General features: G+C 39.1%; 4 protein-coding genes across 4 annotated transcripts; 2 read left to right on the top strand and 2 right to left on the bottom strand.

The window, feature by feature from the left end:
* The first annotated feature begins 23,197 nt into the window (after positions 1-23,197).
* Positions 23,198-51,489, top strand: LOC124279993 (galactosylgalactosylxylosylprotein 3-beta-glucuronosyltransferase 2-like). Its single transcript, XM_046715872.1, is given in 7 exon segments — positions 23,198-23,375; positions 28,359-28,475; positions 35,955-36,205; positions 36,207-36,386; positions 43,225-43,311; positions 44,025-44,231; positions 51,193-51,489. Coding segments are annotated over 7 exon segments (1,122 nt in total). The 3' UTR covers positions 51,295-51,489.
* A 12,458-nt stretch (positions 51,490-63,947) lies between these two features.
* Positions 63,948-74,180, bottom strand: LOC124280053. Its single transcript, XM_046715932.1, has 3 exons — positions 73,973-74,180; positions 66,352-67,549; positions 63,948-65,721 (listed from the first exon to the last, which is right to left on the bottom strand). The coding sequence occupies exons 2-3, from the start codon at positions 67,531-67,533 to the stop codon at positions 64,069-64,071; spliced, it is 2,835 nt and encodes a 944-aa protein (XP_046571888.1). The 5' UTR covers positions 67,534-67,549; positions 73,973-74,180; the 3' UTR covers positions 63,948-64,068.
* Positions 74,181-100,237: 26,057 nt separating this feature from the next.
* Positions 100,238-101,098, bottom strand: LOC124279991. Its single transcript, XM_046715871.1, has one exon. It carries the CDS (start codon positions 101,096-101,098, stop codon positions 100,238-100,240), a length of 861 nt encoding a protein of 286 aa, XP_046571827.1.
* An 8,986-nt stretch (positions 101,099-110,084) lies between these two features.
* Positions 110,085-114,653, top strand: LOC124280050 (galactosylgalactosylxylosylprotein 3-beta-glucuronosyltransferase 1-like). The gene is made up of 4 exons (XM_046715929.1): positions 110,085-110,568; positions 111,481-111,567; positions 112,751-112,960; positions 114,377-114,653. The coding sequence occupies exons 1-4, from the start codon at positions 110,197-110,199 to the stop codon at positions 114,476-114,478; spliced, it is 771 nt and encodes a 256-aa protein (XP_046571885.1). The 5' UTR covers positions 110,085-110,196; the 3' UTR covers positions 114,479-114,653.
* Positions 114,654-132,904: the final 18,251 nt, after the last annotated feature.

Genomic DNA, 132,904 nt, shown 5'->3' with positions numbered 1-132,904 from the left:
TGGTCATTACGTCCCCATCTCAGAGCATCATTATCAAATGATGACTATGAAAAATGGTCATTACGTCCCCACCTCAGATCATCATTATCAAACGATGACTATGAAAAATGGTCATTACGTCCCCATCTCAGATCATCATTATCAAACGATGACTATGAAAACTGGTCATTACGTCCCCATCTCAGAGCATCATTATCAAATGATGACTATGAAAAATGGTCATTACTGCATTATCAAGGCACGTAGTTTTTTTCAGTTTACAGACAAGGCCAAAATTGGAAGAGGTCAATCACCGTTCCCTTGTTGAGTTCTACAATTTATTATTTGCCTGTCCACGTGTGTTCTTCTCGATAGTGACACACTCTTCTTTCTGGAAGGGACAAAGCACTGAATATGTTGCAAAATGTCTGATACACTCGTCATTTTTCAAATCACAGGTGTCTGGCATACTTGAAATCAACTGAATGGAGGTTAGGTACTGTTACATGGGATTCCTGAAGCTATTGACAACAGACTCTTGAGTCAGTAACCACTCTGTGGAGAACATTCACAGACGTTTTGAGCAAATCGATCCACAATTATTGGTTTAATCATTGACTTACCAGTAGCATTAGTAGCACCTTGCCTTGTAGTTGTCTACTTATGTTATACTTGTGTTTTGTGAATGTGACATTTTGTGATTTAACAGGACCCAGTTTTAGTTTTCTTGGCTGGTTCCATTTGCATTCTTTTGAAGTTGATGCATGTAATCCCTCAAGTTTCTTTTCCGAGATGTCAACCAAAGCATAAAGGACAACAGCGACATGGTTGATTCACCTTCACTGAAACAGACAAACTGATTCACTGATTGTCAACTTGTAAAAACACCAACTTGATGGATAAAACAAAATACATCGTTCACTATCGCAACCTGCAGCTGTACCTGCCATTGGGTATGAAACGTACGAAAATACAGAGAGTCCTGGATGTAGCCTAACATAAGCCGGTGATTTTGAAAAGAATTTATATAAGTTAAGGAACAACTCAGTATTTGGTGAAACTATGGAGAAATTAAGGAAGCGTGTTAATGTTAAGCTGGCCAGATCCAACGAGGAAGAAATACTCAGGAAACTAAGACCAGAAGGAAGATATTTGATAAAAAATACATCAGAGTAACATAAAATTCAACACACCAGTAAACTTCTTGACTTTTCAAAACGCCTGATGTATGAATTTTAATACAATCAACTTAAAAGCAATACGGTGACAAATGCGAGGTGCTGTTTACCAACACCGAATTGAAACCGAGGATATGCACAAAGAAATCTGACAGTGGTGAGATAAGAAAACTGGTTGCTTTGTTGTTTTGTTGTTTAACGCGGCACTCAGCAATATTCCAGCTGTATGGCGGCGGTCTGTAAATAATCGAGTCTGGACTATACAATCCAGTGGTCAAAAGCATGAGCATCGATCTACGTAATTTGGATACGATGACATGTGTCAGCCAAGTCAGCGAGCCTGACCACCCCATACCGTTAGTCGCCTCTTAAAACAAGCATTGGTTACTGAAAACGAATTCTAACCCTTTAAAAAATCGAATGCCTTCAGGTATTTAGTTTTAAGTAATTAAATACGTGGCAGGAAGGTGAAATGTGAATCGAAAATAAGACCAAGAACTTGGCCTTCTAGACCACTTTGATGGGGGTGTCATTTAGAAATAGTTCAGGGTCTTTATGCGGTTTGTATTTACGGCAGAAATGTCAAGTTATATATTAATAATAATTATTATAGGTAAAGTATATAAACCTGCCAACGAAGGACAGTAAAACAACTAGAATATCACAGATATAAATGTAAAACTAGTCATGTAATCTAAAACATTACTATACATGACAATACATTAGAAAAACAGGCTATGGATTGCCAACAACCGAAGGTAGATCACCATACAAGGGACCATGGGGAACCGCGACAAGAAATATTAAAATTATCCGCAAATAATGATCCATCGATTGAATCATTCAAAACCTTTGCTAAACTATTGATATTAATACTAAACAATGTGACAGACAAAATACTGCCTTGTGGGACTCCCTGATCCTGACTGATCCACACGGACTTGAATTTGCTGTGTGTTAAAAACTGTGGTACAAAAAGTGGTGAACGACCCCTTAAACCAAATTCTTTAAAATGCCATGCTTCCAGGTGGTATCGTATGCTTTCTCGAGATCGAAGAATAGCGATACTGCATGTTGTTTAGCATTTTAACAAAGGATTCAATCGTACCAAATAAAATCATCAATGGTACTTCGATTTTGCCTGAAACCATTTTGAATATTTGTTGTAAGGTTATTGGTTTCAAGGATACCATGTTAATCTATTATTCACCATTCGTCCAATGGTTGTACAGACACAACTCGTTAAAGATATTGGTCTGTAATTTGATCCCAGCCAGGCTTCGGAATAGGAAAGGTGGGAAATTCCCTGAAGTCCATATTTGATCAAAACTTTCTGAAAGGCTTTCTAAACACGATTCAGGCAAATGTTTCAAGAGCTGATAGTGTATATTATGAGGTTAGGTGAGGTGAAATTGGGTTTTACGTCGTGCTTGAGAATATTTCGCTCCTATGACGACCTGCATTCGTGTGTATGTGTATGTGCGGCGGCTTGTACTAGCCCAGACTTAAGCTGGTTTTATAGTGCTAGCCCACTGAGATACCATGCTGCAGTGATGCATGAATACCCCACTTAGACACATTATACTGACTCCGAGCCGACCAGTCCTTGTTGTACCCATTAATGCCGAGCGCCAGGCAGGGTCCAACATATACCATATTTTAACGTCTTTGGTATGACGAACGCGCGACCTTCCGCTCTCCGGGTGGACGCTCTAACCACTACACCACGGAGGCGGTCGTATATTATGAGCCCTATCATGAGCTTACTGAAGGACGGTATGGAGCTCATGTAATGAAAATAATTCGCTATAGTCTTCACCATTGTCTGAGTTAAAATTGATTATTTTCTTCTCCTGTTGTTTCTGATACTTTTGAAACTCAGGACATAATTGAATGATGAAGAATGTTTGGCAAGCGTGTCGCCGATTTTATCTGCTATGTCAGTTTTATTAGTTAATAGATTATCACCATCCTTGAGATGATGAACAGTAGATTTTGAACCTTTGCCTTTTCTTCTTTGGATCATGTTCCACACCTTTCAAATATGTGTGCGTGAATATATTTTGGAAACATAGTTCCTCCAAGACTGACGCTTATTCTGGTTAAATGCGCGTCGAGCCTTGGCATTTGAAATTTTAACTTTGTCTAAATTATGGACTGTAGGTTGTTTGCGAAAATATGTTTCAGTTTTATTCACACACTTTCTGGCCTGTTTACATTCATTATTAAACCATGGTTTACGAATGAGTTGAGTTGCAGTGGACTGTGGAATTGTTCTGTCAGCAATGTCACTTAGAATATCCGAAAACGACTGAATAGGGTCTTCGCTGTTCCTGAAAAGGTCATGCTTCAAGCGTTCAACATTCAGAGTCTCATATAATGACCAAGCAGCCCTGGCGAAGTTCCTTCTTGATACAGGTGGATCATCACCAGGGTTGATGTTTTGAGAATGGCGGGGCAGTGAGGTCATCATGGACCATTCATTCAAATTCATTATAAAAGGTTGATTCGGTGAGTGATATACTGAGCAGCAAAGAAAACGTCAGTTCGGAATTTTCCTTCGCAGAAACGGATAACTGTAAACTCATTTAATGTTTTGACTGTATATTTTTGACAACATCTCCAACTTTACCTGAGCAAAGACATTCCTTCCTAAACTCAGAATGGAACCCAGAAAATGGTCTCAAAAACACAACCTGATCTCGGAGATGGTACGGTGTTCTCCATGTTTTTCATGCAACTCATGCTGCACGTGTTGTTCACAAGGACCAGTCCTATAAAAGGCACCCCCAAACCTGGTTGAAACATTCACATTACAACGTCAGCAGGATGCCCCTTCTCAAGACAGCTCAGAGGAACCAGGCGCTAGGAAGACTTGAAGCTGGCCACACTGCACAAGCCGTTGCCAATCACTTCCAGGTCAACGTTCGGACTATCTACAGGCTGCAGCAAATGTTTCCGGGCCACCAACACCACAAATGATCGCCCCCGTACTGGCAGACCAAGGGTGACCACAAGACTCATGGTATGTGGTGGAATAGGCCTGAACCAGAGAGTGGGTCCTGTGGTGTTCCAGAACATTGGTCCAGGGAGAGGAGGCGGCATCACAGCAGTGCGTTACATCGACCAAGCTCTCAGACCCCACGTCATACCACATTTCGCACGTCACCGGAACAACATTTTCCAGCATGATAACGCCCGGGCCCATACTGCCAGAGCTACACGGGACTTCCTACAGCAGAACGGTGTCAGCATTATGCAGTGGTCAGCTCTTATAGTTTGGCATGAAATGCATGTGGACCCGGTTTTTTTGTAAATATCTCTTCATCCAATGATCCAATCGACCTCAAACTGTGCAAGTGGATGTTTTGTCAGACAACCTAATCACATTGTAAATCACCGATTTTATGCATTTGTTTTAAAGAATCTGTCTATGTAACTGTCAACGAAATAAACAGCAGAACGCAGACTGCTTGCAGAGGGAGGGAGCCAATGACCTGTAACAGCGGCAGTGTTGGGTCATAAAGGTCAACGTTCGTCAATGTAGGTCAGCTATGCACGTGACAGGTATGAAGAAGTGTCACAGGTCGTGAATAGGGTAAGGTGGGTGCCAACTGTTAACCATCATACGGAGTTTGTTTCTCTGAGTTGTTCAACATTAACCACAAAACCCATTAGTGAGAATTATTCTGTAGGTTCAAATCTTTAAATTTGTAATGTTAATGTCATATTTTGTTTATGCAGTACCTAAGTGGAAATGCATTTAAAGAACAGTAAATCATTAATCGGACCACCTATGGTAGAGAACTCAACAACTGTTAAAGCCCTGTTCCCTCGGACACAAGCACACACAATCATGCACACTCATTGAAGAAAAGATGGAATGAAGACAAAAGTGTTATGTTTTGATGTCGTTCACATTCCAAATTAAGCAATGCATTTCTAATAGCTTTAAGCATATAGATAGTTAATATTTATATTTTCATGATAATTTTATGTGAAATGAGTGTTTCATGTTACACTATAAGTCGTTGGAATTAGTCAGTGCTGTCATTGTTAAAAGAAGTTATATTTCTTTGAGCATATCTGGCTGGATACTATTATTATCTGTAAATATAATAACAGAATTAAACGTCATCAAGTTCACTCCATTCTTCCACAGAGGAGTCATCAGTGTCCAGACGAATGACAACTGGATGAACTGTTTGCTTCTTCAAGCCATCTTTGAGCCAGTACTCTTTCTCCACCTTCTTGACATGTTCAACACATGCATGCCAGCGTGCAATGTCAATGTCACATATAGCAGTGTTGACAATGTGCTTGACATCATTCAACTTGAATGATTGATTTTTCCGGGCCACTGTACTTTTAAGGTCTCCCCAGATAAGTTCGATTGGGTTGAGATCACAGTGGTACGGTGGTAATCTCAAGACCTTATGGCCGTGTTGGCGTAGCATGTTGTCAATGTTATATGTTGGTGGAGGTTTGTTAGGTTTAATCAAAGAGTACAACTGTGGTTTAGTGGCCTTAATTGAAAATTGTATATTGTTATTTGTTAGCCATTGCTGCATATCTGACTTCTTTGTATTGGAAGTTGGGCACCTATTGTTTGGATCTCGAACACTGTGATAGGGAGCATTGTCCATGACAACAAGACTTTTGTAAGGCAGAGCTGGCAACAATTGTTCCTCAACATACTGTGTGAAAACCGTTGAGTTCATTTCTGTATGATAGTCCCTACCATCTGTGCTCTTTGACCGAAATACCAGATCACACCCAGGTAGGAATCAACGGTGGGAACCAGCATGAAGAACGATTAAACGTTCACCTTTGCCTGTTGGTATTTTCCTTCCATCACTGGGATCAGTGGGTAGCCACTGTCTGGCAGCAGTACGGTTTGCATTGACCCAGGTCTCAACCAGATATACAGGTTCGAACCCATCCTCTCTTGCTTGCTTAATTTCTCTCAGATAGTTACACCTTATTTTCACAATATCAGATCTCTCACACATTACAAGTTTCTGGTTTGCTACCTTCTTGTACAAATTTGAGCAGTAGTTTGCTTAGCATAAACCTAGAAACTTTAATGTCGTGATCCTCTGCAAGGATGTGTTTTAACTTTCTTGTGGACAGGTGTTCATTTCTAGCAAATAGCCGGTGAATGACATCTCTGATGACCCTGATGTCAAAGAATATAACTTTGGATGCCTACCTTTTTGTACAAGGTTTTGTTTCTTGGTTGTTGGTTTATTTGTCACAATTTTTAGCACGATGTTCTTTTTCATACCAAGAGCAACAGTTGTACGTTTCATGTAATCCGACACCTTATAAATCGGTTTGCTACGTTTGCTCTCTTTTTAAAAAAAATTCAACACATTTCTAATTAAACGTTTAGCATCATCTGAATAAGCTTTCATGATGAAAGCTAGAAGTAGTCAATGTGAATGATCCAAACGGTCTATCACTGTGCAGTGCACAGGTAACTATCATGAACTGCACGTGCATTTACCTTTATGACCCAACACTGCCGCTGTTACAGGTCATTGGCTCCCTCCTTCTGCAAGCAGTCTGCGTTCTGCTGTTTATTTCGTTGACAGTTACATAGACAGATTCTTTAATACAAATGCATAAAATCGGTGATTTACAGTGTGATTAAGTTGTCTGACAAAACATCCACTTGCCCAGTTTGAGGTCGATTGGATCATTGGATGAAGAGATATTTACCAAAAACGGGTCCACGTGCATTTCATGCCAAACTTTAGTCCTGATTTAAACCCAGTTGAACATCTTTGGGATGAAATTCAGAGGAAACTGAATAATGTCATACCAAGGCCGAACACAGCCGATTTATTGCGCCAGGCCTTTCTCAGAGTGTGGTTCAAGGTGCCAATGGCCTTCATCTATCGATTGGTGCACTCCATGCATAGACAGAAGTGACAGAAGTGGTTACTGAAGTCAAGATTCTGAATGGACTGTAAACGTTCACGTAATGTCTTCAAGTTGGAATTGTGCTGAGTTATTCATTGATGTGTCAAGATATTGTACAAAAAAAGTTTTTGATCCGCTTATTATGTTCATTTCTGTAATGATTTTATTACAGTGTCTATCTAATTTTGAATTCGTACTGACGTTTTTTTGCTGCTGAGTATAGTTTCAGGGAAGAATATGTTCCCGTAGCTGGATGTAGATAAGTGACTGAATCGTCATTGAAAATACATAAACTATTATCGGAAATAATTCCTCAAGGATTTTTCAAAGCGGGTATTGACCATTCAGATCGCCCAGGATTAGGCATGTCTTTGGAAGCTGATCATATAGATTTTTAGGATCCGACTGTCGAATATCGGAAGAGGGAGGAATATATAAGCTGCACAGAGTTAATGCAATATACAGGGTGATACGAACAGCTAAAGTTTGAAGACTTGTATTAAAATGGACAGAACTGTGTATGACATCCTGCCGAACCAAAATGGAAGCACCTCCAGTTGCTTTATCTCCTGGAGGAGAAAAAGAGTGAACGAGTTAATATTTAACGTCACATCGGCAATATCTCAGCCATATCGTGACGAGAACAATTCAATATATATCAATATAAGAAACAATAAATTGAGAACATAAAAACTGTCAGCGAAGGACAGTAAAACTACTAGAATATCACAGCTCTTAATTTAAAACTACCACGTTATCATAAAAATATATCACTATAGACAACAATACAATATAAAACCGGGATATAGATCACCAGCAACTGAAGTCTGATCACCATACTAGGGACCATGGGGACTTACAGTACTACCTGCATGGACCCTAGCTGGATTTACACCATCCCTTCAGCCACTGGTGATTGTAGTGAAATTTAACCATTATTTAAAACAACAATTATTCTACGATTAAAATTATGTACGTCGAAACTGACTTTGAAAGTTTTGGGACTTACGTATCCTCTCAGGAGGACAGGAGAAAAAGAGTGATAATCACTGTACTGTCTCTAATTAAACTTATCTGTATTTTTTAGATATGTCTCTTGGAGCCATAAAACGTACAGTTGAAAATCCTGTATTAGTACTTGAATCTCGTTGAAATTATTTTTGAGTCCTCTGTAATTCCATTGCATTATAGTGAACAATTGAATCATGGTGGTTCAAGGTACAGGGACTTTCTCCTCGGTGTAAATCGTGGAATTGGTAAGTGTATTTGTCAAATTGACTGTTTCTTTAACCAATCCTTTGCAACATCTTCAGATTCCTCAGCTGCTGCAACTGCCAATGTCCATGTGGGGCTGTAGTATATTTTATCCAGTATTAATTATAACTGACTTTAATGCAACCCAAATGATATGATGTCATCCAAACAAATTTGCCCCGTATCAGTGGAGGTTGTAATAGCCAAATCTGCACGAAAACACTAAATAATGGCGGGTGTCCATGACCCCCATTGTTTATAATACCTCTCGTTTGCAGGATACTGACTGACTGACTGAGTTTGGTTTTACGCCGCTTTTAGCAATATTCCAGCAACATCACGGCGGGGAACACCAGAAATGGGCTTCACACATTGTACTCATGTGGGGATTCGAACCCGGGTCTTCGGCGTGACGAGCCAACGCTTTAACCATTATGCTACCCCACCGCCCCCGTTTGCAGGATACAGAGATCTGGGCAAGCAGAAGCTATCCTTTGTTTAACACACGCTGTGATGATCACAGCTGAGCACTTCATATTCTCTGTTGGAACAATGCAGCCGGTTTGGTCGTGTTCATCTGGGCGAGGTCTGTCAATATTTTAGGATTGACGTTGTATAGTTGATGTTCATCAGCTGATGAAGATAGTGATTCAAGTGATGCACTAACTATTGTCAATTCATTAACTCTACGGTTGACTGAAAACGTAGCCATGCGACATGAAAAAAACGACAGTTGGCATGCTAGTATTCACCTAAGCGAGGTCGCCCACTTTTGGTCAATATGTATATACGATTTCAAGGTTTTCAGCTCACAAAGTATTTGTAATACACCAATAGCATTTGGAATGACAATCCATTTCATGTAACTGACTATGCATATACATGTATTCATTAACCATTCTCACAAACCTATTTCGAATGCACCTAACTCGTCTGCCAACGCCTATGTCGACTTCTGTTCGTATATTCAATACCTGATAGGGATTATATGTAATTTAACAATTCCTTCTGTGATGTAAGACTTCTGCAGAGACCAGTTAATGTTGGTGAGATACACTGTGTTGTTTATAATAGCATTTGGAATGACGAACAATCCTTTTCATGTAACTGACTATGCATATAATTACAATTATGATACTTTAATGAATTATTATTTTATTTTTTCAATTAGTCCATTTATATTGCGCTACATCCATACCAACAGCATGCTCATAGCGCAAACGATTATTACCCCGGATAATCCAAGCTGTCTGTGAGGCGCTAGAAGGTAATTAGTCATATCACTTATCCCACTGGGTACCCATTTTCTGCTGGGGGAACAGAGGCAATTGGAACAAACTCACTTGCCTAAGGTGAGACAACATGTGCTTCGTTGTGGGGCAGGAATGGCGTCCAACAAACCCTCAAGAGTCAAGCTGCCAAACACGGTCACCATTCAAGGAATCTCCGTGATCTCCGTGATTTTTCCGAATACGAAACACATGAAATCATATAATACACAGAGCTATTTAGAAAGTGGTCAAATATAACATATGTTATGTTAAATATAAAATATGTTATATTTGGGATTTCACTTTGTCAGTCGAGTCCCATCTGGGATTCGAACCCATGGCCATATCCTCAGAGGAGGACACCTAATCGCCACCACGCAAAGTCAGACGCCAAACCCACTCAGCCAACGCGTCTTACACAAAAATGGAAGTCGGACAACTAGTAGTAAAGACTGTGTCATATAAGTACTTATGGTCTTCCTACAACACCTGACGCCATTGATTTTAACACACATTGATTTAGACACACATGTGGTCCAGTGCTATCATGACACACCAGCTTAAACAGCTCCAGTGAAAGATACAGACTACATACGTAAAGGTAAGAACAAATTGTGTGTAGAAATATTATTTGTGTGAAAGTTTAGGAGCGTTTTCGGCTATATCACAAAATATCATTCTATGTACTCCGTTCCCAATTTTATTAACACAACTGGCTGGGACAAGAGATTAGTCTACGAAATAAACTTTGAGGCAATATCTATACGTATTTCGGAACAGAAAAATGAAATCTGAAGAAAGCTAGAAACGACGGAAAAAAACTTACCTTGAGGCGGACTAACTGAAGGAGAGTAAACAACGAACATGTACACTTTGGAAACGTGTTAATTAACGTTAACCAAGATAATGACTTTTCTTTAGATATTTGGGGCGGTGGGATAGCCTAGTGGCTAAAGCGTTGGCTCGTCACGCCGAAGACCCGGGTTCGAATCCCCAGATGGGTACAATGTGTGAAGCCCATTTCTGGTGTCCCCCGCCGTGATGTTGCTGGAATATTGCTAAAACTGGCGTAAAACCAAACTCAGTCAGTCAGTCTTGCTTCTCATTTTATAAGGTTCATTATGAATGGATAGACTGTGTGTTTGTAGTCTCGAAACGTGCTAATGGTAGAAACAATAGTAGAGGAGAGAGATAATACCGCTCATGAATGTATTGACGAGATTTTCAGATACATGAGGGCCTCTCTGTCACCATGAATATTTTCAGTTTTTGAAATATCCAAACAGGAAAGCTAAAATATCCAAATCGGATATTGTTTTCAAAACATTTTTTCAAAAGAACACATTCATAAAACTGAACCGAAACAAACATCCCTTCACACACCTTAGCTTACACAACATCTACACTGAGTGAGTTTAGTTTTACGCCGCTTTTAGCAGTATCATGGCAGGGGAAACCAGAAATTATAGACTTTACCTAGTGAGAAAACTTCATTTTCTCTCACTTTGTCAATCAGCAGTACATGTCTCTGACGTCACTAATGCACGTGCATCTCGCTTTTCGCGCTGTTCCTTTAGTTGCCAATGCGCCCGTGTAAAAACTGGGAAAACGCACAAATAAATGATGACAGTTTCTTAAAGAACTTTTTTATTTTTGTGACCAAAATTATGCAATTCTTTTTCTAGAGTTGGTCTGTTGCTTTTATTACAGTCTGCGTTAGTTTAATTCTTTTATGTCTATTTGATTTTGTGTTAGATTGCAATTCATCGGTATCATTTTGTCTCAAACGGACTGTAATACTCACACTGCTTTACTACTCACGCACCTTAATACTCTGCTCAGGATATATAATTTTTGTACTTCACCAAAGCTGGATAAAGTATAGGCTGATCTCATTAGCATTAACTTCAGTGTTTACATATTTACATAGCATTACAAGATGGAAATTATAAAAAATAACAAAGGTGGTCAAAAACGTGGGAATGTCCCTAAAGAAAAGGGCTTAGCTGTAAGGCCAAAGTTCCGTACACCGTTAAAGTGAAGCCCTTTTCCCTCTCCATTCCCAGCATAGCCTCAAGGTGTTTAGTCTCTGATCGGTCCGACTTGGCCCGGGCCGTCAATAATAACTTAAACCTCACATGTATCCAACACTGTATTTATATCTATAGACTAGAGGCATATGTACCTAAAAGCCTCTTTATAAAATCTCAAATTGAAGTAACTTAAACAATCACGTTGCTCAAAGCGAGGCTCTTATCCTCATTCTCATCATGTCACAAGTCATCGGTCCGTCTGTCATATGAATCCCTATTATCATAATGTTTGGTCTGACTTTCATTTTCTACGATTCCTTGCTTCCTGCTGGGAATTTTTGTTTTGAAGATTCGAAGATGGGTTTTTGTTAAATATTATTTAAATGTAACACCACAAATTCACGACGGAATAGTTACTTGGTCAGGCTACGAGGAGACACAAGTAATTGCTGGCCAAAAATGTTTATTACTGCCGTTCGTTTGAGCTGCTGCGCATTACTCTTCTTGGGGAACTTGCTGTCATACTTACTGCCTTTCCATCTCGCCACTAAGTTAGTGAGGTGAGGTGAGGTGAAATTGGGTTTTACGTCGTGCTTGAGAATATTTCGCTCCTATGACGACGTGCATGCGTGTGTATGTGTGTGTGCAGCTGCTTGTACTAGCCCAGACTTAAGCTGGTTTTATAGTGCTAGCCCACTGAGATATCATGCCGCAGTGAAGCATGAATACCCCACTCAGACACAGTATACTGACTCCGAGCCGACCAGTCCTTGTTGTACCCATTAATGCTGAGCGCCAGGCAGGGACCAACAAGTACCATATTTTAACGTCTTTTGGTATGACGCGGTCGGGGATCGAACCCGCGACCTTCCGCTCTCCGGGCGGACGCTCTAACCATTACACCACGGAGGCGGTCACTAAGTTAGTACACAACGAGGCAAAACGGTCAATTCTAGTACATTTACATGGTATCATTGTACCAGGTGCATACAGCAACCACTGCCAATACTGCCATAGAATATTGCATCTGAAAAATATTCGCTATAGTATAGCCATGCCTAGACCACAACATGTGGTGTCTGGATAATGAGTCGCTTAATCGTTTCAGATGTGTCAATATTCTGTCGCCGATAAGTATTTCTACTTTGTGACAATACTGCCTTTCCTTTGTTCAATCTTGGCAGGCAGTAGTTTGAAGGTGTCAAATATTTTTTCCGTTTCATATGATATTGAAAGGATGCCCTTACCATTTATTGAGTTGCCCCACATTCTTGACGTACAGCTGGCTGCCTGTTGCAACAACTGATTATACTCGACACAATTGCAATCACAACATGTTTTCGTCACATATGGTGTCATATAATCGGTGTCTTGATGGGTGCTTTCACATCGTGTGTCTTTGACAATCAGAATTTGAGAAAATTGACATTCTCGTTGGCATTAAAACACATTTGGTTTAAACATATTTTTATTCTTGAAAGAATCTGGTTTGGTAAACAAGCAAAGCTTTGCTTTTGTGAATAGCTCACCAGTACAAATATAACACAAACAGAACACACGAGAACTAGACAAAAGCCAGAATGAAATAGACAGAATGAAAATCTAAAATAGGAACATCGTATGTGCATTGAGAATTGTAATTAACAACGCGCTCGCAGTTACGTTTCATAACTTTTTGTGGGCGGCGGGGTAGCCTAGTGGTTAAAGCGTTGGCTCGTCACGCCAAAGACCCGGATTCGAATCCCCACATGGGTACAATGTGTGAAGCCCATTTCTGGTGTCCCCCGTCGTGATGTTGCTGGAATATTGCTAAAAGCGGTGTAAAACCAAACTCAGTCAGTCATTACTTTTTGTTAAGATAATAGTTATTTATTATTTGGTTTAGACTGTTTTATCGAAACGTTTAGTCTTGCAAATGAATTGGTGGAGAGACTCTATAATTATAATCTTCTTATTTTCTTTGTTGGTAGTTGGTTGTTGTTCCGTATAGCATTTCATTGAGGAGGCTATGTTGGGAATGGAGAGGAAAAAGGGCTTCACTTTAAAGGACAACTTATCTCTACATGTGACATTTTAACATTGCAAAGTGATATTTAGGTCGATATAATATCATTATATAGATATGAATACAATTCAAGATACATGTATCAGGTTTAAGGTGCTTTTGAGAGCCAGAGCTAAGCCGGATCGAACACTTGTGATACCCTTGGATACCCTTAGATACAACAAAAGGGTGTAACTTTAGTGGGGTCTTATCATTGTTCTTAATGACAAGAAAATGTGGCCAGTTATTTATTGATTTGGACAGTCTGAGGTCGTTGTCAATAGGATCAGTATCAAGCGGACGTTTGGTTTTTATAGGGCTAATACTATGTTCATAAGCCACAGTTAGTGTAATATGGTTCGTCATCCGAGCTCCCCACCCACCACTGAGTATCACAAGGACAATGCTAAAAACAAGTGGGTCTCCGACTTGCAGCACCAATGATACCCGGATGATACACTCGAGCAGAAATACCAAAAGAATAGTTTTTCCACCAGATTGGCCCATGAGTCACCGCCTTCTGGGCATACGACTCTAGGCAAAATCATACATGAAATTATGCATTTGTAATTATTAGTTCAAATTTTTTTGGCCAAGCCTGCAAAAAACAACAAGTTAAGAGCATCACGTAGTCGTAACACAGGGCTCGGCTCGGGACCATTCTACCAACCGTCTAGATGAAGTCAGAGATGAAGTAGTGTGTTGGGCAAAGGAACGCTGTTCCTGGAACCAGTGACTCATCCACCAGAAAACCCTTCCTCCACCGACACAGTGGCGCAACCCACGGGAAACAAGTTGCCTAATTCAGTCGCCTCTTACAACCAGCAATGGGGTGCTGTGGACACATTCTACCCCGGGTCCATACGGGGGCGAAGAGCTATTAGCGTTACCCAGCACCCACCACGAGGAGGTTGCTCTTCAAGGGTGCCCCACTCATTTCTAACTGTATGGGCCTAGGGCCCTAAATCAGATAAATTCCAAAATAATCCCTGACAGTGAAGTAAAACAGATAATTCGTTTTTGTGCTTTGATAGATTAATAAATACACATTATACTCCATGATGTTGGGATGCCCCAAAGATGAACATAATTATAACATGAATAACAAATCAGACAGTGCAAACGCAAAATTGAACCTCACCAGCAACATAAATGCAGTCAGGTACACGTAGTAAGCTTTCTGTGTTCATTCGCTCTGTAAAAGTGACTCACACATGAAATAATCTATTTTCATTTCCAAGGAAAATATGGACAGAAAATGGCGGATTTTGCCCATGACAGTTTGAAGGTTTACTCAAGGACGAGTTAGAGTGTTGTTGTATGAAAGTGTTGTTGTATTTGTTTTGATAGAATATTGACATAAGATGTTCTTATGCGCTTAATATGTATGAAGCTATTCATACAACATATGAAGTGAATGTATGACTTAGAGCAACATGTAAATATTATACTACTTCATTGTCACATGTCTCCTACATATGGAGCAAATATACTCACCAGCATTGAAAACGCACCAGTCTAAAATTGTCCATATTTTCGTCTCGATAGATTTCAGCATGACAATGATCAATGACTATGACTAACATACGGTCGAAGGGCATGTCTAGTTGAAAAAATGCTTGTTCACAGTATGACTCTTAATTCCAAAACGCATCAACATGCAGCCAAGCCATGAAAAAAGCGTGGATTTAATTCTGAAATCATGCTGACTGTGACATTAAAAGCAGGTGTATGAGAAACGATTCTCATTGCTTCACTAACGATTGTGAAAAGAGGACAGAGATGCCGAGGTTAACACCTCACTGTAGTTAACGTGCACTAGGCAAGATTCAGGTTGGCACCAGCAGCAGGGATATTGCTCGACAACTTGGACTTGGCCACTCCACCATCGTTAGGCTTCATAGACGACATCAGCAGACAGGCAGCACCCATGACCTTCCACGACCTTGGCAACAACGTATCACGACGCCCCGTCAGGATCGCCATATTGACCTTGACCATGTCCGTGATCGAACACTGCCGACTGCCAGGACTACTGCACTAGTTCAAGGTCGACGTGGGGTCATCAGACCTGACACCATGCGACGCCGTCTACACGCTACAGGGCTCCATGCTCGATGTCCTTACGTTGGACCAATTCTGACTGACAGACACCGTAATAAGCGTATACAATAGGCTAACAGGCTTGTTCAGTACAGGTTACAACAATGACATGGTCTGGTAGTCACTGACGAGTCACGTCTTCATCTACGTAATGCTGACGGCCGATTACGTGTTTGGCATAGACGTGGTGAACGTTATGCTGATGTGTGTTTGGTTCAGACAGACCGTTGGGGTGGTGGGAGTGCCATGGTCTGGCGTGGAATAAGTTACAATCACAGGACTGCCTTCATGTCTGTCAAGGGAGAGTTAATGCCCTTTACTACCGTGACCAGATTCTTCAGAATCACGTCGTATCATTCTTCAATCACCATCACGATGTCCATACTTTTCAACAGGACAACGCACGGGCACACATAGCTAGACTTTGCATGCAGTATCTGGCCCAGCAACACATCCAGGTAATTCATTGGCCAGCACTGTCGCCAGATGAATCCCCAACTGAGCACTTGTGGGACGAAATTGGTCAAAATCTTTCGCGGCGACAACAGATGCGAAACATCCGGGAACTTGAGGCTGCACTACTGCAGAAGTGAAATGCCACCCTCCAGAACTCTATTCGGACGCTTATTGACTCAATGAGGAGACGTTGCACTACATGTGTCAATGCAAATGGCGGTCACACGTGATATTAACTTTTCGATTTGACCCCACGTGTGTTTGATCCTTTCTGACTGTGGAACTTTTCTGTGTTGTTGTTTTTGTCAGTCGTCCATCTGTTATTATCTACTCAAAAAATATCAATACCTTACACGTGCTTTTAGTAATCTGTATTTTTAAATTGTGCGTTTTCATTGTTGGTGAGTATATATGGTTAACAGGGTACCAGTGTAGGTGACGTAGAACCCCGAAACGCTCAGATGTATTTATTAGGTCTTCAGACGAAAGTCTGGAAGACCTACTGTTCTTATCCGAATGTTATTATTATTATTATTTGTACCGATTTTGTACCCGCTCCCCTGACCTAACCGCTGGGTCGATTTGCATGAAACTTTCAGGGATGATAGCCTGTATACTGAAATTGATACAATGTCGACAAAATCCCGACTTCCGGCTTCCGGTAAGGGCAGACAACCCAAAATGTCGAAATCTTTGCACCTGAATAACTCAAAAACTATAAGAGGTAGATTGACCAAATTTTCACTCAATGTAGACAACATCATTCCCCGTCGATTCAACACATACCGGAAGTTGGCCGGCAGGTCAAATTTTCCGCTATTTTGAAAAATCTGAATTTTTTGCCGATTTTCACGATTTGACGGTGCCTGTCTTTAAAAATCTTCTTCTCCAGAACGGCATATAGTACAATCGCGTTCGATACACCGCTAGGAAGCCTATACTCTGGACACCTTAATTTGTTCAAGGCATGTCGATATCTTGAATGGTTTTGGAGTTATCGCCCTTGAAAGTTGGTGAATTTTTTAAGACGCGTTTTCATAGGGTTAAGAAAAAGGTCTCAACTCTGCGAAAAATCAGTTGATTCCATTCTAAGTACCAACCTCTAGGTAATTGAATGGGAAACATTTTTGCTTCACATCATGGTTATGTAAAAATCAATAATAACGTCACCATTACGACGCAAACACGGCCTTCGCGATTTCGCACATTTCCGCACCTTTTGACGGTGCCTCTGTTTTACAATCCTCTGCTCCTGAACGGCAAATAGTACAATAGTGTTCTATATATCATTTTAAAGCCCACACTCCGGACTACTTAGGTTGTTCAATGCATGTCGATATCTTGAATAGTGTCGGAGTTATAACCCTTGGAAGTTGGTCAATATTTGGCAAAACGCATTTTTATAGGGTTCACAGCTCTGCGAAAACACAATGGATTTTCTTTTTGAAGGTACCAAACTGTAGACAATAAAATGTGGAACAATTTTGCTTCACACTATTATTATGTAAAAGTCAATAGTTACGCCACAATTACGCCCCAAACAGTGAGGGACATGAGGATTTCGCATTTTTTCAGTTGTGAGAAAACTAACTCAAGGAAGCAGCGAGTGTTGCTAGATTTTAATGTCGCTTCCTTCAGTCAGTTATCTCATATCACAGGAAGCGCCAGTAAAATCTAGCAACAGTCGCCGCTTCCTGGTATTCCAGTGCCCCAAAAGCAATGCGCTTTAAGTAACAACTGGGACTCCAGCAGTTTGTTTATCAGCTTGACTGTGCCAGGATCGCGCAAACCCGTTCTGCTACATCATCATGATTGCAGGAATCCAGCACATAAACGCACATTTGATACTCCTCAGCAGAGAAGATGTATATTTTCAAAATGTTTGTTTTATAGACAGTTTGCTGTGAGCCTTCATAACATATTTCTTTATACTATGACTGAATATCAGCCTGAACCGGTCAGTTAATTTGGTGATATTTCATGGAATGTTCTTGAATACTGCAAAAGACAGCTTTATTCTGCATTAATAGACATTGTAAGTACAGAGTCAAAATGAGTTTTATTTAAAAAACATCTATTCATTACGTTGTCATTGAAAAACAGAAAAGTAATAACATGAAATTTAAAAGCAGACAATTTGTTAGTCTCATTACACAGTTGCAATTTATGATACAGATAAACATCCCACAGGTCGTTCACTATCAGATAAAAGCGCTCACGCGGGAGAACAGATATCTCCTATAAAAAGACTACCACTGCAAAGCGTGGTTCACGTGCAAATACGGGAGACGATGTGAATTTCAACGCCAGATGTAATTGACAATGACAAGGAGCTGTCAAATCTGAGCTGGAAGTCATCCCATGCCCAAAGAAATAGTTTCCCTTGAATTGGCCTTTACGTTACATCGGCATTATCCTAGCCATACAGCATCGATAATAAGTTTGCATGAATAAACATTGTAAGTACAGATAAGAGTCAGATATGAGTTTTGTTTCAATTTTTGTTTTGAATGGGTGTTTAACAAATGCACTATATACACATAAATCTATGGGTTTTTTTTCACAAGAGCAGTATATGCACATACGTGTATGCGTCAGATAGCTAGGGTCATGGTGATACCAGAGCTCTAATCGTTTGGACCGTAGACCCAAGGATGGCGGAGCTACCCGATGTTAAAGAGAGAACTATATCTTCTATGGGAACTATTTAAAAGGTACATGACCCCGCGACCCCGGCTGCATTTCACCGATCCGCTCTCGTCTCAAAAACATGTTTAGCCTGCGTTTTGGACGCTTTCTAGCACTTCAATACACTTCAACACCCGTAACTCCGAGGGTTAAAATGAACGGTCCAGCTGGCGTCCAAAGCAACAGTACAAGTGAAGGTAGCCACGGGGGTGTATAGGGGAAGTCTGAAGACCGTCAGAATTGCCCAGGAGGCAATCCTAGTTACTGATTATCATTACACTTACACAGCATGGTAAGTTCTTTTGGAGACGAAAGGCAATTACCAAAGACAACAGTGAGTGAGTGAGTTAAAATTTAACGTCACCTCGGAAATATCACTGCCATATAGTGCCGAGAAAGGTTTTACGTACACAATAAATAGAAGTTACTAAATAATCAGTCATTGACGGACTGTAAAATAACTAGAGTATCACAGATGGAATCTAATACTAGCTTGTAAATGTAAAACTACTTTATTCACGAAGACAATACAATATAAAAACAGGCTATAGGTCGCCAACAACTGAAGGTAGATCACCATACTAGGGACCATGGGGACTTACCCAAAGACAACAGAATGCCCAATGCTACACCCTCATGTGTATAGCAAAAACGTTGATAGGGAGGCCTCTTGAATTGTATGTTTAACATTTTTAATTTCTTTAGTTTCTGTTTTGATACAGGAACAGCGCCTACAAGCTGGACGTTTGTCAAGAGTGATACATATCTTCGTTTACCTTTGTTATATCGTGGAATATCTCTCATTTCTGTGCCATGTAAAATATATTGTGAAATCTTAAATCAGTATCCAAGTGGCTAGACTCAAGTAACTTGCTATATCGGATGCTCAGAATGGTTGTAGGAAGTGTCAACGCGTAGATACGTGTCGACTGGGGAATTAGCTCATGTTTAAGATGAGGTGTACGTACAATACGTTGACAAGACGAAGGAATACATTGAGCTCAAAATTCTTTAGTTACATGACAAACAAATACACAAGACATAAATGTGGCGAGCGGAGTACCTGCTCAACCCCAGGGCGTTTCCTACGAGCGGCATTACCCTGCTTGTGATCGTCCCTACATACAGACAGTTGGCATCCCGGACTCGTACCCTTCACCGTCTAGATGTGAGCATACTAAGTATATGTACAGTTTTGACAACAATGGACAGGCGACGACTCATCAATGGACAGACAGAAAAACAATAGCACTTCCTTGACCAGTTGATGTGATGGCAGACACGGCCAAAGGGGATTACCAATTAAGGTTATAAATGTCTTATACAATAAATAATAGGCTGACAAGTCAATGTACAATGCGGTAGTGGTAAGTATGTACAGTAGTGATTAAGAATACAGGTTAGCGTCATATATATTTTACAATAAAGTCTCACATGTCTTAAGTACATAGTTTTGGGCTTTTTAAATATTTGGACGATGGCTGTCCTGAATTAGTCACTATAACAGAAGGATAGAAGCTCCTTCGATCACATATACTCTCTGCATACCATACAGAAGTCGCGGTTTGACTCTATGTGTGGAAGTTTTACATGTTGTATTGATCTATAGAAGGCTTTCGACAATGTGGACAGGAACTGCCTCTTGTTGAAGCTACGGAAAGCTGGTATTGGCGGGAAGAAATTTGCCCCGATGTAGTCTCTAAACCAGAACACGACCAGTACTGTTGGAATCAACAAATACCTTACCCCACTTTTTTTTTACCGTTAACACTGGTGTGAAGCAGGTTGCATGATGTCACCAACTCTATTCTCCCTGTACATAAATGACCTGGATCAAGAGATCGACGATCTTACAGATTGTGTTGTTGTAGATGATATGTTTATTTCAATTTTACTATATATGCTGATGATATTGTTGTAATCGCCCCCACAAGGGAAAAGTGTTAGAGAATGCTGAACGTTGTTACAAGTTGGTGTTATATAAGTGGAGACTCTCTATTAATATTGATAAATCTAAGATTGTGCATGTCAGGAAGGAAGGGATTGCTCGTTCACTTGTTCAGTTCAGCTGTTGTACCATGAGTCTTAACTACGTGGATTCTTACAAGTACTGTGGTTCCACGAACATTTGAATTTGAAATATTCTGTGAAGGAAATCAGCAGATTACAACACAAAGCCCGTCCAGGTGTGCAAAAAAGGATGGAGACGGCACAGCACATGTTAATGAATCAATGACTTTGTCGGCACTTCTGCACGTGCTTCGCGTACACCTGGCTGTTCCTCCCTTTGCAGTCCTCCCTCGTAACAAATAGTGAACTGTGTACAAATTTTAATGATAGTTAGTTAAACAACTTTTTTATTTTTAGGTCATAAATTCTGAAGATAAATCACAGAGTTGGTCTGATGTTATTATTATGATCAGTGTTTCATTGAGTATTCTATGTTTAGTAGTTTTCGAGTTAGATTGCAATTCATCGGTCCGATTTTGAGCCAAAAGGACGATAATTATAGTCAGTATTGTGGGTTAGGCCTCACTTTTAGATTTGGAGATTTTACGCGCGCTTTCCGACATAAAGCGTTCTTAGCCCACGGGCCCGCCAGGATATTTAGTGTTTGATCGAAAGAGGGGTGATTCCCCACGCATCCCAAGGCGGGATAGTTCTGCCGAAATGCCAACAGGCGAAGGCGACCTCCAAAGCACATAACTGAAGAAGAAGAAGAGGGGTGATTTGACCGAAAGATATGGCATCCGGAAGGAGGCCTTACGGTTGCATAATTTTTGTGTGAATTTTGAATTTTGAATTTTGACAGAAGTGTTAGGGGGTGGTTTGTTTGGTATTTTGTTTTCTTTTTCTCTTTTGTTTCATGTCAAGTGTTGTTTTTAAAAAATTATATTTGTACCAGTAGGTTATGTGGGGTCAACCTAGAAGGCAGGTTTGAATTAGGAATATACTCATGGCTTTGAAGGCGTGGGTGTTACTTATACTAAGAGTTATCTCCCATTTGACAGACACCCATTTGACAGACACCCAGTTGGCAGACACTCAGCAAGAAGGTTAATTAGGGTAACACCTACGGGTATAATGGAACAGTCCACAGTCTAGTGAGTGGAGGAGGCTGAGGTTCGTTATTGAGAAGCTTGGTTTGGTTGAGTGTAAATAAAACTTTGTTGTGATTAAATGATAATCTGTTTTCTCTTCTCGAAGTTGTTTTTACTATCAATTACTATCGAATAGAGGTTTGTCACTGTGTTTACACAGAACTTGGTCGCCGATTAATGATAATCTGTCTTCTCTCCTCACTTTGTTTTTAGTAAAAATTGATCTTTGTATGAGGAAAGATCTTAAGAGAGTTTTACATCTGTTTTTAAAAACAAGGATTAATTAATTAATTTTATCAATAGACTAATTTTAAATTTGACTCAACAAATATATAAAATGGTGAAAAGCATATCTGTTCGATATCAATATGGCTGGAGTGCGGAGAGTTGAGTATCTGTTGTCACAGAGAGGGGACCCTCAAATTGTTCTGGATGGTTATGTTTACACCAGAAATAAGGTCAGACAGACCTGCACCCTCTGGAGATGCATCGTCAAGACCTGCACGGGGAGGTGTTCAACTGTCGGAGACTTCCTTCGAACACAGACAGAGAACAACCATGCACCAGCTGACGGCTCCAAGCAAAAGTTTGTCAGTGAACTGCGCAAGCGAGCTAGAGAGGAGACAACACAGATGCAGACCTTGTACACAGAGCAGCTGTCAGTAGAGGAGGAAGACAACCTACACGTTCTTCCATCTTTCACCAGCGTCAGCAGTTCTCTGTACAGACACCGCCACAAGACCATGCCAGCGTTACCTACCACCCTCCGAGAAGTGGATTTGGAAGACAGTTGGACAGAGACAAGTGATGGACGTCGTTTCCTTCTTCTTTCTGATGGAGAACAAGACAAGATCATATAGTGTTTTCATCAGGAGAGCAGCTGCCCTTGCCTTATTGCCACAAGATCAGGGTCAAGACACCTGGATTGATGCCATGGACTCCTCCCTAGCCTCTGACCGCATTGAGGACTTCAAGGATTACATGGTCGTCACATGGGTGGACTATGACGCCCGATTCCCACTGTCACTTTGGAACCATCACAACACTGTAGGACCAAGGACCAACAACAACTTGGAAGGTTTCCACAGTCGGATGAACAGATCTCTTCCACACCGCCACCCCAACATATTTCGCTTTGTGGAAGTAATTCGGGAGCATCGAGATGGCTGACAGAGCCAAGCTGAGACAACTCGACTTTGGGGCTGCTCCTCCAAGTCGGAGGAGCAAGCGAGTCTACAGAGAGATCGACAACAGGATCCTGAGGCTCAATGACACACTGAGTCGCGGCGAGAAAACTCCTCTTCAGTTCCTAGATGCGGTGGCCAACCTCATAAAACTTGGCTAACAAGACATGAACTTTACTGGACTTGCTATAACTAAGCTTTAATTAGATCTATAAATACAGAAAAATATTGCTATGTCAAAGATATATCTACTTGAAGCTACTGTGCTACTATTATGCATTGTTTTTTGAAAAATATTATATTCTTGTTATCAAATAAATATTAGATTTTTTTTCTTGTGTTTTTATTTGGACTATTCCATTATAATGTGTAGGTAACAGGTAGTTGCTCATCTGTTCATTGAACCGTAAATGTTGTTGTTTTAAGGTGTCTGCGAACTGGCTGTCTGCGGAATGGGAGGACACCATACTAAGACTGTAAGTTGACACGTGAAATACAAAGGACGTTGCTGCAATACACCATCAGAAGTGTGCAACTTGTGGGCTATCTATCTATCACCTACTGAACGGTCGGAGTTTGATAACGACTTTCGTACTAAGACGGACTCTAGAATAAACCGCATCTCAAAGATACCACTACTAGATGATGATACTGTTCTCGGACATTGAAATAGGTGAACTAAAACGTTGAAAACAATGCTTACAAAAGAGATAATCACCAGGACCGGACCCAATGACATTTATTTTACTAGCGATGTGCTCTTAAAAGATTTAACGGAGTTCTTGAACATGATGATACGTACCTGCTATACACCCCTGTTAAGTATCAGCATCTGGCATAAAAGGAGCACGAGATCTTGTGCTAAGAGAAACAACTTGAACTCCCTCAGAGATATTGGGCTGAGACCTGGTGGTCTAAACCCGGTCTGTTGTATAAACATAAGTGTAATAATTTCATGTGCCTTCTGTGCGAGTGAACTGTGGTCAAATATGCCCCGGACAGAAACAAATAACATTTGACATATTCAAGACTGTGAACTATGACAAAATGGAGCTGAAGTTTCTTGGAAGCTAATGCAGAAGCAATAACAGATATGCCTTTAAAAATGCATTCTGTTCAAGTGTGCTCAATATGTAACAGACAGTTACAAAAGTGAGTCTGTAACACATGATCTGCTTAATGTAGCAAGGAAATATCAATTATGGAATACAATTGATCACATTATGAAAACTAACCAGTTTCCACCCAAGGAGGCGTGGAACAAAACTATATGGACCAAGATAACAGAACATAAACGCTCGTTGGTGCACATGCCCGCTGGATTGCCCTCAATTGAACAGATTCTATAGATTCCCCGGTAAACTTGTACCACATTGACTTTGGAATGTGTGTATTTTATACAATATTCCAATCAGACATGTGTATGCACTTGTAAAACTAGGAATGCTACCAATAACATCTGGACAGTGTTTAATATGTGACGCAGAGTGCAATGATATAATAGAACACCAATTATATTGTACAGCATTAGCTTTTTGCAAGGAACACCCTTTATGTGCATCTATTTAACACACCAATTCTCGAACAGTACATGTGGATTGAAGACTGTGCATTAGGATGACTTTACCGGGCAGTATAACATTTGTTGTAGACTGACCGACTGAGTTTAGTTTTACGCCGCTTTTAGCAATATTCCAGCAATATCATGGCGGGGGACTCCAGAAATGGGCTTTACACATTGTGCCCATGTGGGGAATCGAACCCGGGTCTTCGGCGTGACGAGCCAACGCTTTAATCACAAGGCTACCCTACCGCCCCTTGGTGTAGAGAATATGAGCCTTGACAGTTGGGATAAATTGAATTCATATCACGTGTAAGCTCCTGGGCCTAGATTTTCGAAGCTCTCTTAGCGGTAAGATAGTCGTAAGTTAATTTAATGTATGGCACTTACGACTATCTTATCGCTAAGAGAGCTTCGGAAATCTAGGCCCTGGCCTAGAACCTACAGTCACTGATTTATCTATAGGTAGTGACTTATCACCAAGATCATGTAAATATATGGTTTGTGAATTTCTCTATATAATGTAAATATGTTTGTATTGAAGAATATCGAATGTATGTCACTCTCCGAAGTTATTTAAGGAAACTTTAATAAAGATGATTCGTTCATTCATTTACGACGTGTACAAGAACTAGAATTGGCTGCAACGAATCCACTATATACACAAGCCGAATGTGATGCACATCACGAATACTGGGTCACAGATACAATTGCAAGTCAGCAGTAGATGTATCAATCATTACCCAGCTAACAATTTCACGTTATTTGATGCTGTTTTTTACGTTGTCTTAATGGTCTAATTAACGTGGTCCAGACACGATTATTTACAGACCGCCGCCATATAGCAGGAATATTGCTGAGTGCGGCGTAAAACTCAACTCACTCACTCTAATAAACGTTAATGGTGAGGTGAAATTGGGTTTAACGTCGTGCTTGAGAATATTTCGCTCATATGACGACGTGCATGCGTGTGTAAGTGTATGTGCACGCGGTCGGGGATCGAACCCGCGACCTTCCGCTCTCCGGGCGAACGCTCTAACCACTACACCACGGAGGCGGTCTTAACGTTAATAGCGGTCGGGGATCGAACCCGCGACCTTCCGCTCTCCGGGCGAACGCTCTAACCACTACACCACGGAGGCGGTCTTAATGTTAATAGTTGAATAGTTTCCCCAGTACTGAACAGTACAAATGAAATAAAGTAGAAATTAACTTCAATATGTATTCATCAATTTGCACGCTGTATTGGTCTTGTGTTTTCAGAAGCTTTTATCTAAATAGTGAAGACAGCATCTCAAGGTGAAATGTTTTTCCAAAACCTTTACCGCGACTCCAAGTTATAAGAAACGTTGTTATAACGTTGTGGGGAGCCCAAAGCATAACGTTTCCTCAACGTAAACTTGCAACGTTGTTACATTATGTTGTGATAACGTTATAAAATGACGTAATACTAACGTTGTAACAACGTTGTGTCATGACGTTACCAATCTACTACATGTACCTTCTCACAACGTTGCAAAACATTGTGTGTTAGCTGGGTATAGAACATAAGATAAGTGCAAACTAAACCTTTTTTTGACCCGGTTACAATATTAATTTGTCAGGACAATGACCATTGGCCACGTTACAGTACAATTTATGACTGTCATCATGATTATCCTGCCTGGCTTGTATATATTCCGTGTTGCTCAGAAGTTGTTTAATCAAGGTTACAAAAGTCAAGGCCTCAGTAGCGCTTTCAAGAAGTTTTATGGTAGACACGTGGAGGAAATTTCCAAGTTTGATGCATCACTGACAAAAATGATGACCGATGCAATTCCCTCTCTTGACTTATACCATACGTTCCCGAATTATTTCAGGTGAACAAATGACCAGACTTAGCATGTTTATGACGGGTGCCACCGGTGGGGCAGGATACGCTCACCTTTTCGCGAACACCTGGTATCATCACTATGTCATAAACACATCCTCTGTCATAGTATCGCATGGTGACAATCACTGGATTATCTGGTTCAGACCCGAATTGTTTACAAACAACATCATACAGCTGTAATACTGCTGAAACAAATATCTGCACATGATATAGTCACAACTGTACAATCGACTCTGCTTTTGGCAAAGATTTTGGGAAGATTTTGTCGCCTCTATTTGATAAATAACACCTTACAATCAAGCAACAATACACTTTTTATGCACGAGTGAACCTGAACAGCTCTATACTAAATGTACTGAAATAAGGCTTCCATTCTGCACAATGTTCATGTTTGGTTCACTCCATTCTAGACGAAGCCTATTGACATGTGTGGCCTATATGTGATGCCTTCTATTCCAGGCCAATCAACACTGTGTATGATCTATTCACGGATGGAGGGGCAACGCTGACAGTCAACAATGTATCTTAGAAGGTCTTCAAGACGTTGGTACCTGTTTTTGGGAGTTATTCTGCTCGCCTTAATGTGTTTTATGGTCAATTTCGGTAAGTTGGTTTTACATCTTTTACAAAGAGAATTTATAAGATGTTTTGACATGTGAACTAAATTGGTCGAAGAGCCAGTTATCATCAGTTCCTGTTGGTTACTGGTTACAGATGTTTTAACATTTTCCAGAAATTCACATGTTGAAGTGTCTGTTAAACAGTGTTTAAAAATGTTTTGTTTTAAATGAAAATGACAATAGGCATATGGAGTAACATTCTTCAGCAATAATGAATGCGGACACCCACCACTGTTAACAATTGATAGTTATATTAAGTACTGACTATAGTTAATGATTGATCATTGTTTTTCTATGAGTAGTCAAGAACCAGACTAGGTCCTAAGTGCCCTGCAAATTATATGGCGTTTTCTTATCTGGGTAAAACTTGAGAGGTACTTCTTTTGTCCTGCATTGAATACCAGGTAACCCTGAAGATCTGGGTTAGAATTGGTCTTCAGATATTGTGATGTATCATTCATTATATTCAGTGAAACAACAGCAAAATATATTCTTTGACCTCTCTTTGACTATGTTAGCAATGTTAATTAATCACAACCACACATTAGGAGTGTTGACTATTAGTTTGCCTGGTTTGGATGTTTTACAATAGATATTTATCACTTTGATAAATGACAAATCCTTTGGTGAGCAAAATCCATAAATATTCGATACTCAGTGATCTTCGTGAATAACAAATTGAATTTTGAAGGGAGTGGTGAGGTGAGTAAATTTAGTTTTACGCCGCACTCAGCAATATTCCAGATATATGGCGGCGGTCTGTAAGTAATCGAGTCTGGGCAAGACAATCCAGTGATCAACAGCATGAGCATCGATCTGCGCAATTGGGAACCGATGACATGTGTCAACCAAGTCAGCGAGCCTGACCACCCGATCCCGTTAGTCGCCTCTTACGACAAACATACGTTACTGAAGATCAATATTCTAACCCGGATCTTCACGGGTAATGTTTGAAGGGATATGCAAGAGAATCGTAACATACCTTTCAGACATGTGTACCAAATTGTGTGTTTATCCAGGCAGACAACACTCTTGTGTGCATTATCAGTGTCTTAAACTAATGCAAGAATCCTTCTTTGTTTCAGGTTTGTTGGAAAATGCCTCGGCTGGAACTAGAGAACAAATGGAAGAGAACGACAGCACTCGAGTGTTTGATAAGCCAATGCCTGTCATCACCTGCATAACGCCTACGTACTATCGCGGTGTGCAGAAAGCTTAATTGACCAGGTTGTCGCAGACTTTTCTTCACTTGCCAAGTTTTCATTGGATAGTGATAGAGATTCATCATTAAAAACAAAACTGGTCACCAACGTCTTGAGCCAGTCTGGGTTGTCGTACACACTTAAACTTTCTCACAGAGCGGGAGAGATGGCAAGAGGTTAAAAATAAAAGGTGTATCACAGAGAAATGCGGGGTTGTCATGGTTACGAAAACCCTGGATCCTGAAATACAGCCTGGTGTTGTGTATTTTGCTGATGATGACAATACGTATGATCTGAAGATATTTGCACAGGTATGTAATGGAGGGTATAGAGTGGACTTCGATTTCAGTGTGATCAGGTTTACAGTCCTTAGGTAGGGAGTTGTAGACTAATGCCTTGTCTATATACATGTATATATTTATTATTATATTTTTTAAAATTTATTTTTATTTATTTTTGTGTGTGATTGAAACAAATAATTCCATTAGAATTGAAAAGAAGCCCCAGTGAGATGGAGATTTGGAATCAGGAAATCTAGACTTGCTTCTTTCTAGCATTGGCTGAAATAATGTGGTTCAGAAACTGTGACTGTGAGGATAAACAGACAGACTATAAGAGTTGTTACATGTGAATTTGCTTTTAGTTTGTTGTAGAAACATGTATCTTCACGAGTGCACATTATGTTCTATCCTATTTGGGCATCTTCATTATTACAAATAAGTATTAACAGTTTTCAAAACTGGGACTCTTTAGAATAAGATCAGGTGTTGAAGTGGGACAATATTACAGATGGTCAGAATCAAGGGGTTTGGGACTGGGAATTTTATGAGATGGGGTATGCATGGGAAATTGATCAGGTTTACTGTCCTAAGTAGGAGTTGCAGACTCAATGCCTTGAGTTCTGAATGGACATATATATACACGTATATAGTTTTGATTGAAAACAAATAGTTCCATTCAAATTGAAAAAGAAGCCCCAACTTGAGATGGGTCATTCAGAACTTGAGGAAACCTAGACTTGCTGATTTTAGGGCGTTTGCATTGCAGAAAGGGCAATCCGGAAATGGAAAATAATAAGGTTCAAGGACTGTGAGACCAAGAGTATAGAAGTTACATGGTACGTACAGAATTTGCTCAGTTTGTTGTAGAACAATGAATCCTTACAATAGCACATTGTTATCCATCCCCCTCATTATTAATACTTCTATACAAGTATTGATGTTCTTTGAATTTCTATATGGGCTATTTAAAGAGAATAGGATCAGGTGTTGAAGTAAGACAAAAGTAAATATTATTACACATGGTCCAGAGTGAGTGTATATGGTTTTACCGCTTTTAGTAATATTCCAGCAATATCACGGCGGGGGACAAGAAATGGGCTTCACACATTGTACCCATGTAGGGAATCGAACCCGGGTCTTCGGTTGAGGAGCGGCTACCCTTACGGGATGGCCTAAAACTCAGGGCCAAGGCCGGGCCAAGGCGGGCGAACTATATTATTGGCTAATAAATCCATTATCGAAAACCATGCCCACAATTAATTAATCAACATACACCCATGACAATTAGACTAACAACTAGTCTCTGAAATGAACATATTTTACTGAAAAAAAATTCAGAGTAAAAAAAAAAAAATAAATATATATACCTCGAAAAGGAGACCCTGAGACTTTCTTCATTTTCAGAAGCTGAGAAATCTAGACTTGCCACATTTATTGGTACAGTACAGTGCATTGATGTAGTAATACTATAATATTTATACAATGTTATGATTGGCCTAAATTGTATTGTACATGTTTTTAAATGTGCGAGTGTGTACCTGTCACTCCTTGAGAGACTCTCATTTCTTGTATGCAGGTACACCGTCACTTCATCCATCACACAAATAAAGATTGTTATAGTTGGCCCTGGTCATTCTTTGTCTATCTCGCATCGTCCAGAGACCGAACTATATACCCCTGGACCACGGTCTCAATAGCACAGACATCGTCTTCGTCACCGAGCATTGGCTCAATGAACACAATTCATCATTCGTGAACGGAATTCATGACGATTTCGATGTCTACTGTAAGTGTAGCTGTGACGCAACAACCCACCACAGAGGCTCAGGCGGCATATGTGTTTTTGTACGTAAAGGTGACTGGTGCAGAGTGTCAATACTAGATACGCCCGAGAGTGATCAGGTGCTAGGTGTAAGTCTAGAACATAGCAGTAGTATTACCTACGTTATTGGCACAAGACTACCTTCCACAAATGTCCTGGATAGTGTTTATATCGACCAACTCCATTATGTGATGAACCTATATGATATATAATTCACAGTATGGTCAAAGTACATACTCACTGGAGACTTTAACACAGACATTAGGCACTTTGTTGCCTAAGAGGACTCGATCTCACTGTCTCCAGAGAGTACTTGACGAACGCGACCTGTATTCAGTCGTGCCCATAGACGATAAATGTAAATATACGTTCTCAACCAAAGTGCAAGTACGAGAACAATGATAGACTATGTATTTATAAACAATGACTATATCCACAACGTTATAGGCTACACCATTGATACCAACATATCATACAATGTGTCTGATCACTTACCCATTCATGTATGTGTTGTAAATTGATTATCCATGCGTGTCTTATGGTGGGTCTAGGCTCAGCTGGAGAAAGGCATCTGATGTCGACCGCATGATCTTTTCGTTTGAAACTGAAAACTACTTTCGTTACGATATACACGACCTTTCCTCATTCCTCGTCCCATGCCGAGTAGTATATTGAAATGTACAATCAGCACATAACTGATATTCTACATGCATGTGCGTCTATAAGTATCCCGTCATCAAGGTTTCAACCATTTCTGAAACCATATTGGAAAGCAGAAAATCTAAATAAACTGCATGATGATATGCGCAATAGAAGGAAATTCTGGTCGAGAATGGGAAAGTACATGACAGAAATAATGTGTACTACGCTTAGATACAAAGAAGCTAAACGTATCTTTAGAAAAAAGACACCGTCAGTGTAAACAAAGTCTCATAGATGATAGACTGAAAGAAATCCATCAAGCAGCGGAAATAGACGTACATGAATATTTTAAGCTTACAAAAAGGTATAAACGAGCTACAGGTCTAGTAACGAGTATAGTATACAAAAATCATTGCAGGCAATAATGCAGAAAATATCTGTAACACTTTTGGTCGGTACTTCAAGGATCTATCTGTACCAAACTTGGAAAGTAGCTTTGATAATCACTTTGCTGGAGAAATCGAGCGGTCAATATCAAATATTGAATGTATTGAGAAAAGTAAAATATATGTGAAAGAGACATGTATTCACCGCTGAATGAACTATTCAATCTCAGCGAGATTATAGCCTGTCGTCCAAAGGCTAAAAAGTAACAAAGCTCCAGGGCCCGATGGACTCGCTAATGAACATGTCAAGTATGCAGGTAGATCCTCATAAAGCATATCATGACATTGTTCAACAATATCATCATATACGAGTACATCCCACAAGCTTTTAATGTTGGCTATATTCTGCCCCTGCATAAAGGCCACGGTAAAAGTAAACTCGACCCCTCCAACTACAGGGGAATAACATTAACGTCGATTCTCAGCAAACTGTTTGAAAGATTGCTCCTTAACAGAATTGAAAAGTGGACAGCTGAGAATATAACGTTTCCCCAACTTCCAGTTTGGCTTTAGAAAAGACTTTAGTGCTGAGACAGCAGCTCTCACTCTTGTAGAAAGTATTGCATACTATAACGAAAAGGATTCACCCGTCTACTGTGCTTTCCTTGATAACGAGAAAGCATTTGACCGTGTTTGGCTTGACGGCCTTTTCTACAAACTCTACAATCTTGGAATTACTGGGAAACTCTGGAGGATACTACGCCTATCCTATAGTTCAATGCATTCATGTGTAAGTTTTGCTGGTTTTAAGTCCGATCTATTTCACATTAGACAAGGCGTGGGCCAAGGTCTTGTGCCCAGGAATATTGCTAGCTGATGACACAACGTTGCTCACTAATAATCCAACTGATCTCCAAAGACTGTTGAAGGTGACTGAACTATATGCAAATAAGTGGCAGCTAAAATACAATGTTGGTAAAAGCGCTGCCGTAACCTTTGGACGTAGCAATGCATCCGTACCTGCTAACCTGTATCTTGGAGAAATTAATCTCCCTATTAAATGGTCTGTAGTTTATGCTGGAGTCCATATCAGCACTACTAAGTGTTCTACGGAGAGAACAAAACTTGTCTGTGAAAAGCTACGAAAATTGATAAATATGAACTATGACTCTGGCCTCTACTTTGGCGGTTTTGAATCCTCTAGTAGTAGCTGTACGTATTTGGAATCGTGTGATTCTACCTTGTGGTTTGTATGGATGTACAGTTTGGGGCAAACTGTCCCTTAAAAGAATATGAAATGCTAGAAATCATCCAGCGCTACTTCTGTAAGAAAGTCCAAGGCTTTAATAAGTACATGCCAAATGAAATTGTAGAGATACAGTCGGGATAACATCCCTACAAGGATATATAGATCAACAAAGCCTCTTACTCCTTGGTAAACTCTGTAATGCCAACACAAGATACAGCTTTAAACAAATGTTTTTAGCCCGCCTTGGCCAATGCCACTGTAAAGAACCACTGATATACAAGAATAAGCTTGATATGAAATCACCTGTTTTTAACATGTTACGGCTTGTTTCCAAATACAATCTGCTTAGTGAAATCCGTAACTACATTTGTGATTCTAAGTTTATGAAGAAAAATGCTTGGTCGCAACTAGTCAAAGATAAGGTAACTACATATGATCAAATGCAGTTGGTAAATGTACTACGAACAAGGTTGTCTCTCTCAAGATATCTAACAATAAGATCAGGACGAGAACATAGACTATGGATACTCGCTTTAGAGCGACCTCAGAACTTCACTGACATTGCGAGAATTATAAGGCTTGGTGCAACTCCAATAGAATCAAAGGAATGTCTATGCGGAACAGTTGCTCACGACATTATGAAACATGTTTTTATGTCATGCCAGTATAACTTAGTAGAAAGGAATTCTCTATTTGAAAGAATCTGTGATACTCTTGACATAGACATTTTTGTTAAAATGTGGATGGAAGACGATGATGTATTCCTGTCATTCCTCCTCGGAGGTATACCTGACCACTGTAAGGATGTACTGGATTATAATGTTTGGTCAGAACTGATGGTAATGATTAGTCTCTCTGTTCGCAGTTGGGAGAGCATACTCCGGCAATGCTCATAAATACCTTCAGTTCTTTCACAGTTGAATATTACTGTATAATATAAGTACTAATAATTAGAAAGTTTTCTGTACTGTTGTTTACCATACAAATGTAATCTTCATTTTATGGAGGAAATAAAGAATATCTATCTATCTATCTATTCCGTGTTGCTCAGAAGTTGTTTAATCAAGGTTACAAAAGTCAAGGCCTCAGTAGCGCTTTCAAGAAGTTTTATGGTAGACATGTGGAGGAAATTTCCAAGTTTGATGCATCACTGACAAAAATGATGACCGATGCAATTCCCTCTCTTGACTTATACCATGCGTTCCCGAATTATTTCAGGTGAACAAATGACCAGACTTAGCATGTTTATGACGGGTGCCACCGGTGGGGCAGGATACGCTCACCTTTTCGCGAACACCTGGTATCATCACTATGTCATAAACACATGCTCTGTCATAGTATCGCATGGTGACAATCACTGGATTATCTGGTTCAGACCCGAATTGTTTACAAACAACATCATACAGCTGTAATACTGCTGAAACAAATATCTGCACATGATATAGTCACAACTGTACAATCGACTCTGCTTTTGGCAAAGATTTTGGGAAGATTTTGTCGCCTCTATTTGATAAATAACACCTTACAATCAAGCAACAATACACTTTTTATGCACGAGTGAACCTGAACAGCTCTATACTAAATGTACTGAAATAAGGCTTCCATTCTGCACAATGTTCATGTTTACATCCTGTTCGTGTTTATAATCTGTAGGCACAAAACAGTGTGTTATACCCATAATTATGTTCGTTATATGAATGTTGTATTTTGAAGGAAATGAGTAACTTTCAAGGGTCTTCTCGTTTCAAGATCCTGTTAATAACTCACCTTACATGTCATCTTAAGACATTTTAGAGAATTATCCCTGATATTGTTTGTAGGTTGTTCTAGACGAAGCCTATTGACATGTGTGGCCTATATGTGATGCCTTCTATTCCAGGCCAATCAACACTGTGTATGATCTATTCACGGATGGAGGGGCAACGCTGACAGTCAACAATGTGTCTTAGAAAAGACGTTGGTACCTGTTTTTTTGGGAGTTATTCTGCTCGCCTTAATGTGTTTTATGGTCAATTTCAGTAAGTTGGTTTTACATCTTTTACAAAGAGAATTTATATGATGTTTTGACATGTGAACTAAATTGGTCGAAGAGCCAGTTATCTAGAGTTCCTGTTGGTTACAGATGTTTTAACATTTTCCAGAAATTCACATGTTGAAGTGTCTGTTAAACAGTGTTTAAAAATGTTTTGTTTTAAATGAAAATGACAATAGGCATATGGAGTAACATTCTTCAGCAATAATGAATGGGGACACCCACCACTGTCAACAATTGATAGTTATATTAAGTACTGACTATAGTTAATGATTGGATCATTGTTTTTCTATGAGTAGTCAAGAACAGACTAGGTCCTAAGTGCCCTGCAAATTATATGGCGTTTTTCTTATCTGAGTAACACTTCTTTGTCCTGCATTGAATACCAGGTAACCCGTGAAGATCTGGGTTAGAATTGGTCTTCAGATATTGTGATGTATAATTCATTATATTCAGTGAAACAACAGCAAAAATATATTCTTTGACCTCTTTTTACTATGTTAGCAATGTTAATTAATCACAACTACACATTAGGAGTGTTGACTATTAGTTTGCCTGGTTTGGATGTTTTACAATAGATATTGATCACTTTGATAAATGACAAATCCTTAGTGAGCAAAACCCATTAATATTCGATACTAGTGATTCGTGAATAACAAATTGAATTTTGAAGGGAGTGAGTGAGTGAGTAAATTTAGTTTTACGCCGCACTCAGCAATATTCCAGATATATGGCGGCGGTCTGTAAGTAATCGAGTCTGGGCCAGACAATCCAGTGATCAACAGCATGAGCATCGATCTGCGCAATTGGGAACCGATGACATGTGTCATCCAAGTCAGCGAGCCTGACCACCCGATCCCGTTAGTCGCCTCTTACGACAAACATGCGTTACTGAAGATCAATATTCTAACCCGGATCTTCACGGGTAATGTTTGAAGGGATATGCAAGAGAATCGTAACATACCTTTCAGACATGTGTACCAAATTGTGTGTTTATCCAGGCAGACAACACTCTTGTGTGCATTATCAGTGTCTTAAACTAATGCAAGAATCCTTCTTTGTTTCAGGTTTGTTGGAAAATGCCTCGGCTGGAACTAGAGAACAAATGGAAGAGAACGACAGCACTCGAGTGTTTGATAAGCCAATGCCTGTCATCTACGCCATAACGCCTACGTACTATCGCGGTGTGCAGAAAGCTGAATTGACCAGGTTGTCGCAGACTTTTCTTCACTTGCCAAGTTTTCATTGGATAGTGATAGAAGATTCATCATTAAAAACAAAACTGGTCACCAACGTCTTGAGCCAGTCTGGGGTTATCCTACACACACTTAAACTTTCTCACAGAACGGAGAGATAGCAAGAGGTTAAAAACTAAAGGTGTATCACAGAGAAATGTGGGGTTGTCATGGTTACGAAAACCCAGGATCCTGAAATACAGCCTGGTGTTGTGTATTTTGCTGATGATGACAATACGTATGATCTGGAAGATATTTGCACAGGTATGCAATGGAGGGTATAGAGTGGACTTCGATTTCAGTGTGATCAGGTTTACAGTCCTTAGTAGGAGTTGTAGACTAATGCCTTGTCTATATACATGTATATATTTATTATTATTTTTTAAAATTTATTTTTATTTATTTTGTGTGTGATTGAAACAAATAATTCCATTTGAATTGAAAAGGAGCCCCAGTGAGATGGAGATTTAGAATCAGGAAATCTAGACTTGCTTCTTTCTAGCATTGGCTAAAATAATGTGGTTCAGAAACTGTGACTGTGAGATAAACAGACAGACTATAGGAGTTGTTACATGTGAATTTGCTTAGTTTGTTGTAGAAACATGTATCTTCACGATTGCACATTATGTTCAATCCTATTTGGGCATCTTCATTATTTACAAATAAGTATTAACAGTTTTCAAAACTGGGGACTTCTTTAGAATAAGATCAGGTGTTGAAGTGGGACAATATTACAGATGGTCAGAATCAAGGGGTTTGGGAGTGGGAATTTATGAGAGATGGGGTATGCATGTTTCATTGGTATTTAGGACTGTATAATATTTGGCCGGCACACAACCTAGAGGGTGTAGTGTGTACTTCAGTTTCAGAAATCAATTTTATCAGGTTTACTGTCCTAAGTAGGAGTTGCAGACTAATGCCTTGTCTCTGAATATATATATACACGTATATAGTTTTGATTGAAACAAATAGTTCCATTCAAATTGAAAAGAAGCCCCAACGAGATGGGTCATTCAGAACTTGAGGAAACCTAGACTTGCTGATTTTAGGGCGTTTGCATTGCAGAAAGGGCAATCCGGAAATGAAAATAATAGGTTCAGGGACTGTGAGACAGAGTATAGAAGTTACATGGTACATGCGAATTTGCTCAGTTTGTTGTAGAACAATGAATCCTTACAATAGCACATTGTTATCCATCCCCTCATTATTACTTATACAAGTATTGATGTTCTTTGAATTTCTATATGGGCTATTTAAAGAATAGGATCAGGTGTTGAAGTAAGACAACAAGTAAATATTATTACACATGGTCAGAGTGAGTGTATATGGTTTTACGCTTTTAGTAATATTCCAGCAATATCACGGCGGGGGACAAGAAATGGGCTTCACACATTGTACCCATGTAGGGAATCGAACCCGGGTCTTCGGCGTGAGGAGCGAGCGCTTTAACCTTTAGGCTACCCACGGGATGGCCTAAAACTCGGGCCGGGACGGGCCAAGGCGGGCCAACTATATTATTGGCTAATAAATCCATTATCGAAAACCATGCCCACAATTAATTAATCCAACATACACCCATGACAATTAGACTAACAACTAGTCTCTGAAATGAACATATTTTACTGAAAAAAATTCAGAGTAAAAAAATAAATATATATACTGAAAAGGAGCCCTGAGACTTTCTTCATTTTCAGAAGCTGAGGAAATCTAGACTTGCCACATTTTTAGACTGCCTCTCGACTGGATTTTTGAAATCAGTGAAACATATTCTGACAAGATTAAAACTGCTATGAAAATGGTTAGTTATGTTTAAGTTGAGTTTGCAAACGATTTAATGATTACAATAGTTTAAATAAAGCAGTGAAAGTCGGTAAAATAAATGTGTACATAATGAACTCACAAACAGCTAATCGAATGGCTTTCGAACTCCGGGCACTGCATAAGTCATATTATGACGTCATAACATTGTTACGATACAGCTTCTCGGCGGAGAGTTTGGCGGTTATCGTGGCAGCGGGTAATATTTTTTTGAGTTGCCAGCCTCCTGGGAGGGGTGACACGGAAACTTGTTAACGCGTCATTGACCAATGAACTTAAAGTATTTTACATGAAGGTAATATAATGACATTTATGGTACTAGTTATTATGGCAGTAAACCACCTCACTCTCATGGAAATTGGAAAAAGATCATCAAATGTTCCAGTTTTATTTTTAGCAAAGATTCCATGTTCCAGATTTGATTGGTACTATGTTAATTTGTTATGTAGAGTCAAGTCAAAAAGGTTTATTGTACAGAAGGCCTCTGGCCCATATACAAGAGAGTATGTATCTTACTGTTACACACAGGAAGTAACACGTTCTTTAAACAGTTCATTTCTGTTAACTAGTGCATGTTTAATATATAGTGAAAGGTTTAATATATGGGATTCGTTCTTAGTCGTTAAAATATACACGAAAGCTTGCAATGGCGGCATCCCTATCAAATAATCTTTCATATATTTCTTTCTAAGGTCACTATTAAAATGGACAGACGAACACAAAGTGAATTCCATTTCCATTTCTATATCGCATAACTGACAGACTCTTTTCGATTTTGCAATGGAATGTTTTCTTCCTTCATTTACAAAAAGGTCTAACAAACCTAGCCGATATTTAATAAATGTTTCCTTAAATTTTCCGTCGTGAGTATTGATAAATAAATTTCTGGTTGAAGAAAGGTCTTGAAAGTTCTATAATAAGCATATCGTGAACTATCTTCTTAACTGGAATGCCATTCCTGGTAAAACATATTAACAGACCGAGTTCTAAATTCTTTAAGAAACACGTCTACACTTCCAACTGACTGACATAACCATATGAAACCATAACCATGGGAAAATAGAAGATTCATTATATGCGATACCTATGTAATTTTCCCCATGTTATCTAAATGTAAAATCATGTTTTAGCTACTTTGGGGAGACGTTGCTCGTGCATATGAAGAAGTTTAAACCAATATTTTAAACATCTAATTTTCGAATTAATATATAATGGGTATCTACCACATTCACCATATACCATGCCATTTAATGTAGAGGATCCAACACAAAGAATTTTTTTACATGCTAATAAGTGGACCTTCTCCAAATATTCATACGGCTGAAATCCCCATACTTCCAAGCCATATTATAACATTGGTTGTATCTGGGTATCAAAGAGCTTAAAGAATATATTAGGTGACATGGTTCCAACTTTGTGGACAATAGACTTTACACTTATTAAAACTTTCTTTGCACGCAATGATAAATCTTTGGTACATTTTTTCAAGTTCATTGTGTGTGAAAACCAGATTCCTAAACATGAATAATGATCCACTACATTGACTAACTGACCATCAAATAACCATCTTTCTTTCAGCTCTATTGGACCACCTTTTCTGAAGATCACAATTTTAGTTTTATCTAGATTCACTGATAATTTGCATTGTTTTGTGTATGCATCTAGAATATTTGGTTGTCTTTGAGACCGACCACAGTATCTGACACTAAAATGACATCGTCTGCAAAAGTAACATCAAAACTTCTATTAGGTCTGGAAACATTTTGATACCATGTTTACCATTTGAAGCTATTTCAATATATAATTCATAATGAAAAGTGAAAATAAGACAGGACTCAGAATAAAGCCTTGTCTTAAACCCAAAGGACAATCAAAGAAATCTGTTTCACCCTCCCTGCTACGAACACATGACCTCACATTACAATATATTGCTTTTATAATAGCAAACATTTTCCCCGTAGTCCAGCTTTCCGAAGACATTTCCATAGTTTAGGGCGGTCAACTGAATCAAAAGCTTTTTGAAATCTACAAATGCTACAAACAATTAATGCTTTCGTCGTGACAAAGTCTTTTGGATAGGTGCATAAATTATTAAATATGTGATCTGATGTGGAATAATTCTTTCTAAAGCCAGCTTGAAATTCAGGAATTTTATCGCGCGTGTTCGCCCATTTAGAAATTCTATTATTTAGTATTGTTGTAAACACTTTTCCAAGAATGCTCATCAAATAAAACACCCCTGTAGTTGTCTGGGTCACCCGGTCACCTGTTTTATGCAGTGGAATTATTATAGAACATGACCAGCTGTTTGGGAAAATACCTTTTTCAAATAGCTTATTAAAGCATTTGTATAGAAAAGGCATAACTACAAACCTGGAACACTTCAACATTTCAATAATTATATCATCTGGGCCTGCTGCTTTTCCCTTTTTAGGTGATCTATTGCACAAAATATTTCACTTTCAACAATGGGTGAATTTAGCACTAGTTCATCAACATCAGTATAGCATTCAGTAAAATCATTTTGCATGTCATCAATTTCCATGTCTAATATTGTTTCATTTGAAAAAACCTTCTTAAAATGTTTACGCCTACGCAAATCCACTTTGAATTTCCGACAACAATTCTTATATTTATTCCTACTTTCACAATATTTCTTTCGGTCAAGACTAGCACGAGTTATTCTAAATCTTCGTAGTGCCTTGCGGGCGTTCCGTCTTGCAGTTCTGCATTCAGCATTAAGTGAGGTCTTTTAATTTATGTTATATTTTAATTCTTTTTCTCATACAAGATGATGAATCCAGCATTATTTGAACAAAATCATCAATTGCCCCTCAATGTTATTATCAAGTTTATCGAAGAGTAGATGTGTAATAGACCTTATACTTTTATGAAGCTTACTCAGATAATTGTCAGATAATTCGTCATTCCATATAAATTTCATTTTAGTGACGTCCTCAGGTGTTACCTTGTGAATTGTTTGATTCATATTGGGGAATCTACAAGTCAGTTCTAGAGGTAAGATTCCAGACGACTGCCAATGTTCAGCATGTCCATATAATCAAAGAAATCGGGAGAACATATAAAGTAATCATTAACGCTGGTACCTTGATTTCCACAATAGGGCAATTCTCCCAGGGTATCTCCATACACTCTCCCATTGACAATGAACAGCAGGAATGTATACATCATATCTAACAGCAACTGGCCAAATTAATTAGTAATAGTATCATGAGATTTCCGATCTCCAACAGATATGTTTTCATCTTCAGGAAATACACAACTACTATGAACAACATTGTTTTGTAAATCGGCGAGAGGATTATTCAATTCACCTGTACGAGCATTCATATCTACACAACATACACTAATAGAATCCTAAACTTCGACTGATTATCTAACAAAAGCTCTTCAAGCTGTTCAATACTAAAGTCTGAGCTCACGTGGTTATAATACGACGAGTCAGCTGGTGGTATGTATGTACATTGCAAGTTTACACTTTTATCAGTTTTAAGTAACACTTTTGATATTTTGAGGTTCACAGGAGGTTATGAACCTCTGATTCAATCATCTTACAAAATTTGCTTACTGATTGATAGACACATACACACACAACACCTGAGAGCCTGCCGTAGTCAGATAACTTTATTGCTGGGCTGTAATAGATGTCATAATCAACTAACCAGTCGTTGCCAAATCCGCAGTCGACAAAAGTTTCCACAAGACAGATTATTTGAAATTGTTTTAAGTACGATATAAAATCATCGTCAACAATTTTGTTTAGTTGTCCGTTAATTTTCAACAGAGGAAAGCGAATGTTTCGCCGGGACAGTCAGCGTTTACTGTAGCACCGGTGTTAACCGTGTTATGTCCTTGTGGGGTAATATCCGGGCCACGTCCAGTTCCCTAGCTTGCAGACACGTTTGCAGATGATTTTCCGAGCGATCTTCTTGGTAATGATCGTCTGTCTCCTGAAGTTTCTGTAGTGCCAGCCATCGCCGAAGTTGGTGTTGTTTCTACTGTGCGAGGCTTTGTTATCAACCGTCCATCCTTGAAATACCCAAGCTTGTTGGTCCCCTTAAGCGCCTGACGTTGACGTTGACGTGACGTAAGATCACTGGAAATTCCAAGTCCTCCTTTCTTGAATGTGGGTCTCGCTTTCAAGGCACGAACTTTGTCGTCAGATATACGTAGCTTAGCAATCACTGGGCGAGGTCGTGTTGCATTTTCAATTTTAACGCCAAGCCTGTGAGCCCGTATGATGTCCAACGACTGCCCCGTTTTTGAATTTAGCATGTTTATTGAGGACAGATAGCACAGTGTCTTTACACGCCATTGATTTTTCATCACCTACCGCTTCAGGGATACCGTGGATGAGAATATTGTTACGTCTGCTATATGACTCAAGTCTGTCCAGTTCATCATCAACTCTTGAAATGTGATCAAACAGAGCGTCGACCTTGCCGGAGAGTGCGTCGATGTCCTCATACATGATATCATGGTTTTGTTTCATGGTGTTTATATCACTATGAAGTTCTGCAATAGAACATTACAGTTTTTCACACTTAGAATTGACATTGTATACATCGTTCTTTAGCTCTGAAATTTGAGTGCTTAAATCTGATTTAGCGTTGCGTATTTCAGATTTCATGTCCCCAATTTCTGTAAGTATTGTTGCCTGTACGTCTTCAAGAGATGTCGGTCCGAGTTTGTGTCTATATCGTTAGAGCACAGTAAGAGCTGTGTTATGACCCTCACGGGAAGCCCGTCGCCCCCAAGGAAACATTTTCCTCGTGCATGTGAGGCAAAGTTGGATGACAAAACTGGGTCACAACACGAGTTGGTGACGTCACATGAAACACAAAGGAATGTACTTTCTTTTGGCACAAAGTGATCAAATTCAAAATGCAAAAGTACACATTGATTACTGATGAGTAAAGCTGACAGCGATAGGTGTACAGTGAGCAGCAAAGTGCGTAGAATAATGCGATGCGGCATATTGGAGCTGTACTCACATGTTGTGTATGGCGTGTACCTGTCAATGTGGCTGACTTGGCGGGTGCCGGCCGGGTGACAAAAAGTCCCGATTATTGCCCTGTATGTTGCTAGATCCTCCATTGTATGCTCAGAACGTATACACAGAGTGTTCACTCATCACCACATACCATTTAGAGGTTAGTAGTTTCCTTTCATGTTGATATTTAATACAAATTTAGGGAGATTACAGGAATGTTGTCGTGTACTTCGAAGGGACGTATTTGTTTTGTTAAAATTTGTGTTCCAGATGCGAGAAACGAAACAGGTCTCTGTGTGGCCCGTTGGTTTTGCTGGGGGTCTCAGATTTGAAAGACCTATTGTCAAAAATGGAAAGGTAGGTGCTTTGTTTTGTGAATATCTCCACGTGATCTTTGCCATGGTTTTGTTGGTTCACTCTTACTTTTCGACTTTAGACAACAACCACTGAAGATGTCATGAATCTTTATGATGGGGTGTTTATGTTTTCATATCTTTGTTAGTGGCAGAAATATTTCGATATCACTGCTTCTAGACATGGGCCTTTTTCTTGACCCACAATGCATTTTTAGCTCACCTGACTGAAAGTGTGGCGGTGTGCGTATACTTGTGCATAGACCAGATGATCTGGTGATTAATATCACGAGCATCAATCTACGCAACTGGGATATCATCACCCACGCAAGCAACCCTGACCACCCAGTAACAGCCTCCTAACAATCATAGTCTCCTCTCATGACAGGCATAAGTTGGTGAACACTATTTCTAATGTGGATCTTCACAGGTTATTACAAAAATAGACTGCACAGAAACAGCTGCTGGTAAGACTACAGAATACCGGATACCTTGCGCCATCTTTGAAAGCACGCGAGTTTACTTAGGGTTAGGGTTAGGGTTAGGGTTAGGGTAAGGTTTAGGGTTAGAGTTAGGGTTAGGGTAAGGTTTAGGGTCTGTCCAGTTAGGGTTAGGGTGACGTGACACTAAACAATATGGCTGGTATGTATCCGGTATTCTGTAGGTGTACCCGGCTGTTTACATCAAGCTAACCTGCGTCTGACTTGTGTGTTGTAGGTGACTGGTTGGTTTGCGCACTGGGAGCCGGATCGACCGTTTGCTATTGACATGGCTGGATTTGCTGTCAACCTCCAACTTTTCTACAAGCACCCAGAGTTGAAGTTCTCCAACAATACGCTGCCAGGTTTTCTGGAATCCACTTTCGTCTCAGACACAAAGGTCTCTTTGGACGATCTGGAACCTCTTGCTGATAACTGCACAAAGGTGGGTTCTTATCTTACCAAGTACCATGTATGACTACAGAGAGCTTTGAAGACTAAGTAGGAAAAAAACAACTACCGTATGTCATATTGATTATGGTGAACGAACATGAAGAAACAACCTTGTTAATGAACTGTAGAATTTGTGATTAAATATCACTTTACATGATAATTTACCATTTCAGTTGTATATATTAATGTACACGTATTTGTTTCATAAACTGAACCGGGAATGGCAATCAGTTATACACACTCGGCCGGCCACACCAAAAAATTGGTATTGAGTTTTGTTTGCTGAGTCAAAAGATGGGTTTGTTTATAGTCCGTTTAGCTCAAAAGGGGACCAATGAATTGTAATTTAACTCGAAAACTAATAAACATATAATACTCAATGAAACGCTGATCATAACGAAAACATCAGACCAACCCTGTGATATTTTCGCAGAATTTATGTCCTAAACATAAAAAAGGTTGTTTAAAAAACAAACTATCGTTAAAACTTTGGCACAGTTCGCTGATGGTTACGAGGGAGGAGTGCAAATATAGGACAGGCAGGTGTACGAGAAGCACGTGCACAAGTGCAGACAAAGTTTTTGATTAATTTACGTCTCCTTTGCCGATTCCATCCTTTCTCGCACTGATCATCATGATATTGACATCTTCAGTGTAGTGTCAGTCTACTGAGCATGCTGATATTTACATCTTAGTATAGTGTCGGTCTACTGATCATGCTGATATTGGCATCTTCAGTGTAGTGTCAGTCTACTGATCATGATGATATTGGCATCTTCAGTGTAGTGTCAGTCTACTGATCATGATGATGATCTATGTGTGTCAGTCTCGATCATCAGCATCTAAATGTAGTGTCAGTCTACTGATGCTGATAATGGCATCTTTAGCGTAGTGTATCTGCTTGTTGCTGATATTCATCCTCAGTGTAGTGTCGGTGTGCTGATATTGGCATCTTCAGTGTAGTGTCAGTCTACTGATCATGCTGATATTGGCATCTTAGTATAGTGTCGGTCTACTGATCATGCTGATATTGGCATCTTTCAGTGTCAGTCTACTGATATGATATTGGCATCTTCAGTGTAGTGTCAGTCTACTGATGATATTGGCATCTTCAGTGTAGTGTCAGTCTACTGATCATGATGATATTGGCATCTTCAGTGTAGTGTCAGTCTACTGATCATGATGATATTGGCATCTTCTTAGTGTAGTGTCAGTCTACCGATCATGGTCAGTGTACCGATCATGATGATATTGGCATCTTCAGTGTAGTGTCAGTCTACTGATCATGATGATATTGGCATCTTCAGTGTAGTGTCAGTCTACTGATCATGATGATATTGGCGTCTTAGTGCAGTGTCAGTCTACCGATCATGATGATATTGGCATCTTCAGTGTAGTGTCAGTCTACCGATCATGATGATATTGGCATCTTCACTGTAGTGTCAGTCTACCGATCATGATGATATTGGCATCTTCACTGTAGTGTCAGTCTACCGATCATGATGATATTGGCATCCTCAGTGTAGTGCCAGTCTACCGATCATGATGATATTGGCATCTTCAGTGTACTGTCAGTCTACCGATCATGCTGATATTGACATCTTAGTATAGTGTCAGTCTACTGATCATGCTGACATTGGCATCTTCAGTGTAGTGTCAGTCTACTGGTCATGATGATATTGGCATCTTCAGTGTAGTGTCAGTCTACTGATCATGATGATATTGGCATCTTCAGTGTAGTGTCAGTCTACTGATCATGATGATATTGGCATCTTAGTGCAGTGTCAGTCTACCGATCATGATGATATTGGCATCTTCAGTGTAGTGTCAGTCTACCGATCATGATGATATTGGCATCTTCAGTGTAGTGTCAGTCTACTGATCATGATGATATTGGCATCTCAGTGTAGTGTCAGTCTACTGATGATGCTGATATTGGTCTCTTCACTGTAGTGTCAGTCTACTGATGATGCTGATATTGGCATCTTCAGTGTAGTGTCAGTCTACTGATCATGCTGATATTGGCATCTTCAGTGTAGTGTCAGTCTACTGATGATGCTGATATTGGTATCTTCACTGTAGTGTCAGTCTACTGATGATGCTGATATTGGTATCTTCACTGTAGTGTCAGTCTACTGATGATGCTGATATTGGCATCTTCAGTGTAGTGTCAGTCTACTGATGATGCTGATATTGGTATCTCCACTGTAGTGTCAGTCTACTGATGATGATGATATTGGTATCTCCACTGTAGTGTCAGTCTACTGATGATGCTGATATTGGCATCTTCAGTGTAGTGTCAGTCTACTGATCATGATGATATTGGTATCTTCAGTGTAGTGTCAGTCTACTGATCATGATGATATTGGTATCTTCAGTGTAGTGTCAGTCTACTGATCATGATGATATTGGCATCTTTAGTGTAGTGTCAGTCTACTGATCATGCTGATATTGGAATCTCAGTGTAGTGTCAGTCTACTGATCATGATGATATTGGTATCTTCAGTGTAGTGTCAGTCTACTGATCATGATGATATTGGCATCTTTAGTGTAGTGTCAGTCTACTGATCATGATGATATTGGAATCTCAGTGTAGTGTCAGTCTACTGATCATGATGATATTGGTATCTTCAGTGTAGTGTCAGTCTACTGATCATGATGATATTAATCTTTAGTGTAGTGTCAGTCTACTGATCATGATGATATTGGAATCTCAGTGTAGTGTCAGTCTACTGATCATGCTGATATTGGTATCTTCAGTGTAGTGTCAGTCTACTGATCATGATGATATTGGCATCTTTCAGTGTAGTGTCAGTCTACTGATGATGCTGATATTGGAATCTCAGTGTAGTGTCAGTCTACTGATCATGATGATATTGGTATCTCCACTGTAGTGTCAGTCTACTGATCATGATGATATTGGTATCTTCAGTGTAGTGTCAGTCTACTGATCATGATGATATTGGCATCTTTAGTGTAGTGTCAGTCTACTGATCATGCTGATATTGGAATCTCAGTGTAGTGTCAGTCTACTGATCATGATGATATTGGTATCTTCAGTGTAGTGTCAGTCTACTGATCATGATGATATTGGCATCTTTCAGTGTAGTGTCAGTCTACTGATCATGATGATATTGGAATCTTCAGTGTAGTGTCAGTCTACTGATCATGCTGATATTGGTATCTTCACTGTAGTGTCAGTCTACTGATGATGCTGATATTGGCATCTTCAGTGTAGTGTCAGTCTACTGATGATGCTGATATTGGTATCTTCAGTGTAGTGTCAGTCTACTGATGATGCTGATATTGGTATCTTCAGTGTAGTGTCAGTCTACTGATGATGCTGATATTGGTATCTCCACTGTAGTGTCAGTCTACTGATGATGATGATATTGGTATCTTCAGTGTAGTGTCAGTCTACTGATGATGCTGATATTGGCATCTTCACTGTAGTGTCAGTCTACTGATGATGCTGATATTGGTATCTTCAGTGTAGTGTCAGTCTACTGATCATGATGATATTGGCATCTTTAGTGTAGTGTCAGTCTACTGATCATGCTGATATTGGAATCTCAGTGTAGTGTCAGATCTACTGATCATGATGATATTGGTATCTTCAGTGTAGTGTCAGTCTACTGATCATGATGATATTGGCATCTTCAGTGTAGTGTCAGTCTACTGATCATGATGATATTGGCATCTTCAGTGTAGTGTCAGTCTACTGATCATGATGATATTGATCAGTGTAGTGTCGATCTACTGATCATGATGATATTGGCATCTTAGTGTAGTGTCAGTCTACCGATCATGATGATATTGGCATCTTCAGTGTAGTGTCAGTCTACCGATCATGATGATATTGGCATCTTCAGTGTAGTGTCAGTCTACTGATCATGATGATATTGGCATCTCAGTGTAGTGTCAGTCTACTGATGATGATGATATTGGCATCTCTTCAGTGTAGTGTCAGTCTACTGATGATGCTGATATTGGCATCTTCAGTGTAGTGTCAGTCTACTGATCATGCTGATATTGGCATCTTCACTGTAGTGTCAGTCTACTGATGATGCTGATATTGGCATCTTCACTGTAGTGTCAGTCTACTGATGATGCTGATATTGGTATCTTCAGTGTAGTGTCAGTCTACTGATGATGCTGATATTGGTATCTCCACTGTAGTGTCAGTCTACTGATGATGCTGATATTGGTATCTTCAGTGTAGTGTCGTCTGCTGATCATGCTGATATTGGTATCTCCAGTGTGTAGTGTCAGTCTACTGATGATGCTGATATTGGTATCTTCAGTGTAGTGTCAGTCTACTGATCATGATGATATTGGCATCTTTAGTGTAGTGTCAGTCTACTGATCATGCTGATATTGGCATCTTCAGTGTAGTGTCAGTCTACTGATCATGCTGATATTGTACTTCTTAGTGTAGTGTCAGTCTACTGATCATGATGATATTGGCATCTTAGTGTAGTGTCAGTCTGCTAATGATGCTGATATTGGCATCTTCAGTGTAGTGTCAGTCTACTAGTCATGCTGATATTGGCATCTTAGTGTAGTGTCAGTCTACTGATCATGATGATATTGGCATCTTTAGTGTAGTGTCAGTCTACCGATCATGATGATATTGGCATCTTCACTGTAGTGTCAGTCTACCGATCATGATGATATTGGCATCCTCAGTGTAGTGTCAGTCTACCGATCATGATGATATTGGCATCTTCAGTGTAGTGTCAGTCTACTGATCATGCTGATATTGACATCTTAGTATAGTGTCAGTCTACTGATCATGCTGATATTGACATCTTAGTATAGTGTCAGTCCACTAGTCATGCTGATATTGGCATCTTCACTGTAGTATCAGTCTACTGATCATGATGATATTGGCATCTTCAGTGTAGTGTCAGTCTACTGATCATGATGATATTGGAATATCAGTGTAGTGTCAGTCTACTGATCTTGATGATATTGGCATCTTCAGTGTAGTGTCAGTCTACTGATGATGCTGATATTGGCATCTTCAGTGTAGTGTCAGTCTACTGATGATGCTGATATTGGCATCTTCACTGTAGTGTCAGTCTACTGATGATGCTGATATTGGTATCTTCAGTGTAGTGTCAGTCTACTGATCATGATGATATTGGCATCTTTAGTGTAGTGTCAGTCTACTGATCATGCTGATATTGGAATCTCAGTGTAGTGTCAGTCTACTGATGATGCTGATATTTACTTCTTAGTGTAGTGTCAGTCTACTGATCATGATGATATTGGCATCTTAGTGTAGTGTCAGTCTGCTAATGATGCTGATATTGGCATCTTCAGTGTAGTGTCAGTCTACTAGTCATGCTGATATTGGCATCTTAGTGTAGTGTCAGTCTACTGATCATGATGATATTGGCATCTTTAGTGTAGTGTCAGTCTACCGATCATGATGATATTGGCATCTTCACTGTAGTGTCAGTCTACCGATCATGATGATATTGGCATCCTCAGTGTAGTGTCAGTCTACCGATCATGATGATATTGGCATCTTCAGTGTAGTGTCAGTCTACTGATCATGCTGATATTGACATCTTAGTGTAGTGTCAGTCTACTGATCATGATGATATTGGCATCTTCAGTGTAGTGTCAGTCTACTGATCATGCTGATATTGGCATCTTCTGGTGTAGTGTCAGTCTACTGATCATGATGATATTGGCATCTTAGTGTAGTATCAGTCTACTGATCATGATGATATTGGCATCTCAGTGTAGTGTCAGTCTACCGATCATGATGATATTGGCATCCTCAGTGTAGTGTCAGTCTACCGATCATGATGATATTGGCATCTTCAGTGTAGTGTCAGTCTACTGATCATGCTGATATTGACATCTTAGTATAGTGTCAGTCTACTGATCATGCTGATATTGACATCTTAGTATAGTGTCAGTCCACTAGTCATGCTGATATTGGCATCTTCACTGTAGTATCAGTCTACTGATCATGATGATATTGGCATCTCAGTGTAGTGTCAGTCTACTGATCATGATGATATTGGCATCTCAGTGTAGTGTCAGTCTACTGATCTTGATGATATTGGCATCTTCACTGTAGTGTCAGTCTACCGATCATGATGATATTGGCATCTTCAGTGTAGTGTCAGTCTTCCGATCATGATGATATTGGCATCTTCAGTGTAGTGTCAGTCTACCGATCATAATGATATTGGCATCTTCAGTGTAGTGTCAGTCTACCGATCATGATGATATTGGCATCTCAGTGTAGTGTCAGTCTACCGATCATGATGATATTGGCATCTAAATGTAGTGTCAGTCTACTGATCATGCTGATATTGGCATCTTTAGCGTAGTGTCAATCTGCTAATGTTGCTGATATTGGCATCCTCAGTGTAGTGTCAGTCTACTGATCATGCTGATATTGGCATCTTCAGTGTAGTGTCAGTCTACTGATCATGATGATATTGGCATCTTTAGTGTAGTGTCAGTCTACTAATCATGCTGATATTGGCATCTTCACTGTAGTGTCAGTCTTCTGATCATGATGATATTGGCATCTTAGTGTAGTGTCAGTCTACTGATCATGATGATATTGGCATCTTAGTGTAGTGTCAGTCTACTGATCATGCTGATATTGGCATCTTTAGTGTAGTGTCAGTCTACTGATCATGATGATATTGGCATCTTAGCGTAGTGTCAGTCTACTGATCATGCTGATATTGGCATCTTTAGTGTAGTGTCAGTCTACTGATCATGATGATATTGGCATCTTTAGTGTAGTGTCAGTCTACTGATCATGATGATATTGGCATCTTAGCGTAGTGTCAGTCTACTGATCATGCTGATATTGGCATCTTCAGTGTAGTGTCAGTCTGCTGATCATATTGTCAACCTGGCATCTTAATGTAGTGTAAGTGGACTGATATTTATTCCCTATTTTTACAACACAGGTTCTGGTTTGGCACACGAGAACTGAGAGTCCCGATCTGACAGGTGAACGCCAGAAAAAAAGAAAACTTGGCCATGGATCTGATCCTAATGTTGAAGTATGAGAAATATTGTGTTCCTTATGATGTTATATTGTCAGTATATACGCTGCATGTTCCATGTAGAACTCCGATCACAACAAACATTTATATACTAATAAAGAGTTAAAGAACATTCTTTTCATGATATGAGTAACTATAGTCATGTTTTACTTCTGTTGGGCAATACAGATCATATTCATTACACATCAGATATTGCATTGGGCAGTCGGTGGTTTGGTAGCACAGTGGTTAAAGTGTTCACCCATCACCTCAAAGGCCGATGTTCTATTCCAGTGTGTATGGCTACAATGTGTTAGAGTCACTTTCTGGTCTACCCAGGGTAAAATTCCTGCGACCTTTACGTTACTCACTTCATAACAGTCGCTATATTGAGGCGCTAACTTGTGTGTTTATATTTTCTTATATTGCCTTTTATTTCTACCTGACATGTAGGTGGTCTCTGACAAATGTAAACATGTCCTTAAGCACAATTTTCAGAAACAATAATGTGTGCGTAAAGATGATAATTTACAGTTGTCTCTTGAGTCTTACTATTCGTGGTATGAGAACGAGAACATTTCCTCTTTATGCTTAGAATTACCATTTGTTTGTTGTTAAACAGCACACTCAGCAATATTCCTGCAGTAATACTGACCTGTAAACAATGGAGTCTGCACTAGACAAGCGAGTGATGTCTATAGTGATATCTTTTTATGATAGCGTACTAGTTTTAGATTAAGAGTTGTGATACTCTAGTAGTTTTACTGTCCTTCAAAGAAAAACTATTCTCGTCATGATATGGCTGCAATATTGCCGATGTGACGTTAAACATGAACTCACGCACTCTTTAGTACCAACTTGTTCCCATTTCAGAGATAGCATATATTCGTAGTCTTATTTTTCTGAGCGAAACCGCATAATCAGTATTTTGTGTTTCGAAGGGAGCTAACACTAGATACAGAGTGGAGGTATGCTGATTAGTTTCGTATCCGGTAACGCAATACACCGAGAAAGCAATAAACTGCAAACTTCGTTAATAACCATTAAAACTGTACAATGTAGCGAGTCATTTCCACCAATATGAATAGCAGCATTTTATGAAAACTGTAAGTGGGAAATGCACACGGTGGGGTAGGACATGTTTACTCTTTTCATGAACACTTGTGTCATCTACTACATATATATTTCCTGTACATTGTTGGAAATACGTTGACTTCCAGTCTTATTTTAGCACTGAAACAAAGGTTGGAAACTATAAGCCTTGTATACTCTCTTGCTTTAGGAGTATGAAAAACGTGTAAGAAATAATGGTTAATTAAAGCAATGTAGACATACATACTGCTACATGTTGATTCTCAAGCTGAAACTAAAGGTTAACTGGGAATCAGTCCGTAAAAGAACTCCGTGGGAAACAACAAAGAGCTGGGATTTACATGTAATCTTAAACGAACTAAGTTTACAAATTAATACAAATCACCAGAAATATATTGTGACAAAATAGGGTGGCGATACAAATTGACAGGCAGTATAATACAAAAGCAGTGGTTAAAGACAGAGATGGGAATATTCACTTCACCTGACTATGGTCAAGTTTCCATAACAGGATCATTATGCAGGGTATGAATCATCTCGACACAATGCTGGTCTTCTTGTAAGTTTAATTGTTCTGTGAGATAAGAGAGAAGAATTAACAAACACACACACACACACACCCCACACCCACACACACACCCACCCCACATTCCAACAAAAATAACACCAACAAAAACATCCATCCTCGCACACACACACCCAAATAACACAAACAAAACAAAACACACACCCAATCAAATGCAATAAATAAACAACAACAACAACAAAACAAAAACAAAAGACAAAAAGACAAAAAAAAAAAAAAATAAAAAAAAATGAAAAACAAATAAAATCTGCAAAAAGGACTCCAGGAGGTTATCCAGCACCCTTGGTCATGCTCTAGTGGAACAGTATATAGAGCTTTGGTACCTAGTAGTACCTTGCAGAACTCTGTCTGAATATAGCACAGCACTACCCTAACTGACTATTCACACATATTAAACTCTCTCCGTATGCATTAGAAATCTCAGTTGTTCTATTCGAATGTGACAATACCAAGTTCCTGGATGGAAGCCAGAGAACTGCATTTTGGGGACATCAGGAGAATGCCTAGTATTGTGACTGGTGTTTATGTGAATATTTCATTTCCCGACGTGCGTGTTGTTTGGACAGTTATATACCTCTCGTGACAAAACACACGGATACATAACAGAGAGCAGGAAAAAGTTGTCATGTCATGTTTGGTTTATTTTTATTTCAAATGTGGCTTAAAATCAATACAGCATTGCCATTGGCTTGCCTGGTAGTAGGGCTGCACGGTATTACCGGTAAACCGCAATACAAAATTGCAACTAATACGTATCGCGATACGTTTATGATGTACCGGCGTAACAGGCCAGAGTATACCCCTGTCCCAGACTATACCCGGGGTTAAACTGGGCTAGCCCAGACTATACCCCAGGTATAATCTGGGCTAGCCTAGTTTATACCCCGGGGTATATTCTGAACAAGGCCATAGTATACCCCCCTAGCCCAGATTATACCCCTACAGAAAACAAGTGATTAAGGATACTACTATAATTTTATTGTACTTTTCGGCGTTGTTGTTAGTGGGTGGGTCATTGGAGTAGATTTTGAGGTTACTCGTGTGGTATGTGTTGTTCAGGATCTTGTTGGTTTTCACATTCTGCAGCTTCACACGACCTTTGGTCAATGTCTGGATGTTGCTGGTGTGTCGTCGATCGTAGTTTTCTTTCTGGCGATCCTGTGCATTGGAGATATTGTTGGAAACAGTGAACAGATGCCTTTGTGTAGATGGATGATGGTTTCCAGCACTTCATCATTCAAACGTGTGTCAGGATCCAGGTCATAGATGTGCTGAGGATACTTCTTATCAAAGTTGGTGTAGAAGTTCAAGATCTGGGTATAGAGGTTGTCATCCATGTTGAAGGTTGAATGCGATATAGGATGCGAAATGAAATGCTCTTTTAAATACCTTTACATGACACCGAGATCAGTCTCCAGAGTCACTTGTTCATATTAATAAATAAATACCAGCCCCTACTCACACAATCACCAGCCCCTACTCACACCAGCCCCTTCTCACACCGGTTATCTCCCATTAGTTAGACAGCCAGTTGTTAGACAGTGGAGTAGGGTATTAATTAAGACAATACCCACCTCCATAATGGTACAGCTCTAATTAGATTGATGAGTAGAGTGTGCCCGTAGTTAATCTGTTCATGTTGTACTACCCCGTTTCCGAAATACATTAGTTGTGTGTGCGACGCTAAATAAAGCAAATAACAACTACTAACCTTGATATATCAGCATGGCTGGGTTACGCAAAGTCAAAAAAATCTCATCGCAGAGAGGCACTCAACAAATAATTCATAAATTTTGTATTATGCGGTAATGTAAATGAAATGCACCTACAAAATTTAAATGACACCAAGACCATTGCCCGAGTCACTAACTCATATTGAGTGAATTGTCCACATAATTTTTTAGGGGTATAGTCTGGGCTGGAGGGGTATACTTTGGCCTGGTCCAGAATATACCCCCGGGGTATAAACTGGGCTAACCTATAGTTTACCCCGGGGTATAATCTGGTGGGGGGTTATTCTGGGCTGCTACACCGGTATACAGACAAATATTGTTTTGTTCAATTTTAACTCATATAAAACTGATCTCGTTCATCCTTTTACCGAGGCTACATTGTCATTGTGAAGGACTCCAAAGGCAAGTGCCATGCTGAAGGACAAAGCTATCCTCCTGTGACTTCCGTCGAACTCGTCGGGACCAAGGGAAAAGTTTTTGACTGATCCGAGTGTTCGACACATCCGTCAGCATAGAAATGACCAAGTACCAATACCACAAAGTTCTTACAACATCGTTTTTCAACGACCGAGTTCGACACAACCGAGAATTCGTCTCAATCGAGTTCGAGACATTTGGGTTCGACTGTATATGACATATGCGCATGCATGTAATATCATGGATATTCAGTATATACTGTACACACGAAGGTACGCTGGCCTAAAAGTTAGAAATGATATTACCGAATCGAGTTATCATGTTATTATGATGGAAACCAGGATAAGCTAATTGTCTACACCTGGGACATATCTAATGCATGGCTCCAATGAAACCACTAACCCTGGCGATGTGTAATCTAGTGATACCATGAGGCCCAGAGGAGCAGTTGTATTTTGATGACATGCATGGCTCCAATGAAAACACTAACCCTGGCGATGTGTAATCTAGTGATACCATGAGGCCCAGAGGAGCAGTTGTATTTTGATGATATGCATGGAGACCATGGGACACACACTGTTCGTCTGAAAGATTGATTGAGGTTCATCTCTAATTTATGATTTTGCATTCGACTTCCAAATGAATCATAGCGAGGAATAATCGAAAATAACAACACTATACGTGTTTATGTTACCTATGAAAGTTTTATCAGTTACCTGATCACATCATCAGCAAATCAATGTTATACAGTCTCATGAAGTCTGGTCCCCATGGTCCCTAGTATGGTGATCTACCTTCAGTTGTTGGCGATCAATAGTCCATTTTAACATTGTATTGTCCAAAACTAGTTTTCTACTTTTAATGATATATGCTAGCTAATTTTAACTCATTTTGTGATAATCTAGTAATTTTACTGTCCTTCGTTGACAGGTTTTTTTATATTATATGTATGTATTATGAATTTAGAACTAGTTCTAATCACAATATGGCTGAAATATTGCCGATGTGACTTTAAATCTTAACTCACTTATGAAGTCTGGTAGAACACGTGCACCATGTGGGGTGCGTTATCTTGCTTTCCTGTATTTACACAAAGTGTAGAACAGGATCTCATCCCGGTAGCATACGCCAATCAAAATGCTATAAACAATGACGAGTGGTGTTCCCTCGTGATTTATCATATATCATGTATTCCATTAGCAGCCAATCCACAACTGAAACTTTGTGTATCACCAACGTTGCTTGAAATCCTCGACAGAAAAGTACAGACCAAGTAACACACTGCTATAACCGCGTTTTCACTGTTAATTTCTGGGTCACAAAAAATGACAGTTTAACGATACGATAAAACGTATGAGATTATCAAAATTAACTTAGATACAATTCTAGCTGATTTCAGAATACATTTGACAAATAATTTTGTTATCAATCGTTCTTGCAATCAAAAGTGAAATTGCCTTTGCCCTCTCATCTAGATAGGATGAAAAACAGATAATATCACCCAACAAATATCTCGCCTCAGAAACATAATAATTATGTGATTTGCCTTCGTTCCTTTGTTCATTCGATTTCTTTCCAAATAAAGCGACATGTATCAAACTCGATAACTTGAGCAGTCCCTAGTGAAGAATTTTTAACATTATTTCATCCTTTCTTTTAACCAAGAAACGTTTGGAGCGACAATGCCTTGCTAAAATGGCTAATAATCTGAAAATATTAGTTGAAAGGCCGGGCTTCAAACCCATACACAAATGGATTGTGGACCACGTTGCCTTACCTTGTCTAATTTGTCTTTCGATGCAAAGCAAAGCCTTAGTATGAAATAGGATGTTGTGAAGACTCACTGCAAATAGTATTGACGCAGACAGTCTACAAAAGATATATATTAAATGGAGTTGTTGGAGTAAGTGAGTGAGTTGGGTGTTTCGCCGTTTTTAGCAAAGTTCCAGCAATACAGCGGGGGACACCAGAAATGGGCTTCACACATTGCACCCATGTGCGGAATCGAACCCGGGTCATCGGCGTGACGAACGAACGCTTTAACCACTAGGCTGCCTCACAGCCCCAAGGGCTGTTGGACATTTACTATAAGGCACATGTATATTCTAGTAGTACATTCCATGACTTAACCTTTGACATCGCCAGGCACCCACAGCCCGTATACTCCTGTCACTCAAAGGCAGATATAATCTACACTGCTGTGGAGTAGCCAATGGGAGACTAATTGGAAACCAATAGGATTATTAAAGTTTGCACTCTGACCTTTAATAAAATGAAATCATTTATAGGACCAAATTCTGAAATCGATATACAACAAACGTATTTTAATAGATGTCATTAAAAAAAATATATCTGTAATATATACTCTCCAAAAAAAGAAACGCATCATGAAAATAGCAATTTCATGTAGCAATGAATTAAAACGTAATTCATTTTACAAAAGATTTTGCTCTGTTTATGAGTCCTATGGTGTTTATGTTTTGAAACATCACAACAAAACGCACCATCCGTAAAACACCCGTATTTAACAGCATGATTTTCAATTTCGTCGTGTAGTGTCACAGAATACACAATTCACATGCAATGCACGTGAAGTTGTGGATCAGATAGTCTCAATGATGGGTATAAAAGGTTGATCGCGCTGTCTGTCGATTATTCACTGTATTTGGAATATTGTTGACGAACGCAAAATGCCACGTCTAAGTGAAGCCAACCGTCACATCGCCATTGGTTTGCTTGAAGCTGGGCAGTCTCAACGTGCAGTTGCCCGACGCATGAATGTTCACCAAAGCACCATTTCACGGCTCTGGGAGAGATATCGCCGGCAGAATTCGGTAGCAGATGCCCCCTCGTAGTGGGCGACCTCGAGCGACCACTGTGGCGCAGGATCGCTACATCCGGGTACATCACCTGCGTCATCAAACAGCTACGGCGACCAGTACCGCTCGACAAATACCGGGATTGAGGAGGCTTTCTGCACAGACCGTCAGGAACAGGTTGAGAGAGGCTGGTTTACGTGCCAGAAGACCTTATTTTGGCCCTGTGCTTCGACGACAACATCGTCGACATCGAGTTCAATGGTGCACCAACGTTCAGGCCTGGAACCTACCGAATTGGCGTAGAATCTATCTGGTTCAGTGATGATTCACGATTTCTATTGGAACGACGCAATGGAAGAATGCGGGTGTACAGACGTCGACGTGAACGTTTCGCCGACGCTTGCGTTCCTTAGGTGGACAGATTCGGCCGGGCCAGTGTTATGATGTGGGGAGCGATCACCTGCCGTAGGAGAAGTGATTTGGTGATGATCCAGGGCAACCTGACAGCTCAACGGTACTGTGACGAAATCCTACGCCCACACCTCCTTCCAATCATTGATCGCCAGAGGGAGTTGTTTCAACAGGACAATGCCAGGCCCCACACAGCACGTCACACTAGAGACTTCCTCCAGAACCACAACATCAATGTGCTCCCCTGGCCCTCAAGATCACCGGACTTAAACCCGATCGAACATCTGTGGATGCCCTGGAGACGGGTGCGACGCCGTAAACCTCAGCCCCAGACACATCAACAACTCGCACAGGACTACAGGCAGAGTGGGCTGCGATTGGGCAACACGAGATTCTGAGACTTATTCGTTCGATGCCGAGGCGATGCCATGCAGTTCTGGATGCCCACGGTGGTCACACGAGGTATTGACTTCAGCGCCACCACACGTCTCCATGTGACACTCAAACTGACTTTCCTCGAGTTGGTGCCAAAGACGGAGAAGCAATTTTGCTATATTTCATTTACTCATAAAGCCTACAAGTTGTTTCAAAATAATCATAAAAATACAGTTGAAATTCCTATATGCGTTTCTTTTTTGGGAGAGTATATCTTGGTTAATAGACTGTATAAGTGTCTCTTTCATCTTACGTCACATTCAGACCAGCGTTGGTGTTAAAATCTAATTTTTAAATCTACACTGGACCTTTGTATTTCAATTTTTGACCAAAATCTGTGGAAAACATTTTTTGGAATTACAGAATTTCTTTTGATGAACACGAGGACACATATGTTCGTGGCAATAATACCCCAGGGCCTATTGACATAACACATACATCCTAATATTCATAAACATATGTTTATGACATAGTTATCCTTAAACACATGCCGTTAATTTATATCAAATGTATATTATTTATTCATAATACTAACACATGCTATTCTTAAACGCATTCTTATGATAAGGTAATTTCATTAACATGCTTATGATATGGTAGTGAGTGAGTATAGCTTTACGCCGCTTTTAGCAATATCCAGCAATATCACGGCGGGGGGACACCAGAAACGGGCTTCACACATTGTACCCATGTAGGGAATCGAATCCGGGTCTTCGGCGTGACGGGCGAACGCTTTAACCACTAGGCTACCCTACAACCCTTTATGATATGGTAAGTCACAAACACTTGTTAATGATAAAGTCATTACTACACATACCACTCGGGTATACGTACTTATGTTTTCAAATAGAGACTTGAGTTCCATCAAGATATATTTATTGAGTAATTGGCGAGTATCAAGAGAGTGAAAAAGGTGAAACCATTTTCCCAGTTTGTCCATTCAAAATGTGGGAGGAACTATTTGAAATATGTGCAACTCTTAACAACACAGTTTTGAAGACATTTTGTACTTTTGATATTCGACATTTATTAATATAATCTGCTGTCTTCGTGTCCTTTTCGTAAGAGGCGACTAATGGGATCGGGTGGTCAGGCTCGCTGACTTGGTTGACACATGCCATCAGTTCCCAATTGCGCAGATCGATGATCATGCTGTTGATCACTGGATTGTCTGGTCCAGACTCGATTATTTACAGACCGCCGCCATATAGCTGGAATATTGCTGAGTGCAGCGTAAAACTAAACTCTTTGATTAAAGTGACAAAACCGATTCCATAATCAGTGGAAATCTCCACTAAATGTACGGTTCCAACTACATGTATATCACAAGCACATTTATGAATCATTATCAAATAGTGCTGATACCAAATTATGGAATTGCAGTAGGCATCACTGTTGCTAATGATACGTCACTTATACTACTATAAGATGTGCTGAGAATCTTACTAACACATTGAATGCTGTAACCATATCAACTTATTTGAACACCTTATGACAATTCAGGAAGAGTACCACAAGAAAGGGAATACATGTATTTCTGAGTGCAGCGTAAAACTAAACTCACTCGTGACCTTTTAACTTAATGTTAATAAGGCAATCTGTGTTGTAAAGCCATATATAAAGCAATGTCATTGAGGCAATCTGTGTTGTCATGCCATGTATCAAGCAATGTTATTAAATCAATATGTGTTGTAATACTATATAAGAAGCAATCTTATTAAGGTAATCTGTGGTGTAATGCCATATCTGATGTATTTTGTAATCCTATAGGATGTATTGCGTATGACATATTTGATAAATCGGAATCATGCACGGACTGTGCTTTTCGTTTTTGTCGGGTCGTTATAAAACTGCCACCAACGTTTGCCAAAGGATCTCTGCTGCTTTATCAATTTTACCTTTTTCGATTTTAACCAGGAATATTCCTGTTCTTTCACTGGGTATTCTGATTCATCGATCACTTGATTGACTGGATTATCTATAGCCTGTCCTGGTATAGCAGCGTCTGGCAACAAGCACTTGTTTGTGGGAAAGACAGCTGACGCCATGTGTCGTCACTGAACCATTCACCTCAAGTTTGCCTTTCACGCCTAATTGAATCTGTCTCGCCGGATAATCGGGACTCTTTTTCACTGGCGTTCTACATATAGTGAAGGTGAGTGGGTGAGTGAATTTAGTTTTACGCCGCTTAATCTTCCATCAATATCACGACGGGAGACAGAAATGGGCTTCACATATTGTACCCATATGGGAAATTGAACCTGGGTCTTCGGCGTGACGGGCGAACGCTTGAACCACTAGGCTACCCCACCATCCCCATAATGAAGGGAAGAAAGGAACAAGAAGTAGAAGATTATTTTATTTGAGTCTCACAAAATCCATACAACGATATCACATGTATTGTACATTAAAAATGCATTTATTAAATACATGACACAAATACGAGCCCAAGTATAAGTATAATTATAGAAATGGTTTTGTTGCTTGTATCTAATGAAAACATTAAAATGGTGATATGAAAGCTCACGATACTATCAGTCCCACAGAAGCAATTCATTTGATCAAACATATCGGAACAATACAAACACAGTGATTACTAAAACAGATAAAACTGAGGTTTTACATTGCTTGCTTCCACATTCCGTTTCATGTCTGATTTTTCGATTGAACAACGCAACTGCTGTGTCATAGAGAGAGGAAACAGCTTTAGTATATGGAGAGGAATTGACACAAGCACAATGACAATAACCGATGGTTAATGGGCTTCCAATTCATGGATACGTCAACTTTAATAAAAGTGACAAAACTGACTCTATGATCAGCACGGTTCCAACTATATATCACAAACACATTTATGAATCATTATCAAATAGTGCTGATACCAAATATTTGCAAAAGTCAAAGTCAGATTATGGAATTGCAGTTGGCATCACTGTTGCCAATGATACGTTTCTGATACTACTATAAGATGTTCTGAGAACCTTACTAACACAATAACTTATTTGAACACCTTATGACAATTCAGGAAGAGTACCACAAGAAAGAGACGATACTATAGGAACCATATGGTAAAGAATAAAGAGAATGTTAGACACATATTCTAATATCTTATCGAAGGAAATCGTACAGTTTCCTGTGTAAGTTGTTTTAAGGCAGACAGACAGTATATTCGGTGTTGGAAAACAAGGGACCAGATCACAGTCATAGGCACATTGCACAGGGATGTGTTGTTGTTCAGAGCATGAGAATACAGCATTTTCTCATAAATGATTAATGCAGCTTGTGGTGATATCATTTAATTTATCTTACCTCACACATAAATGTCGCTTTCTGATTGGCTGAGCGCTCTTCTATTATTTTCAATGTACCCCGCTTACAAGAGAGTAACATTTCAATGTACCCCGCTGTCAATGGCAACTCATTTGGTACTTCATGGTGGTAATTCATTATCTTGAATAACATTGAATCATGTATGATGTACGGAAATTACCGATGTTTCGCGAATGCAAATCGATGGAAGGGAGATAACTCTAAATATGTTTTTCTTGTCAGCAAAATCTAGCGATGGCTACAAAAAGATTTGTACCCGTGCTTCAAACAATTCAAAATTAACATTAAGGTGTTCGGTAAGATAAATACGTTGTTCACTGGTCCCTCGGGACCCATGGGTTGATGTACCCTCGATGTTTGTTTATGTTCCCCTCGCCCTTCTGGCTCACCCCCTCGTGACCAGTGAACAACTTATAATGTAAATATCTCATATAAATGGTTAAGGATTCCCGTTTTCGCTATTTGTTCTTGACATAGTATAAGGAACCCGTTGTCGCTATGTAAGTTAAACATACACCATAGATCTACAAACACATCATATATATACATACTATATTTATATGTATGACGTGTGTGTAGATATCAATGTTTAACCTACATAGCGATAACGGGTTCCTCTGTATAAGATCTACAAGTTTTTGTCTTGATGGACATTGATGATGGTATATGGGCAACAACAACATTTTACTTGACTGAAAGTGAGCACACATGAAATGATATTCGTCCTCGATCTCCATCAACTTACATATATCGCTGAGGCACACTATACACGATCATGTAATAAATCATACACAATTGCTCGTACTATAGACAAACGTAGACTATATTAATAGTATGAGGCAATGCGTCCTAGAGACACTCTTCAAAAAAAGAAACGCACAGGCTCCAAAAAGGAAATGTATGAAACGTATCTAAGTGTACACAAATCGATTAACATAGATGGAGGAAATTCGACACCCGGATAAACACATGTATTGTTGCCATTGTCAGCATTGATTCAGTTCATTCACTGCACATGTGTGGACACAAGGGGGCGTTCGGTTCAGTACCTGGTGACACCACCTCTTACATCCATCACTGCTCGACACCGCCTTGGAAGGGATTGCACAAGTCGTCGCATTTTTGCACATGTTCTGCAAGTGTCTGAGGACGATGGTGACGTTTACGGACGCGTCGCTCAAGTTCGTCCAATAGATGCTCGATCGGATTCAGATCAGGCGATTTGGAAGGCCAAGGAAGGACACTGACTTTGTACTGGCGAGATAGGCACCTGTTACACGAACTGTGTGGGGTCGAGTGTTAACGTGTTTAAACAGCTCTCTCTGGCGGTTAAAAATTCGGAGGAGGTGAGATCGCAGGATTTGGTCGATGTAGCGATTTGCTGTAAGACTGCCTTGAATCACCGCTAGCTCCGATCTACTGCTGTATGACATGGCCCCTCATACCATGACGCTTTCTCCACTAAATCTGTCGACCTGTCTCCCAACGTCACACGTTGTCTCTCATCCCGTCGTTGCGATTTTAATCGCTGAAACAAACGCGTTCCATGCGTTCCCCAGGTTCTATGCCTGTACCCTGTTGCACCTTGAACACATCGTTATCGGTGTAGTCAGGACAGGTCCAACAGTAGAATTCAATCCTGGCATTTTTAATCTTCGTTTACGTCGTAAATTTCGTAATGAAATGATGTATTTGTTTCGGCCTTTTATAGTCGATGTCTCTACTCATGTGCCGACACATTGCACGTGCATTACATGTATCGTTTTCATATTGTTTTTATGACAAACGTTTACAAACACATTTTGGAATGCGTTTGCTTGCAATACACAACAGCCACAACATGATTAACGGGATTCAAACATAGGAATTGTCTTAATGACGATTGCTGTCAAAACATATCGAAATGAACGGCGTTTCTTTTGTATGAAGAGTGTATATAGACACAAAGGATCTTTATTCAACCATAGAGATTCTATCAGAAATGAATCTCCATTCTTTTGGACGAGGTAGACATTGACGTATCTTTTGCACTTGATCTTTCCTCCATGTTAACGTGGCCCTTTTCATTTCTTAGCCACAGACGTCTCAGTTTTTCTCTGATAAGCTTGCGGATCCGTCTGCTGACAACGAAGGAGAAGAAAATAAAGACACCCTGGCCCGCTGTCAACACAGTGAACACATACATCAGTTCCACCCTCTGAAGCAAGTAGCCAATGAAGCCAAACAACCATGACAGACCTGTCAAAGTCGAGAGTTTGAAGAATGTAATGATGTCGTTTGCCTGTTTCTTTCCCAGAGTCTGATTTTCTTTGTTTCTGAATCGCAGAGACGTCATTGTCCAGAGAAACAATACCACGTTGATGACAACTGTTAGACAAGCAGGAACACCAAAGGAAACAGCTGAGACCAATCCAGAAGTTACGAAACACAGAGCAGGACCGCCATAGCCAACATTAGTGTAGCCCGACTGGATGTAGGTGATGGTTAAAGTCATCGTTACAATGACCAGAGGGACACCATAGGCACAAACTGAATACTTTATCATCAGACACACCTTGTCGTCGGCTAAGTGTAGCGAGGAGAAGAGTTTGGTAAAGACTCTGAACATGTGTAGACAACAAATGTTCATCCAGGCAAAGGACACAAGCCAGAAGTAGTGGATGAGGACTCCGATAACGGTACAGATGATCGGAGTAGTGACAGTTCCCGCTCCAAACAGATAAAACACTTGTGCAAGGAAGAGGGAAGATGAGAGCAGGATGAGGTTGAGGCCTGGTATTGTGTGTAGCTCCTTAATGAGGATGTAGACTGACAGAGTTAGAAGGAGGAAGAGTAAACTGAGGGATAGGCATACTCCTGTTGTTATTGTAGAAGCAAGAAATGTCTGTGATATATTAGTTGGGACTTGTGCCACCATCTCCTCCCGTCTTCTCAAAACTGCATCCAGACATATAAAGTAAGTTCCATAGTTTGACAAAAAGTACTCATGTTCATTCAGTTTTGTATCTCCATGTATGAAGACAGAATTATTTACATTGCTAACTTCCCGACTGTCAAACGCAGCCATTGAGCATGTGACATTAAAAGCAAGTGGGACGTTGATACTAAGTAACATGTCAAGATTCATTTCAAATGCATATCCAAATCCGAATACGTATGGCAACAACGCCAGCTTGTCCTGTACATGTCTGTGCGTTGTGAAAGGGTGAACTTCCACTTGTAATGGTTTCCCTTCATGGGTTGTGTTTAATGTGACACTCTTTAAAGCAGCTAAACATTCTCGTGAAGACGCAATGGTGTAATTCGGCAGGAGAAGAAGTGTGAACTGTAAATGACCTTCATCAACAACAAGGCTGTCTGCATTCTTTATACGGGCATAAGGCGTGTCTCTCATGTCATGAACAACAAATCCACATTCACTTAGTATTTTTTGATAATTATTGTGGAAATAGTTACCCAAAGGATTAAGAAAATTGAATGGAATGAAAGGTAAAATGGTTATACCTTCCTTATATAACAGTGTGACATTCCATGTTGTGAGGATCAAATGTTCATCTGATACCAGTTGGATACAGGTAGCAGTATCGTTACTTTCAGATAAAGGGCAATACCTTTCACGACACTTTTTCTGAAATGAAAGAGTTGCAAAATTTTAGTTTTTACGGTATTGGTCAATGAAGATAGCAAGTGTAGTGGTCATGGTCATTGTCATGGTCATGATATAATGGGGGTGGTGGGGTAGCCTAATGGTTAAAGCGTTGGCTTCGAATCCCCACATGGGCACAATGTGTGAAGCCCATTTCTGGTGTCCCCCGCCGTGATGTTGCTGGAATATTGCTAAAAGCGGCGTCAAACCAAACTCAGTCAGTCAGTGATATAATGGAGAGCAGTGGAAACTCAGGAAGTATAACAATTATATAATCTGCATTATGCCCAGAAAGGAATACGACTTATCGACACGTAAGAATCCCTAAATTGAGCATTACATTACACTGAACGTCATCACATCAGCTGTTCTGAACGTCAACGATTTAGAATGCATGATATTATAATTGGGTGTATATGTTATCAAATCACATATCTTTACCAATATAGCAATGTGAACCTGGGCCATCCGAAGTTACAGCTAAAATATATCATTGACCAATGAAGAAAACCAGTTGACATAAATAATAAAATCCCATTCACGTTTTCCTAAGCCACTTCATATCTATCCTACATACGAACTTGGATGAAATAGCATTTATGTAATACTCACGGAATATGAGTCATAGATATCTCTATCTCTGCACTGAGCATGTGTCTGATCTCCGAATCGTTTTATGGCCTGGTAACTACCCCTTTGTCCCTTCGGACTTGCAACAACTTCAGCATCCGAATTTTCGAAATTGAGCAGTGCAGAAAAGGGCATTACCACCACTGGTTTCAACAGGTATATTTCACACACTGATGGACATTTCAGCTCCTGTTCTGGTCTTCCATTGCACAGATGACAGAAGATGTTTTTATAGTTGTTCAGTGTTGGATTGTAATAAGAGTGGCATGCCTCTTCTATGCTTTTGTTGTATTCTCGCCAAAGTCCTGTAACATTGCAAGTAGATACCATGTTACTATCCATAGCACATGACCTAGCGTGGCCCCCTTTTTTTATATTAGTTGTAACCAAACAATTCAAGTCCTTTGCTGAACGTATCAAGGAGTTTATATTTGTGTAATTGGATGAATCGATGTCTTCATCACAACTTATATACACATCCCATGATGTGTAATTGTTGACATCGTAGCATGCAGCACAGTACTTGTTTCTAAAGGTGACGCTGGTGTTGAAGGGATGTGGCGCCGTCACCAGGCGGCCATCTTGGACGTATCCCAGTTTTCCATGTTCACATTTCTCGGCAAGGTCTTCAGTGTAATTGGGAGCATCTTTCTGACATTTCGTCACAATCAGGAAAAACCCTGAATTAATGCCGTTATCATATGTTTCAACAAGTTCACAATCAAAGAAATATTTCCCGCCAATCCCTTTATCAACACAACAATCTCCAAATATCACACAGCTGTCGTCACATGAACACCGGTGACAAGGCTCACACCTTTGCAGCTGGTTTAGAATATGTCCGGATTCAACAGGTGATTCCGACGTGTGGGTTTCTGAGATGATGGTAGTCAATTCTGGACTGGTCTCTGTGTTAAATTCATTGGACGGGTCTGAAGTATAGTTTTCAGCTGTCGTGTTTTCAACGCCTATAGTGGTCCTCCCCGATCTGCCTGGATCCTGAACTCCACATATCGGAGGAGTATAGGATGTATCTGGAGAGCAGAGATGTCGTCCACAGTACTTAGTTTGCAGCGTGTATATCAGGGATTTGACGTCATCGCTAATAATTGTAGATGACGTCAGAACCAGTGGTAGAAAAAGAAGGACTTGAGTGAAGGCCATTGATATATTTTCTTATCTGAAATTAAAAGATATTGTTTTGTAAAATATCAGAAAGTAGAGTAATAATATAACATATTATGTACAGACAGACTGAAGACAATAGTGTTAGATAATATACATCTTGTCTTTGCCTGAAATATAAGGACAATATGTTGCAATTATCAAAGTGAAACCTTGCTTGTGTTACAAACTATATAAGACAGTAAGGCTGGAGTTTATAGTTGTAATGATGATAAACGTGTTCGTATTAATCTGTGATTTGCATTCACTGTATGGTCGACATAAAATGTATATTTGCTCAAAGAATATGTAACTGTGATACTGTTACATCGTCTAGAACATACAGACATGTTATGGAGGTCCGGGTTAGATTTCGTTTTCAGCAACCCATGCTTGTCACAACAGGCGATCTGGTGGTCAGTGTGGCCGAACTGGTCGACACATGCCATCGCATCGAAATTGCGTAGATCAATGCTCATGATGTTGATCACTGGATTGTCTGGTACAGACTCAATTATTTACTGACCGCCGCCACGCAGCCGGGAGTATTGCTCAGTACGGCGTTAAACAACAAACAAACACATATGAAAAAATATTAGATAAGAAAGACACACCCCAAAGAACAAAAACAAAACACAACCAACAACAAATAAGACAAAAACAAAAGCAAAGACAAAAAAACAACCCCAAATTAACTGTGAGTGAGTGAGTTAATTTTTTTCAGTTGCTAATTCATACTACCAAATAAAAAAATACCATTTATCTATTTGCAAAAAATATTAAAAATGTATCTAATAATTTTATTGCCTTTAAAAATTCAATTATCAACATTATAAAAAAGATCCTTCAATGTTTTGACATTGTCAAAATAACAGAAAACAAGACACAATAAACAACAGAACAAACATGTCTAAGCTATTCAATGATATATTGAACAAACAATGAGCAAGCTACAATAAATGAAATACAGATTTCTAGTACAATCTAAATGAGTCATAAAATCTAAAATATTGGGTCACAAATATAAAATATTAACTCACCAGAGTCTTGACATTAACAGTGAGAACATACCTACTGATTGAAGATTTCTTACAACTATTACCTAATCAATGATATTACAAATTCAAAACGAAACACTATCATAACACTGTCAAGATTTGTAATTACAAAAGTGTACACAAAATACTGGATTGTTATAGACGCCGGTTACGATTTGGAGTCTTTGAACAACATTTGGAAGCGATGCACATACAGGCATGAATTTATTGATATCAACTTCTATATTTTGAGGAACACGACGTTTTGGAGTACTTTATTACTCAAATGATAACGATTTGTTTCAGAAGTATATGTTCTCAAGAAGTGTACTCTTAAGGTCGCAGATAACAATCATATTAAGATTGGTTTCAGAAATGTATGTTCACACAAGGTGTACTCATGTTAACGTTAGATATCTTAATATCAGGATTTGTTCGCTCGTGATATGTTCACATGTAGACGTTAAAACTTAGTTTAATACCATTTACAATAGTGTCAATATTTGCTGACAAATCGAAATCCTTTTCTCATCCACAAGCAATTTCTGCAAAGATTAGAGTTGTTCAATTTCGACTTTATCATGAGCATGTGTTTGTGAATCACTATTAAATCGCGATGACACCAGGTATATGTGTAAAGATAAGGGTTTCCTTTATACACTGTTGTCACGTGTCATAAATGCTAATCATTTGTTCCCCCTTTGGAGTCTTGATAAAAAGAGCACACTCGATTGAACCTCAAAAGATGCAGATTGTTATGGAGCTTTGGAACACAGTACAAAAAAGGTGTACGCAAGACATATCCACAGTCTTTAGATTTAACCAAAACTTGATAATACCGTGGATTTCTAAGTAGATTTCCTCCTCAGTGGCAATTTATGTACCACATGTACCAAGTTCTTTCATAAATAATATATTGTATTATCACCCATTATGTGCTCATCTGAAGGTCGATTCCTATAATGACTGGATTAATTATTCAATTATGTTACATTTGGACATCGTTTATCTCATGCCATACAATTTTATGTTCATACATTGTCGTCGTTTAAAAAAAATGTAGATTTGATCCATAATGATATTTCGCATGTTGTGATGGGGAGCCCTTGCGTCAGTTCAAGCCCTCTCTCACAATGAGATTTTGACCATCATAAAGACGGCCAAACGAACATCTTGTATGCTTGACCCTATTCCAACCAAGGTACTACTTGATCATGCCAACATCCTGGTTCCTGCCATAACCAACATTGTAAATCTCAGCCTGACTTCTGCAGTTATGCCTAACTCACTCAAGACTGCGGTACTAAAACCACTGCTGAAGAAATCCTCTCTTGACCCAGATATGCTCAAAAAGTATAGACCAGTGTCGAACTTATCATTCCTCTCAAAGATAATAGAACGTGCAGTGTGTCTTCGGTTGTCTGAACACCTTGACAAGTACTATCTACGAGAGCACTTTCAATCAGCTTATCGTCCACGACACAGCACGGAAACAGCCCTGCTCGAAACGGTGTCGATAAAGGAAATGTTGCTCTGTTAGTTCTTTTAGATTTCAGTGCAACATTTTACACTGTTGACCACAGAAACCTCCTAAAGTGTCTTGAGAGTCAGATCGGGATTAAAGATTCTGCTTTGCAGTGGTTTGATTCCTACCTCAGTGATAGAAGTCAGGCAGTGTCCATCGATGGATGCACCTCAACATTAGTGTGTGGAGTTCCACAAGGCTCAGTGTTGGGACCTGTCCTGTTCACACTTTATACTAAGACTCTTTGACATCATTGACAATCTCAGACTCCATCGACACTTATACGCAGACGATTCTCAGTTTCTTGATATGTTCAAGCCACAAACATCTTCAGGAATTGCTGCAAGCTCCAGGATGGCACTCTGCTATGAGGATATCAAGAAATGGACGACAGCCCATAAGCTCAAACTCAACGATGAGAAACATGAAGTACTTCTGATTGGCCCCCCTTCCAGACGGGAACAGACTGAACTAAAAACACTTACATTTGGTTCCTCATCTATCGCAGTTTCTCATTCTGCAAAAAACCTGGGCGTCGTATTGGACTCTGAGTTGACGATGGAAAGCCATGCTAACCAGCTCTCAAAACAGTGCTATTTTCACATCAGAAACATCAGCTCTATTCGGAAATACATCACTACTCAGTCTGCCGCAACATTAGCAGTGTCACTAATCCTTTCCCGACTCGATTACTGCAACAACTTCATTGCTGGAGCACCAAAAACTGTCACATCTAAACTTCAGAGAATCCAAAACACAATAGCTTGAATTGTCTCATTCACACGCAGGTTCGATCACATAACACCCGTTCTGAAGAACCTACATTGGTTACCAGTGGAGTACAGACTGAAGTTCAAAGTCCTCTGTCTGACTTATCAGGGCGTCTCTGGCACATCTCCAGGATACCTCCGTGACATGATTGAGGTTACCATCCCTCCAGGACACTCAGATCCTCAAACCAAAGCTTCCTCACAGTTCCTAAGGAAAGGACAGCTCGCTATGGACAGAGAAGCTTTTCCTACATCGCAGATGTAGAGTGGAACAACCTCCCAGTACATGTGAAAGACTCACCATCTCTTCAGCCATTCCGCAGAACACTAAAAACCTTTCTGTTTCAACAAGCTTTCTGTGCCTGAACTCTGAACTGTGTGACATCCAGACTTTGTATTTAGTTTTATTCCTGTGCGCTTAGACTGACTGACTGACTGCGTTTGTTTTAACGCCGCTTTTAGCAATGTTCCAGCAACATAACGGCGGGGGACGCCAGAAATGGGCTTCACACATTGTACCCAAGTGGGGATTCGAACCCGGGTCTTCGGCGTGACGAGCCAACGCTTTAACCATTTGGCTACCTCACCGCCCCTGTGCGCTTAGAGCATACTGATGCATGGAATACGGCGCTATATAAATACACTTATTATACGTCTAAAATCATATTTTGTGCAGCAATAACCACATCTACAAAATCCCCTTCAATCTCTGATGATCTACTATCAGTACTCTACAAATATAATTTACATATACACATACAAAAATATATTAAAGAAGGTGTTTTCCTCCAAAGTACGAATGGCGAAAAATTGTAAATACATCAATACATAGTTATGAAGAACACAGATGGGTTATGCAAACCTCAATTAATACAAACATGACGCTTTATGCACGGGTCCATTGCAGGTTAAACTATCATATCCTCTGGCAATTGGCATACTTCCTCCCCAATGATAAGTCTGCTCTCCAAATATGTATTAAAATCTCATCACGTGGTAAAATATCTAAGGAATGAAACCTATGTAACAAATATACTTCTGATTATGATTTTTATATACTCCTACACTGAGAATAACTTAACATTGAGAGAAACGAATATTGTGTGTTTATGATTGACATTCTTGATGTGGAAACCTATGTTGCCTTTGAATCACAGGATGAAGTCGATATGCTGTCTTTTCTATTTGGAGGTGAAACTGCTTGTAATGATAATGTTGATCAAGGGACATGGGAAACAATCATTTTACGATTTTCTTCATACATTTACCGAATAAGACGACATCTCCTACAATGTTACACTGATTGATCTCTGCAGATGTATAATGAAGTATGTCCACCTTCGGAAGTTTCTTGTATAAATTTATTGTATACACATGTAAATGTATGTTCTTATGTAAATTGTAGCTTTAGGTAATCATCTTGATTAATATTATTGCATATACATCTATATCAATTTTGTAACTTTGCCCCTTTCTTGTATATATACATGTATGTATAAAATATGTTTGATCTTCGGATGATCGTGTCCTGTCCTGTCCTGTCCTGTCCTGTCCTGTCCTGAGAGACACTGTAGAACTGTACAAATCATTACGCCAAGAGTGTCAGAGAAAGAGAAAGGGGCAAAGGGGGTAGTACTTAAGCCAATTTTGTCTCCAAAACGCTGCTCAACATTCTGGTATAAACCGCTCACCCTATGCTGCACTTTTTGACACATAACCTTCCACGCTGAATTGGACAAACGACGGGAGCTGATCGCCACACACCGTGAAGAAGCCCGAGAGTCCCAGGCTTCCCAGGCAGAAAGAATGGTGAGGAGAAGCCGATTTATGATGTGGAACGGAATACCCCAGCGTCAAATTCAACATCTAATACAGTCAGTGACGAGATTTGCCTTTTAATATTCCAATTCTCTGGATAGTTTCATTGAGGTTTGGGTAAATTCTTTTGCTATGGTTTACGTGATTTAAACAATATTTTATTTCCATTAATGTTTACATTTATCATAATACACGACATAACAAAATGGAAATAGGGTGAGCAAACAGGCCATATGGCCTATGTCAATGCTTCTCCGCATATAGTTCGTTGTATCTTGACATAATTCTATGGAGGAAATTAATGAATGAATCAAAACAAAATGAACATAAAGAAATTGAAAAAAAGAGCAAGATACCAAGTGCATTTTATGTTTATAGGTTGTTACTTGAATTCCGTAAAGCTGTTAGTTTCAGTTATGTAATTCTGAACCGATTTTATAAGGTTTTCATTGTCTAAAGGAGATAGTTCGTCAGTGCCGTAAAGTATAGTATACACGCTGAGGTTGTTAAGGACAAAGTATTTGTCAAGTCTAAACTCATGGGCATAGCTGGGACATGACAGAAAAAAGTGGATAGCATCTTCTCTGTTATGGCCACATGAACAAGTGGGATTCATCAATCAGGAATCTGTCAAACAAGTGTGCTTTTAAATCACTACAACCTAGCCTAATTCTGGATAGGATCACTTAGTATTGTCGCTATGGTTTACGTTAACATATGGATACCACGATGACATGTTAGTGAAGATAATTTGTTTTTTTTCAATCTCTCACTAGATACATGTGATGATAATGTATGAAATGTACGATGTTGACATATAAACTTTATATAAACCACTTTTGTCGAGAAAGTGTTACAACTACCTATTCAAATGATTATCGAAGCTTAAATTTCCGAGGACAGAATTTGTCTGAGGACATAGACGGAATACCTAATACCAAATCACCAGCACTTATAATAAAATGAAAATAAACATATGTTAAATGTTATCTGTACTTAACTGAGTAGGTCTAATCCTAAATATTCCATATGCCACATTTGATCACTAAATAGCACTGTGTAACCATAGCTTCAGGGAGCCGCGTCAATTTACACTTGTCAGATGGGTACACAGAGCACGTCCGGCTTCCATTTTTATGGAGTGGGTTACATCGTTTACTTTGCGTGCTGTCGATCAGGTACCTTACTCTTAAAGTCTGGAATCCAAACTAAAACAAAAGTACTAGAATCTGTAATTATCTGGAAAAGTGTGATCCACAGTGTAACATATGTTAGAAAAATGTACTTACCTGCTACCTGTATCCAGATACCTGGAAGGAAGACACATGGTTCACTCCCTCTTGAATCAGCGAACAGTCTATTATTGTGATTTCTATGTAGTCAAGCTGTTGTCTATGTGAATGTCAATTATCCCAATGTGTTTGTTCGTTTTGATCGTCGAACATTGTCCATTGCAGAACATTCATTACACACACGGAGAGTTAATAGAGAACATGATACAGTACAGTTGTCATGCCATGTGGTTGATTCTGCTCTTAATAGACCTTTTTATTGATTCAATCGCTTCGGGGCTATCGCTATACGACCACTCAAGCTTCAACGACAATGACGTTGTTTACACAGCATTACGCGCGTGCACTGTGATTGTGATCTCTTTGCGGAAGAGGTGGAAAAGCAAGCAGGAGTGTATTCTCATAAATCATGTATTCACCGAGTTATTAACCAAAAAACATTTGAACAGTGCAATAATATAGAAATAGTAACATACAGTAGACGGATGCATGCTGAAAGATGTTCGCTTTGAAAGGTTTTCATTTTGTATTTTTTGTGTTTGTTTTATTTATTGTTTATTATTGAGTGGTGGTTGAAGGGTACTCACTTAAGTATACCTTTTTTCTTTAACGAAGTATGTTGTAATGTATGTTATATTTGGAATTACACTTTCTCAGTACATTACAGATTCTATACTTATGGGACCCGTAAAGGTCCGGGTTAGAATGAACCTTTAGCAGCCCATGCTTGTCGTAAGAGGCGACTAAAGGGATCGGGTGGTCAGGCTCGCTGGCTTGGTTGATACAAGATATCGGTTCCCAAGGTGGTGTCTTACCGAAACGTCGACCCCTAGGGTTGCGGGTAAAAACCCTTTGATGTGATATGTTGTTTTAGCGTTGTTGTTTCAAAGGAGTATAGTCTGGGTGTCACCCAAAGTTGAACTCAGGTGCGAAAAGTGATCACTAATTTAAGAAGAAGAAGAAGATTGTTTATTAAAGTGTCACATGTTGTACATCATAAAAAGCATCATAAAGTATTGGCATAAAATAGAGTACAACATCCGGCCAATACGGCCTATGACAGGCTATATTGCATTTAAAAGAAGTTAAAATTTGATAATAAATTACTAACAGCTATAGTTGGTGGAACAGAGTAGTATTAAAATAGTGTAATGTTGCTAGGATTGCTAAGTTGGTCCCCGACGTTAGGAGAACAACAAGGTTAAGGTAAATAGTGAAGAGGTAGGTTAACTTGTGAGTTGGCGGCGCCTAAACATGCGTAGGAGTAAAGCGGCTACTTGTTTAATACACTGGCTATCTTGCATAATGAGAGTGACCTGGTCAACAAGGGTGAACAGGGTAAAGGAATGGTATACTGCCGTGACAGCGTTCCATAAGTCATATCTGATATCCGAATAAAAACTACCAAGAAGTGAATTTCATCCTCGACTTCATTGCTGTTACATTTACTGCAAGTGCGTTCTTCCAAAGGGGTCTTAGGTCGTTTAAATCTCCCCAGTTCGACCTGTAAAGGTAATGTACCACAACGGAATTTTGCAAGTAAACTACGTTGCGATCTGACCAAAATAGTGTTGACGTAGCTCTCTGTAAAAAGATGTTGCTTAAATAGACGAAATGTGCGTAATTTGTTACCATTCACTTGTCCTCTGTCATTCCACAGCTCTGAGAGCCATTCTCTATTGTCTAACATTAAGAGCCATTCCTGCACAGACTTGAGATCTGACCGAGACATGCTGTATACATCAGTGACTGGGAGCTGTAAAGAACTAAGTAGTGACAGTACATTATTATACCATGGTTTTCTGAATTTATAAGTAGACCCTCTGTTAATGGTATTCAGTATTGTACTATGACTGTTAAAATGCAGCTGATGCCAAAATCTCACAATTTCAACTTTAAGTTTGGTAAAGGCAGAACACCAGCCCATTTCACCCCTGAATGCAATATTTGGAGTTTTACTGTTAACACCCACGAAGAACCTACAGGCACGGTTTCTGACGGCATTTTTACAGCTGAATTGCCGGGTGCCCCAGTATGAGATCTGTTCACCTACTGGAATATTATTATTTAGTGAGTTCACTCAATGCCACTAATTATTCCAATCATATCACACGTATAAGGCAGCATGACGTATATCTAACAAACATCATTTCCATCATGGCAAATGCACAGCTTGATCATTACTTTCTTCCCACTTCGTGGGGCGGTAGATACCTGTGTATGAGGGGATATAAGTATAGAATAAGCAACAGAAAGAAATGCCCCCAAAATGATTGCAATTCGACTGTTTCTACGATCAATGATATTCTTTCGAAACAGCCATCAGCGCACAACCATGAGCCGGCTGAAATGTTATAATTCCATTTACAATTTAGTGCTTTACTGTTCATAAATGACTAAATGCTGAATCCGTTTTTTTGTCGTTCCTGTTTTCTGTATAACCCATGTGGGTGTAACAACATTTTAATCCCATTGTAACCAGTCAGTGGTGCATGGAGACTGTCGGCTCCTCCCTTGCTATTTTGTTTTGACACGCTTATGAAGGTCGACGTTTCGGTAATTTTCCACCTCTGAGCTCCAGATTTGAATTGAATGAGCTGTATTTTGGATCCAGGAAGATGAAATAAGAGACTGTGAAAGCCATACATAACTTAAACCAATGTTATCAAAAACTATTCTCTGTACATGAAATCCAGCTACAGCTGTGAATACATTCATTATGAAGATTATATACAATAGAACAAAAGATTGAAAAAACCTAGTTGAATTGTTTCAAAATAATTTAGACCAAAAAGTTAACATAAGAGTTTTAACATCAACAAAAAGTGGGACTCTACCTAATTCACCATAAAGCATATACAATGGGGTACTTTTCTTTACAGGTAATAATATACATGTAATTTTCTATTTTAAATTAGCATATCCCCATATTTCACAACCGTACAGCAAGACTGGTTTCACCATTGAATCAAAGAGATATAGTTGACATTGTATTGATAAGTTTAACATTCGACTTCTGCGTAAAATAAAATACATGGCTTTAGTAGCTTGTTGACAGAGATTTGATATAGATAATTTGAAAGAACATTTTCTATCAAAAATAACTCCAAGATATTTATACACAATAACAGTTTTCCTTAGGTTCAACTAACTGGTTGAAATATCCAATTGGTACATTCCCATCTATATATGGGTGTTGCCCCAAATAACCTCTAGTCCAGTGTCTGACAATTGGGATGTCTAACTAATGGGATGTCTAACTATTGGGAGTGAACCGTTCCCAATTGCGCCGATCGATGCTCATGCTGTTAATCACTGGATTGTCTGGCCCAGACTCGAGTATATAAAGCTGGAATGTTGCTGAGTGCGGCGTAAAGCTAAATTCACTCACTCACCCTATGGTTATTGAGGTGGTGTCCCATCCGGGATTCGAACCCACACACTCAGAGTAAGGCACCTTATCGCCAGCGCACAAAGTTAGCTATCTTACCCACTCAGCGCTGCACGGCTCTCAAAAAAAATGGAAGTCAGACAACTGGTAGTTTATGTATCCCTCTGACAAGTGTAAATTGGCACGGTTCCCATACAAGTACAGGTTATGCATACAAGTATAGTGTTGGTAGTTTTTTAGGAATTATAACAGAGGTCGCTCTAAAAGTGTGACTGTGTTTCGAAATAGTTGTTTTATATACTTTGAGTTCATTGGGAAGATATGAACTAATTATATATGTAGTGAGTTGTGTAATAATTTTTAAATTGATTGATTAAATGGCTATTGTTGATTAATCCTATCTGTGCATCGTGCATCAACATACACGTCCACATTGTGAAGCGCGACCTTGAGCACTTCATGATTATGCATTGACAGATTCTTTCTTGAACTTCAGGATTAATATATTTGTTATGGACCAGCTTGAAACTTCTTTGTTCCGTTAGTATACATTAAAATTTGCTGAAATTACTAATATGTACATCAGCGAGCGACATATATACTACAATTCACATGTATGGACTTAGAATGGTCAAATCAACATTTTATTCATATGAATTAGGAGCCGTGAAGATCCGGGTTAGAATTGATCTTCAGTAACCCATGCTTGTCGTAAGAGGTGACAGACACACTGGTACGAAGTGATATTCGTCCTCGATCTAAATCAAGTTACATGTACCGTAGATAAGGCATTCTGTACACGATTAGGGGCGGTGGGGTAGCCTAGTGGTTAAGGCGTTCGCTCGTCAAGCCGAAGACCCAGGTTCGATTCCCCACATGGGTACAATGTGTGAAGCCCATTTCTGGAGTCCCCCGCCGTCATATTGCTGGAATATTGCTAAAAGCGGCGTAAAACCAAACACACTCACTCACTGTACACGATTATATAATGCATCATACAAAACTGACCGTTATATGAACAAGTGTAGACTTCATTTACTCTTTTTGACATTTGCCAAGCTACATGTAAAATATTGATAATGTGAAGTAACGTACCCTAGATAGTTAGGCACAGATGATCTTCAGAAATCAGTTCACCATGTTAACGCAGCCCAATTGTAGTTGCTGAAAATCAATTCTAACCCGGATCTTCGCGGGTAATGAGGACCAGTAGGCATGCGTATGAAGTAACATGTGTTACATCTGTGTGAATGTCATTAAGAGGAGCATTAATATATGTCAGTTTACAAGGCCAAAATTAGAGAATAATTTGTTTCGTTTATGTCCTCAAACAGATTCTACACAGTATAAAACGTTGAAGTTAACGAATAATCTGTCTCAATTATCTTATCAAACAGATTCTGCACAGTTTAAAACGTCGAAGTTAGAGAATAACCCGTTTCGATTAGCTCTTCAGATTCTATACTTAAAAACATCAACATCAATATTAATAAATAACTCATTTTAGAACAGATATATGTATATGTTTGAACTGCCATAAAAATAATCTACCTAAACGTGGCTAATACGCTATGGTTAACAGGCCGATCTGCATCCGACAACCTAAATTAGATAAAAGCCACAGCACCATTACCATAATACATCATCAAATAGGTACGTTAAGTTCTTGAAAATGAACTGCGTACCCTGCACCAACTGATGGAAACAAAGTGAAAACGACGTAGAAACGAAGCAGCTATCATAAAGGTACTTGTTCATCAAATGGGAAAATGGGTGAACTGAATTAATACAAATGTTAAAAACGATCGATACCAAATATTTACCCACACTCAAGTAAATGACTGACCTTCCTGTTGTCTACTTCATCATCACAGACCTCGGGGACAGACACCGGATCTATCTGTGACGACCACGGAATCAAGAGCTGTCAGGTATTGCAACTGCTATTTCGGCAAGCTTTTGTTTAGGCTGTCCGCATTTTTTTCTGCGTTTTTCATCGACCACTCGTCTTGAATTTTCACTCTGACGTCACAGAATCAAATGTTTTCTTATCTCAGTTTACAGTTATATCTGTGATATTCTAGTTATTTTTACTGTCCTTCGCCGACAGGTTTTTTATAATGATTTATATCAACATTATATCTTGTTGATAGTGGTTTAAACATATTTTATTATATTCAAGAAGAAAGAAAAGGATTGGCAAACAAGCCTAAATGGCTTATATTAATGCCGCTCCATAATACATGTGAAGGTTCACATTTGTGCATAATGTTGTACATATTTATAGTGGTTATAACAAGTTATCTCTGAATAATAACAATCATGGATATCAACAATTTATCTTGGTTTTGGTTCGTGGCCAGTTGATACAAATACAAAATAAGAGAAGCTACAAAACTTTATGAATCAAAACGTTTTGATGTAATAATGAATTGATGGACTGACCGTAGAATATCCATATTCGTCTGATGAGATACTGAGTTGTTGCCATTTAGCACATCCCGCAGGGAGAAATCTTTCACATAGAAATACGATTCGTATCGAAAGGTATTATATTTAGGACACATGAATAAATAGTGGAATACACCCCTTATAATCTTGTGAGCAGGAACAAGAAGCATTATCAGAAATGAAACGATTATACTTATCACTGTTTAAGTCACTGCATCCCAATCTAAGGCGGAAGTGTATTATTTGACAAAATCGACTACCAAAATTTAGATCGAACATTGTGTTGGTATTAACTTGTGGTGTGATTGAATTCTTAAACTGTCCAACAGAGGAAGCGTTTGTAGCATTTGTAGGTAGGTCATTCCACAGTTTAATTGTATCGGGCAAAACGATTTGGCATAATTAGTAGATTTGCATCTTATAGTCTGATAATTTTCATTATTCCTAAGATTGTAGTTACTGTTATCAGAAACATTCCCTGGAGCAAGCTCACAAAGATAGTCAGGAACCATATGGTTTACCATTTTGTAAAATAATGTTAATTTAGAAGTTTCTCTCCGTTTCGATAAGGTCAGGTTTGTCTCATGATATAGTTTCGCATGGCTCGTACCTCTAACTGCACCGCATATTGTGCGTAAGGCATCTAAGTGAAGGTTTTCTAGTGACAAGGACTGTTCGTTTGTACAATTGTCCCAGAGATGACAGCAATAGTCAAATAGAGGTAAGATAAAGGATTTATACATTGTTTCGAGAGTTTTGCGTGATAGTCTATATTTAAAACTACGAAGGCAATTAATCACAGGGTTAATTTTCCTTATCATTTCATTAATGTGTGAATGCCAAAGGAGGTTTTCCTGAAAAATAATGCCTAAGTGTTAATGAATCTGCACTTCATTGATAGGGGTACCATTCATCGAGAGGGGAGGTTTCGTAGAAGTTTTCGTTTTGTGTGAAAACTGGATAGTTTCAGTTTTGTTTGGATTAAATTTTACTTGCCAGGTTTCCGCCCATTTAGATATTCTGTCTAAATCTGAGTTAAGAATAAATGCACTCGTATGGGGATCGTCGATTATTACATAGAGTGATGTGTCGTCTGCGAAAAGGCGTATATTACTTTCGATTCCACAACTATGTCGTTTATGTATATTAAGAATAAAAGAGGTCCAAGGACTGATCCTTGGGGCACTCCGGCTATTATCGGTTTTAATTCTGATTTGTAACCTTGGATAACTACTCTTTGCATTCTATTTTGCAAATAACTTCCAAACCATTTCAATAACTTCCCATCTATCCCACATGATATTAGTTTATGGATAATCCCTTTGTGCCAAACTTTATCAAATGCCTTGCTTATATCGCAGAATACAGCTCTTACTTCTTTTCCGTTGTCTATAGCTTTAGCAATAAAATTATACAAATCTGCCAACAAGCTTAAAAATATTTCCTATTCTTTACTACTTATACAATTCCAAAGTCACCTTGGTAGCGTCTCTTATTCTCTTGATTTGCGATGATATTCATCCTCACCCAGGTCCAATTAAAAATATTAACTAAACATACTACACTTAAATGTGCGTAGCCTTAAAGATAAAATTGACATACTTGAGGCAGAGTTCGGAACCTACGACGTCATATGTCTTACTGAGACATGGTTACATGATGGTATAAGTAGTAATGATATTTTAATTCCGGGTTTCCATTCACCTCTCAGAAATGATAGACAGGGCAGGGGCGGGGGTGTCGCAGTGTACGTTAAAAGTAAAATGATTTTTGAATATATGGAGGAATTTAACTTTAGCCGGGCTTGAGGAGGCGATGTGGATAAAAAGTAAGATGTAAAAAACGGAATTACTTAATAGGAACGTTCTATCGGGCAGACAAAACAGAAGCTTACTGGGATTTAATCGAAGATTCTATCAATAACGCTGTTGTTCTTAATATGGACACAATTGTAGTTGGTGACTTTAATATTAATTTACTTGCAGACACAAGTTATAAAATTAATCAATTACAACTGCTATTTGGACTAACACAACTTATAACTGAACCTACAAGGATTACACCCAGTTCTAGTACATTAATTGATCTTATTTTTGTTTCAAGTGTTAGCGCTGTACTAAAATCGGGTGTTTTAGATCCTGTATGTAGCGATCATTGCCCTGTATATGTCACCATTAATGAGAGTCGATTGCAAAATCGATTAATTACAAGAGAAAAATATATAATTATACTCTAGCTGATTTTGACGGTATTAAAAATTTCTTATATACTCTTGATTGGCATGCTATCTTTGCCTCTGAAAATATTAACCGAATCGCAAGCGATTTGACTGGTGCAATTCTTAAATTATGCGATAGTTATATTCCAAATAAGGTCGTTACGATAAGGCCCAGGACGCCCCTGGATGAATAGTGAGGTACGTAGAATTGATTCGTAAAACGCAATCGCCATCATAAAAATCGCAAAAGGCGTAACTCATCATCTGACTGGGCACTTTTTAGATTGAGTAGAAATAAAGTTATATCCGCGGTAAGAAATGCAAAGAAGATGTACATGAATAAAATTGATGAACAAATAAATAATGAACATGGTACAAAAACATGGTGGCGTTTAGTTAAGAATTATATAAAAAGTAAACACACCACCAATATTAATACTTTTCCTTCGATAATCCAAAACGATAAACTATATGATGATAGTGCTGATATAGCAAACATTATGAATGATTTCTTTGCAGATCAGGCAAGAGTAGCTGCTCCTAATAGGGATATTCCTGAAATTCGTTTAGAGGTGACTTAACACTCAGTCCGCAAGAAATCCATGATATTCTCTCCTCTGTTGATATCATTAAAGCAACAGGCCCAAATGGTATTGGCAATAAATTTCTGAAAATGAATGCTAGACAATTAGCAGTTCCCTTATCTGAAGTTTTTAATCTATCATTAAAGAATACAGTGTTTCCTGATATCTGGAAGGAGGCATCAGTTGTTCCTATACACAAAAAAGGCAGTACAAATGAGTGCTCTAACTATCGACCTGTCGCACTAACAAGTTGTGTAGCAAAGATTTTCGAAAAATGCATTTTTAAACATGTATTTAATCATTTTAGGGATAATGAAATGCTTACAAACTTACAATCCGGTTTCATGCCAGGCGATTCAACGGTTAATCAACTAACGTACCTGTATGACTTTATAGCGGGTGCATTAGATAGCGGTAAGGAAATTAGGGCTGTGTTTTGTGACGTAAGTAAGGCTTTTGACAAGGTCTGGCATAAAGGTATTATACATAAGCTAAGACGTTATGGTATCGGGGGTAACTTGTTGAAATGGTTTGAGAGCTATCTAGACAATAGAGTTCAGCGAGTTGTTATTAATGGTTAGGCGTCTGATCAAAAGATCAATCCTAGCCGGGGTTCCCCAAGGCTCTGTCTTAGGACCATTATTGTTTATAGTTTATATCAACGACATCGTTGAAGGAATAAACAGCAATACTAGTATCCGTCTCTTCGCAGATGACACATCACTTTATGCTATAATAAATGATCCTGATGAAACTGCTCTGTCTCTTAATAATGATCTACATAAAATTTCTGATTGGGCTGACAAATGGCAAGTTACATTTAATCCTAATAAAACAGATTCTATACAATTCTCTCGTAAAGTTCAGCCCAGCCCAAAACGAAACTTAACAATGAAGGATGGTAATATTAATGACGTTAATAGCCATAAACATTTGGGACCTACTTTACAGCACGATTGTTCCTGGACTGATCATGTTAACTGTATCGCTAAAAAGGTTGCACCCATGGTAAACTGTCTTAGAGGTTTTAAATATCGTCTCTCACGTAGAACTTTACAAACAATATATCTTCCCTTTTTTCGACTATTGTTGTCACATCTGGGACAATTGTACCAAACAGCAAGCACTAACACTGGAAAAACTTAATCTTGATGCACTTAGAACTATTTGCGGTGCTGTTCGCGGCACGAGTCACAACAAAATTTATGATGAGACAAACTTCCAACCACTATGTACTCGAAGATACATCCAAATTCTAACGTTTTTCTATAAGATGGTTAATAATTTTACTCCAAAATATCTGAGCGATCGCGTCCCTCCTAAGGTATCTGACACAACAAGCTACATTTTCCGAGACCGCTTGAAGCTCCAAACTATCGATAGTAAAAGTGCAAGTAATACTAAGTCATTTCTCCCAGATACAGTAAGATTGTGGAATTGTTTGTCTACCGATTATAGAGAAACGGCTACTTTGGGTAGTTTTCAGAAACAGATGAATGGGTCTAATAATAATAATAGTCAAAATTACTTCAATTTAAGCTTTGGAACAATATTCTGTCAGATTATCCATTCACGCCTCAGGCTCGGTTGCAGCGATTTAAACGCACATAAATATCAACGATTTATATCTTCAAATCCCTCTTGTTCTTGTGGCTACTGTTACGAAGATCCAATTCACTATTTCTTTTCGTGCGTTAACTACACTGACATAAGACATAAAATGCACTTCTATACTAAAGGATATGACATCAAATCAATACTATATGGCCACTCTCATGGATCTACTAAAGGTAATCTTGAATTATTAGAATCTATCCATTCTTTCATTGTACTGTCAGGCAGATTTGAGTTGTAATATATAAACGAAATTGCACTTACTATTAAATATTTTCCGACACTAATGGTTCTAAAGTTAAAAGCGGCCATGTTACAGTAAAATTATACAAATGCGTGAGTTGGTAAGCTGTTGAATCTCCTGGCATGAATCCAGATTGTAAATTTGAGAGGCAATTGTTATCTCTCATGAAGTTAAAGACATATTTAAATATACATTTTCAAAGACCTTTGATAAACAAGATGTTAAGGCAACGGGTCTATAGTTCGAACAGTCGTTAATATTACCTTTCTTGTGGATTGGTATGACTGATGATTCTTTCCATATGTCTGGGAAAACTGATGTTTGAAGTGACTTCTTAAAGAGGTTAGTTAATGCTAGTGACAAGGAGGGGGATACCAAACGTAGGAAGCGGTTTCCAGTACCATCTGGTCCACTCGCTTTGGTAGTGTTTAACGATGATAGAACATCTTCAACATCCTGCTTTGTAAGATATAAATTCCTCATATATTTACTATTATTGTTTAAGGTCATATTTGGAAGATCCTTATTAGGGTCAGCGATTGTTGCCTGGTCAATAAAGTAATTATTTCAAACGTTTGCTATTGATTCTGGTTCTTGATAGACTTCGTTATTGTGGGTAATAGGAGGAAAGGAGGTACTTTGTTGATAGTCACAATATGGCTGAAATATTGCCGATGTGACTTAAAATCTTAACTCAGTCACTCACTCACTCTTATCTCAGTTTTCCCCGCCGCTGTGGAAATTGCCCTGGCTAGCTATTCTCGAAACGTTCGTAGCCCTACGAACTTCTTAAACCCATTCTTATCACATTGCCTACGATCAAATTTAAGAATTCTTAGGGCTACGATCGTTTCGAGAATAAGGGCCCTAATAGGATAGATAAAACACACTCTCCCTTGCACATCACTCATAGAAACAAGTCAGTTAGATCGTCAGGTACATTTTATCCAAAAATTGTTTCCGATGCAAGCGAAGTTTATTGTAAATTACTTTACATTTAAGTTAATTATTTTACATTTTAAACCAAGCGGTTTATGTTTTAAATTTTTATGAACTAATTTACACAGTTAGAGAAAAACACATTTGTATTTATTTTCTTCTTCGCCCGCTTTGAGGCTGGTTGAGCTTGGGAATGAGAAACACAGATAAAGGTACGGACGGACTTATGTGAATATTACTTTTCCCAATGTGTTTGTTGTTAGGACTTTCGTTATGGTGACCTAATGGAGAAGTGGAAACAACCCATTTATGTAATGTGTCTGGTTGATTCAACTATTGTTACAGAACTGTCACAGTTTCATAAACCCGATTACATTTATTGATTGAGCCATGATTAAACAGCAGTCTCCACGTACTTGCCACTGGGTTGCCTGTAAGCTTGTTGTCCCACCACTCCCGCCTCACATCTGTGTTTGTAGTGTCATTGGTGTTACCCCTGGGTGAATTGCAGTTAAACACCCACACTCCGGCGCAATGGTGACCTAGCGTAACGTCACTGCCACAGGCAAATTTGCATATCACATGATCGGATTTTCTCTAATTTTTTTTGTAACTAAAAGCGCTTATCAGAATAAACTCTCTGCCTAATGCAAGCCTTTCGGTGCTCTGTACATGTTTTGTATGATTATATAGGGACGTGGTGGGCGAGCTGCCTAAGGCGGCCAGGCTAGTGATAGAGCGAATTTGAGGTGCCGGGATCGAGCCCACCTGTGACCGGGTGTAAAAACCTTGGAGTCAATTTTGTGTGCATACTCTTGAGTGTGTCACAACGGCTTGTGTTGTCTTCCCGCTTACCCAGCAGATATTGTTCTAAGGTTCCAGATCAGTGAAGCGATAAAATACCCCAAAACAAAAGGTGCGCCTGTAATTTAGTTCCCTTTGAAATTCAGTGACACGTGTTTATTTACATGAAACGCATGTCCACCTCATTGATTGGACTGTGTAAGATGTGACCAGTTGTCACCTGGCGTTGACCTGTGACAGACAGACAGACAGATATTTTATTTAAGTCTCACCTCATGTAAAAGGTTTCCAGATTCAGCAACAGTGTCGTGGATGATGATGAAGGGTCTGGGAGCACTGCCACCTGTGGTATTCCAGGGCTCTTCAAACTTCAGTCCTGCCAGGGATTGGGGTTCTGGGGGATAAGATGCAGACTTGTGGCGGCGAATATTTCTCTTCAGGCTGTCAAGTCGACCAACTTCTGCTTTTACTTCATCTGATGCCAGGCTTGGCAAGAGCCACAGGAACACTAGCATACAGTTTATAACCCGGAACTTGGTGATGTTGACTCCAAACTTTAAAGAAGGAAGCAGGAAATCAGGAATTTAATTAAATAACAATAGCGCTGACCATCTTAATAGACCATCTTAATAAACACCATGTCCATTGACATGCCACAATGAATACCTGCCCAACAAAATCAAACATAAGAGGAAGTGACCAATTTAAGCCAGTTCTCTGAAACAACATTTAGCAGATTTAATTCCGTTGTTAAAATAACAACATCGTCACTGAGGGGCCTGTAACAACTGGCAGCAGTGGGAGGAAATGCTCAGAAAACATCATGTCACCTGTCATTTCAAAACAAACACAGACGGTGTTTTATCCTATGGGTGGAAATTTGCAAGGGCTTTTGTCCTGGGGGCATTTAGCCTAGGTTTTTTTTTGTCCGAGGGCTTTTTATCCCAGTACTCTAGTGGGCTTATTGTCTGCCCACCAAAAGTACAGATATATACACACATATACATTAAATGAGCCACCCTTTAAGGGGTAGGAAAGTGTAAACACAACTAACAAATGACCGACTTTGTTCCCCTATCATGTACCTTGGTGATGAATTAGTTTCATGAAAAACGTGTGGGTAGCCAACGCAATTACAACACGGGAAGTCTGCATCGAACGCAAACAAATGAAATTGCCACGACTGTATGGAAACACCTTCATGGAACAATTAAATATTGACTTCAGCTAGCACCACCGGTCATTCATTCATGGATTCCGGAACGGGTGTTATGCAGTTCATACCTTAGATGCGTCTAACTTTTGGGACGTCTAACTTTTGGGAGGACACCGTAAAAGATTGTCCCCATGTATAATATTGTTTTCAAAAGAAACGAATAATCTTTCCTACTCACAAGCGTGTAGTTTAGCAATACCGGTAAAAGATTGTTCCTACACTAAACGCCAAAAGAAACCTTACCCTCCTACCTTTATGAATTACTGAAAAACTATCAAAGTTATGTTAGAAGGTATAAGTTTACAAGAAAGCTTAACAACACAGCTTTATGTAAATCACGAAATATAATTCTCAAATGCATTCATATTTAGGTGAAATGCATCTTTTCAGAAGAGTTAAATTGTCCTATATTTGTCCATGCCGAAATAAAACAATAACAATGAATTTGATGTCCAAAACAAAGGTTGAAATAAAATTCTGCTTTGGGACAAAGATAAACCATTTAAAGTCATAATTTTTCAACTATTAAACAAGAAACAACTGTTGTAGAGTGTGTAAATAATCATTCCTATGATTTCAGTCTTTTAAAACATTTTCTGCTGATTTACATTAGTGAAAACAAGTAAAACGTGTCTTTGATATTGTGAAAAAATGTTTAGGAACATCTAAAATTATCTTTGTTAACATTTTTGCTTGAAAAGTAACTTTTTTCCATTTTCTGTTTACACATAGCAATATCAATCGCCAAAACGCAGCAATATTCAAGCAGTATTTGCATCCGTTTCACAAGTAGAATGATTCTATAGGTTGTTTTTGTTATTGAGTTTGGTTTTACGCCGCTTTTAGCAATATTCCAGCAATATCACGGCGGGGGACACCAGAAATGAGCTTCACACAATGTACCCATGTGGGGATTCGAACCCTGGTCTTCGGCGTGACGAGCGAACGCTTTAACCACTAGGCTACCCCACCGCCCCGATTCTATAGGGTATGAAGAGAGCCTAGAATACATGATATGATCCACAAGTACGAGAAATATGCCACGATTAACAGCTGAAAAGAGCTGGAAAGATGATGCACATGGGGTCAACATACAATGCTGTTGCCAACGCCATCGGATGCCACCGTATCAAGGTTATAAGATTTATTCAGGGCTTCAGACAGACTGGGGTCACCGTAGACAGACCAAGAAGTGGACGTCCACGCATCACAAAGCCAGCTGAAAATAGGTACCTCCGTCATTAAGTAAGGAGGGTAACGTTTCTTTTGACGTTTAGTGTAGATATGTTATTCTGTGCATTGGTAAGTACGTATGATTCGGTAGCTTTTCGTTGCACGAAACGAACAGATTGGTACGAATTTACAATTATCTCGAACCCGCTATGTTTACTAATGATAGGTCAACACAGACAAGTTATATTAGGTGATTAATAAATATACTCGACTTGGTACAAAATGAATTGTATATGTGCTCCGTTTATACGAGATGCATTTCATAGTGAGTGAGTGAGTTTAGTTTTACGCCGCACTTAGCAGTATTCCAGCTATATGGCGGCGGTCTGTAAATAATCTGTCTGTATAGTTGGACATAGATAGCAGTGTTTGATTGTACCTTCGCACGCAGGGATCAACGTACCCTGAAATACGGGTCTGGTTCCATTAAAACTTTCAGATCCAGTATCTATGGAAATCAACTGATACCTTCATGCAATCACAAGTAAGTGAGTGAGTTTAGTTTTACGCCGCACTCAGCTATTCCAGCTATATGGCGGCGGTCTGTAAATGATGGAATCTGGACCAGACAATCCAGCGATCAACAGCATGAGCATGAGCACCCGATCCCTTCAGTCGCCTCTTACAACAAGCATGGGTTACTGAAGATCAATTCTATCCCGGATCTCCATGGGTTGCAATCACAAGAATATTGATATGTTTTAGTTTAAACATAGGGTATTCCCACGGGATATATGGATTGTGTACAAGGTTACAACTTGGAATATCTTCTCTGTTTCCTATTCTGGTTTTGTGTTTTGTTTGTTTGTTTTTTGTTTAATAGCGCTCAACAATATTCCAGCTATATGGCGGCGGTCTGTAAATAATCGAGTATGTACCAGACAATCCAGTGAACATCATGAGCATCGATCAACAGAGATACGATGACATGCATCAAACCACGTCAGCGAGCCTGACCCCCCGATCCCGTCAGTCGCCTCTTACGACAAGCATGGGCTGCTGAATACCAATTCTTACCCGGATCTTCATGGGTCGTATTCCGTTTAAATCTGACTAACTGCAATCAAGGAAACTAAAATGAACAGTGAGTGAGTGAATAATTCTTAACTCCGAACAGAATAGGGTGAAATATATGCACACGAACAGGACAAGGGTATATACATGATTACATTTAAACATTAAAATATTAGAATTAAACTAAATTAAAATTATTATGTTTTTTGCTTTGCGTTCGAACCACAGTTGCATATTGCGCCTATGACATAATTAAATCATGGCTCTAACGTCAAGCGTGGACAGTTACACAATTAACGATCAGGACGAAATAGGATCTCTCAATGCTATCAAACAAAGAGGAGCAGTTGCTGTAAATGATAAATACAGGAATAATACACATTGTGGCTCCTTCCATTAAATGGCTGATGTTAAATGGGGCAAATAATAGGGCGAGTTTATATTGCTTGCTTGACACAATCCGTTTCATATCCGATGTACGACCGCAAGAGTGTGACGGTAAACAGGGCATAATGGGCTTTGGAAGGCTGGACATATTCACATTAAAGACTTCTCCGGGGACCTGCACACACAAAAATGGAAGAAAGCGTTCCCTGTAGTTTTCAGGTTTTTCAAGGTTGTGTCTGTATCCATCTATGACTGCACTTTTGACAAAGTTTAATTTGCAATCGTATATGATTTAGTTGGATAGTTGTTGTTGCACGCCGCACTCAGCAATATTCCAGCTATATGGCGACCGTCTGTAAATAATCGAGTCTGGACCAGACAATCCAGTGATCAACATCGACAGCATCGATCTACGCAACTGAGATTTGATGACATATGTTAACCAAGTCAACGAGCCTAACCACCCGATCCCGTCAGTCGCCTCTTACGACAAGCATAGGTTACTGAAGACCAATTCTAACCCGGATCTTCACGGGTCAAACGTATATGAAACTTGCGAAAGTTGTCACTTTCACTAACACTGCCAATGTATTTATATACAGTCAAACACCGTTGTCGAACCCACGGATGTCTCGAATCGAAGTGAATACCTCGTCCCTTCTTTAGTCATTTTACGTTTTACGATAACTCAACCTAATCATGCATTATATTTGAGAAATAATAACATATGAGCGTGGTCGTTGTTAATCATGTTCCAGCGAGATGATTATTGTTTTTATAAGACATCAGCATTACTCGCAGCCTCTACGTGATGCTCACAATACGAGGGGCGTCCAATATGTTTTGCAGGTTCAATATAAGACTAAGTCGCAGAAAATGTTTTGCACTTTTATTTTCAAAAGTAATCTCCATTCACCTCAGTACACTTACTAGTATTCAATTTGTTCCCCAAGCTTTTAATACCACCTTTATAAATAATCCGCAGATTGGCCCTGTCACCACGCCTCTGTGGCAGCCTTTATGTCCTCGTTATCCCGGAAGTGTCTTCCACGTAGGTCAGATTTCATTTGCCACTGGGGGCTGGATCTGGGCTGTATGTAGGGTGGGGGGATTTAACTGTTCGAATCCACATTCACGTTTGGTGGCCCGTGTAATTCTCGACTTGTGAACCGGAGCGTTGCCATGGACAAGTAGAACATATGGGTGGCATATAATCAATCAGTAACTATGCCTCTTGCATCCCAAAATATGGCGGCCATCAGCTTGCCAGCCCATGATTGAGTGCGAAGCTTCTTCGGAAGCGGGGAAGTGGGGTACCTCCATTGCATGGATTCCAATTTAGTTTCTGTGTCCCATTTGTGGATCCATGTTAAATGACCTGTCACGAGACGAGAAAGAAATCCGGCTTCATCAGCAGTATAGAGATACAGGAGCTCTCGACGACTTTCATTTCTCTTGAGCTCTGAGGTTTCTAGGTACCCATCTGGCAGATACCATGGACATACCAAGATGCTCATTAGTAATGGTTTCAACAGTTCCAACTGATATTTGGAATTCCTTAGAAGCTTCAGATACTTTTATCTTTCTACAGCGGCTATGGGTTCCGGTTGGGTGGCATCTGAAGGCTTGCCAGACCTTGGGTCATCGTCTATGGACTTCCTACCCCTTTCATACTGTAGAGACAAACGGCAAACCGTGGAATAGTCAGGAGCATTCTTACACATCACTTTACACATGCAATCATGGATTTCTTTTGCTTTGCACCCCACCTTGGTAAGGAACTTTATTACAGCGCTTTGTTCATGTTTGAGAGAATCCATGATTGTGGCCAGCCTTAGGTAAATAAAGCCATCATATCTGACTTATTGTTGTGTCTGGAACTTGTTATGACAAGTGTCAACCTGATGTTATGACTAGTGTCACACCTGCCACAGGTTGACATTGTTTGTGTAAACACAAATGTCCATGTTGCAAAACTTATTGAACGCCCCTCGTATTTCCAAGGGCATCCCCCCAAACTTCCACATCCCAAAACTCCCACAGCTTATAACAACAACACACACACTTTAGCATACTGATTACCTCAGTCTGTAATGGTTTAACTCATTAATCAGTTATGAATGCCAATAATCACTAAGTCATTTAATAAATGATATATTTTATAAAAGCAGGGTTATTAACCAATCTTTTCAAGGTACATATAACAGTCTGTGTAGAACATATATCACACATATGTACTATAGTGTCCAATATTTCACCCGCACATTTGACAGTCAGAACCCTGTCACTCTGTACTGTTGTTGGAGCAAGTGGGTGGTTCCGTCTCTGCTGTACTTCTGTCTTGAAAATATCTGACTGACAAATTTAAATAAATTATCTTCTATTATTAATGATGTCACTACCGTTATTGTGTCACTATCATAACAATCAATGCCAATGCCAATACCGTAACATTATCAATTTCCTTATTTAATTAAAATTGATTTATGTGTTTATGCCTGGATTTGGTAGTGCAAGCATGGTTGGTAGTAGAGCTTGAAGTAAGCATAATACAATTCATATTCTCATTTTGAATTTTTTGCTACATATTACTTTATATTTGGCATTTGGCTTGTTGACACGTTTCTATTCCTCGACTATGCACATTTGTTGTTCTCCCCCGCCGCAACGGCGAACTGGGGATTATGTATTCAGCAGCGTCCGTACGTACGTACGTCCCGATTCTTGTTAACGCGATATCTCATGAACTGTTTTACCCAATGTCTTCATATTTGATGACAGCCTACATTGGGGAATTACGCAGACACCTGTCGATTTGGGTGACCTTGACCTTATTTTCAAGGTCAGCACGACAAGTCCACGTTTTAAACTCTTGTGAACACGATATCTCATGCACTGTTGTACAGAATGTCTTCAAATTTGGTGACAGCCTACATTTGGGGTTTACACAGACACCAGGCGTTTTGGATGACCTTGACCTTATTTTCAAGGTCACCACGACACTGTGACCACTCTTCAAACTTATGTAAACGCGATATCTCATAAAACGTTGCACCCAATTCTAGCCTCCGAGCTGAAGAATATCTTGCTATTTCTTACAAATTTGATGTCAGGAATTAACATAACGGGTATCAGGGCAGGGTAGGGTAATATGGGTGGGGTACCCGGGTAGAAAATATGGATCCGCCCCAGCCCTAATACATACTGATACGGACAGTGGATATGAGGATCTGCATCTATACATTCAAATCTTCTATATTCCTGAAATATTTTCAGAGTTAGGAGAAGATTCTGAGAAGTGACCATGACTAAAAATTACATGAAAGGTAATCTTCTATGTGATCAAAAGATAAAAACTAGTAAATATAGTATATTTCATTCTTTAACATTGCCATGTTAGTGACAAACACTTATTTATGCAGAAATTGCCCAGCTATATGGCGGCGGTCGGTAAATAATCGAGTCTTGACCAGATAGATATCAGAAAACGCACAATAACATCCAAGGATAGCGAAATGTGATTAACAGCAGGTTTCAACGATTTTATGAAACTTCACTCATCTGACATAATTAACCGCTTTCGACAAAGAGCTTAGTTTCATACACTCAAAAACAACCGGAATATATTTTCACAACAAATATTCCAACACCTGGAATGGGCTTCAAATCAAATCAAATCTTTATTTCCAATACTATGAGGCCACAGGCCTACGAGTACAAAAACACCTCATCGGTGCAGACATGAAATATAATGATAACAATGAAAACATGTACAACATATACAATCTTAATATGACAAAATTGATTTCCTTTTTTTCGAATGCATAAAACGAATATTTAGCAGTATTAAAGGAAATGTCTACATTTTTGGATGATAACAATGAATTAAATTTTAGTATATTGGGGAAAACATAGAATTGCAACAAAAGATATTTACGTCTTAATTCAATGTAGGCTGGACAGATAAGTAAGAAATGATATTCATTTTCAATTACGTTTAAGTTACACATTTTGCATTTTCTTTGTTCCCGGGGAATGTTATAGTAACGGCCTCTTTCAATTTCTAAACTATGGGATCTTAACCTAAATCGTGATAAACAAGATCTATATTTGAATACAATAATATAAATTAAATATGTTTCAAAAGAAATCGTTAATTTACAATTACAATACGTAAACATTTTAGGGCTCTCAGATAAATCACTGTGCCAAACTTGCCGAAAATTGACTTTCAGTCGTTGAAAAACAAGTTAACAAAAACGTTTTTATCTCCGTAAGTATGTGATACCCAAACATCACCAAAACCTAATTTAAATATGATATTTCTAACTTTGGTAACCCAGTTCATCATACATACGCATCATATTTTAACATTTTCGAGGCAAACGGCATTTAGGCATGTTAATAAGATTTAACCAATATTTAATACATTTAAAACAGCAGATAATTGAATAGGATATCTACCACACTCGGCTAATACTCCATTATTGGACGTTGATAACTTAACGTTTAGAAAAGTTTTGAAACCATATAAATGTACTTTTTCCAGTTCTTCCATATCATTAAGCCCCCAAATTTCAGCACCGTAGAGGAGAATTGGTGTTATCTTTGTATCGAATAATTTGAAGTACAGATGAGGCGAGTGTGGTTTCAAAGAATGTATACTACTAAGAAGTAATAACAGCATTTTTCTGGCTTAAATAGAAATATTGTCAAACGCTTTCGACCACTGTAACCTATTACTAAAATACAATCCAAGATAATCCAACTTCAACAACACTACCATTGTAAAACCATTTTTCAAACCGAGATAAACACCCTCCATTCTTAAAAACTACAATTTTAGTTTAATGCATATTGACTGACAATTTCCATTCTGAACAGTACCTGGTAAGAATATCTAGTTTAAACTGTAGACGCTGTTCCCAAACAAAATAAGGTCATCGGCAAATAAAAGAAGGAAAACATGAGTACTGGATGTAGCTGGACATCAAACCGACATTCCTTTTCAATTATATTAACTAATTCATTTATATAAAACTGAAACAAAAAGGGGCTGAGCATACACCCTTGTCTGACTCCCATCGGACAATCAAATACACTAGATAAACTACTATTTGAACGAACAAAGGATTTTACGCTATTATAAATAGACTCTAACATTTTACCCATTTACGACTCAGACCATGTTTATATAATATCTTCCAAAGAAAATGTCTTTGAACAGAATCAAAAGTTTTCGAGAAATCAACAAAAGCTACATAAAATTCACCACCTTTGCGAGAAAGATAACGCTCGATAACAGAATTCAGAACGAAACAATTGTCAACCACTGAATAACCTTTTCGAAAACCTGATTGACACTCAGAAATTTTACTCAGCACATCAGCCCAGCACACTAATCGCTGATTCAGGATGTACGTGAAGACTTTACTGAGAATACTCAGGAGTCTTATTGCTCTGTAGTTGTCGGGGATTATTATTTCTGTCGACCAGGTCTCTAGGAATATACCCTTTTGGTACATACTGTTGAATATTATCTCGAGGTATGGAACGAATACGTGAGAGGAATGTTTAAGATATTCACTCAATATGTCATCAAGTCCAGGAGATTTGTTGTTCTTCAGCGCCTCGAGACTGCGAATGATCTCCAATCTTGTTAAGGGGGAATCCAGAATATCTTCAGTGATTTCTCTAATAGAATCTGGGGGATCTTCCATATCATGTATATCGTCATTAGTACATTCTAAATTATCTTGACTGCCGTAGAGGGTTGAGAAATAATCCACCCAGTCTCCAATATCTATTTATTGTACCCCCAAAACGCTTCGAGTCGAGTCAGTTGTCGAGGTCTCTAAATCATTTTTCTGACGTTGAATATATTCTTCTTTCTTTGTTCGACATAAGGACTTATATTCACTGCATGTTTTCTTATATTTCTTTTGATGTCTTTTGATTTTCTAAAAGGAGTGAGTTAATATTTAACGTCACATCGGCAATATTTCAGCCATATCGTGACGAGAACATTTTACATTGAAATGAAATATATGTATATTATAAAACCTGTCGACGAAGGACAGTAAAACAACTAGAATATCACAGATATGTATGTAAAACTAGTGTAATTAAATCTAAAACGTTATAACTATAGGGAGGACAATACAAGATAAAAATGGGCTATAAATCGCCAATAACTGAAGGTAGATCACCAGACCAGGGACCATGGGGACTTACATTACTTTTGCTACCTGCATGGACCCTAGTTGGATTTACACCATCCCTTCAGCCATTGGCGACAGAAGAGAAATCTAGCCATAAATTAAAAGCACACATATTCTACGATTAAAATCCTGGTAAGTTTAAATTGACTAAATGTTTTGGGACTTACGTACCCTCTCAGGAGGACAATAATTTTACAATACTTCAACCCCCTTTGAGGGTACAGCCACTAACAATCTCAGTTACTAATTTAAATTACCAATAATAAAATATTTATCTATTTACAAATCAGTTAACAAATCTAATTCTCTGAAAAATGCAATAATTAAATGAGAACTAAGATTATTAAAAAGATCCTTCATAGTCTTTACTTTGAAATAGTTATCCCTTGTGATGGAATATTCAATGCAGTCAAGCAAGACATGCTTGACTGTGATTCTTTCATCACAAGGGATGCAAAACGGAGGATCTTCGCCTTTAAGCAAATATTCATGGGTATACCTTGTATGGCCAATGCGACATCGCCGCATAATGACCTCTTCAAATCTGGACTGACAACCCAAGTAAGTGTAACCGATATAGGGTTTTATTGCATGTAATTTATTGATACCTACTTGGGTGTCCCACTTCTTTTGCATTAGATCACGGATGTAAGATCTAATGCAAACTTTGTAATCAGAGTATGGGAGCAGAAGTGGTGTCACAGATTTGTTGAGTGCTGCCTTAGCAGCAATATCAGCCATCGTGTTCCCAGAAATGCCAACGTGGCTGGGTAACCAACAAAAGACGATGTCGCATTGGCCAGTAGCAAGCTCATTATACAATTCTATAATTTCTAATAAAAGTGGATGTTTGCAAGAAAGATTTTTAATCGCCTGAAGACACGAAAGAGAATCTGAAAAGATGATATATTGTTTATATTTACGGTGTTTATTAATATATTTAAGAGCTGTTAGTATTGCGCTTGCTTCTGCTGTGAAAATCGAACTGTCATTGGGTAGTCTGGAAGATATTGTTTTGGACCCAATGACAGTGGCACAAGCCACCGCGCCACCATCCTTGGATCCATCTGTATATAAGGATTTATAGTTATTATATTTATTTCTTAATTGACTAAATTCTTGTTTATACTGTAGATCATTAGTTTCGGATTTTTTAAAAGTGGTTAATGTTAAGTCAACATCTGGCCTCACCAATTGCCAAGGAGGAGAAGAAAGAAGACGAGAAGGAGATATATTCTCCAGCTCAATGCCGGCAGCAGAAAGGAATGGTTTAATTCTGTGCCCAAGAGGCGGAACAAGAGAAGGCTTTTTGTTATACAAATCCTCATAAAGAGGAGTGAAGATGCAGTGAAACGCAGGATTAGACTCGTTAGAATATAGCTTCGTAATATACTGTAATGATAATTTTATACGGCGTTGGGGAAGAGAAGGCTCATCTGCCTCGACGTAGAGACTGTCAACAGGAGATGTTCTGAAGGACCCAAGACAAAGTCTCAGACCTTGATGGTGGACTGAATCTAAGAGTTTTAGGTTGCTTTTGCAGGCTCCACCATAAACGATGGAGCCATAATCAAGCTTCGAGCGGACAAGTGATCTGTAAAGGTGTAGGAGCGTAGCTTGATCCCCTCCCCACCTTGAATTAGACACGACTTTCAATAAATCAAGTGCCTTCAGGCATTTAGTTTTGAGAGATTTGATATGCGGAAGAAAAGTTAAATGGGAGTCGAAAATGAGACCTAAGAACTTGGCCTCTTTTACAACCTTGATGGGAGTGCCATTTAAAAACAGTTCTGGGTCTTTATGTGGTTTATATTTACGGCAGAAGTGTATGCAATTAGTTTTTGATTTAGAAAATTTAAAGCCGTTTTCAAGACACCATTTATGTATTTTATTTAAACACAACTGTAGTTGCCGTTCAATAGTATGCATATTCTTACCGCGACAAGAAATGTTAAAATCATCCACAAAAAGTGATCCATCAATGGAATCGTTTAAAACCTTGGATAAGCTGTTAATCTTAATGCTAAATAAAGTGACAGACAAAATACTGCCTTGTGGGACACCCTGATCCTGATTATAATGGTCAGACAGGGTTGAACCCACTCGGACTTGAAAGTGCCTGTCGGTTAAAAACTGTGATATAAAAAGAGGTAAACGTCCCCTTAAACCAAAATCATGTAAATCCTTTAAAATGCCATGCTTCCAGGTGGTATCGTATGCTTTCTCAAGATCAAAGAATATCGATACTGCATGTTGTTTATTTATTATAGCATTTTTACCAAATGATCAATGGTACTACGATTTTTCCTGAAACCACATTGAATATTTGTTATGAGCTGATTGGTTTCAAGATACCATGTTAATCTATTATTTACTATTCGTTCCATGGTTTTACAGACGCAGCTCGTTAAAGAGATTGGTCTGTAATTAGACGGATCTGTATGATCCCGGCCAGGCTTTGGTATAGGTACTACTATGGCTTTACGCCACGAAGTTGGAAAATTTCCTGAAGTCCATATTGTATCAAAAATATTTAAAAGTGTTTCCAAACATGAATCAGGTAAATGTTTCAAGAGCTGATAGTGTATATTATCAGCTCCTGTTGCTGTATCATGAGCTTGCTCAAGGGCAGTACGTAACTCATGCATTGAAAATAATTCATTGTAGTCTTCTCCATTGTCTGATGTAAAATTTATTCTTTTCTTCTCCTGTTGTTTCTGATGTTTCTGAAACTCAGGGACATAATTGGACGAAGACGAATGTTTGGCGAGAGTTTCACCAAGCTTATTTGCAATGTCAGCCTTATCAGTTAACAAATTATCACCGTCCTTTAAATGATGAACGGTAGATTTGGAACCTTTGCCCTTTATTCTTTGGATCATGTTCCACACCTTTGACATCGGTGTTCGAGAATTTATTTTGGAAACATAGTTTCGCCAAGACTGACGCTTATTCTGTTTAAAACTGCGTCGCGCCTTGGCATTTAACATTTTAAATTTATCTAAATTATGGACAGTAGGATGTCGGCGAAAATATTTTTCTGCTTTCTTCCTACACTTTCTGGCCTGTTTACATTCGTTATTGAACCATGGTTTACGAATATGTGGAACCGCAGAGGACTGAGGAATTGTTCTGTCAGCAATGCCATTAAGGATATCAGAAAACAACTGAATAGGATCTTCACTGTTGCTAAACCGATCATGAGTTAATTGTTCAGCACACAGAGTCTCATATAAGGACCAGTCAGCCCTGGCAAAGTTCCTTCTCGATAAAGGTGGATCATCACCAGGGTTGACTGTTTTGAGAATGGTGGGGAAGTGATCACTCCCACATAGGTCGTCATGGACCACCCATTCAAATTCATTATACAAGCTGGAGTCGGCAATTGACAGATCCAGGGAAGAATATGTTCCCGTACCTGGATGTAGATAAGTGGGAGAACCATCGTTATATATACACAGGTGATTATCGGAAATAAATTCCTCAAGGATTTTACCTTTAGTATTAATATGGTCACTTCCCCAAAGCGGGTTGTGACCGTTCAGATCGCCCATGATGAGACATGGCTTCGGAAGTTGATCAAACAGATTTTGAAGATCGGATTGTTGAATATTTGAAGAAGGAGGGATATACAAGCTGCACAATGTCAGAGCAATGTGCAAAGTGAGACGCACAGCAACAGTTTGAAGATTCGTATTTAGAGTGACAGGGCTGTGTATGACGCTCTGGTGAACCAAAATAGAAGCGCCTCCAGTTGCTCGATCTCCCGGAGGAGAAAAAGAATGAAAATCGCTGTACTGTCTCAAAGTAAAGGCATCAGTAGTTTTTAAATATGTCTCTTGGAGACATAACGCTGCTGGCTGAAAGTCCTGTATCAGCAATTGCATTTCACTGAAATTATTTTTCAGTCCTCTACAATTCCACTGCAGGATATGTGACAACTGTGTCATGGTGGTTCAACGGGCGATCTTTCACGTGAATGTGAGGAAGAACTATTCTTCCGCCTGTCCTGGGAGGACAGAGTAACCTCCATGTCAAGAGATTCAAAGGAGTTCTGTAAAGTAACCTCTGGAGATGAAGGGATCGTGATTGATTCTTTTCTATTCTGTTTTTTTCCTCTGTGCTTTCCTTTTGTTGAGTTTATAGGAACTGGCTGCTTAATAGACATCTGTGAGGGTATCTCAGGCTGACTCTCTGTCTGAGAGGCAGACGTTGACTGAGTGACTGGGGATTTTGGTGGAGCGGCTGAAGCAACAGGTTGTTCAGTCCGGATCCAAGTCAAGTCGGTTTGACAAGATACAGATGACGTTGTCATAGATCGAGACACTGCTGCAGAATAAGTTATCATCGATGGAGTTGTTGACTGTGTCGTAAATAGCTTCTTTGCCTCAAGGTAAGATATGTTATTATGGCATTTCAATTTCATGATGCTAGATTCTCGTTGCCATACAGGGCAAGATTTTGATGATGCGGCATGGGTGCCATCGCAATTACAGCATCTGAAGTCTTTCTTGCAGTCAGTGCTCTCGTGGTTGTCACCACAACGATAACAAACCACAGAGTTTCGACATGAGTTGGAACCATGGCCGAATCGTTGACATTTGTAGCATCGGAGAGGATTCGGGACATACACCTCCACTCCGATATTGAGATAACCTGCTTTGATTGATGCTGGAAGGGTAGAACGAGCAAATGTCATGAGATACGTGTTGGTATTTACGGTAATACCATCTTTCTTTATTGTGAAGCGTTTAACTGCTGTTACCGCCTGTTCCTTCAACTCCGCACTGATTTCCTCTTCAGACATGTCGGACAGGCAACGAGCCCTGTCACGAACAATGCCTCGACAAGAGTTCAGTGTCCTGTGCACCGACACAGCAACCTCAACATTTGCAAATGTTTTGATCGATAACAAATTTAGAGATTGCTGCTTCCGTGCACAGTCCACAAGAAGTGAACCAGTACGGAGCCGGGTGACGTTGTTAACCTCACCACAAATCCCAGATATAGCCTTTGAAACAGCGAATGGGTTAAGCTTGATCGGTAAAAAATCAGCAGCCTCGATCACCAAAAATCGAGCCCAAGAATCATTGTTTGGAGTAATGCTTCCATTTGAAGGATCTAAATCCTCAAAACGCCTTTTCTTCTCACTACGAGATGAACCAGAATGTAATAGTGCCATGATGAAAGGAAATGTTTCAACACCCCTGTTCCCCACCCACCATGGAGTGTCAACAAGGACGGGGTCGATTCGCACCGGATCTCCAGGATGCTAACACCAGGGATACAGGGGTGTCATACTCCAGCAAATATGACATGAATAGCTATATTTGTCAAATAGATCAGTTGTCAAGCTGGTTCGGCCCAAAACAAAAATCTAAAGACACACAGAATTCAGCGGTCAACATCACCAGATTGGCCCATGAGCCACCGCCTTCTGGCATAGGACTCTAGGCAATGCAACATAAGAATAATTTGTATATTGAGGATCAAAATATCCAAAGCCCCAAAATAAGTATATGTGCAAATAATATATTTACCATGCACAGGGCATGACGTGACCAGCCGATTGGTTGAACGGGCCAGTTCAACCACCCGTCTAGGTGAAGTAAGGGTCGAAGTGGTGTATTGGGCAAAGGAACGCTGTTCCTGGAGCCCTTGCCCTCAACCACCAGAATCCCGTCCTCCACCGACACAGGGGCGCAACCCACGGCAAACGGGTTGGTGGACCTAATATCCCCCCGGGCCCACAACGGGGGGTTGAAGGGCTCTTAGCGTGACCCAGCACCCACCACGAGGAGGTGGCCCTTCACGGGTGCCATCTGTGTCAAATACAAACATTTCCTTGTCAAACAATATCAACATAGCATTTTCGCCATAAAACACATCAATAATATATTTAAATAAAAAACATTTTATCATAACTAATATTCCCACAGAATGTCTTCCGAAATTGGCAAGCTTTGTTGCTGGTAAAAAAAAATATCTATAACCTGGAAAATACAAACTAAAGTCAGTATCAGTTGACCATGTCTCATAAAAAAGCAACAATATCATTTGATAGTATAAAGCGAACAAAGTCATTATCATGTAATTTGTTTGATAAGCCGCCATTATTCCACGAGAGAATTGGTAAGTAATTGTCTGTTAAGCCCTGGCCTCCCCGCTATTTTCTCGAGGTGGAATGGGCTTCACACATTGTACTTATTTGGGGAATCCAACCTGGGTCTTCTGCGTGACGCGATATTGGTTTGATTATAGGAAAAAAGTCCTCGGTAAAAAGTCCTTGGTACAAAAGTACCGGTAAAAAGTTTCTTGGTAAATAAGTCGTTTTTACTGATTTTGTTATTTATTTGACAAGACTGACATCAAAGATTAAAAAACAAAACAAGAAGAAATCACACATAATGACGTATTAATCTGACCTTTGATCTGTAGTAAAAACAGTAACCACTCTAGTACCCCACCATTTACAACAGAACAGGAAACAATTCATTCATGTATACCCATCCAAAATGTCGAATCATTATGTACTTTCATTTATGTTGTATTATTTTTCTGTTTATGTTGTATTAGTTTTTATATTTATGTTGTATTTGTTTGTTTTTATTTATGTTGTATTAGTTTTTTAATTTATGTTGTATTAGTATTTTTTAAATGTTGTATTATTTTTTTATTTATGTTGCATTAGTTTTTTATTATGTTGTATTAGTGTTTTATTTATGTTTTATTTGTTGTTTATTCATGTTGTATTAGTTTTTTTATTTATGCTGTATAGGTTTCTATTTATGTTGCATTTGTTTTGGACTAACTGCACCAATTGTGTTTTCGTCCTTTTTCTTTGACTGTATTCCGAAATGAAGCTGAAATGGGACAAAATGTAATTAAAGTGAACTAACTTCAGAGAAAATTTAAAGAACAACGGCGAAACAACTGCTTGAAACAAAGATCATTTGATAATTAATCGTGAGGAAATTACAGTGAAAACATATTTTATTCAAAATAAATTGAACTAGGATTGGTAAACAAGCCGTAATGGCGTATTTGAATACCTCTCCATTTCATTGCTACATGAATAAAACAAATATTAAATAATATGCAGCATGATAGGAAAGCAAGCAGCCTGCGTATTGAACATCATTAATCATTTATCAAACCTATGCGAATTTATTATAAAGGTAAGGACAGATTTTAGTATTAAAGAATTTATAAGTTTATTTTTGTTTCAATTACCATTTAGGAAAGAATTTAAATTATATCCATGTTCGTAAAAATACATGGGATATCTGATGTTGGAATAATTAGGACAAGTAAAGAAGTAATGTAAAGTATCCTCGTAGGGGTGACCACAGGAACAGAATTTATCACGTGAAATGTGCCGTTCAAACGTGCGCTTTCAAATCACTGCACCCAAGTCTGAGGCGTGAGTGAATAATTTGGAGGAAACGTGTACCAAAGTTTTTATCAAATATATTAAAATTAAGTGGTTTTGATGATTGTAATGCATTTTTGAATTGGCCTATGGTTTCAATATCATACATATTCTCAGGCAAATCATTCCATTTTCTTATTGTATCCGGTAAAAGCGAATTGCTATGTAAATCACTACGACTTCTTATAGTTTGAATGTTATTACTGTTTCTTAATCTATGGTCACAAGATTAAAGCTAATCTGCCATATTTCAGCCCAGTGAGTGATCCTGTTTAGGTCATTATTTAAGGAAGCGGCAGTAGCAACAAGATTATCAACAATAACATATACCGTATCATCGGCAAAAATTCGAATGTTACTACTCATACCCTCAATGATATCATTTATGTAACCTAAAAACAGTAATGGCCCAAGGACAGATCCTTGCGGCACCCCAGCAGTGACTTCCTTTAGATCTGAATTCTAACTGTCTATAGCTACTCTCTGTAATCTGTTGTCAAGATAACTGGAAAACCAATCAAGTAACTTACCCTTAATACCATAAGCTTCTAATTTCACTATGATTCCCTTATACCAAACCTTGTCAAAAGCCTCGCTTATGTCAGGGAAATCTGCCCTGACTTCTTTGCCATTGTCTAATGCACATAGTATAAAATCATACAAGTATGTCAGTTGGTATACAGTACAAAGAAATTATCAATAGGTACCGGACCGTATGCTGCATTCAAAGAAGAAAAACATTATTACTGCTTCGGACGTACAGCACATTTCATTTTCTCCTTTATATTTCATTGGAACCACATATCTGTTTCCAACCGTCAAATGATTCAGTCATAAGAGTTGCCTTGAAAATATAGCTTTAAAGAAAAGGTGTATCTTCACCAGGAAAGGGATATTGCAGATGATACAACGATGTATTGCTCATCGGACGATCTAGTTACATTACGATACAAATTGATAAAAGATTATTTCATACTGTAAATTGATAAGGCAATTTGGCTTGTGTCTTTCAAACCCATTCAATGAAAATTATGCAACAAATCATAGTTTTACAATTGTCAATTCAAACTGGATGATACATTTAAACATAGATAAATAAAGTACGATCTTTACCCATCAAATAACCTTAGATAGTCAGAATACTTTCATATACAATGGCACCTTTCATTAATACAAACGAAGTAGCCAGGTTAGTGAGCAGGGATCAACCCGCCATGAGAGTATTTGAGTTTTATCACGGAGGGGCACCCAACAATTATGGGTTTCTGGCGTTGCCAAACGTTTGAACAGCTCAGTATTGGGTGGTCCTAATTCAAACGGTGAAATAGAGCAGACTGGAAGAAAAGTTATCTCAGGGTATAACATTTATTGCAAATTACAAACTGGAAGCACCATAAAACTGCTTCACTCGGCCATCAAACCAGCAAAGCACATTATCTGGGTACCTTGCATATCCTATCAAAGCACTTCACTTGCCCATCATGCCACCAAAGCACTTCACTTGCCCATCATGCCATCAAAGCACTTTACTTGCCCAACATGCCACCAAAGCACTTCACTTGCCCACCATGCCATCAAATCACTTCACTTTCCCACTACGCCATCAAATCACTTCACTTGTCCACCATGCCATCAAATCACTTCACTTGCCCAACATGCCATCAAATCACTTCACTTTCCCACCATGCCATCAAATCACTTCACTTGTCCACCATGCCACCAAAGCACTTCACTTGCCCACCATGCCATCAAATCACTTCACTTTCCCACCATGCCATCAAATCACTTCACTTGCCCACCGTGCCATCAAATCACTTCACTTGCCCACCATGCCATCAAAGCACTTCACTTTCCCACTACGCCATCAAATCACTTCACTTTCCCACCATGCCATCAAAGCACTTAACTTGTCCAACATGCCACCAAAGCACTTCACTTGCCCACCATGCCATCAAATCACTTCACTTTCCCACTACGCCATCAAATCACTTCACTTGTCCACCATGCCACCAAGCGCACAATCTGGCCACCATGGCACAATGCACTTGAGTCAGACACAAAGATGATAAGAATACTTTTAATATTAATATTGTCGATCGATTCCAGCTATAATGGTGGTAACAGATTGTAATTTGTGCACCACATGAACTGTGGAGCCCACTGTTGATGATGTTTACGATCCTTCCAGGAAAACATAAGCATCTTTTATCAGGGATCCTGTTGCTTGGAACTGTGTGGATTATCTTAAAAGTTGGTGAGTTTGTCTTTTGTTACTCAGATGTTTATCATTATCCATCGTCCTTCACGAGAACAGAAGAAAGAACTATGGCTCCGCCCTTAAATATTCGCCCACAACATGCAATAGGTTCTTCTAGTTGTTTGAGAGCGTTATGCATTATCAGGCCTACCATACAAACGGTGAACAAATAATCAAAACTGAACTCATATACACCATAACAGAACAAAAATGACCAAAATAGGAAAATGAACTTCCAAAACTGCGACAATATCCTCTAAAACCGAAACAATTCATCCGTAATGGAAGACTAATCGTTTGAAATGGGAACAAAACTCGCGTATCAGCTACAAGAGCGCGCGAGAACGGTCGCCGAGCGTACAAAACGGCAGTTATAGCATCCCAACACGGCAGTCATAGCATCCCGAAACGGCATACAAATCGTCAAAGATGGTGGCGAGGGGAGACGAATAGGCTTTGGTACATAATGTTTTTCGTCACTATGAGTCTAATCTTGAAAATTTGATATCGGGATGTAGCGCATCAACCCCCTATTGTAGTAAGTTTTAAACCTATGTCCATACTTCTCAGTGTCAGACTTGCAATTCTGCACAATGTGGTCCCTCGTTCGACCGAATAGGATTTCTTGTCAACATGCCGTGCTACTGTTTCTCAGAAATACTGTAACTCAAACAGATTTGGCCAAAGCCTCATTGACTTGTGTGTTTTATTAGATATCCATATTATGAATGGTCGTGGTGGTGACGATAGTAACGTTGGGGAATATACAGTCATTCTTTTGTCACAATGGCGCAAGCTTGAGAGATTACTGTCTCATATCTACAACCCGTTTTTCATGTTATAAAACATTTTAAGTCCACAGCAGAGCCGATTCAAACCATCTTTCTCTGTCAATGACATTACCAGCATGATCAAGGCAACCTGAACAGTCAGTTTCTAAACGTCATGAACGTTATGTATGGGACGAGAGCCGGTGCGTGGATTTCCTTAATAGATTACTAACGACCCAGATAGCATTCAGACGTTGGCAATGGTTTTCCCAACATTGCCAAGGTTGGGCGAACGTCTGAATGCTATCTAGGGAATTGTACTGACTTGTTATACAGCAGTATTGGTACTTGTATAGCTATATTTTCACGTGCCCTGCTACACGCTTCCTCTATATTTAAGTGGAATGCTAAGATGATTGAGTGCCACTTCACTGGGAAATGGTATGATACAGAATGCCGCTCTAGTAAGCTAGAGGTCCGGCGAACACTTAGACAGCACAGGTAAGGAGACTGTAAGGGTCCTTATAATATCATTCTTTATTATTATTTAAGCAGCTTCGTAATAGATATAAGTCAATTACTAGAGTTTACTTCTTATAAAAAAAGAACAGTTAAATATCCCAGACAAGTTGCTTCATAACAGTAATTCGTTTTGGAAGCAAGTTAAATTGATTATTTACATACTATTAAAAAGATTCTTAATTGTTTTACACATAAATAAATATCCCTTGTGATAAATCAATACAGTCAAGCAGAACATTCTTGACCGTAATTCTTTCATCACAAGGGATGCAAAACGGAGGATCTTCACCTTTAACACATATTCATGAGTGTATCTAATATGACTATGGTATGGCCGCAAAATGACCTCTTCAAATCTGGATTGACAACCCAAGTAGGTGTAAACAAAAGTTAGCTTTATTTAACTCATTGATACCTATCCAGATCACGAATATAAGATCTAATGACGGCGTTGTAATCGGAATATGGGATCAGAGGTGGTGTCACAGATTTGTTGAGTACTTCAGGCATTTATCTTTGAGGTATTTGATATGCGGTAAAAAGATGAGTCGAAAATAAGACCCAGAAACTTGGCCTCCTTTACAACTTTGATGGGTGTGCAATAGTTCTGGATCTTTATGCGGTTTATATTTTCTAAGGAAATGTATACATTTAGTTTTAGATTTAGACAATTTAAAACCGTTTTCAATTGACCGTTTATGAATTTTATTAAGACATAATTATAACTGCCTCTCTATTGTATATTTGCATATTTTTAACTCGACAAGAAACGTCAAAATCGTCCACAAAATGGATCTATCGACCGAAGCACTTATAACCGTTTTATACAAATAATGTGACAGACAAAATACTGCTTTGTGGAACACCCTGAACCTGACTGTAATGATCAGACAGGGTAGAACCCACGCGGACTTGAAATTGCCTGTCTGTTAACGACTGTAATATAATGTCAAACCAAAATCATGTAAATCCATCAAAATGCCGTGATTCGACGTAGTATCATAGGCTTTCTTCAGATCGATGAAAATTGTTGTTTAGTTACAATAGCATTTTGACAAAGGATTCCAATTGTACTAGTTGATCATTAGTACTACGATGTTTTCCGGAAACCACATTGTATATTAGTAATTAAATCATATCAATTTATAGTTTAGCATTCGTTCCATAGTTTTACAGACACAGCTGGTGAGAGATATGGGTCTGTGATTCGATGGATCTGCATGATCACAATCCGGCTTTGGAATAGGGACTACAATGGCATTGTGCCAAGAAGCTGGGAAATTCTCTGAAATCCGTATTGTATCAATATATTAGAAATGTTTCCAAACATGATTCAGGCAAATGCTTCAAGAGCTGATAGTGTATATTGAAGTTGAGATTGAAGTTGAAATTATTTCTTTTCTTATCCAGTTGTTTCTGGTATTTCTTAAACTCTGGGGCATAATTTGATGAAGACGAATTCTTGGAGAGATTCACCAAGCTTATCGGCAATGTCAGCCTCATCCGTCAATAAATTGTCCTCATCCTTCAGATGGTGGACGGTAGATTTAGAACCTTTGCCCTTTATCCTTTGTATCATGTTCCACACCTTTGACATCGGAATTTATCTTGGAAACATAATTTCGCCAAGACACACACTGACTCTGTTTAAATGCGCGTCGAGCCTTGGCATTTAAAATTTTAACTTTATCTAAAGTATGGACTGTAGGATGTCGCCGAAAATACTTTTCGGCTTTCTTCCTACACATTCTGGTCAGTTTACATTCATTATTGAACCATGGCTTACGAATATGTGGGTGAGCGGAAGGTCGCGGGTTCGATCGGATTGCCAGGGATGCCGCGATAAGACTTTGGGTCTCTCGGGTTGTCCGCTCCAGACTTAGGGGTAGGGGTAATGATCCCCTGGGCCGAGTTGGAGGGTACATGACAAGTCTCATAACATGTAGAAAACAGTTTATGAAGAGAATCTATACAGATGTCATTTGTCAAAACATCAACTGGAATATTATCGAAAACCCGGTGATTTCCCTCTCTTAGCTTGACTTAGTGTCATCAGTAAATAGTCAAAGTTTTCAACTCCTAAGACCTAAGGGATGAAATCAGACTAAACAGTAAAGCCGTGAGAAAATTAACTTGGTACCCCGACTCAAGGTAGTAATTAGCCAAAAGTGTCCTCGGTAAATTGTCACAGTTTTCAATTCCTAAGACCTAAGGGATGAAATGAGACTCAACAGTAAAGTTTTAAGCTACAAACATTAATTTCACACATTCACTGATATCCTAACAGGGAATGTGTGTAATGGAACACCATGAAAATCAGTAATTTCATGAAATCCCTTGAAATTTGAGGGAATTCATGAAATCCCTGGGGGGTCACAGGGATTTCATGAAATCACTGACTCTTTTAGGGATTACGTGAAATCCCTGGTTTCACACATTCCCTGTAACATATATATATAAGATGGGTCTGATTGATCACATCACTCTTATTTTCATGCAAGATCACATCTAAAAAGGCGTCAGCAAGTACATTGCATAACATGATTTAGAAATTCATGAGAAATTTAAAATTGATCTCTGTGTTACGACGTCCAATTTCAGGTTAACATGGGTCCTCCTTTGGTCAAAGGTTTGTTCCCCTTCGAATTGCGTGTCACAGGTTGCGCACGAGTGACCGACGAGACTCACACGGATTGCGTCACGGGTTGCCCACGCGTGTAAGGGAAATGAACTTTTAAGCAGTAGTGTACTCTTACATATCTCGTCATTTTCAAACATTTCTAAAGCGCTGTTCTTTTTCAGAATTTAGGTGTCCATGTACAAGCAACCAAAAACACGCCGTACTCGGAGTGAGAGAACATACTGATAGTCATTTGACCGTGCATACTGATCAAGGAACCGGTCTACAGATATTTGATCCATCTATGCCAATGGTATATGCCATAACACCAACCTATGCTCGGCTTCAACAGAAGGCCGAACTAACCAGGTTGTCACAGACATTGCTTCACCTGCCCAATTTTCACTGGATACTTGTGGAAGACGCTCCAAATAGAACTAAACGTGCGACAGACCTTTTGAGATCCAGCGGGCTCTCCTATACACACCTATATGCTTTAACACCGGAGGATGTTAAATTGAAACCAACGGATTCTCATAGTTCAAAACCAAGGGGAGTATCGCAGAGGAATGAAGGGTTGTCATGGATACGGCGACATTTAGATCCAGACATACATCACGGAGTTGTATATTTTGCTGATGATGATAACACTTACGACTTACGGATTTTTGCTGAGGTGAATCCACCATTATATATCGTTTACCATGTATTAAACCAAACAAATATGGTTGTGTAAATATAATAGTTGTTCAATTTAAAATTATGTGAAAAATTTGTAAAAACATTTGTGTCAAACATTTTTTTATAACAACTTAGCAATAGCTTCATAAAAGAAGTATGTAAGACTTAAACATTCATTTAAAATAAGAGTATAATAATTCATATGTGTTTCATATAAAATTATATATAAAGGGGCAATATGTTTTTAGAACATAGGGATCCATTCATCAACTTGACTCTTGATGAAATTTAAGACGCAGATATGTAAACTAACCGCCGATGCAAATTGCAAGAGGCCAAAACCATTACTGAGGAACTAGTTATTACTTGGGATAGGTTTGGAATTGTGTTTCTTGTGATGATTATCTTATTAGTTAAGACTATAATTCACCTGATAAAGGGAATGTTAGCGCTACAACCTTGTACCCAATATTCCGCACATTCCTTGCCTAGGGCCGTTGGGTAGCCTAGTGTTTAAAGCGTACGTTTGTCACGCCGAAGACCACACAGGGGTACAATGTGTGAAGCCCATTTCTGGTGTTCCCTGCCGTGATATTGCTGTAATATTGCTTAAGGCGGCGTAAAACGGAACCCACTCTCTCACTCCTTGCCTATTGTTGCTGTATCAATCAATCAACTTTATTACCATAAGTTTACAAATACATACAAAACATAGGGATATTTTTCAGAAATATATCGTATTTGAGACTATGGCTTGAAACATATCCAGCAATTATGTATGGATAAACTAATCATGTCATATTGACAGACATTACGATGGAAAGAAATTTGCATATATTTCATAATTACTTTTCATTATGAGTTCGTAAGATGCTTCTCAGAATAGTCCCTGGATGCTTTATTTCAGATGCGGAGAACAAAACGGGTTTCCGTTTGGCCGGTTGGGTTTACAGGAGGCCTCAGATATGCTGGACCCGTGGTCAAACAAGGAAAGGTCATTCGAGAATTCAAACTTGATATTCGCATTAATCAGATACCCACGAAGAACCGTGAGTGAATTGACCTTCAGCAACCTATGCTTGTCGTAAGAGGCGACTCATGGGATTGGGTGGTCAGGCTCGCTGACGAGGTTGATGGATGTCATCGTATTCCGATTGTCTCATGAGTTTAGTCACCGGATTATCTGGTCCTAACTTGATCATTTACAACCAACACCTTATTGTTGGTATATTGGTTAAGTGAGCCGTTTCACTTCATCAGAATTCTATGACGAATTTGGAAAATAGTCTACTCTGAGTAAAGCACATTGATGTAAAAAGATGTCCAAGACCATAAAACGACATTCTTTATTTGCATTTAGTTTATCATCGGCGCTCTTGAAATGAAATCCATAGACCATTCAGCCTCACTGAAGTATTCTTTAGGAAGTATTCTCTAATCACAAAGAGTTTATGTTTGTTGTTGCCATGGCTACGCGTTCTGTTTCAATTATCCGCGTTTGAATGTACAGGTGAACCGTATCGTGACACTATAGATATTACATACGGTTTGTTTGGTTTCTCGTAAACATGGTTGGTATGCAGTGTTTAACATTTTATTCACGAGTGAATCACTGCAATCGATTTTTTGCAATAGATAAATGGATACATTTCGTCTCTTCAAGATGTGCTGGAACAATTTATAGCTTTAAATGGGAGCAAAAAATACTGAATTTTCTTTTAGAAAGTAACAGGAATTGGAGCTTTGCCCTAAGCGTGCAGCATTTAGGCCAGAAACCAAATTACCAAATACCAATTACATTTGATAATATTTTACAGAAGCTAAAATATTAGACATAGAGCGCTTTCAACATTCAGCGCTTTTCAATCATTTTTGAAAACATTTGTCAGATTTCGCTGCAGCTGCCATAACTGAAAATCAAAACCTATTCGTTTAATAAGTTTTTAATTCCTATGTGCACCATATGTAAACGTACTGTGGTTCAACTTTCAAAATATTTATTTCATGCTATGAAACATCTAATGTCGTTATGTGATGTTCTGTGTTTTAACATTATTGTTTTTGTTAATAAGTTGGAATTTGTAGCTGACTAATCTATGCATCTGTATTTATGTTATGTTCTTAGGGGCCGTGGCCTGGAAACTCTGAATAAACGTCTCTCCTAATACCTGTTCCAGGTGACAGGTTGGTTCACAGGATGGAATCCAGAAAGGCCATTTGCAATTGACATGGCTGGCTTTGCAATCAACCTTAAGCTGTTCTTCCAATATCCAGAAGCTCAGTTCTCCAACTACAACGTCCAAAACGGGTATCAGGAATCCACTATCCTGTTGGCACTGCACCTAACATTGGACGTCCTTGAACCTCTGGCTGATAACGCCACAAAGGTGTGTTCAAACTCTAGCCAGAAACATATAAGTAGTAGAATATTTTTATTAAAGTGTCACACGAACAAGTACAATTTACAGACAATACATTATTCAACAGTAAAAACGTCGAGCCACAACCTGGCTTATGAGAAACTAAAAACATATATGCGGTAATAAATATATGAATATAAGATGCACATAAGTCATGTCAATGACATTTTCCGTCTTTTAAACATATTTAGAAGTGAAGAGGTAAAATATTTTGCAATTATTTTTCTTTCATAAGAAATATAAACTTGTTGGTATAATTTAAGTTATAAAACAGATGGTTGCGTTTAAAGGCAGCTTCAAATAGGACAAACCGTATTTACTCATAAAAATTACATTTCATTAAAAAAATGAAATCATCCTCAACTATATGTACATGGGAATCATTATCAGTTATAATACAATATTCACAATGTCTTTGTAAAAGAGGAACAGGTGACTTGGCATATCTGCCGGCTTAAATGAACAAGGGTAAAATACCACATCTAAACAATTTCGATGCCGAGTTGCCCATTGCAGTCGGTATTGGCGGTGAGGACAGGACTACGATATGGTCTGCGGCAGCAGAGGTTTTTTCCGCGCAAACGCCGACGCACGGTATCGGCACTGATTGGTCTGTAGTCCCTATGGTCTGACGTGCTGTTTCCGTCGCTCTGGGGAAGCGATCCTGTAGATGGTGGCGCACAATCTGTCGGTCTTGACGTTGTAATGTTACTGAAAGTAGCCTACTGCGTGGACGGCCTTGGATGCTGCTAGTGGCCTGATACCACTCCCGCAGTCGGTAGATTGTCCTATTTAAACATGAACATTAAAATGATTGGCTACCCTCTGTTTGGCTAACTTGCAATCGTTCCAAGACTTGGTTCCTCTGATCTCTCGTAAGTCGTTCCATGGCGATCGTGTCAAAACAAAACTGATTTCAGGCGATTTTAGGACTCGCTTTCATTGGTAGGGTTGTCACGATATGCACGTGCATTTTCATTTTCACGAATGTCATACGGAACCTTTTACCACGCCTGCCCTTTTAGGTGCGTTTGGTCGATATGCTTTTTCATCAGAAAACACACTGATGTTGGTAATAGCTGTCAATTTGGATTGAAAAAACATGTTAACAAAACGATACAATCATAATAAAAACACCATAATGTAAGAACAAAATCTTTCATTCGCTTTTGGAAGGCGACGTTTCCTTCGCCAATTCACTTCATATTTGTGAATATGTTGATCGATGAGAATCTGTTATAAATTCACCGAAAGGATATAACTGTACAGGCCAAACAAAGGACAGCTTTGAGTGTGCACGGGCGTTTGAACATGTGCGAATGCTAATTTTTTAGGGTAACCATGACATTTTTTACCAGTTATAGCAATTTGTGTTCGTTAAAGGTACTGGTGTGGCATACAAGAGCCGACTACCCAAGACTAAAGGGTGAAAGCAGAATCCAATCGCAGCTGCACAAGGCACCATACTATTCTGTGGAAGTGTAACTACATAATATTGATACAAGGGAAAGAAGGAGTCCAAATACACAAGTGTACTACCTTCACCAGTACAATTTCTCATGCGTCTGCAAATATGTCGATAGTGGGTGAGAATGGCTGTACGCCACTCCTAGCAATATTCCAGAAGTATCACACCGGGGACTCTAGAAATGGGCTTCACATACTGTACCCATGTGGGCAATCGAACCAGGTTAATATTATTATTATTCGTAAGATATCTTTTTCTTAAAGGTCACATGCAACCCAAAAATCAAACATAATTAAAACACAATTATCACTTATTCATGACATATAATATACATTGCTGGTTATGAAAAAAACATATAAACAAAATTATAAGCGTACAATCGCAAATCAAAAGTGCAATATTGTGTACTTGGGTTTACTTCCCAAGAAACGAAGCAGCCGGGATACCGAACCCAGTCAGAGCGGGTGGGTGTGCACTCAAGTGTAACGGCTGGTTCATTTGCAGATGCCCTCACGGCTAATTGTGTGTGTATATATAGAGATGTTGGGTTTTGTAAATACATGCTCATTTTTTGTGTATAACATTTTGCAATCAACAGACACCATAACATGTCATGTGTTCAAGTATCACACCTGCCTGTCTGTGTAATTACATAATGTGACATAGACCGAACTCGGGCCATAAATCAATGCGTTTTGTTTATGGTGTATAGCCTGATTGGTGTTAAGTTTATGTGCATGTGACCTTTAAGTGAACCTTTCTTGATTTCACGAACTGATATCGCTCAGTAGATGAAACAATACTTAGATCACTGAACTGATCTGCTGCCGGGAACATCGCTCTTCTAACTCGATAGGTAATGCAGTATTCTGTTGTGTTGGCGAGTCTTCACGTTCTCCTGAACGTTCTTGGGGGGGTCATCCTCGATAATCTCAAAGGTATACGCTACGAATCACTCTCCACTATACCCTGGATGTATCCACGGATTGGCCCGATAATTATATTACCTCCCTTTGCTGGCTCTGCATTCTCACAGTAGCCAATCAGCTAAACCGCCGTTACATCCGAGCTTGCCAGTATCAACAAAGACAGCGGTCGCAGTCGCGAAGGTTTGTTGGTAGGAACCACTCAGATCTTTTGGGAAATAATACAGACAAATTGACAGATTTGAAACTTTCAAAATATATAAAAAGAACTCCTTCTGCATCTTTCAGAGTACCTCTGCATCAACTGTGTTGCCAAGTTTAAATGGTTAGGTAATTTAAGAAGCGAAAGTGACTTGTGATTGGTTCGCTAAACTTCCCAGCGTAGACACCTGATTGAATAAAAAGACAGCCAAGGGAGGTAATAAAATCATCGGACCAAACCGTGTATGCATCCAGGGTGTAGTGGAGAGTGATCGAAACGTATACCCTGGAGATTATCGAGGATGTTGGAGGGTTGGACTGGGTAGATTTTCCTAGAGAATGCTCATTCGCTGTCTGGGTTGCCTGAATTGGTGATGCGCCAGCCAGACTGTGCCGTGTTGGCGAGCCATCACGTTCTTGGAGGGTTGGACTAGATGGACTGGATGGACGTTCCTGGCAGAATGGCGAGGTCCCTGGCGTGGTGATGCGCCAGCCTGACAGTACCAGGATCACCGGAACAATCACCACTGCATTTACTTTCAATATTAATATATAAATAATATCAAATTGGGTATTAATCATAATGATGATGATGATGGTAATAATAAAAACAAGAATTAAAGTAACTTATTATTTTTCATTAAATTCTAACCTGGACAACAGCTGGGCGGCGATTCACACTGTTATTTATCTTGTCAGTGAATCGGTGTCTGTTCTTTTCACACTCAGCTCACGAGGGAATAAACCCCACAAGCTGCCGATGAGGCTCAAGATGGCTGACAGTCATATTACAATCTCTTCCCACACCACATCCTCACCTCATCCGCTGGGGCGTATTTCGAAAAGAGTCTCTTTTACTACCGGGATCGGGTGGTCAAGCTCGCTGACTTAGTTTAGCGAATGCCATCGAATCCTGACGCACCGACCGATGCTCATAATGTCAGTCACTGGATTGTCTGGTCGACAGGTGGGATGAGGTGAAATGGGGTGTAACGTTGCACTTAAGAATATTTCGCTCATATGACGACGTGCATGCGTGTGTATGTGTGGCTGCTTGTACTAACCCAGATTTAAGCTGGTTATATAGTGCTAGTTTACTGAGACACCATTTATATAATTCCTTTATTTTACCACTTTTTGAATACTTCTGTCATATATGGCATAACTGTACGATTGAACAGTGATTTTACTGGAAGAATTACATAGACGCATTAAGAACTATAAGCGGTGCGGTTCGTGGCACCAGTTGATAAAATATACAGGGGAACCAATTATAGCACACTGAAAGAAAGACGATATCGCTCTAAACTCATAACTTTATATAAAATGTATCATCGTCTGACTCCTGACTATCTGAACGATCTTGTACCAGGTAGAGTATTTGAACAAAGCAACTATTATCCTAGAGATGGTACTTCCATTCAAGCTATTAACTGTAGAACGCAAACGATATGCTCAATCATTTTACCGAGCGCGATTATGTCGTGGAATTTATTGCCCGATGAAGTTGTTAACGCTATTTCCCTGAATCAGTTTAAAACCATTAGAAACCCAACAGAAACTCACAATTACTTTGATTTGAATTTTTGGACTAGATTTGCCAAATCATCAATTCTCGCCTCAGACTCGGCTGTAGTGATCTAAACGCTGACATATATAATAGACATATATCGGAAACATCCAAGTGTTCATGTGGTCATTATAACCAAGACGTTATTCACTATCTTTACACATATCAGAACTATCAAAATTTAAGAACAACTATGTATTTTTATATTCAAGGATGTTTACTCTATACGGTAACGACGCATTGAATAACTCAACTATTAACATTCTCAACTTATTACACCAGTTCATTTCTAAAAGTAACCGCTTCCAGTGATTATCACCACTACATATATATTCAAAGTACAGATACATATAATTGGATTTTCTGCTGCAGCTCATTTCGTTGCTTGGCATAACCAACACACTACGAACATATTCAATAGTCATACATTATATTAGATATAATGTATGACGTTCACTCAATATTCTTCCTCAGTATTATTCTTTTGTTGTTAAATTATTTAATTTATGTACCAAGCTATTGGAATAATGTACAGGAGCGGCATTCATATAAGCCACTTGGCTTGTTCGCCTATTCAGATTTTAGTTTTTATGAAATACAAATATGCTTAAAAAAGATACCATGCCGCTGTTAAGCATGAAGACTCCACTCAGACACATTGTACTGACTCCGAGCCGACCAGTCCTTGTTGTACCCATTAATGTCGAGCGCCAGGCAGGGACCAACAAGTACCATATTTTAACGACTTTTGGTATGACGCGAGCGGGGATCGAACCCGCGATCTGCCGCTCTCCGGGCGGACGATGTAACCATTACACCACGGAGGTGGTTGTCTGGTCCACAGCCAGATCGCCTCACTCATAGATCGTCATGATGTAACTGGAACAGTTCTGGCATACATCAGTGGCGTAAAGCACGTTCCATTAGTTCGGGGGTGGGGGTTGGGGACAGAATTGATCTGGAATTTCCAGGACTTCAACTAATTGAGTTGGAATTGCTACCGTTGTATTAGTCTGTGTGAACATTTCAGTCATTCCAAAGTGGAAGAGTGTGAGCTGCATTTGTCTAAGTGACTGCCAGGATGCTTAATTAGGATATACAGTGAGTGAGTGATTGATACACAGATTGTCACAGATGTAAATTTAAACAAGCATTTAACCATAAAACAATATTTGTACAGAACAACACAATATATAAAAATGGCTTTAGATCGCCAACAACTTAAGGTTGATCACCATACTAGGGACCATTGGGACTTACAGTACTTTTGCTACCTGCATGGACAGTAGCTGGATTTACACCATTCCTTATGTCGCTGGCAATTTTCTACGTCTAAAACCAGTGGCAGATTAAATGTACCTTGAATGATATGGACTTACTGTACATCATCAGAGGGAAAATAATTTACAGTACTTCAACACCCCTCAAGGGTACAGATACAAACAATATTAGTTATTAATGTTTCTACCAATTGAAATCTGTTGCTATCTAGAAAACATATCAATCCAAATTAGTGTAAAAATCAATTTCTTTAAAAAAACAACAACAATAATTAAAAACGAACTTACATTAAAAAGATCCTTCATTGATGAAAGTTGGAAATAGTTATCCCTTGTGATGGAAAAATCAATATAGTCAAGTAGGACATGCTTAGGATATATAACCCTCGCATTAGCACTACCCACTGCTTTGAACAAACTTCTGGCCTCTCTTCTGAATGACTCGGGAACAGAAAAAGATTGTCATTGGTCAATATGTTCCTTTATCTCGGATGTCACAACAGTGACAAAGACAATTTTATATCAATACATCCAAACATGAACGTGCAGACGTCTGTCTCACAGTCCCTGAACCACATTATTCCCCCTACTGCCAAGCCCTATCTGCAGTGCTAAAGCAAGTCTAGGTTCTGAATCTCTGGTCTCCCTGGGGGTTCCTGTTCAATTTAAATGGGCTTGTTTGTTACTATCAAAATTATATATATTCAGAGACTAAGCGTTAGTCTAGACAGCCCTATTATGTCGGTTACCTCCGAAAACTTAAGACTGTTCTGTATTTTGTTGTTCATTTTGTGTACTGCTCTTCATGACAATGGAGGAAATAGAGGATATATACTGAGTCAAAAAAGAAACTTCACATTCTTTCTTCAGGGCACTATAAAAGAACAAGAGATGGTAAGATGGTTAAATTGTTATTATTTCATCGCTGAGAACTGTGTGATGTACTCGATACACTGACAGTGCCATAATAAGTTCCATTAGGCTACACCGCCGTTCCAAAACATGGGTATACAGAATGTCAAGTCACAAGAATAAAAATTCGAAATTACTCAGTTCAATATCGTCTATGGCCGCCCCGCGCATTCACCACTGCCAAACACCGTCTCCTCATCGACTGCCTGATGCTTGTGAACACGTGGTTGGGGATTCTGCGCCATTGCTCTTGCAAGGCAGCGCCAAGTTCCTGCAAATTCTGAGGTTGGTTCCTAAGACCACGAAGCCTTCTCCCAAGTGCATCCCAAACGTGCTCTATTGGATTAAGGTCAGGGGACCTCGATGGCCAGTCCATGACGTTGATTCCAGCGTTTTGAAGGAAATTTCGTGTCAACATCGCGGTATGCGGCCGAGCATTATCATGCTGGAACTGTAGACCTGGGCAGTGAAAGGAACGAGTTCAGGGGTGAGCACCTGGTCGCGGTAAGCAGCAGCTGTGAGGTTTCCACGGATGACCAGAAGTCGGGAACGGTTGTTCCCACAGAAAGCACCCCACACCATGCAACTTCCGCCCCCGAATCTGTCGACTTCCTGTACACAACATTGGGCATACCCTTCACGACGTCGTCTCCAGACTCTATGCCTGCCGTCCGCGAATCTGAGGGTAAACCTGGATTCATCGCTAAAGACGACTCGATTCCAGTCTCTCTGGGTCCATCGGAGGTGACGTTGGGCCCACAGCAGACGTTGACGTTGATGAAAAGGCGTCAATAGTGGCCCACGATTGACGTCGAGAATGGAGATTGGCAGCCCGCAACCGATTTCGAATGGTCTTTGAGGACAGTCGACCTCTAAACATCTCAGCCCTGGTTCGTGTAGCCGGCAGAAATCTGTCACGTAGGTGACGTAGGACGATTTGACGGTCTTCTGCTCGTGACGTCACACGTGGACGACCCGACCTTGGGCGATCAGAAGTGGTGCCAGTTTGTTATAGACGACCTCGCAAGTCATACACAGTACGACGGCTGCATCCCATTGCTCTTGCGACGTCAATAACTGATCTTCCCGCTTGCAACATGCCAACGGCACGTTCACGTTGCACATTTGACAATCGTGGCATTTCAAGTACCGTTAGAACTGTGGTTTAAAAGTGTTTTTTCAATTCTTGGGGCCAATGCAAACACGTGCATATGAAGAAAACTTCGATGCGAAGATCACGTGATCGACTGCACGTGCAAAACCTGATTAGGCACTAACGTCATTTGCACGACGAATGGATGGGTTTGAGCGGGTTTTGCTAACGTTTTTCTAGAGTCGAAAGATAGGGATCCCATTTCGGATACATAGATGTATCATCAGAGAAAAATTATTCGTTTCTTTTTTGACTCAGTATATATTTTAGTCACCTTAAAACAGCAACATGTTGAGTGCACAACTAATCCTCAAGCTGATACCTATTCTTATAGTGGATCAGTCCAGTAGAATCAATAAAAAAAATTATTTTGATTATTTTGATTCAGAATATTAATTGAGTTCAACATGATACAATAAATAAACAATAAAGATAATACTATGTCAGTCTGGTAATCATAGGCCTTGACATCACATCAATAACAATAAGATATTTAATCATGCTTAATAATTATTATCATGACCATTTCTCAATTCCATAGGAAGCACATGATCCACTATAATCCAGATACAAAATTTCACTATCCAAGATGTAATAAGTGTCCGAATTTAACGAAAAACGCAACAACTAAAAGTAGAAGAATAACACTGAGGAAATTAACACTTATGCACAATGTCATAAGTATGATTGCATAGTATACTGACGTACAAAAGAAAGTACACACCTGTTGTAGCGGAGGAATGCACAGTGGAAGTCTTTATTGAAAAAATAGACTAAAAAAGGAAACACACCAAACTAAACGAACTGAAAGGGTCCTAGAAAACTATGTGCAAGTAAAATTAAACTGGGTGGCTTTAGGTAGCATTTCAACCTTAGGCCAAAACTAAATTATGGTAAATATTATTTACATTGAAAATCAACTAAATGAACTGAAGGGACCCAGAAAACTGAACTAGAAATGTCTTCACAAAATGCAGTAAATTTCAGGCCTGTTTGAAAATATGCTCAACTAATGTTTAATTGTCTTAATACTAAATTTCTAAATGCTGAATGTCTAACAATTGGGCTCAAGAAACTAAGACAATCCACGATACTGTCAACACAAGTTTTCACCTTGAGATTTTAAGACCAACTAACTAACTGACCACATGTGTTCGTCCCTGTCCTATCCCATGTGGATCCCGTGCATTTTTGATATGCATGCCTTTTGGTGCGTTTGGGTGTCACGTTATGATATGTACATGAACAGTTTCAAACATGGATGCATTTTGGCGAATCCCTTGTGAACATATCCCCTCCATGATAACATACTGTTTATCATGAGACAACATTTTAACTAACAAAACTATTTACATTTCAGATTATTTTACAACCTGAGAATGTTCCTGAAATTCTGTCATGATTCTTTATTCACCATTCCATTCTAATGGACAGATTTTGGTGATTGGTCTGGTGAATTTCTTCCTTCCCACCTGGACATCCACCACCCTGACATGACCATCTGCACCAGGATGAGTTCCAACAATCCTTCCAAGTGGCCAACATCCTCGTTGAGTTTCAGGCGACACTACAATTACAACATCACCAACTTGATAATCTCTGCTGGACTCGCACCATTTTCGGCGCAGATTTAATGTTGGCAACCACTCACGCATCCATCTTCTCCAAAAGTGTCTCTGAGAAGTTCTTGAATGCGGCGCCAACGTTTCCTTGGGTTGTATGGAGAACAATCAATGTCAGGAGCCAAACTTCCTCCAAGCAATCCATGAAGGAAATGACTTGGCGTGAGGGGAACATTGTCATCTGGATGAGAGCTCTGATAAGTCAGAGGTCTTGAATTGAAAGATCCTCCCGCACCAATAAATGCAGTCATAAGCTCCTCATCTGAAAGGTCTCCTTTTGCTAAAATTCCACATATGGCTCGTTTTGCTGATTCGATAAAGGGATTCGTACACTCCACCAAAATGAGGAGCTGAAGGTGGATTGAATTTCCAATTGATACCTCTGTTAGCCAAGGAACCCTTCACCTTATCAGAGTCAGATTGCTTTGAACCAATGCTTTTAGTTCTTTTGCAGCTTTAACAAAGTTGGTGCCATTGTCTGAAAGTACCTCTTTAGGTATTCCTCGTCGACTTGTCATTCGAAAGAATGCGTTAAGAAAGAATCTGCATCAAGCCAAAAGCAATTTCTAGGTGGACTGCCCTTGTTGTGAGGCAAGTAAATAAACATAAATATCTCTTTGTACGACGTTTGCCTCTCCCTTGAATGGTAATGAAGGGACCAGCAAAGTCTACAGCTACTTGTTCAAAAGCTTTGGACGATCTTACTCGAACCTTGGGAAGATTTGCCATTATCTGAGTAGACGGCTTGGTGTACCTCCGTTTACACCAAGCACATTCACGTTCCCACTCGCGGATCTCCTCACGAGCAGAGATTACCCAAAATCTAGCTGCCAAAGCTGCCAAAGCTGCCAAAGTGCCATTGGTGCCCAAATGACAATTCTTTTCATGGTGGTGTTTGACAATCAACTTTGTTGTCCAGTGTCTCCTTGGAAGGATGATGGGACATCGTGCTTCATAAGGCATATCATCAGAAAACTGCAGTCTCCCACTTGATCTAATCAGACCATTTTCATCAAGAAATGGTTTGAGACTGAGTAACTTGCTTTTTGCTGATACAGACCTTCCCTTTGACAAAGCTGCATACTCATCAGGAAATGATTGTTTCTGACAATCTAACAAGATCAGAGTCTCTGCATCCTGTAATTCCTCAACATCTAATTCTCCAAATGTTCTTTTGGAGCTGGTCAAACGAACATTGTTGAGGAATCTACATGTCCAAGCCATTATGCGGCAAAGTCTCTTCCAGTCTGAAAAATTGGAAGAGTCTAATCTCCAATTTGATCTGTCAATCTCTGTCAAAAACGTAACAGAGACAGGCAAACTGGGTATTTTGCATTCAGAAGTTTCAGTGTTGTGAAACCTTTCTGGTTGTTCAGGCCATTCATCTTCACAATGGCTAATGAAATCTGGTCCATTTTGCCAAGTTTTGCTGTTCAAAAATTGAAGTATTGAACCTCTAGAGATAACATCTGCTGGGTTGATACGCTTGTTGGAATATATTTCCACTGGGAAGGCATTGTGTTCTCATGAATAAAACCAACCCGATTAGCAACAAATTGCTTAAAGCATCTGCTTTGGTTTCTTATCCAACTCAGGACGTTCTGGCTATCTGACCAGAAGACCATAGATGATAGCTCACATTTCAAAGCATCAGCCACTGCCAAAGCCAACTTAACTCCAAGAACAGCTGCTAGTAGTTCCATTCGTGGTATGCTAAGAGCTTTTAAAGGTGCTACTCGACCTTTTGAAGCAACAAGATGACCACAAATGTTTTTTTGCGTTTGCATCAACACTATACACCACAGCGCCATATGCTTTCTCTGAGGCATCGACAAAAACATGAAATTTTACATCATCAATGTTGTTTCTTGTCAAGATGCACCTTTTGAGATGATAAAGATGTCAAGTCTTTCATTTCATCGTACCACTGACAACATCTGCTGTCAATGTCTTGGTCAAGGCTTTGATCCCAATCAACACCCAGTAGCCACATATCTTGCAACAGCATTTTGCTCGGACAGTAAAAGGAGCAAGAAGGCCTAAAGGGTCAAACAGCCGAGCTGTCTCTCTAAGGAAACTTCTCTTTGTAAAGATTGCACTTCTGTAGTGCTACTTTGAGCAAATCTGAAAAGATCCCGTTCAGGATCCCCAAATAAGACCCAGTGTCTTGAGTTGAGGCAGCTTGGACATGCAAATATTGACTTCTTTGAGTCTATCTTCAAAAGGAATGTTTTCCATGACAATCAAGGAATTGGATACCCATTTTCTTGCGTGCATGACTGCCAAATTCCAAAGTTCCATGAGTTCGTGATACAGTTTGACCGCTTTGCTATCTGTCTCAACTGAATCCAAACTATCATCCATGTACGTTGAGGCATTAACAGTCTCTGTTGCAAGAGGAAACTCAGTTACATGATGTTTTGCATGTCTCTGTGTTACATACTGAGCTAGGAATGGTGAACAGTTCATTCCGAAAATGACCCTAGAAAACTTGTATACCTCGGGTGGTCTACTTTTATCTTTTCGCCAAAGAAACCTACAGAATTTTCGATCTTCTTCCGAAATTTCAATCTGCAAATACATTTTCGGCAATGTCGCAGACAATTGCTACTGCATGTCTACTAAATCTAAGCAAAATGGCGAACAAATCGTTTTGTAGTTTTGGCCCAGCGTGTATAACATCATTCAATGACACACCTTTCTCTTTTGCAGATGCATCAAAGACTATTCTAACTTTTGTTGTATCCCTATCAAGCTTTACAACAGGAAATGAGGTAAGTACCATTGTGTTTCAGCTTTCTCTTTTTTCAGACACCTTCCTGATGTACCCTTTAGCTTCATACTGCTCTATCATATCTGAATAAGCCTCTGCAATAGCCTCATCTTTACTCAATTTCTTCTCAGTGTGAATCAAGCGGTTCTGTGCCATGTTAAAATTGTTATGAAGAGTGTGAACATTGTCATGTTAAAATTGTTATGAAGAGTGTGAACATTGTCACGCCATGGTATACTCACCTGATACCGGCCATTGCTGTAACAAAGACTGTTTTCTACAGATTTTACAACCTTTTCATCCTCAATGCTGATATTTTTACCTGGATGAGCAAGTGAGTCAACCTCCCAAAATTTATGCATAAGTTCTTCTAAAGAACTCTCTTGTTTATCTTCATTTCTTTGGACAAAGAAGGAGTTCGATGTTGATCCAGCTAACTGATTTATGCTGCCAATGCAACACCAACCCAGTGGCGTATGTCTGGCTATAGGCTCACCTGGACGTCCGCTGACGTCTTTTGGGGAACAATGCAGGACTGCATAATCAACGCCTATCAAAATATCTACCTTTGGACGTGAAGGGAGTTTTGGAAATGGTATGTCGTTCAAGTGAGGGTAATGTGTTTTGTACTGCTGCCAATCAATCACTTCTAATGAACCAGTGACCTTGGAAGCTGTCAAGCCTGTCATCATCATGTCAACAGAGCCATCAACACTCTCCAAACCAAACTCAACTAAACAACTATCAAAGGTTTGTTTCCGGTTGTTTAACACATTAACACATACCTTTTCCTGAGTTCCATGAAGAGACCTAATTCTGCAGCTATGTCATCGTTGATGTATGTCTGCGTACTTGCATCATCTAACAATGCATGTACAGTTATTCTTCTGTTACCATTCTTCAGTACAACTGGAATTGTTCTCAATGTACAGAAATGCCGATTTACATTGCTGGTTGACATGGTGACAGTATCCTGTTTTGATCACTCTCCCTTTTAAGCAAAGTACTGTCGTTGTTTTCCAATATTTGATCAGATGACTTTCTATTGAAAGCATGCAACAAATGATGATGGTTAGCTTTACATCCATCAATACCACAAGTCTCATTCATACTGCATGCTTTCCTACATAATTTGGCCCCAAACAACGAAAAACAGAGTCTTAGTTGTTTGGCCTTAGCCCAACGACTGGCAACATCTAAATTTTTAATTTCATACAGTTTTGTGCAGTATGATTTGTGCCCTGGCATATGTGACAACGAAAGGTGACAACATTTGGATCAGCACCAAAGAATGAATCAGATTTTGACCAACCCTTATTCTCAGATCGTGACTTGTCAGATAATCCATGTTTTGTTTCACTGGCAATTGTGAAAACTCAAATTCCTGCAACACCCATTCCCTGAGGGTTTCAACAGACTCTTGTCTTTGTTGTTCAAAAAATGAACCGTTGGTACTGCACGAGCATCGACTCAGTCATCTTTTGCTTTAAAATTACATACAAACAGCCGTCACTGAGTTCCTCCACCTTGTCATTTTCCCTAAGGTTAACAACCACAACATCTAACATGTCTGCAAATCTCTCAAAGTCTTTAATCTTACCTGGACGTATTGGTCTGAAATTTGCAATTTCCTCCAGCTGCAAAAGATATCTGCCTACGTTTACCCCATACTTTCTGTCAAGTTTTTCCAGGGCAATATTATAAGCAGAAGAACTATGACCTAATTTTGAGATGAGTTGTGCTGCTTCACCTGACAAATACTGTTTTTAATTGGAGGAGTTTGTACTCATTTGTGACAGGTGCACTGTCTACACATGCTATAAATGCAGCACGCCAACTGTCATACATCTGAACCTTACCTGAGAAAGTCGGGATAGAAACCCGCTTTAATTGACGCCATAAGTCCTGCCCAATCTGTGGACTCTTGTTGCCAATACCTACTTCTTGGTCTAATTGAACAGGAGCAGAGGTATTCTCGTGAGTTACATTTGTAGGTTTTACATTTGCAGTATCTACATTGTTTAATACAGACTGACTGCCTTGCTTCACTTGCTTTGAAACTGCTTTATCCTTGAACAAGTTTGCAACACCTGAATAGCCACTTTGTGTGACGACGCAGTAGAACTATAAGTGTTGTTTAAAAACACTTGCGCTTTAGTGACCACTTCATCAATCGTCTCAATTGTGTCTATTTCTTTGTTTGTTTTCTTACAGTTTTCAAGATCTCCAGCTGAGTGGTAGACAAGTGCTAGGTCACAGATAATGTTTACGACTTTACTTTGTAATGAACAAACCTGATCTATTGCTCCTCTAATAGTCTTGCGACTGGGATACTCTTGTTCCAACAAATCTGACAGTTTGTTTGTTGCCTTCGTTAAAGCCGTTTTAGCAGCCCTCTTTTTTCTTTTTAAGGTCGGCTATCTTTGAATCAGATTCAAGTTTACTAACTGGCACTTCTTCTTTGACTAAAGACATTGCTATATTGTTTCACAACCTAATGTACAATGTGATCTAAACACCTAAATATATGGGCTAAAATGAGTTTCAAACCACGCTCTGCTACCAAAATGTAGCGGAGGAATGCACAGTGGAAGTCTTTATTGAAAAAAATAGACTAAAAGGAAACACACCAAACTAAACGAACTGAAAGGGTCCTAGAAAACTATGTGCAAGTAAAATTAAACTGGGTGGCTTTAGGTAGCATTTCAACCTTAGGCCAAAACTAAATTATGGTAAATATTATTTACATTGAAAATCAACTAAATGAACTGAAGGGACCCAGAAAACTGAACTAGAAATGTCTTCACAAAATGCAGTAAATTTCAGGCCTGTTTGAAATATGCTCAACTAATGTTTAATTGTCTTAATACTAAATTTCTAAATGCTGAATGTCTAACAATTGGGCTCAAGAAACTAAGACAATCACGATACTGTCAACACAAGTTTTCACCTTGAGATTTTAAGACCCAACTAACTAACTGACCACATGTGTTCGTCCCCTGTCCTATCCCATGTGGATCCCGTGCATTTTTGATATGCATGCCTTTTGGTGCGTTTGGGTGTCACGTTATGATATGTACATGAACAGTTTCAAACATGGATGCATTTTGGCGAATCCCTTCTGAACACCTGTTTGTTATGGGATTATTTTCCAAAGGACATGATATCCCATGCCCTATACTCTAGGGGTTATCGGGGGTGTTTTGTCAAAAACATACCTGTTTGTTTCTTGGAAGTTAAAATCAGTGCACTTTTCAAAATAGTTAATGTTTACGCCGTTTCTTGGGCCATAGTTCCCCAAAACTGGGCGTATACTTTCTTTTGTACGTCAGTTTAAATACTTTATTGGTTATGCTTAGTATTGCCTGCAGCTGCCAATCAAAATATAAGTATTTGAGGGATATATGTTATGTTGATATTCACAGGAGGCTGATACTTTTAGTGATAAACTGTTGTACTGAGTTGAGGATATTACTCTTAATTGATTTACTCGGTTAGTCATTACATAAAATACTGTTTTAATATCGTATCCTTGAATATTTATAAATACATAGTTGCTCTTAAGTTTTGATAGACAGACAGACAGATTTTTATTTACGTCTCACCTCATAGTATAAAATACAGACATAGAATTTACTTAAAAAGTACAGCGAGCCACCCAAAGAGGGTTATGACGATGTAAAACGAAATGACATAAGATATTTACATAAAATAGCAATATATTGCTTACCACAAAGTGCATTAAAAGTACATAGGATGCTTAAATAAGTATACATTGTAAAGTTATTTGTTAAATATGAATTGAATACAAGGATTATAAAACCCACATTTATGTTGTAAATATAAAAGGGAAATATACCATTCAGATGCTAACATAAGATGTTTAAAACGATAACATGATTAGCTAGGATGTAAGAAGTTTGTACGGGTAGTTAAAACAGCTTTGCAGGTCTTGGCACTTAAGGTGAGGCGAGAATATAACCAACTTTCTGTGCATCACTAAAATCGGAGAAGTCAGGGCACACTAACACACAATGAACATACAGGTCATGTCTGATATCTGCATATAGCGGACAATGTAGGAGGGCATGCATCTCGTCTTCAACATCGTGTGTACATACAGGACAAGTCCTCTCTTCTACAGGCGTGTTAGTGTATCGTCCAGTCTCAACCTTCAGAGGGGCAACTCCGCACCTAAACCTTGACAGGGCGCTTCTCAGAGATCTATTGGTGGCATATGTAACATAAGGTTAGGTCCCATACTTTTTGCTTGGTTTCGTGAGCGCGACAATGTGACAACGCGACGATGTCCCTTCCGGGACTCCATAGATAGGGCTTGTCAGTAAATAATGCGGCCTTGATCTAGACGACATTTATTTAATCATTAAGTACATACAATATTGCTACAACGCAAACTCGCGGCCATCGATTCAAACTATCTGTTACATATACATGTATAAGGTGGCGTTCCCTGGATCTGAATATTTTAATACCGGGGTTAGTGTATGTATTTGTGGGAACTTGCTTGATTGCAAATGGTCTGGTTAAAATAAAACAGTGCTAGAAACAACGAAATCCAATGCGGTTAGTCGATTTGGCCCAAGCTATTTCACACTTGAGATTGGTGTTATATTGCTGAGAACTAATCTGAATCTGAGTCCCCATGCATCGAATGTTGGTGATATACAGTGGACTCTGTATAATCCGACATCTGAATTATCCGACAATATGTGAATACCGACATATTTGTTGGGTCCCGGCAGCGTTCTTCTATATTATCATCATTTAAACATTGAATTATCCGAAATCTGTACATTCCGAATTCCGACACCATTTTCTGGTCCCAATGACACTATTAATCTGTACAATCCGACATCCACTCCCCATGCTGAACTAAAATAGCCAATCAACCTGTCAATGGCCAGTTGACAACTAACCTCACACACCACTCATCATGTGCTTGTTCGATGTGGCTTCTCGGAGAATACTTTATTAACTTCCAGAGTGACAATATGTTCATCCTATACTAATATTTCACAGACAGAGCTTTAGGATGTCCACCACAATGTTATTTCAATCATTCAGTTCGGTGTAAGCAATTACTTATTGGAGAAACAGGTGCACTAAAATGATATGTGATATTTGACACTGGTAAATCTATAGTATCTTGATAATGGTATTAAGTTCCGAATCCCTCGCACAGTTTTGCGCGTGTAAGCTGTACGGTGGATGACGTTAATCAGCTTCACATCAGCATAGCCAAATATGATTTGTCCTGCTCCACGTTGCATCAAAAGAAGTTCAACATGGCCCAGAAAAGTGGAAACTTTCATTTCGTCCTCTTGATTCCTGTTGTACTGCTGTCTTTATGTTTTATCATATTTGCAGGTAAGTGTCGTGCGTTTATTACATGGCAAATTTACAGCATGGAGTTTGGTTGTGTTTCAATGTGATATAATTTTGAACACCGTCTTGACACCTCTGAGCACATGTATCACAAACTAAAGCTACATTAAATGTATACTGCAGTATCATTGCTGGTTTCCAGCGACCCATTCCTATAACTCTAAATATATTTTAGCCTTTCGTAACTTATATATAATTAATTTGCTTCTTTGAGTTGCATTTAGAAGCTGGTATGATAAACAGAAACGATTTATTTATGGATAGACAACTTCTTTATTGCATGCATCCATTGCAATAAAAAAGTTGTCTATCCATGAAAATATGGTTCAATTCAATTTACTTCAAGACTTGTTATACCCTGACGGTTACATTTTTATATACCTGGAATTATATTCATCTTGATCAACCTGCAACTAACTATTGGTAGTAAATAACCATGCCCATTTCTTAAATTCTTTCTGGTTGTTACGGAGGGACATTAGAATTCCAGAATGCCTAGAATTTCAAAAATCTATACTGTGATATTATAATAACGGGATATATCGTCCCAGTCTTTAAAACGATCGCAGGATCGTTAACTCTTTATGTTAGCATTAACTTAAGACAGTCGATCGCCACGATTGCTTCATGGAACTGGGCCCAGACCTCATGGTGCCACCAAACCAGACAGGGAGATAGGCGAGGGACAACCCTTTCATTTAATTCCAGCAGCATGTGGTCGGTTTGTACGTCGATAGGTAGGCAAGTTATTGAACCAACATAACAGGCAGTCGTACCGTATTTCACAGCTCAGGGTCATTCTATATTTGCAGAACACGTATTTCGTTTATATTTAGTAGGCCTAATTTCAGAAAATGATGAAATATGCCCGGGGATGTAAAGCATTTTTAGAGATGGACTTTATTGTTAATTATATGACATGTTATCTGTCCCCTTTTGTAGAGATGGATTTCATTGTTAATTATATGACATGTGATCTGTCCCCTTTTGTAGAGATGGAATTCGTTGTTAATTATATGACATGTGATCTGGCCCCTTTTGTAGAGATGGATTTCATTGTTAATTATATGACAAGTCATCTGGCCCCTTTTGTAGAGATGGATTTCATTGTTAATTATATGACATGTTTTCTGTCCCCTTTTGTAGACATGGAGGTTATTGTTAATTATATGACATGTCATCTCCCCACTTTTGTAGAGATGGATTTTATTGTTAATTATAAGACATGTTATCTGTCCCCTTTTGTAGAGATGGATTTCATTGTTAATTATATGACATGTTTTCTGTCCCCTTTTGTAGAGATGGATTTTATTGTTAATTATATGACATGTTATCTGTCCCCTTTTGTAGAGATGGATTTCATTGTTAATTATATGACATGTTTTCTGTCCCCTTTTGTAGAGATGGACTGTATTGTTAATTATATGACAAGTCATCTGGCCCCTTTTGTAGAGATGGATTTTATTGTTAATTATATGACATGTTATCTGTCCCCTTTTGTAGAGATGGATTTCATTGTTAATTATATGACATGTTATCTGTCCCCTTTTGTAGAGATGGATTTCATTGTTAATTATATGACATGTTTTCTGTCCCCTTTTGTAGAGATGGAGGTTATTATTAATTATATGACATGTTATCTGTCCCCTTTTGTAGAGATGGATTGTATTGTTAATTATATGACATGTTATCTGTGTCCCTTTTTGTAGAGATGGATCTCATTGTTTATTATATGACATGTTTTCTGTCCCCTTTGTAGAGATGGATTGTATTGTTAATTATATGACATGTTATCTGTCCCCATTTTTTTGTAGAGATGGATCTCATTGTTTATTATATGACATGTTTTCTGTCCCCTTTTGTAGAGATGGAGTTTATTGTTAATTATATGACATGTCATCTCTCCCCTTTTGTAGAGATGGATTGTATTGTTAATTATATGACATGTTATCTGGCCCCTTTTGTAGAGATGGATTTCATTGTTAATTATATGACATGTTTTCTGTCCCCTTTTGTAGAGATGGAGGTTATTATTAATTATATGACATGTTATCTGTCCCCTTTTGTAGAGATGGATTGTATTGTTAATTATATGACATGTTATCTGTCCCCTTTTTTTTGTAGAGATGGATCTCATTGTTTATTATATGACATGTTTTCTGTCCCCTTTTGTAGAGATGGATTGTATTGTTAATTATATGACATGTTATCTGTCCCCATTTTTTTGTAGAGATGGATCTCATTGTTTATTATATGACATGTTTTCTGTCCCCTTTTGTAGAGATGGAGTTTATTGTTAATTATATGACATGTCATCTCTCCCCTTTTGTAGAGATGGATTTTATTGTTAATTATATATAATATCATCTGTCCCTTTTGTAGAGATGGATTGTATTGTTAATTATATGACAAGTCATCTGGCCCCTTTTGTAGAGATGGATTTTATTGTTAATTATATGACAAGTCATCTGGCCCTTGATTTCATTGTTAATTATATATAATATCATCTGTCCCCTTTTGTAGAGATGGATTTCATTGTTAATTATATATAATATCATCTGTCCCCTTATGTAGAGATGGATTTCATTGTTAATTATATA

Source organism: Haliotis rubra, unplaced genomic scaffold (assembly GCF_003918875.1).
Source record: "Haliotis rubra isolate DU_JTF1 unplaced genomic scaffold, ASM391887v1 Scf26, whole genome shotgun sequence".
Lineage (NCBI taxonomy): Eukaryota > Metazoa > Mollusca > Gastropoda > Lepetellida > Haliotidae > Haliotis > Haliotis rubra.
This window is presented reverse-complemented; position numbering and strand designations above follow the sequence as displayed.

Excerpts from the sequence above, each read along its gene's own strand:
- LOC124280050 (XM_046715929.1), top strand. The coding sequence starts at position 110,197 with ATGCCAATGGTATATGCCATAACACCAACCTATGCTCGGCTTCAACAG. Across the intron at positions 111,568-112,750 it reads CCGTGGTCAAACAAGGAAAG|GTGACAGGTTGGTTCACAGG; the intron begins GTCATTCGAGAA and ends TACCTGTTCCAG. Across the intron at positions 112,961-114,376 it reads TGGCTGATAACGCCACAAAG|GTACTGGTGTGGCATACAAG; the intron begins GTGTGTTCAAAC and ends TGTTCGTTAAAG.
- LOC124279991 (XM_046715871.1), bottom strand. The coding sequence starts at position 101,098 with ATGTCTGAAGAGGAAATCAGTGCGGAGTTGAAGGAACAGGCGGTAACA.
- LOC124280053 (XM_046715932.1), bottom strand. The coding sequence starts at position 67,533 with ATGGCCTTCACTCAAGTCCTTCTTTTTCTACCACTGGTTCTGACGTCA. Across the intron at positions 65,722-66,351 it reads ATATCTATGACTCATATTCC|AAAAAGTGTCGTGAAAGGTA; the intron begins GTGAGTATTACA and ends CTTTCATTTCAG.